The 122,641-nt window shown below is 45.1% G+C and overlaps 7 protein-coding genes across 15 annotated transcripts; 4 read left to right on the top strand and 3 right to left on the bottom strand.

Annotated features, from left to right (window-relative positions):
- Positions 1 to 13,526: 13,526 nt before the first annotated feature.
- On the top strand, positions 13,527 to 23,363 carry glra2 (glycine receptor, alpha 2). 3 transcript variants are annotated; one of them, XM_040201152.2, is made up of 9 exons: positions 13,527 to 14,002; positions 14,566 to 14,687; positions 16,626 to 16,693; positions 18,125 to 18,348; positions 19,465 to 19,547; positions 19,638 to 19,775; positions 19,879 to 20,093; positions 21,057 to 21,206; positions 21,758 to 23,363. In XM_040201152.2, the coding sequence occupies exons 1-9, from the start codon at positions 13,917 to 13,919 to the stop codon at positions 22,040 to 22,042; spliced, it is 1,371 nt and encodes a 456-aa protein (XP_040057086.1). In that variant the 5' UTR covers positions 13,527 to 13,916; the 3' UTR covers positions 22,043 to 23,363. The 3 variants fall into 3 exon arrangements, with proteins under 3 accessions (XP_040057086.1, XP_077946508.1, XP_040057085.1); XM_078090382.1 differs by lacking the exon at positions 16,626 to 16,693 and adding an exon at positions 16,535 to 16,562 and having other exon boundaries at positions 13,569 to 14,002; XM_040201151.2 differs by lacking the exon at positions 16,626 to 16,693 and adding an exon at positions 16,495 to 16,562 and having other exon boundaries at positions 13,604 to 14,002.
- Positions 23,364 to 25,173: 1,810 nt separating this feature from the next.
- On the bottom strand, positions 25,174 to 31,583 carry fancb (FA complementation group B). Its single transcript, XM_040201147.2, is given in 9 exon segments — positions 25,174 to 27,135; positions 27,564 to 27,804; positions 27,881 to 28,314; positions 28,785 to 28,966; positions 29,600 to 29,728; positions 30,057 to 30,146; positions 30,255 to 30,410; positions 30,505 to 31,436; positions 31,439 to 31,583. Coding segments are annotated over 9 exon segments (2,724 nt in total). The 3' UTR covers positions 25,174 to 26,720.
- Positions 31,584 to 31,727: 144 nt separating this feature from the next.
- Positions 31,728 to 44,772, top strand: mospd2 (motile sperm domain containing 2). 2 transcript variants are annotated; one of them, XM_040201148.2, is made up of 16 exons: positions 31,728 to 32,056; positions 32,151 to 32,208; positions 32,823 to 32,978; positions 33,907 to 33,993; positions 34,148 to 34,302; positions 35,483 to 35,543; positions 35,668 to 35,706; positions 35,789 to 35,913; positions 36,261 to 36,434; positions 40,090 to 40,205; positions 42,208 to 42,301; positions 42,632 to 42,728; positions 43,114 to 43,234; positions 43,325 to 43,427; positions 43,581 to 43,610; positions 44,237 to 44,772. In XM_040201148.2, exons 1-16 carry the CDS (start codon positions 32,024 to 32,026, stop codon positions 44,387 to 44,389), a joined length of 1,602 nt encoding a protein of 533 aa, XP_040057082.2. In that variant the 5' UTR covers positions 31,728 to 32,023; the 3' UTR covers positions 44,390 to 44,772. The 2 variants fall into 2 exon arrangements, with proteins under 2 accessions (XP_040057082.2, XP_040057083.2); XM_040201149.2 differs by lacking the exon at positions 43,581 to 43,610.
- A 1,901-nt stretch (positions 44,773 to 46,673) lies between these two features.
- Positions 46,674 to 49,933, bottom strand: LOC120833888 (ankyrin repeat and SOCS box protein 9). Of its 2 annotated transcripts, none has more exons than XM_040201494.2 (7): positions 49,588 to 49,933; positions 49,385 to 49,464; positions 49,097 to 49,204; positions 48,500 to 48,650; positions 48,117 to 48,251; positions 47,502 to 47,693; positions 46,674 to 47,422 (listed from the first exon to the last, which is right to left on the bottom strand). In XM_040201494.2, exons 1-7 carry the CDS (start codon positions 49,670 to 49,672, stop codon positions 47,400 to 47,402), a joined length of 774 nt encoding a protein of 257 aa, XP_040057428.2. In that variant the 5' UTR covers positions 49,673 to 49,933; the 3' UTR covers positions 46,674 to 47,399. The 2 variants fall into 2 exon arrangements, with proteins under 2 accessions (XP_040057428.2, XP_040057427.2); XM_040201493.2 differs by having other exon boundaries at positions 46,674 to 47,389.
- Positions 49,934 to 51,943: 2,010 nt separating this feature from the next.
- gpr143 (G protein-coupled receptor 143) lies at positions 51,944 to 58,012 on the top strand. The gene is made up of 9 exons (XM_040201492.2): positions 51,944 to 52,845; positions 53,883 to 53,992; positions 54,201 to 54,295; positions 54,583 to 54,675; positions 54,788 to 54,897; positions 54,987 to 55,095; positions 55,738 to 55,855; positions 55,947 to 56,199; positions 57,395 to 58,012. Exons 1-9 carry the CDS (start codon positions 52,590 to 52,592, stop codon positions 57,496 to 57,498), a joined length of 1,248 nt encoding a protein of 415 aa, XP_040057426.1. The 5' UTR covers positions 51,944 to 52,589; the 3' UTR covers positions 57,499 to 58,012.
- A 16-nt stretch (positions 58,013 to 58,028) lies between these two features.
- tbl1x (transducin beta like 1 X-linked) lies at positions 58,029 to 75,688 on the bottom strand. Of its 5 annotated transcripts, XM_078090377.1 has the most exons (16): positions 75,606 to 75,679; positions 74,967 to 75,039; positions 64,724 to 64,829; positions 64,175 to 64,320; positions 63,856 to 64,075; positions 63,134 to 63,266; positions 62,804 to 62,945; positions 62,638 to 62,701; positions 62,403 to 62,500; positions 62,101 to 62,161; positions 61,825 to 61,946; positions 61,643 to 61,717; positions 61,406 to 61,533; positions 60,318 to 60,483; positions 60,112 to 60,213; positions 58,029 to 59,962 (listed from the first exon to the last, which is right to left on the bottom strand). In XM_078090377.1, the coding sequence occupies exons 3-16, from the start codon at positions 64,779 to 64,781 to the stop codon at positions 59,936 to 59,938; spliced, it is 1,542 nt and encodes a 513-aa protein (XP_077946503.1). In that variant the 5' UTR covers positions 64,782 to 64,829; positions 74,967 to 75,039; positions 75,606 to 75,679; the 3' UTR covers positions 58,029 to 59,935. The 5 variants fall into 5 exon arrangements, with proteins under 5 accessions (XP_077946503.1, XP_077946504.1, XP_077946502.1 ...); XM_078090378.1 differs by lacking the exon at positions 74,967 to 75,039 and having other exon boundaries at positions 75,606 to 75,688; XM_078090376.1 differs by lacking the exon at positions 75,606 to 75,679 and having other exon boundaries at positions 74,967 to 75,554.
- Positions 75,689 to 85,052: 9,364 nt separating this feature from the next.
- On the top strand, positions 85,053 to 120,010 carry anos1 (anosmin 1). The gene is given in 17 exon segments (XM_040201770.2): positions 85,053 to 85,084; positions 85,086 to 85,130; positions 85,132 to 85,228; positions 85,231 to 85,440; positions 90,724 to 90,771; positions 103,286 to 103,348; positions 103,650 to 103,872; positions 107,311 to 107,495; positions 107,871 to 108,000; positions 110,153 to 110,358; positions 111,813 to 111,957; positions 112,559 to 112,705; positions 115,192 to 115,280; positions 116,371 to 116,542; positions 116,793 to 117,013; positions 117,643 to 117,784; positions 118,775 to 120,010. Coding segments are annotated over 17 exon segments (2,214 nt in total). The 3' UTR covers positions 118,834 to 120,010.
- Positions 120,011 to 122,641: the final 2,631 nt, after the last annotated feature.

Raw genomic sequence — 122,641 nt, 5'->3', positions numbered from 1 at the left:
TATATATATATATATATATGAGAGAGAGAGAGGTGTGATAAAAAGTTAGATGCCCACATGGTAACTGTTCTGAACTGACCTATTATGAGTGAAACAAAAAGAAAACCCAAGTAATCTGATTTTCAAATGCCCTACATGCATATACATTAATGTGGGTGAATGAGATTGATTTTTTTATGAGATTTTTGATTTTTAAGATATTTATCATCTCTGACACGGAGTGGGATGAATTGCAGTCTCATTTCACAAAGAGGAGGAAAACATTGCAAGTCTCCATCAATCCAGTGCGATAGTATCCGGTATCCTAGGAGTCCTGAGCACCCCCAATCCAATTCCATCTTTTCACTGGTGGCCAAGTGGCAACTCTCAAAGGGTTGTTTCATGGCCAAACAGGGCATCTGCCCAACCTGGCGTACACAAAAGCCCCCTAAAGGCAAATATTTAACTGGTCAACTTCAACATTACAAAGACAATATCACTATTTTATCGTCTAACACTGTTTTTTTTCCGTTTTTGTTTGCATTCAATAGTTTGGGTTTGTAATTAAAGCACAAGCACTGTTTGTTTTTTAATCGTAAATCTGCTTGCGCAAATGTCCCAAAAAACTGATTTTCAGTCCCCACACTCTCCAAACATATTTCACCTCAAACAAAGTCACCATGACAACCTGGCCTAAGAGGTCTTGGTCATTTGTATTAAATACATTTTAATTTCTATTTTTTTGTAGCTAGTCTCTCCACATGCTGTATGTCTGTGTGCATAAGCTGCATGGCAGCGTGACAGAATGGACGACCTGCATGGGAACATTCCAGCTCGGCAGCTGGCAGACAGCCGGCATGCAACTGTTATTCGGTTGGACCGGGGGAAAACAAAAAGCATCAGGCGAAGCCTTTTCATCTGACGTTACACAGTATGCATATGGTCATGTGACTTATGGGCAATATGCTCTGCACATGACACTGTAATTCAGTGGGCGGTGCTATAAACTGCAGAAAACCTTCAACGTTGCTCAGGATGTTGGTTATTTTTGTTAATTGAGATGCAGACTTGAATAATAAGAGTGTAAATACAACAATGTCGGTGTAGCTATAGCTATAGTTTTTGTGTTTCTCATAATTAAAACTACATGCCTTTAGTAATTACTTTCAGAACCAATCAGCTATCGGCAATGAATAAGCCTGTGGAAGCAAGGAGCTACATTTGTGGGTTCCGATATAGCCGGTGGATACCTCTCCGATTAATAATCTATACGGAAACACTTGAAATCAAGTGTGATATTAATGCATAATTAATAAGTAAAACAAAAACACTGCAAATGTCCATCTTGCAAAGTAGATCCAGGACAGACTTTTGACAAAAGCTGTTTGGGGCGGTCAGCACAAGGGTTTATTGAGTGTTTGATTGACACCTGCATGTCAAGCATATCTTAAAGCTATTTAGTCTTCTCTAATTCATGTTATGTTTCCAAATTACGATAAAGCAATTGAGTGCAACAGAGGCAGAAGTGAGCTTATCCAGCTGCTTCTAATTGCAAATAAAGAAAAGCTGCTGACGTTCTGCACCCAGACTCCTCCATGGTCACAAACCAGTGAGAAAATGTTTGACACGGTGAATGGGCTCAAAATGAGAGTCGCTGAGGGAGACGTTGGTGTCAGACAGAATGTCAGATCACTTGGTTGGACAGTTCTGGCTTGCAAAGTGCTTATAATTCCACATTGCATCACATGCATAACAAAAAATGTGCTCATACCTGTGCTGAGAGCGCACAAAAGAGTTTCAAAATAATACAAAGCATCACATGATATCTTTTCTCCGGGAGATATGCAGAATATGTGTTGAAGATAATTCACTTGATTACTTCAGTTGTTCTAGATAACCTTCTTGGGTAAACAGATGTTACAACATGTGTCAGAAAACACTCAGTTTGGTGAAAAGCCTCAAACTTCTTCCCGGTCCAACGTTTTGTGGTTCAATCTGTGTTTTGCTGTTTTACTATAACGTCCCTTATTGTTGGTAGTATTCAATAAGTTTTACTTATTGTGCCTTCATTCTTTGTCTCAGAGATAGTAGTCGTTTTGTTCATTTATTGATGAAGCCTGGCTGTGACTGATCAATATATTCTCTGTGAAACAGTCAATTCAGTGTCATGTTGTCTGGTGAAAAAGATCTCCCACATCGCTGACTTTGATGTTTGAAGACTGTTCGACGAAATTCACTCAAACTCACCAAACCTTCTCAAAATGCACGTTGTTCATTTGAACACAAGCACAACTCAACAGAAAATGAGTGCGAGTGTATATAACCACAGCACGTTTCCCTTTGAACCTCTGAATACAACCTCTGCTTTGGACTTTGTCCTTGTGGTGAGGTGAACCACAAAAGTGTGGTTGAGTGTGGACAACGTTCCATTGGAAATATATTCTTTATCCACAAAAGGCAATCGAAAGAGTTCAATAATGTCGACTTCCCTGTAAAACTCTGCAAACAAATGCCCCTTCAGGACAAAGTATTCTTAAATGTTTTATCCAATGTTAATCTCCAGCCTGACAGTTGATCTCTGAGTATGTCAACTTTTATTGGCTCTTTACGTCTGTGATTAAGTGTGCTCTCGATCGAGTTTGACTAAATAAATGTCGTGTCTTGGAAGGCTTTTCAAGGCCTGTTGGTCTCTGCGGGAGGTTCTGCAAACACGACGCATCACCGGCCCCTTGGAGTTAAAACAGACAGCGGTGAAGTGGTGGTGACTCACTCCAGCAGGTCACGGGGAGCGATGAACAACTTTGCAGCACTGAGGTCATATAATTCATCACCCCCGAGGCCCCGGGGCCACAAAGCAGCTCCATGCACAGGAAGTTACATACAGACCAGTTAGCTCCTCAAGCTCATGTGCAAGAAAAGAGTTTGTGAAGTCGTGAGTAGTCAGAAGTTTGAAGACGCACTCAACTGTGGTAATGGAAAAACAACCGGGGCAACTCTACCTCGACTAAAGACTAACAAATTGTAGCACTTAAATTGTACTTGTAACGTCACTCATCTATAGCAAATTGTAAATTGGCTTATTTGAGGAAATTGCACTTTCTTGTTCTCCTGAGTTTGTACCCTATGGTTGAATGCACTTATTGTACGTCGCTTTGGATAAAAGCGTCCGCTAAATGACATGTAATGTAATGTAATGTAATGTAACTATGCACACCCGTGTGACTCTGCCTCAAGGCAATTGGGACAGATTCTCAGCTCAGGTTCTCTCCGGCACACAGGACACATCCTGACAATTCCATCGGTTGTGTGTTGAATGTTCAGCTGGGAAACAGTCCTGTAAAACAAGTGAAAAAAGAAATATGAACACCAGATCCGAGTTAACATTCACTGCATACGTTCTCAATCAAATGTTCTGTTAGATTGAAATAGCTTCCTTTAATCGATTTGCACTGTTTATGTGGACTTGGCTTCAATTAATGACACCAAGATCATTTAACAGTGTATTTGCATTTGTCTCCAAATGCTTTTGAATGCTCCTGTTTTGATTAAGTCCTTATTTTGGTTTATGTGCCTATTATTATTTATTTATGTTTCTTACTTTTCTGTATTCATGTCTGACTGCTGCAACAGTGGAATTACCCTGCTGGATTATCTTGAAAAATATTCTTCCGCCATCATTCCCATCGTTTTTTGTGTAGCAGCAGTGGCCACGAAAAGGAAAATCATGAGCCAGTTTTTTCTAGCAGATCAAAGTAGTGTTTTAGTCAATTCAATTCAATTCATTTTATTTTGTACAGCCCAAAATCACACATTTTGCCTCTGAGGGCTTTATAGTCTGTACACATGCGACATCGTCTGTCCCGAGAACCCTCCCTCACATCGGCACAGGAAAAAATGAAAAACTCCTCCATGTGGAAAAAAGGGAATAAAGCTCAGGGAGAACGTCAGAAGAGGGATCCCTCTCCCGTGATGGACAGACTACAATGGATGTCATGATCCATTGTCCATGTCATTCAAATTTAAATCAATGTCCTCATTTACTATCACAACAAATTTGGTATGTGAAGACATTTCAATTTTAAAATGTTCACTTTACTGTACGGGTAGTGTAGCTTTAACACTTTGCTGCCATCCGGTGGAATATTGTATGGGGGCCTCAAGGTGCACAGTACATACAGTATTTTTAACCCTTTTTCCACATTATATATTTGGAATTTTTTGATGATATTTTTTTACCTAACATTTAGATTTGTTTTTTTTCCAAAATCTTTTTTGACCTAATATATTTCAGGTTTTTTCCATGACACCTTTTGACTTAATATTTTAAGGCTTTTTTACCATCACGTAATTTTACTTGACATATATTGACTTTAAAAAAACAAACATTTTTTAACCTAATATTTTCTGTTTTACTTCATATTTGTTACTTTTTTTCCATGACGTATTTTGACTTAACATATTTAGACTTTTAGCTTCAACATCAGTTCTTTGCTGCCATCCAGTGGATTTTTGTAAGGTGACCTCGAGGTGCACAGTGCAAATCAATAATCAAAACTGTTTTCTTAATTGTTCAGATGCACTTCGGCTTGTTGTTTTCTTTATAACAGACGTTTGATAAAATAAACTTTAAATGTATTCATCTAACTATCCTGATTTGACTATTTGGAGTGCTTTCTTTGAGCATTTTTGCTTCCTTAGTTGAAGTTTGCAGCATTTAACATGATACCCCTGAAGAAGAGGCATCACAAACTGATGATCATTTAAGATGTGGTGCTTTTCTGTGCTTTTGTAACAAAGAATGTGCCTTTTCTTTCTAGCATGGCATCCCAATAATGACTTTTTGGGGGGACTAATTATTCTTTCCTAAAATCTATCTATCGATCTCAATGCGCAGTGTTGGTTTTGTGTTGGCATATTGAGGCGACCGTGTCATTTGGATAGTGTTGTGACATTTGTTATCACTCATTAAAACAAAACTCATAACTCTATTTTTTCCTCCCCCTTAAAATGCAGCACCAGTGGAAAGAAGGAAACAAGACCCGTGGAATGTAATGCACGCTAACGTTTATTTTGGACAGAAATCAGCCCAATGTTCAGCCCGTTCATCCATCAGTGGGCCGTCGTAAACGCCTGCATGTACCAGAAGTCCGTTTGTCAGCAGATTAGGTATTTCAATCAACAAATGCAATTAATGTGATCACAAGTGTTGAAAGTCACTTCAGCCCAAAAGGACTTACGCTATGTTCCTTTAAAGATTAAGAAATGATTGACCTGATTTTACCTGGGGGAAATTATCACCTCATTGGTTGACAGGCAAATTATGCTATTTGAATGGTATCACCTCCGAGCAGCTGCTCTCCTATTGACTCTTTTCAGTGTGGAATTAAAGAATGTAGTTTTGTGTGTGCATGTGTGTGGGCACTTTTTGAACATTTAAGAAAAATGTGTGATGTAAATCCAATGCGCGAGGAACTTCTCTCTTCTCTTTCTTCTTTTGTTTTGTTCTGTCTGTCTTTGCCCAATGTAAAAGCATCTTTGGGTATTTAGAAAAGCGCTATTTAAAATGAATGTATTATTATTATTACAAGGCGTAAATTATTGGATTGCAAAAAGGTGGCTAGTTTTTAACAATCGTATTGACATTTTCTCTGATATTTACCTCATTTTGTCAACAATTTTATAAAAAGCTTTTGGAGACAAGGGATGTACAGAAGTGCAATTTACATAATGAGCAACAGCAGAGATTTACAACACATTCAGTGCATACGACTAAAATGGTTAAAATAATGAACGTATTAAGCAGAACAATTTAAAACTACTAATCGTAAGTGGTAATAGTATCAGTAACAATAATATGTGACACTAATTCTCTGCAACGGCGTTTGTGATTTGAGTCCCACGTTAATGCACCGTGAGCACATTGTTTCAGGCGATTACTAATTTGTCAAATGGATTTGATTTACACGTCCTCCCTGGTGCTGTCAAGGCTCTTGGTCTTTGCTTGGAAGGAGCAATTGAGTTGCATGGCAGCGTTTATGGGTCAGTGTGACAGACAAACCGATTGCATTAGACAAAAAATCACCGGATATGTTTTTGCCAGGCATCTCTTACGTGCTGTCTGTGTTGTCTCCGTTGCGCTGCTGTATCACGGTAAACTAGGACTTTAAATTGTGGTCATAATGGTAGAAGTCCATCGCTGACCTGGTAATAGTATTCATTCATTCTCATTTACAAGTACCTGCCTGTGGCTCACAGAGGCTTGTGAACGCTATGCTAGTATTGTCTGACGCATTGGATTATTTTGACCTAAATTTCGATCATTTAGGATTGGCAATATCAAAAGGAGCAATGCATCTATTTTGCTTCTCATGCTCCGCCCGTGTCTTTTGCAGCGTACAATGGCTTTATAGGTATTAAATATAGGTTCATTTTCTACCCATAGCGCCCACTGTGCAAAGAAAGAAGAACTCGACGGGGCTCTCATCACTGACACAGGCTATTTAGTGCTATTATTATTAGTTTTATTAGAACAAGACACACTGGCAGCGGGGAACAGGTTCATCACTGAGTCTCATTCACATTGATCCACACAGTTCAGCGACAGAATGAGACATTTGAACATGTGTTTCATCGATCACATCATCACCTGTGCAGTGATTTCACTACATTAGCATTGGGCAGCTAAGGATCGTTGGCGTGGTGTTCCAGCGGTGCATACGATCCACCAATCAGCATCCAGGTTCATGAAGCTGCAAACGTTGAGAGAGATTTTAGGAAAAACACTGTTTTTTAGGTCAGCGTTCTGAAACCTTCCGCGCAGCCCGTTGACGACCACGAAAGCCGCAGAGGGGAGATGAACTGCTTTCATGACATCACCGGTTGCACTGTGATCAAGTTCTTTGTGTCCTCCCAAACAGCTGAGTCTCATACAGGCCGTAGCCCTGGAAGACATGTGACACCGTGTCAATAGGCTCTTGGTCCAAACCGCTCTCATAAAACATAACAGATCTCCAGAAAATAATTGGGATACTTGGTATGATAATTTTGTGTTGAATATGTTTATAATAAAAAAGCCAGAAACTATAATCATGCGATATTGCTTGCAGGTGGATTAATCTGCACAGCAAACGTCCAAGTGAAATTACAAAAGGCAAACACATTTTGGATGTGCCTGCTAGAACCAAATAGAATAATATCTTCAAACAATGTTAGCGACATAAATGTTAGAAACGTATTTCAATTGCTTGTTTAAAGTTGTGACTGCTTAGATAATGTGTCCTTTCCATTTTTCTTGTCACTCCGGAGACCATCGACTGATCCTAAATCAAACCGTGCCTGATTGTTTCTTTCCAGCTTTATGAGAGCATCTGCACCAGATCAATACATCCATTTGTACGGTAAAATCTAATTGGAAATTGTTGCCCATTTGTGGCTGCACAGACACACAAGCAGATCCGCTGGCTGGCTGGTTGCAGAGCCAGAGTGTGCTTATGGCCAAACCAGATAAGAGTAATTTGTTATCTGCCTCATGATGAGAAATCAAACAGATTCCTCTGCTTATGTGGAATATATTGGCCGTATTTAATTGTGTTCACCAGCTGAAACCCTCTCAGCTTTTGAGGTTTCATTCGTCATCAGAGAAATACAGCTGCTCCAATCCGCTTATCAATGTGTGTCTTGGTGATGTTTCCATGGAAACTGTGTTTACTGCCACACAGTGTTCTAAAAATGGTTCCAAAGTGATAACGGTGCCAGACTAGTGGAAGCAGTGCAAAGATGTGACAGACATTGACAATGATTGGCATTGTAATAAGTGAAATTGGAATTTATTTCAGCCATTGCACATGTTTTTTATACAGTTCAGTTCAATGTTAAACAAATTTAAAAAATATTATGTTTCGAGGGAAATGCTGAATTTAAAATATCTTTATTTTCCCCATATTTTCTCTGTATGTGTCTTTTTCTCCCTACCAACCGCTCTTCATAGGTCTTACTGGCTGAATATGTTGAATTGATGAAAGAATTGAAATTGACCTTGTGGCAGTCTGTTCTCTGTGGGAAGTCTAAATGGTATTATAATTATAGAATTGAATAGGTTAATTAATGTAATTATTTTTCTTCTAATAGTATTGCTTTTGGTGGCATAGTAACCAAACCTGAAAACCTAAAGATGTCCTTTACTGCCATAAGAAAATACTTCTTTGAGTCTGATTCTTTGTCTGTTTCTACTGCTGCAACAGCTCGCTCCTGCTTTCATCCTCCTGAATATTCTCCATCAACGCTTTCACTTGAAAGTGAAGGACATCATTGACAATTTGAAGTAAATTTTCATTTTTCAAAGAATCCACACATTGTATCTAATTCTAAATACTTAAGTATATCTTCAAAGTATTTATTTTTATTCTGTGAATGCTGTAAAATGTATTTTGAAGAAGGCAATCAGCTGTTTTAAATACGGGAGACAGTTCCCATGGCAATTAGCTATTGCAATTAGTTGCCGTGGCAATTGGCCATTCAATTATTTGCTATGGAAATTAGCCAAGAGGCAAACACCTTTGCATTCATCAAGTCGATAGTAGGATTGTTTCATCACTGGAGAAAAGTTGGGTATTAGTAAAGTTATGATATCCTGTTTAATCCTTTCAATGTGAATAATGGAATGAAAAAACATTATTATGTAACTGAAATTAAAATCTCATTCTGTTGATCGGAATATCTGCTTTCTTTTGCATGATTATTGATGATTATATTTGTTTGTGAAGCTGCAGTGGCAAACAATGTTATATGCAAAGTTACGGTACACGTTAGTTGAGTAAAAGCAGAGAATGAGCCCCGCTCTGTGTTTATTGTAATCCGGCCTCCTTCCTGTCAATGCAGACGGGCCGGCCGAAAAATCAATCTCATTGCATGTTGGCACATGCGAGCATGCTTCACTGGCCAAATACTGTATATTGCTCTCGTGGGGGTGTAACAAGTGATAACCCTGTCCCAACCAGCTGCGTCCTTGTGGAAGACTAGCGCCCATTTCCCGGTTTCCCACCAGGTAAACACGGAGAGCGAACCTTGGTAAGGCTGTTAGCACCATTAGCTGATGCATCCCAATGTTGAGAGCCATGTGAAAGAAATGAATTAAGGAAAAGGCTGCCATATTTGCCATGGTGGTCTCCACTAACCAACCAGAACCAAACAGTATCCCCAAATTACGAGTGCATCAAAATGTCTCGAGATTTCGAGTGTTAGTGGTCAAACGCTGCCCCTCACTTTTTCAGAGCATGTGGCTAGGTTTTTATATTTTGAGATATCAAAACAAAACTAGTCAGATTCTTAATTCTTAATGAAATACATACAATACAAACATATAATATCTATAATATCACAATATAGTTGTGATACAGCTGCGAATGTGTTAAATCTTCTGACACTTTATAGCCAAACAAACATGATGAGTAGGAAAAGATGTGTGTAGCTTCAGCTATGTGACAAGTGTCCATTGAGGAAGACATTGATGCTTGATAATAGAAAACAGTGTTTCTTTAGGCTTCCGGCGTTCCGTTGCCTCTTCATTTCCCGAGAAAGTGGCTGACGAGTACAAATACATTGCTTTACATCCAAGTAGTATTTACACTTAAACGCGTCATTGGGACAAAAAACAGTATAGTACGGTTTGCTGCTCGCCGCTATAGAGCTGGATTCATTTTGAGTGTGACAATGTGTCAACTTTAATGTGTTCTTCCATCTGACAGGCTGCATGCTAATCACATTTATGAAGCCATGTTTTTGCCAGCATGTCATGTATTGTGCTGAGCCTTTAACGTACAGATGCACGCACCCCCCTACATGACAACAGTTATAACACCCCATGTTTCTTTCTGACAGACGTGGTGAGATGTTGTGACTGAACACATGTGACAGAATTCCCGGCCAGCCACTGTTTCACATTTGTCACATTTTTGTGGAATACCAACAAACATTGATATTCACAGCCTAATCTCCAAAACCTGTTCGTAAAAATGTATACGAAAATCTTGAAGATACAAATTTGTAGTGATACATACTAAATAAATACGGACTGGCAACTGATGACGTCACCCTATTCAAAGTGAATGGGGAGCTGCACCCCGTAAACACACTTTGTGAAGTCTAACGATGTAGAATAAACGTGTTATGATTGCATTTTTAACGAGAAATCAATGTTAAATTGTAAGAATGCAATACTAACCCTAACCCCCTCAAAAACATCCAACATGGCGGAGAGACGTTCACTCAAGGGGCGTGGTTAACCACCGCCAGTTCGTATGTATTGTTACGAATTTCTATGTCAAATATTTCGTATACATTTTTACGAACAGGTTTTGGAGATCATGTTCGATATTCAACATGACTCTCTAACAGATTACTTCCCCCATAAATGTCTGAAAGAGCCGCTGGTCTCTCTCCCCCTAAAGTATAATTGCTCCCACAACATACATCTAAGCACACAGAAAACTAGAAAGAAATCATAAAGCAGCTTCACTCTGACAGCTGCAAAGCTCCAGCGGAAACAGTTTGGAGCAAAAACTCTCAGCGAGACGAGCCTGCAAGCTGGAAATAGATAAATTGCGAGCCAGTGTCAACATGGAGCAGGCATTGGCCAGGGGAGCGTATTTGTATGTGCGCTCTGTGGTTAAGGTTCGGGTGACTGCACAGGAACTGGAACCCACAAGAGACGCCCCTGACATGCAGATCTCAGTGAAGACATGACGGATTCGCCGTCGCTTGAATAACAACTGCTCATCAAAAGCGAACGTGGTCTTAAGCATTCCATAGGACGTCTGCATGCTGTGGAAAAGCAAAGGCGGCATTTTATTCAGCTGTTTATATGTGCAGAGACGAGCGCGTGCGGGGGTCTAGACTGGGGATCAGCGGCTTTTCAGTGCTCACTGATGGAGAAAGGCTCCGCGGCTGACAGGTTGCTCCCGACGACCAACGGAAGCTGTGATTGACAGACGAGTCTTAGTGAGGACCAGAGCCGCTCTCTTGGCCCCTGAAGGGATGGCATGAACTCAGGGGCAGCATCCCTGTGGGGCACTATAAGGATGCCCCCCCGCCCCCCCTCAGTGATTCACTCTGAAAAAGAGTATTTTAAACATTCCTCCATGTGCCTGTGGTGCTGCCAAGATTTGTGTGTAATCTAAACACGTTCAGCGTTCGCTTGTGTGACTCAAAATAGCTTCATTTTTCTATGACAGAGATTACGTGTATTGGGTTTTGTGGCACTGGAGACATCTCAAATCCTTCCCGTCTTTAAAGAATCCTGTCGTTAAAGCCTTCCGGCATGTTGCATCGTCTGTTCAAAATAGCTCCCACCACCAGGTTGCTTTTCTGTATCTCTGTAGGCCTGGGATCAGCTTCGCGAGTTGAGTTATAGAGCGAAAAAGTCATTACGTGGGATGAAGATACAAGGGATCGATGGAGCAATTGATACTGTGCAGCTCTCAATCGTTTACAGTACGGTGCACATGAGCATCGGGGTGTTAAAGCCTGTGTTTTTTTTGTTTTCAGGTGAGCTCTCCACAAGTCGTCAGTTATAGAGGGGGATCAATGGCATCAACACACCCAGACAACATGGAGCGCCCAGTTGGTAACGCTTCAAACTTATACCGTAACATTAGGCACATAAATAAAGATGGAAAAATGTCAGTCGTGTTAACAATATTGTAGCGTTTTTTTAAATGATCATTTTAGGTTGTAATAATATAACATTTTAGGCTGCAAATCCTTTTCGACAACACAATAAACCAGGTGATGCAAAACCCTTAACTCCCTGCAGAATAACGAGCGGCAGCAACCAATCTCTGGCGGGTGTGTGGGCAGCTTCAAGACACTGTCTTGAGCCAGTAGTTTTAATGGCTGTGAGGAAACTGCTGGATAAATGAGACGGACAGATAGTGTCGTCTAAAGAATTGTTCTGCTTTATTCTCTCCTTGCACATACACACCCAGCAAGGCACACTACATCTCCCTTGTCCCCGCGATGACACGTAGATTTGACTTGTTCTCCTCTAATTATGTGACCCACCTGGTCCCAAAGCCTTTCCTTGTGGAAGCTAATGGCCAACTGAAGCTCTAGTTGCTTGTCATTACCCTGACAAGCCAACTGTAGCTGTCTCATAGATGGGAAATAAATGACAAGTACAACAAGAGACTGTTGGCCCTCAACTATAGTCGGATCTGTCCTCATTAAAGGGACTTTGTGGAATATCACATTTTGTAGATGTTATTTTGGCCTCAGATCAGGCACAATGGCATTGGAATCATTCACATAATGATGATGCTGGTCATCATGATACTCGCTGTTTGTTTCGTTTGTCGTTAAAAACAAAATATGTACACAAGCAGTACATGTGCCTCTAGGTGAATAATTCATAAAAAGGCATTCAGTATTTATGGAGTCAAACACGCTGCTGCAAAAGACTTCCAATGACACACTCATGTTAAATCCCCAGACCAAAGGAAGCCACACATTCCCGACCATGAGATACAACATGACACTTTTAATTTAGACTTCAGCATTAAAAGAGAAGGAGGACAAGATCGGCGTTTCACATAAAAGCACAATGCCAGAACTTTGGGGCGTGTGATGTGATGTCGTTGCCTTGATGTAAATAAAATACCTTTTTTTTCACTAAGCTGTTTGTTCCACAGGGTGTTAATGCGGAATGAGTCACTCGTGCCTGAGGTCCAAGACGCCTAAAATCCCACTCACATTCCCACACTACCAGGTTTCCCATGCAACCTCATACCTAAAGTTAACATGCCCGTAGGATAATGACATCTGCGTGGTGGCCTACTAAACCGTGGTTCCTCCACCCTTGGGCTTCAGCCAACCCGTAGTACGTCTCTGCCTGTTTTTCTGTCAGTCAGCCCTCTTCTGTCTTGCTCTGGGAAGCCAACCTTTCAGAATTTCCAATGATGCCTCAGAAATCTGTTTCCAGGGCAACCAGGGTACCAAATACTCTCCCAGCGGCTTTTCGCCTGTGCGTCGTTTGTTTACACTTTTCATATCTGTGTGAAGATGTAGTCTGCTCTAAACAGAAACGGATTGGAGCGAAAAAAAAGACACATGAGTCAAAATGTTGCCACCGAGAATGTCAGAGTAACCCAATACACATTATTATGAATATCTTTTTTCTGATTGGCATCCCTGATTTATTCTACGTGTTACAAGTGTAGGTTTGTAGTCGCTTTTTTGTGTGTAAAGATTTAGATTAGACTTCCCACGAAATAATCCATGTAATTGCGTGTGCTTAATTACACCACTGGGAAAGAGTCGATCCGTGATGCGCAGCTGCGCGCTCTGCCCTGAAATCCGGAGCACATAAAACCGACACCTTTCGTTATGTAACAGACACATAAGACAACCTTTGCATGCGTTTCTGATTATTACCTTCTTTATATATTGGACTCATTGAAAACCAACTCACGTCCACCACTTTTAAGCCTTGCGCTTGCGCGTAATGGAGCCGAGAGGTGTCCATGTGGTGAAATGAGAAAAGGCGGTCCCCTCCCATTCCTCAACAGAGGACGGCGCTCCACCTGCGAAAAGATGTCACTTCATAAGTAACAACCCGGGCCAGCGGGGCTTTCTTCTCGGCAGCGGCTCTTAGATTCGGACCGACGCAAAAGGCGGTTCCGGGCGATGCGTTTTTGGAGTTTCACCCTCTCGGCGTCCGACGACCGGACTGATGTCCACTGCGCTTCCAGAAATCTGTTTTGGGGAGTCAGAGTTTCGTGAAACTAAACTATGAATTGTGGCTGCGTTGAGGAATGTCTCCTTTATTCTTCTTCGACACAAGAACCCCTAAACGCCAACGACTTGTTCAGGAAGAAAGCGGCACCCCTATTTGGATTATGTGTTTGACCAACGTAAACATATGGAAGAAATAAAAAAGTGAGCACATGGGAAACCCACCAGGAATGAATCGGTCCTTTATTAAGGTTTTGGCAGCTTTATTTACGTATTTCATGGAGACAAACCACTTCAGGTAATTAATTGACCAAATGTTTATTACTTTATGGATTGAATTATTTTTCCCTTTCTTAAGTTTGGATAATGAGATGATTCGGTCTAATTAAATAGAAAACAATAAAACGCACAGTGACATCTGTCTGCACAGAATAAGTTTCTTTGCATTTTCAATTGTTTGAATTTCTTATGGGTGCTATTTGGTTCTAATGCATACGTAAAATGTGTAATATGATCAAGTGTTTTTTTTTGGTACATTAGTACATTAACTTCGTTTATATATTAATGAATGCATTGTAGTATTACTTGTTCTCCATGGAGTCAAATACATTCACATAAAATGACAGAACGCTGTGGCATCTGTGCATAATCTTGATCTGTGCAAAAATCTCTTTCTTGTAAAAAAAGAAAATGCCCAAATTTGAAAATGTCAAAATCACAGAAGATTTGTCTGATATGTGTGTTCTCTTAAACGCATTTTCTAGTTTCCCTGTGCTTGCCCATCACTCCCCGGCAGCTGTGAGGCGACAGATAAGGTTTAACTCCTGGTTCTCTCTGTGTGTGGTTACGTGTGTGTTCCAGAGTTGTGGATGCCAAGGAGCACGGTTCCAGACCATCCTCCAACATGTCTCCATCCGACTTTTTAGACTCACTGATGGGTCGCACGTCTGGGTATGATGCACGAATAAGACCGAATTTTAAAGGTTGGTATATCAATGTCTTAAAAATGTCTCAAAACCACAGAAACACAGAATGTTCAATGGATATTGAGTATTTATGCATGCAGAGTCCACGTCCCACTAAGCACAACAGACTTTGACGTCTGGAGATCCATTGACAGTTTTCTGATGCTTACTCCGCCGCCGGTCCTCTGATAAGTTTGATCAATAGCTTCATTTGACAGTAACATTGTTTTCTTGGCATAAAGTAAAGCATCAACTTTATTGCAACACCACACATTTGTTTGTGTTTGATAAAATCACGTCGGAGAGAATCTCCAATAAGTCATAATTTACAAACCAAAAAAGGACTTGAAAGGAAAAAGATCACAGTCACAGTCGCAGGCGGGGAGGCCACCACGACAGGCCGAGCGGTGATTGATGCCCCCGCGGCGAGGCTGCAGGCTACCGACTTGCTCTGTTGTTGATGCCACGAGGCTGCGGACAGACGCAGCATCTGTCACTGGAACGGAGCTGAGTGAGGAGAGAGGGGTCGGCCCGCTGGGGCTCGGGCCCCATCCTGGCTGGGTCAGTCGGACTGGGATTTGTTGGTCGGGGAGTTGATTGCAGCAGCCAAGGCGGCGAATAGCACGGGGTTGGATGAGCGGGATTCAGAAAACACATGGCCCAGATATTTCCTCTCCGTCTGGGGAGGAAAAAAGGAAGATGTGGACAAGATTGCTGAAATGGACATGAGATGGGAGGAGGACAGCCTGTTTAACACCGGCTGGCATTTTCCGGGGAGGGATGAAGTGAAAGCAACTATTTCCAGCTAATGAGGGAGGATGAAAACATGTGGACTAAAAGGCATTGAGGCTGATTTGAATGTTTATTTTTGTATTCTCTCTGTGTTATAAAATGGATCATTTCATTGCTGAAATACAAAAGCTATAGCCTAAACCAACAGCAATATAAACAGATGATTTCGGGTGCAAACCTGCCAGTCATACATTGAAGAGAGTGTTGAACTGTATTTCTGAAGGCTGACCTAGATATCCTCGCTGACTTTGTTGTGAGGAGGTACTGCTCTATTTTTCTGCTATTGTTGTTAAATGTAGCTACCTGACGACGAACTCAGGCAAATATTAATACCAAGTCCTGTGCAATATTGATGAAGACAGCACAGGGGAAGGAGACTATGAAGGGTTTATAACTCCACTTAGATGGGGGAAAGAGATTTACTTTAATCCCGCCAAGCCTTGCAAAGAGATGTCCGTTTAGACGCCACAAGAAGGACTCTACTAATTACAAAAAAAATGTACTGCTCTGATTTGATATTACAAATAAGGGATTACTGTGAGTAAATTGATGGATAACCTCTATATTACTGTCTTTATTCATTGATTAATTATGAAACATGTAGTACATTTAGAAATATTTATGTTTTTGTTTATATACATCATTGAAGATTAGAAGAATATTTGGAATTTGAAAGCAGCAAATAGGTGCAGGTTAGTTACTTGTTCAAGTGTGTTGACTGAATAATCATGACAATTGCAACATATTGACACAGTCTGAATCCATTGCTAATTATTATATTTAGTTTGATACAGCTGCACGGCAATAACATTGTGTGGTACAACACAAGTGCAGTCTGTCACTATTCACACCTGGAAATCCGACGGGGAAAAAGCGAAACGATGATTGTGGGTAATGCGTGTTGACACAAACAGTGAAACAGCAGCTTGTGAACCAGAAGTCCCCAAATTGATGTTCCAAACAGACTGTAGTTGTCCTTGATGATGTGGTTAAAGGCTTTTTCCTTTCATGTCACTGTCATTCCGTTTCACAGGTCCCCCCATAAATGTTACATGCAATATTTTCATCAACAGTTTCGGCTCTGTCGCAGAAACAACTATGGTGAGTTCCTCTGGCACTTTGGCTGATTTCTGCACAATGTGTTGTCTATCCCTCACCCTGCAGGTCCACCAGTTAATGTTACCTGCAACATATTTATCAACAGCTTTGGTTCTATAGCAGAAACTACAATGGTGAGTTGAGCATCATGCACGTGTTCTAAAGTCCTGACCAGAAAGACTTAATCATCTGGTTACTTTGGCAAATCTACCTTGTTTAAAACCTTTATCAGTGCTGTGCCAAAAAACGGGATTTTTGCTATTAGAAATAGTCCATTGGCCGTTCCATTGGGGAACAAAGACATTATTGATGTGAAATATGTTCTCTGGCTGTCCAGGGAAGTATTGGTTTCCCCTCCCATGATGCCCCTTATACAGTACATGTGTTATTATGTGTTCAATAAATAATACAATAAATCCCAACCACCTAAAGTGCTGCCAATAATGGTGGGTGGTGGTGCTCAGGCTTCCAAACGAGCTCATCTACTCTCTGTGATGTGTGAAAGCATCCAGCTGCTTAGGGGTGAAAATATAAAGAGCTGCGAGGCCGCATCAAAACTCATCCCGATCAAAGGATTCATAATGAGTGATAATAACTACTTAGAACGTGAATGAAGGATGTTAATTTGCGTAGGAGCTGAAGCTCATAAGATTGCTGGGGAATTACACAGCTTTAGACATGCAAACAAATATTTGGAGTCGCCAATATTCTGATGAAATGTCAGTCACCATGAGGGCGCCCATCATCGTGACATATCAATTACTCTGAGCAAGTGAGCTTTGTAACTGATACTAACTGCACTGTTGGCAGTTTTTGCCACTTAGGTAATGGCTCCCACATAAATATTGTTAGTAAAAATTGTTATTAAATGGTCCTTTTGGAACTTTCATTAATAGGTAGTTAGGCAAACCATGACATTTACAATGAAAGACAGTTTTGCTGGATGATGTTGATCTTTTATTTCTTCTGTTTCATTATCTATCATGTGTTATTAGATATTTTGTATCATCAAAACCGTTAAAATTTGGGGAATGTGACAATGTAAATGAAGAATTAAGTATTTGCAGCTAAATGTTGAAGTTGACTACAGTGGAGACTTTGAAAGCCTGCCCCTTATAGCCTAGAACTGCTTTATACACTTTTGCAAAAAGAACCTATTAAAATTATATTATATATATATATATATATATTACATTTTTAATATTAGCCCATATTTTCATCTATAAATAAAAGCTATCAAACAAAGCCGTGGAGAAAGTTATGTAGGAATATGAATTATTCTTCAATGAAAGTATTCAAGTGAAGTACAAGTCCCACAGATAACCACTGTACTTGAGAGTAAATGCACTTATCATGTAACAGTTTTACATTTAGTATAGATGCTTATTATCGTTATCGTTACATCTATGATATTTTGCATATATTAGAATAGTCATATTGCACTGTTTCTGCTTTTGTCATCAGAAGACGGATATATGATATTTAAAGCTGATACCGATGGCTGCTTCCTCATAGCCCCAATCACTGGATTACAAAATATGCAAAGCTGCTTGTCATCTCTGCAGGATTACAGAGTGAATATCTTCCTGCGGCAGAAGTGGAATGACCCTCGGCTGGCGTATAGTAAATACCCAGATTCCTCCCTGGACCTGGACCCGTCCATGTTGGACTCCATATGGAAGCCCGACCTCTTCTTTGCCAACGAGAAAGGGGCCAACTTCCACGACGTAACCACGGACAACAAGCTGCTGCGGATCTTCAAGGATGGGACGGTCCTCTACAGTATCAGGTGAGGTGTTAAATGTGTTGTTACGAACGACAGCAAAATAAGGACTTAAGGACGCAGCTTTACGCTAAAGCTGAACTACATGTATGTGATCAATAGAGAATGAATCTGCATATTTTTCATAATCAGATAATTGGTTGAGAAACAACGAAAGAAAAAAAGAAAGCAAAACTAAAACAGTACAAATTCAAATCTGAATATTTTCCGTTTTTTCTTCTTAATCATGGACTGACATAATCACATATTTTACAAAAAATCAAAGTGGGCTTTAGGAATTTTTCCCTCTTGGTGGTATAAGGATCAAGGGATTATTTGAGAAAATAATCAACAGATTAGTTCATAATGAAAATAATTGCCAGATAAGAACGCTAGCTTAACCCATTTGGGATTGTAGGTCTGTAGCTGAGGTTAGAATCTGCTGTGAGAGAATAAAAGATACAGAATGCACAGAACCAAAAGCTCTGATGCACAGCTCACCCACATGCTCACTCAGTACGTCCCTCGTATGTAAAATACATTTTTTATGAAACAATTCTGATTGCAATAGGGCAAATCAATCTCAGGGAAATAGCTGAGAATCCAAAGCAAATATAAAAATGGTAATCCTTCTTTATGTCAGGCTCTCGGCAACAAGGATTTTTGTCCCAAATTTAAAAACACTTCCTGAAGGCAGGAATGGATGTCATGTTAAAGGCCCATCGACCCAAACATGAGCAAAACTCAGTACAAGATAAGAAGACGTGTTTTTATTTCATTCAAATACAAGTTCAATGCCATCCAGCGGTCTACACTTTCTGGAGTAACGCAATCAGATACATTTTTTGGTCCATTTAGAGGCTCAGGTGTGGAGACGCAGTGGGTCAACGGGAGGGATGGAAGGCGGTTAGCCACCCTCTCAGAGTGAGCAGACTGTGAACCACGATGCATCACAGAGACAATAAGTTGCAGTAATGAAAGTGTGATAGGAACCCGCTGAAGGGAATCCGACGTGATGAAAGAGGCTCACAACTACGCAAATGTTCTTTCAATTCATGTTCCAGCAGTTCGAAATTTAAAAACCAAATGTGTTCATTGGTGTGTTCTGTGCGTCTTGTTGTGGGACTTTGTCTCCCATCATAGGTTGACTCTCATCTTGTCTTGCCCGATGGATCTGAAGAACTTCCCCATGGATGTCCAAACTTGTACCATGCAACTGGAAAGTTGTAAGCATTTCCTTTGCCTCACTTTTGTCCCCTGCGCTTTCTACACACGCATATTCGGATATTCATTCACCTATTCCTTTGCGTCGCCAGTCGGCTACACCATGAACGACTTGATCTTTGAGTGGCTGGAGAACGGCGCGGTGCAGGTGTCAGAGGGGCTCACGCTGCCTCAATTCATTATGAGGGAAGAGAAGGAGCTGGGATACTGCACCAAACACTACAACACTGGTCAGCGCGCGCACAAACACAAGCACAAACACGTGCCTTGCCTGCATTTCACACCGCGAACATTTATCTGGGCCGGGAAAGCTCAAACGATTTTGTCTTTCAGGTAAATTCACCTGCATAGAAGTCAAATTCCATCTGGAGAGACAGATGGGGTACTACCTTATCCAGATGTACATCCCCTCCCTCCTCATTGTCATCCTCTCGTGGGTGTCTTTTTGGATCAATATGGACGCTGCTCCAGCCAGAGTGGCGCTGGGCATCACCACTGTGCTGACCATGACCACGCAGAGCTCCGGCTCCAGAGCTTCTCTTCCAAAGGTGAGCCTCACTCGGTTGTCTCATGGAACGTGCGTTTTGGATTTTGCAGGTCTAGAAACGATTGTGTTGAAATACAGTCTCTAGGTCTCAATCATGCAAAATCACAATACAACCTCTTTTTTAAGAATATATTAAGAAACATTTTATTTCAGGGATGATTGGACCATAAGTATGCGGCTTTTGTGACCTGGTTTGTGCAATCTGCCACAACGTTTTAGTCGAGGCTGTGAAGATGTTGCCACCTGAAGAGTCTGTACATTGCCGACAGCACTTATAGTCTGTGGGAGTAACTTGCCATCCACATTTTGTAAAGGGAACTACAGGCAAAGAGAGATGGATCTTGATGATCAATCACTCTCCACACAGCCGTCTGCACTTCAGCACCAAAGGCCTCGGCCACGTCAGAGATTCTCACATAAAAGGCACCCGTAGCTGATAAATATTTAAACAGAAGCCTGAGAGAACTCAGATTCAAGAAAACAATGTCTTAATGTGCCTTAACCGCTATCAAAAATCCGAGTTGTTTTCTCCATATGCTAATCCGCTGTCATGGTTTTAGGTGGTGCCATTGCTGAGCAGTAAAGAATGTCAGCTTCATCCTCCATTTCTCAAAAGAAACATATCAAAAATAGTGCCAGTGTTACAAATTAACAATAATAATAATACGTTTTCTTTCTATTGGTAATGAAGGAATTATTTATTTCCTGCTGTTCAAGACCTTGCAATCATTGACTGGCAGCTCTGATTCACTTGTTAGCAAACAATAATTACAGACATTTACAAATACTGCTTAGCTTACATAATGAGCAAGATAAATGGATAATTAATAGCCTGCAAAACTGGCTTGACCTTACAAATCCACCAATATTTCAAGTCAAAGCATGAATTCACACTATATTTGAACTGTTGGCTTATGCGGTCACCTTGGAGGATCTAACAAAGGAAATCTGTTTTCTCTTCCAGGTCTCTTATGTGAAAGCCATTGATATCTGGATGGCTGTGTGTCTGCTCTTTGTATTTGCTGCATTGCTAGAATACGCTGGGGTTAATTTTGTCTCCAGGCAACAGAAAGAGTTCCTTCGCCTGAGGCGAAGACAAAGGAGGAATCAAGGGGTAGGCTTTCAAAGTCACTATGTGTTTGGTGTTTGGTTTACAAACTTGTTTTCACATTAAGTATCTGTAGCATCAGTTGGCTGCACAGACTGGGACTTTGTACAGGAAATCATTGTAGCCACAAGATGTCATGATGACTTTGGTCAGCGTCCGTCTCGACAGGTCGGACTTCAAATCTTTTACTTTCGCCTTGAAATATTTCCACATCTGTGTACCAATATGATCAAAATTTGGCACTCCGAACCTGACTCCGAAATGATTTATCGGAATAATTTGGCGATGCCTTATCCGCCACAAGGTTGACCTTTGTCCTTTTCTTTACATCTTCTTTACATCTGCTAACAGCAGTGCTTTGGCTAACGTTAGCCTTCCAGAGCAGACTATTGGTGGCAATGGATAGTTAAATTCACTATGCCGCCATTCTTAGTTATTGGGTTATTTATTTAGGTGTTATTTTGGGATCAGTGTTAAGGTTCACATTGATAAGCGCAGTACTGAGCCAGTCTTTTAAAACACTCTGTTTATTCTGTCCTCAAATGCATGTTTTTCAGGACGATGGAATCCGCGATGGCCGCTTTAATTTCGCTGGCTACAACGTGAGTAAATGTCTGCCAACGAAGGACGGCTCAGCTGTTAAAAACGCTGCTCCTCCCGCGAACCCTCAACCGTCGGCCCCCAAGGACATCGACACCATACGGAAGAAGTTTGTGGACAGAGCTAAGAGGATAGACACCATCTCCAGGGCTGCCTTTCCTTTGGCTTTCCTCATCTTCAATGTCTTCTATTGGGTCACCTACAAAATCATCAGGCATGAGGACATCCACATTAAGACTTAACTTTTGACAGACAACATGTGTTTCTCTGTTTGAGGAATGCTTGGAGGGCATCTGGGCATTGAGAGGAGCCCTGGTGGGGTTCTTTCAGGGATAATGTGTAATGTTCATGCATCTTAAGGCTCATGTTTGGATGTTGTGAACAGCTCTTGATTTTGGTTGTTTTTGTTGAACCGCCTCATAGCATTTCCTGAAGAATCCTGGGCAACGGTTTACACGCTCGACAGGATGGACCAATTTTTTCCTGAATCGATTTTGCCAAGGCGTCGTTGCTAAGGAACAAAGAAACATTCCATGGGTTTGTAACTGTAAGGTAGCATAATTAGACACTCAAACACTTTTTGTGTTTGTAGAAAAAGGGTATTTCTTAAGGATGTTTAGGACTCTTTTGTATGGTATTGTTGTCATGGCACTTTTTCTCTGTTTATACTAAAGAAAGCAGCGTAACGTGCAGGCAGGAAGCACGCCCAGACACATCGGTCAGACACTCGGCGGCACATATTTTCAGGCATGAGCATGAACAAAGCATATGAAAATCTAAAACCGGGAATTGGATACTGAATTTTGATCAAATACCTGAGGCCTTAGACATCAAAGATTTGGAGAGATGAAGTGCTGTGCTTCTCTATTTTTTTTTTCCAAGCATCTCCGCTCATCCAGCGGTCTATCAGAGCCGGATGCAGCGTTTGATCTTTTCTAACTGGGGCCAGACATCCACTCGTAGTTTGGTGTATTATAAATCATATTTTCGGACAAGGAATGACACTTAAATTCAATGTAAGTTTATTGCAGTGTTGAAAAAGTCACAATGTTCCTTTTCCATTCAAAAGTCATTTATACAAATGTATATTTCACACGCTGGGTTCAGAAACGCGTAAGTGTACAGGTGAGCCTACAAACTGTGAACACGCACTGCATTACTCAACCACGTCATCTGTTCATATGCACATGAATTCATTTATACTCCAGGTAAATACTCCAGGTATCGTTTTAGAGTTTGAACCTATGTTTCCGTAGAATTAGTGTGATTAAATATATATTGTAATGGAGGAAAGGTTATGTTAACTTAAGAAAAAAAAAAAAACGCTTTCTCTAGACTTCGTCACGCACTGCTCTGGCCTCCTCTCACTTGGCGTGTTTGTAGCAGGAGGACGAAACGTGTTGGTGGATGGATTAAACAGCGAGGGACAGAACTGCATCACATTCATGGTATCAATGCACTCCTGATATACTGTGGTGAAGAACTCCTTTCTTGAATGCTATTCCTGAAAAAAAAGCTTATTTACTGGTCCGTACGTCAATAAAATTGACTGCACCAAATTTACTTTATTTCCACTTCCCGTCATGTATACGGTTGTATTCTTTGTTTTCCGTTGTCATTAATTTATTGAGGCAATTACACTGTGAATAATTTCATCACATGTGAGAAACGAATGGATGTCAGCCTGACAAGAAGAAAACTACTGACCAAATAAGGTAAAACAAACACAGAAATGTGCATGAGGATCAGATATTAAAAAACTGACAGTCTCTTCCCCGAGCCCATAAGTCAGGGTGAGGACACGCGCACGGTAGTTCCACAGGCTTAAATATCAGTTTAATGCAGGACCTTCATAGACAAGAAGGGACAATTGACATTTACAATATAGAGGCTACAGTACTTGAGCTCAGACAGAAGCAATGAATAAGCCAAATATATCGTTCTTAAAGAGACAAGAGTGGCCGCACCACCTCTCCATGTCCTGTGATTACATTATCGGAATAATAATGCCAGTCATTTTCATACTATGGGTTTTGCCAGGATCTATCAATCCTATTAATATTAAAGAATAACATTTCTTTGAAATGTTCCATGAATCATCAAACTACTATTTTAATGCACAACACACAAGGATTATGAACTAATCAATAATACCAATCCCAGCGTAGAAATACCAGACACAGACTTACATCTCTGCCAATAGTTATTGCAGTTTGAATATGCAGGGATGCAAAAGCACTCGTGCAATCAAGTTCAGTAGAACGGCTTATGAAAGGAAAATAATTTGCAGCTTATGATTGTGTTTAAGAAGAAAAACAACTTTCCATCATTCATTAAGGTTTAGGGAGACTGCTGTGTGAGGTCGGGCAGAGGAAAGAAATGAGCGTTGCCATAGCAACAGCACAGCAATTGAGAAGGCCAGTGTGAGAGAAAAGCTGTAAATGAATGGGGTTGAAAACACTGGAGCAGGATTTTGCCAAAAGGTGTCCCACAGTAAATCAAACATTTCTACCATTTCAAAGTAATAAAACCAGCAGCAAATCTGTGGTTTTAGTCAGAGGGTTGTGCTTCTTGGAAGACCTTCAACAGGCCCGGAGGGAAAGCCCGATTGTTGTACAAAAACTGTTCCATGTGGCACTTCAGCAACAGAAATATTGTTAGTTTGGTGTAAAATCATCTGCAGATTAATCTCTCCTCCTCTGCTTAAAGTAGCCTGGTCGTGAATTACAGTGACCCTTGTGTCTTTAAAATCAAGCAAGGACAAAAAAAAACTATTTCTGTGTGACTAGACAATCTCCATGACAACTGGAAAACTATATTTAAAGGAAAGCCATGAAGGAGTTTCTTGGAAGCAAGAAACTGGTACATGTTTCTGTAATTTAATGTGAATTTGACACGACATTTACTACCTAATTAAGAAGCCAGGATTAATTATAATTGTTCATTTGGAAACTTCTGTAGAATCTTGCTTACAAAAGGGTGTTTTGATTAAATGTGAGTTACAATTCAAAGGGGACATCTCAAGGAACACTTTGCACTTTGAATAATATATTTGGTGAAATGTCCTAATAAGTGAGCTTCTTAGTTAAAGCATTAAAACGAAAAGGTTGTTCTGCTCTTTAACCCCCGGTGCGGACATGCTGAGCTGCATGCACACAGAAGAATGTACCCCCGGTGCTGCAGATAGAACCAAAGGCTTCCCACTTTGTCTGGAGGACGGACCTCGATCAATCAGTGGACTCCAGACCAGCGGCGCCCATCACACCAACGTGGCTCAACACGTCGTTGAAGGCGTAATCTGCCAACCGCCTGTCACTTTCAAACATACTAACGCGTTTAGTCACGTTAGATAAAAAAAATACATTTAGATTGATATAGTTCCAATGCTGTTAAATGTTTATTTATATCAGTCATATTACAGACACTTGTACAAGGTGGCACATGAAATGTTAAAACCCAAACTCTTAAATTATGAATATATGGCCAGAAAATACTTTTTCACTTACAACCATTTAACTATAAAATAGTTTCTATATATGTAAATCATATTCGTTTAATGTCAATTTTGAAGCTCAAATATGTGAGAAGCTTCAGAATCAGTTCTGACGGATGCCTACAGTGACTGACTTCCACACACATCGGAAGACGCAGGACTGCATCAAATGTCAATTTGTCTGCATCAATAAGCCAGACGGGAGGTAGATTTTGTTTTCTCCGTGTCTGGGATGTTTCACATCAGCAACATTATCCATCTACCACGTTTTCATTTCCTATTAAAGTGAAGGGTCTACAGTGGAGAGTGGAAACCCTGCAGCTCTCTTCCACCACTCAGAGTTAATAGAAGTTAACAGACAGTAATGGGACTACAAAACATACATTGGACTAGATCGCCGTCAGGGTTTTAAGGGCAAACCAGTATAATAATATTTTCTTTTTCACATGTGATCCATTTCTGGCTCTTTAGCGTTTTTCACTGTACAGAATTGTCAAACCGGCCTCTGCGTTACAACTCACAGGGGTGTTCGTCTCGCCATTAGGAGAGGCGTCGTGTGTGTGGACCTGCTATCTGTACGCGAGGGATGAATACTCGCCGAACTTGAATACAACAGTAAAACCCGGCTGAGCCGAAAGCTGAGGGCTCCTTTGCTTCCATTCGCAAGAGAGACAAAACCATTTTTGTCCGCTTTCATTAACCCCCTGTAGCAGTTACCACCATAGAGCACCACGCAGGGCTCACTCCCTCCGAAGGGCTCGTTCACTTCTGGGGCGGTGAGGCCTGTGGAAGCTTTTACTTGCGTTGAAGCGGACTTATAAGAGGTGTGAAAGAGGAGAAGTTTCTCTCCTGAGACAGAGTCCTAAGTACTACACGGATAGAGGAGCTAGCACATCCTTGTTCCTCGGCCCCTTCGGGGGGTGGAGAAAGAAAAAACAACCTCCAGCCACACAGCAAAGCTGCATGCAGCCGGAGAAGTTGGGGTCCTTTTAAGTAGGATTTCATGTTTATTTGGACAAACTGCATTTTACAGCACAGACGGCCTGTGCAGAGCCATGAGAAACAGATACGGGGACTTGACTCATGAGGGGAAGGTATTCTGCCTGTAAAAGCTTGCAGGCAATTACCGTCACTGAGCAGATTTACAGCCCCGGTGCTCAACAATCGCCCGTTGCCTGCGTTCAGCAGGCGTTTCTCTTGCAGCGACAGACATTGAAGAGCGTTGTTGAACCCGCAGGGTCTTAAGGGACACAAACAGAAAAATATCACGTATCAGTACGTGGCTGGAGGTGGTGCAGGATAAACGGTGGAGGCTTTAACACAGCAGGAGACACTAGACATAAACAGCCCAAGAGACAGCTGTAAGCCAGCAAAGGGGGGGGGGCTGGCAGCCCCCAGTCCAGGTAACATGACTAACCCATTAGTCATTACACAAAGTTGTTGGTGTTTAAGAGAGCGGCCAAATCCGTGTCCAGTTGGACTTTGGACATTCTTCGGGTGAGCTCACGATACCTCCCCACATCCACCAGGGGGCTCAACCTCGTCTTACTCCTCTCCACGTCCCCCTGAAAAGCCTCCCTACGCCTCTGGAGCTCCTCCACGGAACCTGGCTGAGGGGTCTCCCCGTGTCCAAGACTCTTTTTCTCCTCCTCCTTCTCTTCTTCCTCCTCTTCACAAAGTAGCAACGAAACGCCGTCTCTGAGGGACACCAACTCTTTCTCCAGAGCCAAAGACAATATTTGAGCTGCACCCTGTCCTCTTGTACCTTTGACAGACTGGATGGAGCAGCAGGCAGGGAGGTGGGCCAACAGAGAGTCCAGCAACTGGAGCGCCTGCAGCTGGCTGCCAAGGAACAACAAAGCCACAATCTGCAGGTTATTATGACTAAATGGAAACAGGAGTTTTGAAGATTTAGGTATTTATGATAATTTGTTAGCTACTTTATACCACCTGCCCTGTCAGAGTTTCAATTTGTTTAATTCGTAGAGCCCAAAATCATAAATTAGCCTGAGGGTTTTAGAATAAGCACACGTGCGTCTTCCTCTTTCCCAAAAGATTCACATCGGCACAAAAAACAAAACTAAAAACATGCATTTGCTAATTTGGACGTTTTGCTTAATGCGAATAGTAACTTTGTGAACGGAAATAGTTTATAAATACATTGTTTCACTTTATGAACTGATGATGAGATCGTGGCCAAAATGCCATTCCATCCAAGCCACCATCAACAGTCTGCTTAATATCGCCATCTCAAAACTGAAATGATTTACCTGGAGTGGACAGACAGTTCCCCCTGGAAAGGGCTCATCTGATGCCAGTGAAGCAGCATGAGAGCAGATGGTCCTGAAGAATTCAACAGTAGATACTGAGGACTCACTTCTATCCTCCTACAACCTGCTATTTTTTGAATCCAGCCATCTATATCGTCTAAACTGTGATTGGGGGAGTGTATGCGGAAGACCCGCTGATCCAGCAGTGCCATCAGGCTCAGAAAGTCCTCTTCTGCGTCATCTGGGCACAAAAAGAAGACAACAATAACATATGTGTCAAAAAGGACAGCACGAGTTGCAGGCATTTGTGACTTTACCTGTTTGGAGTTCGGGTTTTATCAAGAGCCGCGTTTGGAAATTATGGTTGATGTCTAGAGCAACATCTCCGCAATGCACAACAACCGGTGTTGGGTTGCTCACAACGGCAAAGGCGTCTCGTCCCTGGACGTAATGGAGCATGACACGGCACTTTGCACAGCCAGAGTTCAACAGAGGTGTCAGCCTGGTCACAGCAGTCACAGCCAGTCTGCATGCGTTGAGCTCATCGGCTCTCCCGGCAAGGTGCTGCTTGCTTCTTTTGGCTGCAGGCTCTAAGAATGTGTAGGCAGTGGAGGAGGAGGAGGGGGAGGAGGAGCTAGACGAAGAGCAGGGCGCAGGGAGACAGAACACTTGGCTCTGGGCCTTGATGACTGCAGGTGTTGAGCCCTGACCCGTCTCCGTCAGGATGGATAAGCTCACACTGGCCACTGGTCTGAGAAAGCAATAACACATCACCAACCATCAGATATCACATGGACAGTGGGTAATCGCACTGAAAATAAGATATACACACACCCCCTCCATGAATGTGTGTACTCGGCTGGACAAGAGCGCCCTTCAAAACAGCAATAAGTGGGATCTTGAGCGAGTCAGAAGAAGAAGATCCCCAAAAGAAAGAACAACCGACAGGAAGAGGTTGGTGGAGAAATCTACAGTTTCTTGATCCTAAACACTCGTTGCCATGGTGAACGTCTAGCCAGGTCGGGGGCAATCAGCGAGTCGAAAAAGAAAAATCATTAGTCCGCTAGAAGTAATTGTTTACACAGATTACGAGACGGACATTGATGGGAATCATTAATCGAAACTTTAAGGTCTGTGAAGACAAGTAAGAATTGTACTTCCCAGATGTGATGAACACAAGAAAACGACGCCGTAATGTCAAATCAAAAGAATCATCTTTACGTGGAGCTGTCGGTAGATAGTATCACTCCCACAACCAGTCGCTCCTCGGCGACGCGATGCCACAGCTTGTCAACTTGAGGTTTTGAAGACACGGCTGGCATGTCTGGCATCTTTTCATCCTTTGACTCATCATCATCATCATCATCCTCTTCCTCTTCCTCCCACAGAGCAATGAGGCCTTCCTGGACAGACAGAGCAGAGACTGTAATCATCGACAACATGAGTGTGACAGCAACGGTGGTTTGAGTCAAACAACTCATTTTTTTTCAGATACACATGCACCGGATATTTAAAATACTATTTAGGGGAGGAAAAAGCTGATATTCTGTCAAAACAGTTTGATCATTCCGATTAAAAAGAAGCTTTTATAAAAGCTTTTGTCCGGGGTCACGGACACCATTTGTTGGGGGTATTTGTTGCATCAGCAAGGAAGTGACAGCAATCGCAAACAAAACAAACAACAAAAGTATTGAAAAGCATAATAATGTAGAAGTAGAGGACAAGAAAACAGCAGCTTTTGTTTTGACTGTCTGAGATTCCTTTGGCAAGATGAGGAACCTCGACTGCATCGGGCGACCTGCAAGATGCCATTTAAAATATGACAACTTCTCTTTTTGAACTATATCTTGCCGACATTCCAGAATAACGTAAATGCTTTGGAAAAAAAGCAAATATCAGAATGATGTCGACACATTAAGATTGAGAGAGTTGCTGGTCTGATTCCCATTACCTCTAGTTCATTGACCGAGCTTAATACTTGATACATAACGGGCGTGGGGTTGTCAGAGTGGAGTCCCTTCGTACGTGTACTGTACCTGCTCATGCCGGGTGAGAGGAGTCTTTTCTTCTGAGACGGCGTCGGTGAGGGCTCGGATCGACTGCTGCAGAACTCTGTCCTTCACTCTCATCTCTGCCCGGAGCTCCTGGAGCACGGTCAATCCACTCTAAATGACATCGGATTTGATTGAGAGTTAATAGATAAGACGCACAATGGGTGCCTGAGTCGTAGGGGGGGAAAGGTCTCTTTCAAAATGTCTCATATGAATTACAATCCATTATGCAGCACAACGGTTTGATACGTATCAAATTGGATCATTATCAAAATTTCAGTATATAAATATCACTGTGTATGTAGAACTACATGTCAAATAGACAAATCAATGTTATGCATACATGCAAAACCTCAATCAAAATTTTATTTCTTGGTGGCGTTAACGGAGTTATTGTGACTTGTGCTGCCACTCCAGCAGTGGCTTATAAATGTAGGCTCGCCTGCAGTCTGGACTCCAAAGCTCGGAGGGTGAGGAGATCGTTCTCTGGCGGAGGAGGTGGTGTCCTTGGCGCCCCGCTGTCCTGCCCACGCTGAAATGAGCATTGTCAATGAATCACAATGACCAGCGTCTGATGTTCAATCTGTCAGCGGACACGGCTCAGACGCCCTGCACACGAGGAGTGAGCGCGTTGGCTTACAGAATATGAAATGCCACAGAGGTCGGTGAGGAGAAACCTTCTCATGGGTTGTTCCGTCACGCCACCATCCTCGAAAACCAACAGCATTTGGTCTGTTCCACATCCCAGGAAGTCCTCCACATGGACAGAGGTGACACCTGACCAGCGGGAGGCTATCTGGGGAGAGGGTTCAACATGGTAGGTTTGTTACCAACACATAACTAAAACGTAGGTATTAAAAAAAACACTAAATTTAAACCTTACGGTTTACCTGAAATGTGTCCTTCCACAGGGCACACACGTGCCCCTGGTGAAAAGACACCACGAACAGGCAGCCATGTCTTCCTGCGTTGACCAACTGAATGAGTTCAGGCCGGTCGAAAGGAAGCTGACACGCTTCTTTCACGGCGCCGTTCTCAAAAGAAACCAGTTGCCGATTGGAAGTCGCCGCGACCACGGCGGATTTCAGCACGCCGTCAACTTTGTCCGCGGACAGCGCGAGGACGCACCGCGTGATGCCCACGTATTGGTGCGGCATTATCACACTGCCGTCGAACACCTGTGCGCTTTCAACAAAACACCCGGCGGCACGAGCGCCACCGGGGCACCGGCCCGGATGGGCCGGAAGTCCGAGAACGAACACCTGGTCCTCGTGGAGCGGGAGTTCTCCAATAACACAGTGGGACAACTCAAGGGGCGTCCGCCTGACCTCTGCGGTCCGCGGAGAGGCGTGGAAGACGCCACCGGCGTGACTCCACGCCACGGTGGGGCCTCGCAGGATGGACACGTTCTCCCGCATTTCATAAGGCAGTTTAAACTGCACGCAGGTCTCCAGGCGGCCGGAGCCGCTCAGCGCGAGCAGACTGTAGTGGAAGCTCGCGCCGCTCGCGCTCTTGCGCGTCACCAGAACGCACGGCGCGCGCACTCTCGTCGCAACGTTCGCGGCGCACTCGCACGCCACAATGTCGACGCGCGCCGACCGCTTCCCGGCGGCGACGACGGCCGCCCCGTCGTCCGCCTTCACGAACGCGTTGGCTTCGCGCGCGAACGAAAGGCTGCGGAATATTAACTCACTTCTCTCGCTGTCCCTCGTGGCCGAGGCTCGTTTGCAGTCAAATGAGATTATCTTTCCCCGCGCGGAAAGTCGATGGGGATTTCGAGAGCAATCTTCCGAGAGCGATCTCTCCATTATGCTCCGAGGAGGCTCCGGGCGACTGCCGGGTTCGATCCCTCCTCATTGGCAGCGTAATTTAGCGTGATTGCCAAGTAGGGAGCTGTCACTTTGTTGACGAGAGTCTCGCCAACGAGTAACATTTGTATACTGTCTCGTGAGAGAGAGGAGAAACGCATCCGTATTCAACGTATTTCTCCGCGAGCTGTTACACACTCGTAGCGTCGCGCCAAGCAATGTTGAACGCTTCCTTGAAGGCCCGGTGCATTGTGGGTAAGACACCGGTAAACGGCAGTGAGCGAACGACATCAAACTAAAGTGTTTACCTCGCTTGTCATTCTCAAACGAGTCACTCGTGATTGGGCAAACATGTCTCCCGTAGCGTTGAATAAAGCCCAAAGCTCACTCTCTTCAAACTGTAGCTACAGTCGATGAATCAAACTAACCGCGTGGAGGGGGCGTGGCCACGCACCGAGCCAAAATGGCGACGAAGAGACGCCAGTGACACACTCATTCACATCACTCAGTCCACCGTTAGCCGAGGAGCGCTAGCTAAGCTAAGCTAGCTCAACGGGGAACTAGCACAGAGGGACACGGGAAACCTGATGATAAGTTGAAGATGGCCGAACTTGAGCAGCACGAAGGAGCGCAGGTATCGACGGGTACCGTTATTAATTAGTCATCTGTTAAAGCCGCAGACGCGTCTATAACCTTAAACTTTAATGAACTCACTCTTGTGTTGGCAGGATCTCGAGAAGAAAATTGAGGAGACGAGACTGAGATTCAACAATGAGTTCCTCCAAGGTAAATACAGACATTGTGAAGAAGATGGCGTTAACTTTCACTTTGACCAATACTTGCTTTTTAAATGTTACGGTCAGCTTCGTGCTCTTTTAAATGTCGTATTGCTTAACTCGCCACAAGTTAGCTGAACTCCTAATGTGTTAATAACGTCATGACCTAAGCTACATGCCCAGAGCCGATAAGCTGCAGCAGATAACCTTAACTATCTTAGCTAACATTAGCTCAGTGTTGCCACATGTAACGTTAGTTAACAGGTTGGACCCCACACGGCTCCAACATGGTGCTCTCACACTATAACGTCACCCTGTCTAAACAAACATTAAACAAACATTGTAGCACTTAAATTGCAGTTATAATGGCTCTTTATCTATAGCAAATTGTACATCGGTTTATTTGATGAAATGGCACTTTCTTGTTCTTCTGGGTTTGTATCCTTGTGGTTTAATGCACTTATTGTGAGTCGCTTTGGATAAAAGCGTTCTCCTGTTCTCCTGGTGAACTTTAACCTCGTTTGCAGCACAACGGGGTCACTGGAGATTGAAAGTGAAACCTTGTACTTGACCTCTTTGTATTCGGAGTGTCGGATGTGATTGAGCCTTTTGTTGTGTTTACAGATTCAACAGACAAATATGACTCCCAAGATGTGGAAAGGCTTCAAAAAGATGACTCTCTGGTTGAGGGCTACCTGCAGTGGAGACTTTACGTAGTTGATGATGCCTTAAAAATGATCGATGAAAGTCTTCAGTGGAGAAAGGAATACGGTGTGAATGGTAAGAGACACAAGAGAAACACAATTTGATACGCTCACTTCATTTATTCATAAAACGCTTAGTTTCTTATCTTTAATTTGAACTATTTACGTTATTTACATTTTTTAACTATTACATAAATCCTGATTAATCCAACCAGTTCTTTTGATAGCTGTTTTTTTTAAATGTATTTTTTTATATCGGTTGCTTAAGGCACGGCGGTCAGTACCTAAATGTATTGCATGTCAAAATCCAAGCCTGTCAAAAGGTAGAACTGTTGACATTTCCACATTTGGACTGTTTACAAGCTTGTGACGCACATCGGTGGTCGTGCGTTTGCTGCGCTGTGATGAATCCAGACACGGGGTCATTGTGTGTTTTAAACACCCGCGTCGCCGTGCCCAAGCTTCCCCTGCGAACAATCCCCCTCATTCTGCTTTCTGAAGCATTTATAAGAGTGTTTGTTTGTTTGTCTTTAATCCAGTAAATTCAATTCGTCGGCCAGTTGTAGTTTTGTAAATTTGATTTGTTCAAGTCATTACTGTGCAGGGGCATCAGGGGCAGAATTAACAGGGCCAAGTGTTGTTACTTTGTCTATCAAGGTGCTGAGGACGACTGTGTCACAGTATTTCTGTCAACTCCACCAGTGTCAGATAATGGAAAGGCTGGGATCCATAACATTAAAACTATTTGTTGTCATTTATGTGCTGGTCAAATAAGCCTTTTACTAGATATTTCCTGGATTTTATGAAAAATATAAAAACATTCCTGGGAAACGTATACTTTGGGGGTTTTTTTCTCTCAAGGAGTAGTTGAATAGTATTCAAATAGTCTGTAAAACCTTACAAACTACCATAGCTCATTGCATAAAATGCCCTCCTCTCTATAGCTCATATTGTACAGTACCTTTATAAACCGAGTGCAATTTGTGTCTGCCTGTGTCTTTCAGATATCACTGAGAGCACCATTCCAAAATGGATGTTTGAAATTGGTGCCGTCTACCTCCACGGCTACGACAAAGAGGGCAACAAGCTCTGTATGTTCATGTTTTATCACACACAGTAGACCGTGATGCTGTATTTAGATATCTGTTCCATCTCAAAGCGTGTTCCCAGCAAAGAATCTTTTAGACAAATTCAAAACTACTAAAAGCCTAATTAATGCTTTTAATACTTTTTTTTTTTTTTTAGTCTGGTTCAAGGTAAAGCTGCACGTTAAGGATGCAAAAACGATCATGGACAAGAAGAAGTACGTCGCCTTCTGGCTGGAGCGGTATGCAAAGAAAGAACCGGGGATGCCACTCACTGTTGTGTTCGACATGGCCGAGTCCGGCCTCGGTAACATTGTAAGTCCAAGTACATGTTTTTTCTTTTCTTTCTTTTTTTAAAGTCCGTAACTTTCAATTTGTCATGCTCCCCTATTTTTAATTATTGTTCTTAACATCCCGGCCTCCAATACAAAACCTATATTGCATCTTCATTCCCTCTTTATTAGATAAGCTTTACATTTGTTAGAAAATGTTTATTTCCTTTTGTTACTGTCATTGAAATGCACTTGAGCGGCCTTAATTGTTCCTGCTGCTTGAGCTGTGGACTTGCAGGGACTGACGCTCTTTGATGGTTTTGCACATCTGAGATTAAAGCAAACTTTAAATCCCATTGGTCAATTTTGAGTGTGCCGTCTAATCCGTGGACTCACGGTGTCGCAGGGACAGGAGCTCTCTGTCAGAAAGAGACGCGTCCTCCCAGAGAAATGTCTCAATTAAGTACAAATAAACGTGCACCAGCACGGCGGAAATGATGAATGGCCATCCAACCCAAATATGAAATGAGTAGATTAGAAGAACTGTTTGGAAAGCAAACTAGCATCCACGGCAGGAGCAAGCGTAGCCGGTATGATCTCATTACGCCTTGGGGGAGAGTCTCCCGCATAGCAATGAGGCTTCCAGCCAATTATTGGGTTCAGCCAGGCCGTCGAGGCCCAATCTATTGACATATCTGCTGTTCTGCTGATGATTAACGTAAAATAGGAAGCGAGACATTAATCATATTCACCGTTTACGGTGAGGCAAGTGGCTTTGCGTGCTTTTAGTTGAGCTTTCTAATGAGCATTTGTTAGCAATGATTGGATGCACCGTCTGAGTGTGGAGAGGGTTATTGGTTTGGATCAGACGCCTGTTGTTTTTTAAATGGAAGAATTCATTTTAAGCGTAAGCCGTTCCATGTAAAGTCTTTCTTTTTGCTTGATTTTTAGGGAGTATTTAACAGCAAGTACCATACTTAGCTATATTGCAAATGGTTCATGACCTGAATGTATGTGGCATTGTTCAGAAACTCCAGGTTTCTCAGACAGTATTTGGGGGAAGCTGAGTGGGTCATAAGAGCAGTTTGCAATTTTCAGTTAAGTGGATCACCACAAATCTATAGCGCTTAAGAACAAATAAACATCAAACTCTTTTAAAAACATTGTCATTTTATATTTGATGTTGTTATGCTTAAACCCAGATTTTCCATTTTGTGTTTCAGGACATGGAGTTTGTGAAGTACATCATCAATTGTTTCAAAGTCTATTATCCAAAGTTTTTATGTAGGTAACAAAAGTTGTTCTAAAAGCACAACACATGTATTTCAATATTCATTTTATTTGTCCATTAAAGTCAAACCTTAAAGCATCATTCTGATGGGAAAGCTTTGAATTTTTTTCGTTTCAGCCAAAATGATCATCGTGGATATGCCTTGGATCATGAATGGTGAGAATGAGCCTGTCCATCACATTTGCTGTTAATAATACTCATCGGATCAGAAATGTTAAGCTCAATGTTTCTGTCTCAGCCGCATGGAAGATCGTGAAGTCGTGGTTGGGTCCCGAGGCCATCAGCAAGCTCAAGTTCGCCTCCAGATCTGAGATCCAAGGATTCATTGGCCTGGAGTACCTACCAGCGCACATGGGTGGAACGGTGTGTATTATGCCGCTTTTTGAATGAATGTTCATCAGTCACAAAAGAGGCGGTCCTTACTACAATGGTGATTCACAAATTATTCAATCAAATCAAAGGTATTCAGAATTTTTGTAAGTAGATTTCTTGAGTGGTTTTGTAGTGTACATTTTAGTGTGTGCTTGTAGATCTCCGCACTAGAACTGTTCAACAGAAGTCCTCCTGCTTATAAGCCATATTTTATTTCCATTCATGTGGAAGTCACGGTCCTGTCAGAACGAAATTGCGTATTTCAACCTAAACTCGACAATGGACACTTTTTAAAACCCCCCGCGTGTAATCGTATAATTCAACTGGCTGCGTTCCAGGACCCTTTCAAGTACAGCTACCCACCTCTTCCCGACGACGACTTCCAAACGCCCACCTGTGAAAATGGACCAATTGCCGACGAGGACGAGGCGGAGAGCAAAGAGGGTGAAATTGACAGCAAAGATGCCCTTGAGTCCAGCTTCAGCTCTGAGATTGCGGTTAAGCCCAAAAAGGTACATTTTCTATCCAGTAAAATGTGTGAAGACGAATGTCAAAGTGTTTTAAAAAAAAAAAAATCCCTGTCACCCTCGTACACGGTGTTCATTTTGCTGAAATGTGAGGCAGGACTGCTGCACGTGTTGCGTAAGTCTCCCTTACCAGGACACGCTTTGATCTCCCTGTTTATCAAAATGTTGGTGGGTCAGCAGTAAAATTGGTAAGCGAGTGTGATGAGATCCGGCTGATGCCGAAACTAGTTAATGGGGGTTTGATTGAGCCTCCGTTAATTAAGACTGGGGCATTTCAGGCCGCGGTGCTCTTTATAGATGCAACGTTAGTTAATATATATTCCCGATGGCCGGGGCGTCACTCACTCTATGAATTGAGCCGGAGATTACAGGATGTAATCAGGCCGCGCCGAGTAGACTGTGGATTAAGTGGCGAGTAATGTCCCCGATTCGAAAGACCTCGAGCTCTCGCTCGTTGTCCCTGTGAAGGTGACTCTTAGTATCTCCGGCTCCAATTAAATGTGGCCAACAGAGCCCAAGTGTCTCCTCTCATCCTCTCCTACGCTCAAGTTGTCACGTCAGCTACTTGTGGCTGTGTAGCTTTTTTATTTCTTTACTTTCTGGGGCGGAAACCGCTGGCAAGCCGCCGGAGAGCGCTTCATCCACGCCGATGTCACCGACGCCTCTTCTGAAAAAGTTGAGAGATTTTGACTTTAAAAAAAGAAAATGTCTGGAGCGCTGTGTGAAGGAGAAGCTGGGTGCGGCGCTTTTATTTTCTTTCTCACCGAGAACAATCGGAGGGAAAAGACGCTTTGTAGAAACTCCGCCTAAGCTCTTTGCCGCTGCAGCCGGCTTCTTCTCCCAGCTCGGTGCGGCACGTTCACCGAGGTGTCCCACGGGCTTCGTCTTGAATATCAGTGCAACTCCCGTCAAGCTCCCAAACTTCACACACGTTCCAGACTGCAGTGTGACCCACATATTTCACCCGACAATCGATCCCCTGCGCAATCACTTATTTAGCTCATGTTGTGCTCGGCATCAATGAAGGCCTGTTGGAGGAAGGGCTGCAATCAGGGTTGCATATATTGTTGTTTAGTGTTGCAGCTGTTATTTACAGATAGTGTGCGGTGTTGCTGCTCAGAGTGGGATGATTTGGAGTCAGCCTACAGTTCATCTAGGACATGACTGCTGAAATTGATTGGGGGGGGGGGGCTGTAGCCTGCTGATCTGCCAATAGGACACAAAGTGCATTTGTTGGAGAGGTGCTGCGTAACTACAGCTACTCCCATGAGTCGCCCTGAGCCCCGACAAACAGTGCTGCCATTGTTGGTCAACACCACATTGGTCATGCTCAGCCGGTTTTAGATTCACACAAAGGAGATATGCAAATCAGCCGCTTGTTGGCCTCAAAATGAACCCCCGGGCACGCGTTCAAAGTTGATGAATGCTTGTGAAATACGCAGAATCACCTCGCGCTCTGCCGTGTTGTCGGCCTCAGTTTTATATGGAGCTGTATTATGAAATTCACTTTTCACGAGTGCTGTAACTAAACCGTAGTGTCAGGACATTTAATTGCAATTAATCGAGGTCCTGTTGGAGAATTTCGTCATGCAAAGCTGCAGAACATCACAATGTCACATTTGCGCTGTGATATAATTTAATTAATTGAATAATCTTGTTATAGTGATAGACATATAATAGTTGTCCATTGTTGGTTACCCTTCTGTCAGCAGACATCCCTTCTCCGGCTGTTTGTCTCTCTCGTTTGCTCCCCTGTGTGGAAATATCGCACCGGGGTCGAGGGCGTCGCTTATCGAAATGCACGTCATTGATTGGCCGATCAGCCTCACCTGATGTGATTTGCAAGGCGTATAATTGGTCGACGTGTTTCCCGACCCACCGAACCTGCACCGGTTTAAATAGACGCGCTCCCTGGAGACGTAGTAATTCTCTGGGAGTGATTCCCCTGCATCCCAACCCGAGTCCCCCCGGCCTCCAGGCAGCGCTGTGCTGATACCTGGGCGGCTTCAGGAAGCTAATTGCCTTTCTCTCTGTTTTCAAACAAGGGCTGGAGGTGGTAAGGCAGTGTAGGAACACACCCACACGAGAAGATTTCCACCGGCTGGAAAGGCAGGTGTGCTCACGTGACTGAATTATTGTGAGCGCACGTCCTGCACAGTCGACTGACGTCATCTCAACCCTGCACATGTGCACTACCCCCCCCACCCTTTAACCTGTCCTGGACCTCACATTTCAATTTTGCGCCCCCTAAATAGTGTTGCACTGTTGAAAACCCCCAACATTTCTGACTTTGTTATGAAGGATTGTAGGCTAAGTGCAACGTAGCCTACCTTTTGCACTACTGTACGGAAACACTCCAAGCAATTTCTGTCAAACTCCATGAGAACGATCCGCATTAAATGTGAGCTCGTCTGTATTCTTTTAAAGTCCAATTTTAAAAACTACTCATTGTGAGTGTAGACCAAGTTATTAACACTCTGCTTTAAATCTTCAACCAAGTTTTGCCTTTGAGGCATTGTTTTGAACAAGAGGTTTGTGTGCCTTGAGAGCTGATATCGTCTTTGTCTCATGAGTGCTTATCATGTAGGTGATTATTTTGATCTGTACTGTATAATCAAATGACACTCATTTCATTACCATTTCAGTATAGAAAATGTATAATCCTCAGTGATTTATTTGTGTCTTTGAGTCACATATTTTACACTTTGTATAGAAATTATGACTTTCTCAAATCAGTCAATTCATTTGTACGTGATTTTCTTTTCTCAAAATAACTCCATTCATTCTGTTGTTTGTTAATCAATAATGGAAATATGTTTCCATGAGCCTCCACTAATACAATCAAAGCTATGCAAAAACACTGCTATTTTATTAATAATTAAAAACTGCGTGACACTGCCTATTTCAATGATGCTGTTTTTACTAATTAAGAACTTTGTTTTTTTTTCTACTGCCATTATAATCTAATTGTGATAAACTTGCTCTTTTAAAATGAAGAATAAATGGAGACATTTCATCAGCAGCTGGTTATCTCTCGATGTCTTCATTGTGGCAGTTGCATGACAGTCGGCCTTTAAACTAAGACGACATGTTGTGCATGTTTGCATCACATGTACAGTCCGCTCACCTTTGGGGGCCCCCCCCTCGCACAATGCACTCATCTTGTGCCAGCAACACCGAAAGCAACCATTTCTCCAACTTGATTTAGTCTCAGTGCAAACATGCCACAGTTTCTGTCCCGTCATCTGTTTTGTGATCTTGTGATCCGTTGATGGACGATTTGCATCAAAGTGGACGGAGGATTTGCTGAAGTGAAAGTATCCCGTGTCTCAGGGATACGATGACACTTGGTCTCAGTCAGCTTCTTCTTTTTTTGGTCACGGTTATTTGTTAGTGAGGCGAAAGGGGAACAGGGCTGCGGAGTCATCATGAGGTTTTCTCAGTCAAACAACATGTATTTTGGCAACGTGACACTTGAGAAGAACCACTTATTAATCATTACACACGACCCTTGAGCACTTCATTGACTGATAGCCTTCTCAGAAAGCAGGGCAAGGGCCAAGCATTTTGTTTTCCCGAAACGATAACACTCCTGTGCTCTGTTCTCCCTTTTTAATGATGTGCCGTGTTGTCGTTTCAGGTGAATTTCTTGGAAGACAGCCTGAGGTGCGAGGACAACGATAAGGGAGAGAGTTCCAGGACCAAAGGGGCCAGGAAGCCACTCACCACCTTCAAAGGCCCCCTGCTCGACGTCAGGTGGGCTTCCCGCCGCTCGTCCTTATTCAGCACTTCCCTTCTGAGTGTGACGGGCGACCTCTGGTCACCACGTGGCAGTCGTTCAGGGGAGCAATACGTTGTCTCCGCCCTTGAGTTGACAAGCTCTCAAAAACTACATTCAACGCAATCAACGGTTCCTGATCAGCTGATCTATTACAACAGTGGTTTAGCTTTTTGTAACCGTGCCCACATTTGAACGTGTGAGTGACCCATATTACGCAAGAAGTGTCATTTCTATTGCTTCACACAAATTGGCAACAAACTCCTCTTTTGTGTTGTGGCTTGAAAGCGTGGAGTCGTTATTGATGTGTTTTTGTACTTCTCTCATAGCCCGATTGATCGGGTCACATGTGGGCCGGAATTCAGATAGTCGGAAAGACGGCGGCCGATAATCCATTAACCTTTTGAGGGAGAGGAGCATTTGTCGCCTCTTAACGCCTCGTATGTGTATTTTAGTTGAGCTGTCGTTGGATTACAAAGTGGGTGTCGACTTCCAGAGCGTTCGTCGCGAAGCAGTAAAATGAAATGAGCCAATGCGACGACGTAGTCGAGGTACTCGGCGCTGCACTCGCCCACCGTGTGATATTACTCCCCGTTTTCATGAATAAGTTCCGTCGAGTTCTGGTTTTACAGTAATGGCTTTGATGTGAGATTTGTGACGGCTCTGGGCTGTGAATTATAGTGATAAGTAGATTTAAATGCAATCATGTTTCTGAGTTGTGTTTGCCTTAATTCGAGGCTGAGGGGGGAAAGTTAACGTCAGACTTTCTGGCTGTTTTACTGGGGAGAAGAACCCAGGGAAACATTGCAAAGGGGAAATAAACCTTTTTGTTCAGTTTAAGTTGACGAAACGTGGCCCGAGCTGCATCAATGAGGAGCTTTTCACACACTGGGCAGATAATCCATTTGGTAATTTCTTCTTGGCAAAGTTAAAGACCCTGATGCAAAAAAAAAGTGTTCACTGAGGTTGGCAAATGTAATACTATTTATAGACCGGCTTAGAGAAGCAAGTTTGCCAACATTTTTCTTTGCGATGATCCAGATGAACAACATCTTTCCATACAGTTGTTTTTGTTTTAACAAGGGCTCAGCCTACCAGCAGCTGTCAATCAAACACCAACAGGGACACGCCCCTCTAGTCACAGAGAAGCGATTCCTGATATTTTCCCAAAGTCCTCTGGGTTTTTTTTTGTTTTGTTTTTAACCTAGTAACTTTTTTATTTTCTAAAAGATGTCATTCTAGTTGTACTTTGAACCTTCCTCACGTATTTCTGGTGAGGGTGGGTGGCTTCTGTCCATCCCTCCTTTGCAGTTCTCCCTAAGCTTTCTCCTCCCCGTCGGAGGGCTTTATTTTCATTTTTTGGGGAAATGTTCCCTGTGGCGATGTGAGGGTTTCAGCACAGAGGATTCTGCATGTGTACAGATTTTAACGCCCTCTGAGACAAACTTTTGATTTTGGGCCATAGAAAATCCCCGAAAGTGAATAACTTAGTGCTTGTTAGAGGCCCCATATGTGGCTTTTCAACTGAAAGTCTTATAATCAGCAAGCCGGAGCGCTTAGAGAGAGGTTTCCAGAATCTTACCACAGCGTGATCTCTGCTGAAGGCAATTAACCGGGCCGACGGGTTCATCGTCGCCTCCTATGACTCGTATCAGTTGGAATGTGATTCATACTCGTGGAAAACAAAAACGTCTCACCCGAAATGATACTATTATCATTAAACTCAGGGAATGCCTTTGTGGTTCAACCTTGGAAGGTGTTTTTAACACATTTCTTTACAAAACCTTGCCGCCAGGTACAGGAATTGTAGCAGGCCAATCTGTATTAATAAAATACCCCAGAAAAACATCAAGCAAGCAGTCTGTGAAGTAAATGAAAACGACTCCATGCATCTAGTTATTGAATCTGCACTGAATTTCTCCAACAGACACGATTCTCCTTCTTCACCCGTAATGTTTGTTTTTTTGATCCCCCCTGCAGCCCCGCAGAGGAGCTCTGCTTTGGTTCTGCAGAGACGGAGAAGAAATGCCTCATTATCCTGGGCAATGTTACCAAAAATCAGCTGGCCTTCAAGGTGAGTGAGTGATGACGTGAGTTGACTAAACGGATTTTACACTTCTACATGGATTATATTTGATAAACAGAAACTACATTTATATAATTGATCATCAGTTGAATGCAATCGTGAAGCAAAATTTCAATTTCTGTTTTCTGGTGTCATAAATGTGAAGATTTGATCTTTTTTTCCCTTTTTGATATTTGATATTACAATTCAAATTTCTGTCAGAAAGATGTTGAGTTTAGGTGTGATAAATTAAGCATGCGATTTTCCTCCATAACAACATTTTAATGCAACGATAAGAATGAATGTCATTCATTTAAGTTGCCGCTGGCGTCTCCACAGGTACGAACCACGGCCCCCGAGAAGTACCGAGTGAAGCCCAGCAACAGCTGCTGTGACCCCGGCGCCTCGGTGGAGATAGTGGTGTCCTTACACGGAGGTACGGCACTTTAGCTCTGCACTCACAGCGTACTGTTGAACCGCCAGAATAATCAAACGCTCCGGCCCTCTTTACCTTCCTAAAGTGCTGGCAGCCACTTTTCTGTGCCTGACGTACATATTTCATGAGCGATAAGAGAATTGTCTCCCCGAAAGCAAATCCTCGGACAACTCTCGGCGCTGTGCGGGTTGAACCGCCTTTTTAAGCCCCGACATGTCAGCTGTATGTTGAGACCTGCTGCAAGTAACAGAGTCAATGTCTTTGTACACTAATGCTGTGCTGGTTTCTTTTTCACTCAATGCTGTCATGTACATTTTTAAAAAATGTAGCTAAATATGTGCAACTGTTGCTTTCACAGTTACTGAAAACAAATGTTTCTCCGCAGGTTCTCAGGCCTCCCCACAGGACCGGTTTTTGGTCATGGCGGCCGAGATGGACAACGCTGGATCACAAGATCTCACACAGTTCTGGAAAGAAGTCCCAAAAGCCAAGGTCATGGAGCACAGGTAGGAGCCCCTTTCGTAGCCATGTCCAGTGAATCTGCTGACCGAGGACCGCTCGGCCGCATATCTCATTGGCTTGTGACTTTCCCACAGATTGCGCTGTCAGGTTCTGGAAGGCGCTAAACAAGCAGCGAGCGCTCTCGCAGACGGCCCCGTGGAGAAAGGGGCCGCCGATCAGCAGGAATTTAGCAGCGCGGTGAGTTTCAATACATGTCAATACAGTCTGTACGCCACAACCGCTATTACATCTCTCAAGAGGTCCAGAGATCTCATGTTGAAACCATAAAGATGTAATTAATGTTTATTCTTTTCTTTTGTATTTCATAATCCAAAAACCTTTGACACGCAGGTACTGAATGATAACTTATACTTCACATCAGTAAGTACAACGTGGGTTTGTTAGTTTGTCTGTCCAGTAGCTGCTTGGTTTACATTCTTCAAGGCAAAGTTAAATAGATAAATAATGCAAACCTGCTGCAGAGCCGGAACGTTTTAACGTTTTAATGCTCTCAGTGAGAGAATGCGGGTGCTTTCAGAGGTGTAACAGAGAAGCAGTTAGCATAGCTTTGCATAGAGACTGGAGATAAGGGGGGAAACGGTAAGCCTGGCTCTGTCGCTTTTTAAATCCACTCCTCCTTCTGCCAATTAACACTGTATCTATGTTTCATCCGTGCACGAAAATAATTCTAAATGTATATTTCAGAGGTGGTGGTAGGTGTGTTTAGTAGAAAGCCATGCTAGTTGCCCCCCCCCCCCCCCCCCCCTCCCAGTCCTCAGACTAAGCAAACTGCCTTTCTGCTCGAGCTCCAAACGTATCACACAGACACGAGAAGGAATCAACCTTCTCATCCAACGCGGAGCGAAATGGATTACTCGTATTTCACTCTGTTTCTCTCATTCATTGTACCTCCACAGCGTGATTTGTTTCTGCCACTTCCATTACACGGCTGTAGAATTGATAAACCAGGTCAGTGAACCAGTCTTTTTTTTTTTTTTCTCCACCAGCTCATGCGCCTGATGACCTGCAGCGCACGGACGGAGCAGAAGCTGAACGCGTGTCTGTGGGTGCAGAAGGTTCTCATTGGGCTGGTGCTGCTCCTCGTGGTGCTCAACCTGCTGTGTCTCCACCTGCTGATGGCTCCCCAGCGGCCGTCCTGACCCGCCACAGCTGCCTCCGTCTGTACCACAGACACACACACACACACGCACACACAGGTTTCGGCTGGGTCACCGCTGACTCCCTGGGGGACGCTCCCCTCCCCCCACGGGCTGTTGTCATGGAGGGGAGGAGGGACGTGTGAGTTGTTGTGAAGTCACTGTAGGAGGAGATTGTACTCGTCTCTTTTCAGGCACTCGAGGGTTTAGTGCAAAGGAGACCCTTTCAACAATGTGACATGAAATTATTGATGAGAAATGAATGTGTATTTATTGCAAAAGACACAATATCTAGGTATAAATTAGTTATTTTTTTGATCATAATGTACATTTTTTTATATTATGTAAATCTCCAGAATATAAAATAAACTCTTTTTGTCAACTTATCTTTTACTGAACCTGTTTTTCTCTTCCTGTGATCAGCTCATAGCCTCTAAAAACAACATCTACACGCCGGCCTTCGTCCTGTGTAGATGTTTCGGTCACTCATTAGTCTTGTTCTGCAGTCTTCACAGCCTCTGATAAACCCTCATTAGCACAGAGGTGTCTTAATTGAAAACACGGCCGCGTACGACCTTCGCGAAACCTCTCCACGCTCCGACCGAGGAGCCACTTGAGATCTGTCTTCCGGCATCTCCTCTATTTGTTTTAATTACTCTGACACAGGCAAACTAAAAATACCAAAGCAATTACTGTGCGAGTACGAGGACGTGGCCCAACCCACTTGTAGCTTAGTGGGAAGCGCCGGTATCTGTAACAAGATCCCGCTCTGAGCGATCGGGACGCCCGCCGCCGCACCGGGGATGATCACAATTGGGTTATTAGATGTGTGCGCACTGGGGTTGTCTGGCATCAACGTTTGCAGCGTGTTCGCAGTGTGTGGTGACCGCTCGCATGCGAGGGATGATTAGGGAGACTCACAAAATAAGGAGGGGGGGTGAACAACCAATCCGCCGTTGATTATAAACACTGGGCTGTTATGGAGCCTCACCATGTTTATTCCCTGGAGAATAAAGCTATTTCGTTCTGGGGTTGTTGTTTTTTTTAGTGGTTAGTGGTGGTCCGTTGGAGCGATCGGTTTAAAGAGTGCCGGATGTTCAAACTTGTATCTTGCGTTTTCACTTACACTCTCGACTAAGAAATGTATTTATTTGCGCTATTTGGGTACACAAACCAAAAAAAGGTACCGTGGGGTTAATGGCTCGTCCGCCTCCGGAGAGCTAAAGTAAAAGCTTTGGCATCGCACACAGGTGGGCCGATTCTAAGTGCACCTGAGTACCTGACTGAACCCAGGAAGTCCATCAAATGCAAAGCGCACTGAGCCCAACAAAACCGCACTGTGGGCGATGCCGCAGTGACTCAAGTGGGAAACGATTCGAGCGCTTGTGTGACACTGATTACCAGACTGCATCGTCCCACCTGATTGCCCCCCCCACCCCCCCTCAGTAATTACTTCCAGTGGATACTGTACGCCTTTCCCAGCGGCTTCACAAGTCAGAAGCTCCTCCGCGGTATCGATTCAACATTAAACGCCAGCTCAATCGAAACCCAGTTGGGTGTGCGCCTGGCCTCCGGGCAGTCATGCGGTGTTTGGAGGGAGACTGGGGGGTTGGGGGAGGAAGAGGGGGGATAATTAAGTTCAAGTGGCAAATTGGGACATGAGGTCTTGATGGAAAGTCAATGAGCGCTGCATTAAACAAGGAGGGTGTAGCTGCAGCGGTTGTCGCCATGGAGAGGATGTTGGTGTTCCCAGGGAGCTCGCGCTGCCCCCCTTCTTCATCATCTTCGTTAATGAACCATTCGAATCGATGTTTGTGCTCACACACTGGCGGCACACATCACTCCGCTCACGTAATTGTGCGGTATCTCATAAAAAGGGTATGGCCCGTAATTCAATAGGAGCGTGCCTGATTGGACCGAAGTATTCTTGATCTTCACTGTTCTCTACTCGCCACCCCACCCCCACCCATACTGAGGCTGGTTCCTGCTCGGTCAGCCCCACTGATCTGCTGGATTCACAGACAAACACACAGGTCAGAGGTCACACAGCCCTTGAAGAGTTTTTTGGGGATCGCCAACGATGCTCTGCTGACAGTATTCATGCTGCCTGTTGTAGACTAAACTATTGTAAGATGTGCAGGTGGATCTACTTTGCACTTCATGTTCCTGCTGCAGGCAGTGGATGAACAAATTAAGATTATGAAGTCAGCCTATATACAGTATCTAGATGTGGGCAAGGGAAAAGAAGTAGTGACCTAAATACACACCACACACACACACACCAGACTGTAAGTACAACTAGATAATACGAATTTAATATAATTTTACTGATGCTTCCTTTCTTGATTTACAATTTAAAAGCAACACATTTTGAACTCAAAGAGAACCGATTTAAAATGAAAGGAAAAATGTGAGGAAAGGACAGAAAACCGGCTCCGTTGCATGATCTCTACTCAGCTTTCATGTGTTAAAGTCACTATCCGTTCTCTTTGCAGCCATCCAGCTCTATTTAACAGATAAAATCATGATACTTATCTTTACTTTAAATCTTTTCATTATTTAGGTGTGATAATTCCAGTAGAATTATATATTATTTCATAGTAATCAAATGTCTCCATTGATGTATGCATCTCTAACAACATTTTCAGACGATAAAAACGGTCTCCGTCTTCCACGTAAAAGTGCCGGTTGATCCGAGGAATCAGTTTGTTGGTTTGGAAATGTGAAACAGAGCAGGAGGTGGATTACAAACTACGAGCCACGATGTCTCCTCCCTGCAAACTAATGCAAGTGCACCCCCTGCTGACCCAGACGTTACAGCTCACAATGTGACCGTGACATCCGGAGTTACTCAGTGCGCTGGTTCCCCCGCCGGGTCGGATTGGTAGAGAAGATACTGCTTCACTTCTGTAGGAAGGGGAAGGTCTTGAATCCCTCCCAGTCTCTGCTTGCCCACAGTTCTCCTGATGTGCAGCCGACACAGCTGCATCAGAGGAGACGCTCCTGGGCGGGATTATGGATTCGGATTATTAGATGCTGTAAAAAAATATATAAATACATTTTTAAAAACCTCAAAGGCCCCAGTGAGGCTACTTGGTGGGTTTGGATTGAATACCTCCCGCTTGTCTCAGCAGCCTCTGTGCCCGGCTGTTGGGGGGTGCGAGGTCCGCCGGCTGTTTGCCCTCCGAGTTCCTGAGGCCGCGGTCGGCCCCGTGGTCGAGCAGGACCGACACCAGCTCGGGGTTGGACAGGCCGGCGGCGATGTGCAGCGGCGAGTCCCCGGACACGGCGCCGTTCACGCTGGCCCCTGAGGGAGGGCGGAGACAAGTGGCGCGTGATGTCATCATATTACATCACAGCAAGGGGGGAGGAAGTGTGACGGAGCACCGTTCATCAACATCAAAGATTCAGAGACCTTTCCTACTTGCACTTAATTAACGCTCTGCTTATGAGTATTCAAATCAATATACTTAAATAGATTTCCCAATATCAGGTTTTATTAAGTGATAAGCCCTACCTTTGCCAAAAAAGCTGTGAGGAACGACTCACAATGGAGAAATAACACAATAAGCATAGAAGACCAAATAAGTAAATATATCATGTTTTATATGTTATGCGGACTGTGCATGAAGAAATATCCATTTTGTCTGTTTGCCAAAAAGCCAAATGCTTCTCCAACGTAAAGGACTTCATCGGAGAGGTACAGAGTTCCACATCAAGGCCTTCTTACCGAGTTGAAGCAGTTTCCTCACAGCACTCAGATGCTCGTTGGAGCAGGCAACGCTGAGGGGGGAGCCGCATTGGGCGATGTGCTGATCTACGTCCGCGCCGTGCTCGACCAGAGGCTGGATGCACTCCGGGTGACCTACACGCAGTCATCATAGGGACTGGTGATGTACTTCAAAGGATCAGCACTCAAACCTGCCGGCGCTTCCCAACCAAGAGTATGCAATCTTTTCACTTTGCAGCTCCGAACTGCAAAGACTGTTTTCACACCGTATACATTCCTGAGACCGTTTCTGCTGTTTTGCCGCTGCGTGCATTTGGTGGTGACTGACAGAGCTGGTTCAGCAAAGATTAGCCGTGTATTTCCTCACGAATGTGACCTCTAACCTTTGGCTGCAGCCCTGTGGATTGGAGAGCTGGTTGGTGTGCTCCCCAGAGGAGTTGCCCCGTGATGAAGGAGCAGCGACGCGCAGGTCACATGACCACGGGCACAAGCCTCCGACAGGGGGGTTTGTCCATCAACTGTTGAACCGTTGACCTGCCGTGGGTAAGTGTTACTTTTGAGACATTTCACCACAAATTCCCCACAGAAAAGATTAAAGGAGCAAGGAGAAGTCCTGAAATGTTATACATCTTTAATATAGCAAAGGGATTATGATTATGCTACTCGTGGTGGATCAAACGTCTACTGTGGGGGGGTTTCACCGTCAGACTTTGTATCTCTAGATGTGTGTCTTTATGTGTTATTGTGCGTGCTCTGTGCTCGTGGCTGCATGCTCTTTCGGTCGGTGTTGGGTTAATCTCTTACTGACATGCACCCAAACAGGTTAAACCCAGCAATAATTTATAGGATTTTCTCTCAATAACCCTTGAGCAGGACTTTCAAAGGAAGACGCAAAACACATTGTCTTCATTTGGGATGGTCTTGAGATAGTTACGTCTACATTGGCACAAAACACAGCCATGCAGAGATGCCTTACTGACATTTGCTGCATTTTCCATCAGCAGCGTGGCGCAGGCCACGTGGCCCTGTAAACATGCTCCGTGGAGGGGGGACACCTGGTCCAGGGTGTTCAGATTAACACACGTACCCTGGGAACAACACACACACACATGCACTTGAAGCTTCACAGCAAAATGTCTTAAGACGTCATGTAGTGAATGTGATCATTACGATGATTTTCAAGTAGAGAAACGTTTTCTAATTGTATGAATTGCTGGTTTGAATAATTTGTGCAGAATAACGTAACCAGCAAAGGCTCATTAAACTACCTGAGCAATGAGTCTCTGCAGAGTGAGGACTCGTCCGTTAAAGGCAGCTTCGTGGATTGGGGACCAGTCTGATTCAAGATCTAAGTTTAGACGCCACATAAAAATACATAAAAATACATAAAAATGCAATAAAAGTGCAATAAAATGACGTGGTGAAACGTTGTGTTCAAAGCCGTAAATGCACTCCAGCTGTAGCTACTCACCGCTCATCAAAGGGTTTGAGAAAAAAACTGCAGCTCCACTTTGACAAGTTGTGTCTCGTGGAGCGTCTTTCTGTCCGTCCGACATACTTCACTGTGCCACCCGAAAGCTGAGCCACGGTCGGATGCTTTTGCCTCGTGGGTTGTTGCGTCACACGGTGAACTGTGTTCCGCCACCCGAAGTCAAGAGACATCTGAGAGACATTTTGTCCTCATCTGTTTTCCAGTGTTTTTTTTTTGTTTTGTTTTTTGTGGCTAGCCTTGGTGCTGTGATGTCATTTCCTCTTTGAAAAAGTATTTGCCTGCAGGAAATGTGCTGGTTGCACGAAGCGGTTTGGCTTCCACCAATGGAGGTGCAGAGGCAGTGGGGGCCCGTTGAGCAGGTCTTTTAATTTAAGGGTAATTTGACACTGCACAGTCCCACCCACCCTCTCAGCAGGAGACGGGCGGTGTACAGTTGGTTGAGGATGAATACAAGAGAAATGAACCCATCTGCGTGTGTAGAGTTCGGCTCCACAGTAAAAGTATTTATAAAGAATGTAATGAGTTGTGTTATCATATCCGCTTATATATTTCTTTGCATTGTGTTTGATAAGTATTTTTTTATAGGTGATTCCTCAATTTTATGCCCATGGCTAGATTTTCATAAACAAATTATTTTCTTTTTTCAAGTAGCCTTACATTAGTTTTCTATTTTAACACGCATGTGTTAACCAGGCAAAATGTGTTTTACTTGTTACTCGTCCACTTAGATGTTTGATCCTCACCGTGCACAATGTCTCTGCAGAGCTTGACACATTTCTACATCCATCTGCTGAAGGGAGGAGGTTTCACACTTCAAAATCAGACTTTAATTTGGATGATTTCATCACTAATTGTGTCAAATTGTTCAAACATTCTAAACACAAAATATTTATTACCATCAAATTGTTGTTTAAAGCTAAACTTCATCTGTCTTAAAACATATTGGAGTGGATATTTAAATCCTCTTTGATATCGTTCTCATTTTATGGTGGTCATGTAGTTGTGCTTAAATAACAGTGAAATGAGAACAACAAATATCCCAAAAAGTTCTTTTTTCTTCCATGTGGTTGAAAGTGAACTAATTGAAGAGAATTTCATGGCTTACCTTTTAAAACACAGGAAATCCACTTATTTTTCCAACTTGTTGTTGATGGGGGGGGGCGATAATCAGACAAAAGATCCGTCACAGTCAAGACGAAGGGCTCAGCACCCACATCAACAGGACCGGCTCTGCTTCAGTGTCCTTGAGTACGACACAGGATCCCTGCAGCTCTGGTGATAAACTAATCTGACCTCCAACTTCCCTGACAGACTTCAATTAAGTTCCCACGCAACTTCTGAAAATAAAATAAATCCAATTGCAACAGCTGTGTTATGAGTATGTGCTCTGCACCCCATGGGGTAATTGAGTCAGGCTGGAGGCAGCGCTCCATCTCCTATAAATACAGAGCAGCCCTGTGTGTTTGGTTGTAGTTAAATCTTTCCATATACACCAATTCCCAAACGTGCAGCCCAGGACACATCTGACGAGCTTCGGGAGCTCACGTTGCGTGCGGCCCAGCAGAGGGCGGCAACAGCGTGCAGACGTCGGTGGATGCTGACCGAGGTTCCGCTGGCGGTTGATGATCCCCGGCAGCAGGCTGCACGCCGGCCGTACGATTGACTTTGTGCCTTTTGCAGAGAAGGTGCGTATAGATCAGCATGCCATTGTGTGAACTCTATGTATGCGCTCTCTGCGGAACCGAATAATCAAAAGCTGGAGATGCTTTGTTTCCCAAATAAATCTGCCCAGATGCCCTTCTGTTCTGTCAGATCTCCGTCCGAGCAAGCAGCTCCAGCAGCTGCTGTGACCTCTGCCCGGGCGTGCTGGATGTCCACTGCATGGGAACTTACATTAAGTAAAGTTTCTCTATGCTGGTGCAAGTCTCAGATAACCTGAGCAAGAAAAGCACCAAATGGAATCCTTTTTTATCATGAATCTGAGGATGGGACTCATTTCTGCTTTGTCTTTGTTGTTCAGATCGATTATTTTGTGATGCCCAGTGAGAGGAAACAGGACATTATTTATGCTTTCATCATCAAATTTTTTTTTTTTTTTATACATTTGCAAATCAGTTTACTTTGTGCTCTCTTTGGTCTGACTATAATTTGAAGTGATTTTCACATCTGCTCGTGCACATTTGTTAATGCATAACACTATATATTTTGTGCTAACTATACGGAAGTCTGTGTCTCATCACACAAACATAACACACTAGAGAAAGAAGGCTTATGTTCCTTCAGATTACAACCACGTGATGCTAACAGGATGGATGGGTGGCCTTAGCCTTATATAGGCTACTCATGCAGAATCTGAAAGAGAAAACATTCTATGATTTGTTTTGATAAATGGATTTATTCTTTAAGTGTTTAACACGTTGTATCTGCATTTTGTATTTGTGGTGTTTCTATTCAGGGGCTTCCTGTTTCTAACTGATGATTCTGTTTGCAGCAGAATTATCATATACCCTTTTGCAACAAATGAAGTGGGCGGTTTATAGTTTAATGGAGTGTTATAACAAAAAATAGTATCCAGTCTTCATTTAATGAATGTCATGACTAAATATCCACGTTTTTCTTTTGATCCCCGGTGTTCAGCAGCACTTGGAGTAGAACAAAGTGTATCAAATAAGTGTATCAAATAATCTTCACCAGAGATGCAGAACAGGTCAAGTGCAGGAAAATAATTGAAATGGATCAACTACTAACAACTAGGACCTGAGACCCAAACCACACAACAGCCCGCCGTCGGGTGTCCCGCTTTGCGCGCACATTTACACTACAGCTGCGGGGATTAAATGGAACCACATGATGACTCCAACCCGTGATCTCCCAGCCGGGCTCGTGCACACACTCAACCATTTCCTCTCCCTTTCTTCCTTCCTTTCCTCCCGACAACCGTCCTCTCAGCCCACTTCCCTTCTCCCCCCCGGTGTCCCGGCATGGCGTCCCCCCGGCTGGAGACCTTCTGCTGCCCGAACAGAGACGCGGCCACCGAGTTCGTGGTCTCCTTCCAGCCGGTGCTGTTCGGGGCTTTGGGTTTGGGGAGCGCGAGTCTCAGCCTCGTCTTCGCCGTTTTACAAATTCTGCCCAAACGCAAAGGATACAGGAGACTGGGGCAGTACCCGCTGCCGAGGCCCGCGTCCTCCTCGCGGATATTGTTCATCATCAGCATGTGTGACATCCTGGGATGCGCAGGTAAAGAGAAACTGCTTCCTGGCCCGCTTTTCTTTGTCGCAGCTGAGAGAGACGGAAGTTTCGCAACGTGGAGAGGCTTTGCTGGCTGTAATTACGCACGAGAATGTGTTGTTTTTAACCCCTCTTGGTGCACTGCGCTCGCTATGCTGAAGGAAAAAAGCACGTTTTTTTAAAAGAAAGGTGATTTTGGTACATGTGTTTTTGCAACATGGTGCGGCAATTGTTCTTTAAAAACTGTAAAAAACGGTAAAATAGCAACAACAAAAAAATTAAAAAACGGACTTGAAACAAATCAGTGCAGAAACATAACTTTAATGTTTAGTTGTGAAGCTGCTTTTTTTCCCCAAAGAGAAAGAATGCATCATGAGTCTCTCATGTGAGTCATGGATGACTGCAAAGCCCCTTCCCCCCCGTTGATCTGAACGCACCATTGTTCTTAAAGCGAGCCTCGGTCACACATTCAAATCGAATGATTCGATGACACATGAAGGGCTGTAGATTATGTACACATAGCCGAAGCAACGTGACACTGGAGCGGCTCATTCATCCTCTGGCTCGGGTGCGAGGGTGCGAGGGGAGGCCGATGAGGTCATGCCTGTGTGTGCAGTCAGTGCCATGCACTGCAAACCAACAGCTGAAAGCACAGCGCTGACACAAATGTAAAAAAGCAAATACAAACACACAGCAGCGTGTTGGTCTGCATCGCATTAAGTTTCTGGGAGACCTCCCGTTTTTTTTCCCCACCCCACAGTGAAGAGTATCACGAAGGAAATGGAAACACCCTTATAAAACCCACCTGGAGGTAGTTCATATTTCCATGACATACATCTGCTATTAAAAGGTCTCCCATGACTGAACCTAATTAATGAACACACTTAATAATACGCGATGAAATGATTCTTAAATGTTAATGAAAACCAGACTGTATTTTCTTTGCCCTCTCTTGATATTTTTGTTCTCGTCCCGTGGTGAGGGAGGGTTCGTCGTATGTGTTGCAGTTAACGGTGACACACCGCGTGTCGGGTTTCCTCCTCCAGGTATCATCACCCGGTCCTCGGTCTGGTTGGGCCTCCCGAACTTTATCTCCGGCATCTCCGTGGCCAACGGGACGGACGCCTGGCCTGAGGTCTTCTGCGTTGGCAGTGCAGTAAGTAATGACGCTCTTTGACAAAGCTTCACAGTTCGGTTAAATGCAGTTAATAATAACCATGTATGATTAATACAGATAATCATACACGATCCTCAAGAGGCGTGGGCAGAGCCGACTGGCGTCTTTTCAAACTCAAAGCGCAGCAAGGCCTGCGTACTCATTCTTATTAGAACATGACCATTGTGTCTCTTTTGTCTGTTTACAGATGTGGATCCAGTTGTTTTTCAGTGCTTCTTTTTGGTGGACCTTTTGTTACGCTGTCGACGTCTTCCTGGTTGTGAAAACATCTGCAGGAATCAGGTGATCCGACACCTTCCACGTCCAATTCATTATCACCTCAACATCTCCTCCTATAGAGCAGAAGCTATAAGCCGATCTGTTTCAGAACGTGTAAAACATTTTCCTCTCACTTATCTATATCCAGCAATAGATGTAACGCTTCTTCCACATTTGAAAACTCCCTGAAACTGGTTTCTTTCGTGCCGTAGAGAAAGCATCTAGTGAAGTAGCACTAAGTGGTCCCAAGACATAAAGCTGCAGCATGTGTTGTGATCTCCGTCTCATGACCCGTGTCCTTTCCCCATCAGCACCATTATCCTCTACCACATGATCACATGGGGTCTGGCCGTGCTGCTGTGTGTGGAAGGAGTGGCCATGCTCTACTACCCGTCCATCTCCGAGTGAGACGCTTTTTGTTTGTCCATTTAAGTCGAGCACCTTTCTGCAGTCAAGACGACAGCGTCTCCGCGATGCTCGGTGCTAATTTCGTTATTTTGTTGTATTTTCGTGCAGCTGTGAGCAAGGTCTGCAGCACGCTATCCCGCACTACGTCACCACGTACGCGCCGATGCTGCTCGTCCTGGTGGCCAACCCGGTCTTCTTCAATCGGACCGTGTGTGCAGGTCAGCCCCTCGCCCTCGGCTCTGTCCGTCCGTGGCGGATGCTGTCTTACACCGGCTCACGTGTCCACCTCTCTCGTCCTCCAATCCAGTGACATCTTTGCTAAAAGGACGACAGGGAATCTACACGGAAAATGAGAGACGGCTGGCAAACGAGATAAAGATCCGCTTCTTTAAGATAATGCTGGTCTTCTGTATTTGGTATGTTACCGGGTTTTTTTTAAAGGGTTGAGCATAAAGGAAGGGTATATTTTGGGGGTTATTTGTCCGTGCTTGCTGAGGATTGGTGGTGTCAGTTAGCAGCAGTAGCAAGGTAGCAATGGTCAGCAAATAGACTGGAAACAGGGTGACGGCACACCTGGCTGTGTTCAAAAGGTATGAAATCTGTCACCAGCTACCTATCAAAGCGCAATAAACATGTCAGGTCTGGTTTTGAAAAACGTTAGAGTAAAAAATAAAAAAATGGAATTGCTGTTTTTTCACGGTGGTTCTGAGCCGGACTCGCTCCACTCACGATAAATTCCTTGAGTATTAGTTGGCTCGTTGCCTGGCAACCTCACAATGACAGAAAAAGTCCACAGGAAGTTACTGCGCCTCGCAAAAAATATTGTGCGATACAAAACTGCCTGCAAAACATGTTGCTCTTGTTAATAAGCAGAGTTCCCAAAACGTTGCACTATTGGAACGTTCTCAGTTGTATATTCTTGTAAATACAAATCACGTCTCTTTTTTGTGTTTGAAGTTAACATTCCTTAATAGATATTAATTTAAAATTGAGAATGTTATTATCTAAAAAAGTAGTATTCAGAGACTCAAAGCTAATGAGGCATGTGGATGTTTTAGCTGGGTTCCCAACATCATCAACGAGAGCCTCCTCTTCTACCTGGAGATGCAGACGGACATCGCTGCCAACGGTTTCAGGAATATCAGGAACGCAGCACTCATCACCTGGTTTATCATGGTGGGTAAAAAAAAAAAAAAAACATTTGCACAAAGCATGGAAACCACTAAGTCTGACACTTTAAATGATCCTTGCGTTTGGCCTCCTTCAGGGCATCCTGAACCCCATGCAGGCTTTCCTCAACACTTTGGCCTTTCACGGCTGGACGGGCTTGGACGTCGACTTCCGGCCGCGGCAGAGGAGGGAGCCGGCCTGGGACTCGGTTTCCACCTCGGCGCCTAACGCGGCGGGCAACAACCCCCTGGTGGGAACGACTCTGCTCTACCAGAGTCACGTCCAGGAGGCCAAGAAGAACGCGAGCAACGGACACCAGCACTCCGACGCCATCAGCGTCCTCTCAGAAGGTAATTGGGATTTCAGTGGCAGTAACAACTCGCCTGTTTATCAGGGATGGTGAAGCTGCGGTGCGTCACCTGACGTCTGGACCGCCTCCCCTTTAAATGTGCTGTAGTGCGTTTTTTCTTTCTTTTTTTTCTAGTGGAGGTGGTTTATTTTTCAACATGGTGGTTGAGAAAGTTAATCAGGGGCAAATCTGTGACGATTTTTTAAACTCGTACTGTAGCCGTTTTTGAAAAAGAAAAACGGCGTTGATACCAGGTCATATTTGATTGTTTATCCACAGAGGCAAGGCATGTTTTTTTTTTTTTTTACAGTGAAACTCCACAACGGTAGCAAATTCTGACATTCTGTTAAAGGTGCAGCAAGCGTGCAAAGTTATATGATAAGAATAACTTGCAGAGAGCAAGTGGCAAAGCAGTTGCACATTTAAATAGAGCAAATTAAATGCAAATGAGATGCTGGAGAGGCATTTAGCTAAAACGAATGCAGCCTCGTGAAGGTTGAACATTTTAGTCATTTTGGAAGCCGGAGGTAACAGCAGAACCCTTCGGGTAGCATTTATTGCAGGACCACATTGGGTTGAGCTGTGTATCTAATGAACTGGCAACGGAGTCAAGATGTTTGCCTTTCCTGGATAAAACGATCGATATTCACCAACGCATTCTAGTAACACTGAGTGATCATCGGCCACGTGGACGTGCCCCAGCAGGAGAAGCACAGGTGCAAATAGATCAACCGATGACGGCTGGGGTCCACAAAGCGGCTTTAAATCACCAGGCACCGCCCAGACATTGGTAACAAAATGAGTTAGACCTGCACTTTCCCTACTGGGACATGTCAATATGTCCGCTGTGATATTAAGATAATATTACATGTATTTTGGGATGATTTTGTAAACCATTTGATAAGATTGTTCTTTGTGCACGAAGGCTATTCAGTGTTTTGAGCAATAAAGTGGATTTTTTTTAAAGGATTTATTTGGTTTTCCATTTATTTGTATGACGTTCAAATTGTAATATACACTCTTAACAAAAGAAATTCAAAATTAAAGACCGTATTTGCAAATAATTCCCAAAATACATTTGTGAATACACATCTGCCGGGGGGGGGGGGGGGGGGGGGGTGTGTATAAATGAGAGATCAATATCTCGATAGGTTTACTCTGACACCCAGTAATCTACCCCTATTTTGTCTTGCTAGGTTCAGAGTCTAGTACAGTTGAAATCCACATTTCCAGCGATCTGCGAGACTATGAGGATGTAGACGCTGATGGAGAATCCATGGAGAACTCTGTGAGACACTAGCCTGGAGGAGGAGGGGTCGACCCGTCCCCCTCTGCTTTCCTCATCTACTTTTAGATGGTGTCCTCTTAGCCGCTAATATCGGAGTTTTTCCACCGGTCATGAGATTTCACTCGCTGGTACAAACAAGTGAAGTCGAATTCTTTATTCTAAGCCCTTTATTCCTTCCAGAACTTTGTTAATCTGTCTGCAGTAGTTTAGTGCAACATTGTGGACCCATTAACTGTACAACAAGTGAACAATCCCAAAACTACTTCACCGTTTCTTGGAGTCAACAGAAGAAACGTCACATTTCTGAATTATTAACCCGCCGGCTGGTTTTGTGATGCGCTTTAGTCGTGCAGCTATCATTGCACAACAGAATGTAATAAGCTAATTAGACTTGTTTTAAACGAAGTTGCTGTATTCCCAGTTGCACACCATGTATTTTTGTACACATCCATTTTATACTGTGTTTTGTTGGTGACTTTTTAAACTATTGAAAATAAATGAATGCAATGAACAACACAGAAGTCAAGACACCGGCTCCATGGTTTCTGATATCAAAATAGAGTGATTTATTTGAGACACTGAATGACTTCATCGCTTTGTCATGGAAACGGGCGACTGCCCCCTGGACCAGGTGCAAGAGAGATGGTAGCCGTCGCTTTGCTCATTCCATGCCGGGCTCCTCAGAATGCCAAGAATGGCCACCAACCCACAGCCCAATTCTCAGTCTGACACAGACAATAATGGCTCTCAGCAAACTAAAAAGTCAGAAAACAATCAACCACCCAACAACATCCAACTGTGACATAAAATGAAACATTGTCCCTTCAACTTTTAGCAAGATTTGAACATTTGCGGTTCCCCTCGTTATAAAAAAAATGCACTTTACATTGCTGTAGCAGACAGCGAATGAAAGGGAACCAGAAGAAAAAAGGCAAATCAAAGGGTGGCGATTTAGATAGTGAAAAGAAAGAATCTATGAGTTCCACCAAGCAGATTGAGGCACACTTAATGCACATCTATGACGCTCAACTCACCACCCATGCATTTTAAAAGCGCTTTAACAAGACCAAATCGGATATTGCTAGGATCCTATTTTCTTTTTTTGCTTGCCCTCCACCCGCCCGGAGCAGTAGATGGTTGTTGGGGGAGCGCCCTGCTATTTGATGCTGTGGTTTCCTGCTCGGTGCATTGATCCCGTGACGTCCTGTTCCACAGATAAGGCAGAAACCAAGCGGGAGACCGGGATGGACGTTATCTCCCATACTGTCCATCAGATAATTCAGCGAGCCACGCGTCAGGGACCAATAGTGGAAAGCAAAGCTGCTTAAGAAGAAGCAATCTGGGAGTTCAGTCTAAAAGGAAACGGCCCGATGCATCGGCTACGATCGGCCCGGTTGAAAAAGACTTAAAAGAAGCTGATGACGCATGCACTTAAAAAGAGGTCTTGCCAGGCAGTATCAGCCAAGATGTGACAGCTCTAGCCCATAATGAGCCCCTACAGGATGGCAATAAAGTGTACTGTATATAAACATATATACACAGTATATAAGTCTGTGTATTAATCTAATTTACATATCTTTACATTCTGAAATTTACATCCAAAAAAAAGGGAGAAAATTCTCTTTGTAAACCACGCTTTTCACATCTTGTCCACAAAATTACATTTTCTAATTGCGAGTGAATTGAGCAGGTCTTTTAAAAGCTTAGGACTGTTTCTTGGCAGGTTTTGTTCCGTTTTGTAGACCTGATGTTAGACGTGAGCTAAGAACTACCTTGTGGCGACACATTCGATTTGGATTTTCAAGAAGTCCATCTGTGGATTAAAAAAAAAAACAGAGCAAGAAGTACTCTAAACAATCCAGTCTCCACTGGGGAGAAGCTAAGCACCCTCTCACCGTACCATGCCAGGGCTTCAGTATTCATGCTACTTTCGCCACGTTAGTTCATTTGGACACGAGGTAAGATTTTTTTGCTCAGAGGAATCCTAAAACCGCAACCTTTTCTTTCATAATTTGTTCCCTCTTACAGCCGAACACGTGTCTCGTTAACACTTTTCTCTTTATATAAAACTCATCTTTGTGTTTCCACCCTTACAACCCGATAACAGCTGGACCAGTGGCCCGGAGGGGCTGCAGCACTTTCTCATTAGAAACCTGTAAAACGCGGCTGCACCCGGGGAGTTGGATTCAGTCCAGTCTTGGGGATCTCTTTACCGGCTTCCGTCACGTTTCCAACAGGCGTTTCCTAAAACACTCATCAACAAACTGTAAGGTGCGCGGACGGACGTCCTCGGAGGCTGCTGCACACATCTGGTTGTGCTCCTGTGTGGGGGGGGTTTCCGCTCCACCTTACGGCTCTTCTTGAGCAATCAGAGTGTGTTTTCTGATGTCAGAAAAAAAAAGGCAATTCGATGCACATTCCAGGACTCATCATCAAAGTCTCAAGTCGGCTATTTTCGGAGATCAAGAACACACACCTAAAAAAGGGAAAGAATGAAAGAAGCTTTACAAATACGCTGCAAACCGCCTCGCACACGATTTCCGTGAACCAAGTGGAATAGAAAAGACGGGAAAGGAGCGACAAACTGGGGTAAATAAATCAAGCGTCAAAATAGCCGTTGCTTACCGAGCCGTCTGACGCGCTGGCCCCAACTTTGTCCCCGGTGCTGTTCCAGCACACCTCGAAAATACCACCGGTGCCCCGGTAGCTGTGCACCAAGGCTCCAGTCTGACACGGGGGGGGGGGGGCAGAGGGACGAATGAATGAACAACTGACGGCAATCGCCACAAATCGCTCCCGCCGCGCGGAGCAGCGTGAATTGAGAGGCTTACCGTGGTGTTCCAAATGTGGACACACTTATCAAAGGAGCCACTGGCCAGGTGCTTGCCGTCGGGGCTGAAGGCCACGCTGTATACGGGTTCCTGGTGCTTGGTCAGCGTGTGGATGCAAATCCCTCGCTCGACGTCCCACAGTCGAACCGTCGAGTCGAAAGAGGCGCTGTGGGTGTGGAGGAGGCAGAATATGAGAGCAGCACCAATGACCCCTAAAAGTGATCCCTTCTGACAAACATGTGCTGGTCATAAAAAAGTCGATGCCTTTAAATGTTGTTCATTATCTGCAGATTTATTATGCAGTGAATGAAGACCAAACGCTCGTATATAGAAACAAATGGGGCCGGTAATACATCTTTAAAAGCTAGATTGTCATCCTTTGTTTCACAATACCAATTGCCCAACTTGGGAACACAGTCACTGCTCTTTTAGAGTGAAAAACTACACCAAAATGTCAACTGAAATGAGTGAAATGAAAAAAGTGACTAAGGATCTGTGAAATAAATACTGAGAAACTGATGAGGCTGTTTTCAATTAACACATCTTCACCGGGTATAAAAAGGCACAATTCATCTCCTGTGGGTGCCTATGGCAACAAACGAGAGTGAAATTGGAAAGGTATTATGAAGGCAGCTAAATTTAAATCAATTAAAAATGAATTGCATACCTACTGTTAAACGGTGGATTTTCTAAGACTATAAACATCTTTCCAAACAGCAGCACTTTCATTTGTAATTTGAATCACAGGCCGGTATACTGGATTGTCAGACAGAAGCGTGCATTCCCGTGCTATCTGATCTAGAACATTTCCACGTGCATGCACATCTGGGTCAGGGTGGAGGCCTTCGGGCCACTGGCAATAACTAGCACGAGGATTTCGCCTTTAACTCCATTTCCTTCTGAATGCCAGGCTATGACAAGAGTTCCCACAGATTTTAGAAATGTATACATTTATATTATACACACATATATATATATATATATATATATATAATGTATATGTATACATTTATATTATACACTTCCTTTGACTTTTCTTTGCTTTCAAACTGAACAACGTGGGTGGCTGCCCTGTACGGTTCTCCCACCTGGCGAGCATGATGTTGGAGTTGGGGTTGCTCGTGCCGGGGCCTGTGGGGCTCCACTTGATCGTGTAGATCTCTTTACTATGAGCCTGGAGGTCGTGGACACACGACTCCTGCTTCATACTCCAGATCTGCGTTCAAAGGGGGGGGAAGAGCAGCAGCAGAGTTTAACTGAATACAAATGAGTGCTTCGGCTTTGTTGTCTTTGAGCCGTACAGGCTGAGGAGGGGCTGCTCTCACCTTTAAGGTCATGTCATCCGAGCAGGAGGCAAGCAGCATACCTGATGGATCCCACTTAATGGCGTTAACTTCATTCTGCAAAACACAAAACTCGTTCAGCGGGAGCGCAGAGGGCGGGAGCGCGGTGTCAGGTCAGGAGAGCAACATGGAAAGAAAAAAGAAAAGAAAGGAAAGCTGCTCACCGTGTGGCCCTGGAAGGTCTTGAGGGGCCGGTCGCTGCCAAGGCGACAGACGTGGATGCACATGTCTGTGCTGCAGGAGGCAAAGGTGGTGTTGTTCTGCCAGTCGACATCCAGCGCTGGGGCTGTGGGGTATTTGAATGCACACGGCTGATCTCATTAGGGGTTTATGAGCCAATAAATTAGGAGCACAACTGAGGAGGAAACGTTTGACGTCCTTTTTATTAACAGCGATGATATGCTTTTATTGCAGTGGTGGAAATAGTGAGCCGGCTTTACCCGAGTGAAAGGGGAACTGCTGCTTGGCTTCTCCCGTGTGCGCGTCCCAAATGATTGTCGTCTAGAACGCAGAATGAAAAGACTATTTGAAGTTACGAATGCAACGTTTGTGAATGCATCATTATGAACAATAAAAGGTTTCTTTAAAAATGTACACTTAAGGAATACCAGGGCTTGTATCTACAGTTCATGTCAGTGTAGCACGGAAAAGTTCACATGCTCCAATGAGGCTTGAAATATGTATTATGGGTAGCATGTTTTTTTAAAAAAGAGACAAATGCTTAAGGGCAGTTATGAAATACCTTATCTACACCGGCACTGAGAATGGAGTTCCCCTTCTTGTTCCACTTGAGTGCAAATATGGGCCCTTTGTGCTGTCCCAAGGTGCTTGCCAGATTCCCTAATGGATTAGAGCCATATCCATTTCTTTTAGAAATGATCCTTCAAAAAATTGTCACAGAGGTTGCATTATTCACAATAACAATGTCATAAACCCAGTGGCCGAGGGAACGGCGCCGCGCTGCAACGACTACGTACCATCCTTTGTCCAGATCCTGGCGAACCCGTCGTACGAGCCCGTCGCCAGCAGAGTCCCGTCGCTCTGTCGGATAAAAAGATACCGCAAATTTAGCTACAGTGGCCCGTTTACAACCTGGTCAAAAGTGGAAGAGAGGGGGATGTGGACGGATGATCGGGGGCCTACATTCCAGTCTAGAGACGTGACGTCTTTGTTACTAGGGACGTCCTGGCCACCTTCTCGGATACAGTGGCGCAGCACCAGCTGGGTGGAGTTGGAGTTGTTATTCTCGTTGAGGTTCCATATCCTGGCGGTGGAGTCTCCCGAGCTGAAGAGAACACCAACGCAGCAGGTGGGCGGGAGTTAAAAGAATGTTGGAAGAGAAGCTGTCAGCAATGAATCCTGTGAGCCCATATTGTCTTACAGAAATAAAAAGGGGGCCAACACGTGCACACAATGTATGTATGACTCATCCGGCCTGCATTAAGATCCGTTTGTGCACAGACAGCCACTCACCCGGAGGCCAGCAGATCGCTGACGGGGTTCCAGGCGCAGATGAACACTTCGGACTCGTGGCCTCGGAGCACCGTGGCTTTACTGGCTGGTATCTCCACATCGACGTCCATCTCCATGGGCTCACTGTGGTTATCTGAGAAGAGAAGGCAGATGGTCAGATTAGCAAGCACACACACACACATTAGTGTATCCATCAACACATGGCTGCACACACTAGTGAGCGTGTCGCCAGTTCTACACATGATGATGCATGCATGCTGATGAATGTCCGTTTAAATAACATAGGGAATATATTAAAGAATACAATAACCTGTCTCTCTACCAGTGCAGGCGCGGTTTCATTATGCATCCCTCACCCACTTGGAGTGCACACCATTATTACGGTATAATGAGAACCAAGTCACAGCAGATGATCAGGCCTTAAGAATACGCTTTCAGACAGTTTCCCCCATTTGAAAGCCAGAAAGGCAGTGAGACACAACTGTGAACATAACTACATATCTAAATTAAAATTCATAGCCATGATTATTTGGGTAAAAAAAAAAAAAAAGTAAAAACTGAATTGTTGAGTAGTAAAAAGAAAGCTGATCAGAAAGATCAGACCTTTCATTTGAAAGTAGAAGGTTCATTCTACAAGAAGCTTTATTACAGTATTTTAGATCCATTAGAAATGACACTACATTCTTTGTGAGATCATTGGTCTACTAGAGGAGTCTTCATACTCATGCTGTGGGTGCCGTTCTCCTCCCCGTTGACCGGAGCTTCGCCGTTCTTCGATGCGCTCGGCTGGTTTCCGGAGGTAGAAGCTGCCGTGGCACAGGACGCTTGCTGCTGGGCTAACTTGTCGCGGAAGGCCTGCTGCCGCGTCTGCACCACATCTGGCATCACCGCGTCGATGAGCGACAGCGACTCAATCGGCCGCCCGTCGAATACCGTGCCGTCCTGTTGGGACGACAGCAGGAGACAAGGCGTCGTGAGGCGGCGTGTCGCCATAGAGACCGTTAATAGAAAACATCTGCGTGAAACGTTCCACGCGCTCACCTCATTGATGCTGATTTCTGCCTCAACGTACTGGAGCCCTTTCTGCAGGATGGAGATGAGGGCTGCAGGGGGCACTAGTGTTCCGTTTATGTTGGACTGGCTGATGTGGCTCTCAATGCCAAAGGTGAATGCTGAGTGGGAGAAACCTGAAAGAAAAAACACCATTTGCATTCGTGAACGGGAGAGAGAGCCAAGCACACAATGTTCAAACAAAAAACACAAATACCTGGTCTGGTTCGATACAAATAAAGTGAATGAATAGAAATAACGAATGACATAACGAGTATGAAATTTGAGAGTAGAATAAGGCCTTCCAATGGCTGACCTCTCCAGCCCCGCTTGCATTATGCCAGTAATAAAATACAGCAGCTAGGATTTCAATCATTTATCCAAAGTCTATGGAACTACTTTACTTCTATGGAGTGAAGCAATAATCTGTGCATGATGTACAGTTAACAAGACCCTGCAATACTGAAAAACACCACCAGAAATACAAGTATTAAGCGCAGTAAGTATTGTGTGTGTTCAGAAGAAATTACTGAGACAAACCTGATTCCTGGAGGTATCTGTAGACCAAGAAGTTCACTTCGTCACTGGTAATACTCATCTTAGCCCAATGAAAGGGAGGAGGGATGTCGCAAGTTTGGCCTCACTCCTGAAAAAATAATCACAAATTTGAGACTCGCACATTACATATTCTTAAGCAATTCTAAAGAAACATTAAAAAAATAAAGCAAGATATTACAGTCCAATAAAAATGGATAACAATTGTGCACATTGCACAGACGTGTCCTGTCAATTTAAACACAGGCAGATACACACAAGAAAGGCCTGGTGTCCAGTCTCAGTTGGTCTTGTCTATTGTACGATCCATCCTTTAGTCCCTTTAACTGTAAATCCATATCTGGTACTAAATACAACCTCTCTCCTCTGGCCTTCTGGCAGTGTGTATCCATTTGGCTTTCATTGAGAACTGACCCTACATACTATCTAGATAGAAAGTGTGCTGATAAAGAAGCAAAGATATTAATCAAGTGCCTGCCTACATTACAGAGGGCCAGGCACAATATATCCATGGAGGCCAGCATGAGTTATTTTCAACAAATAGCACAAATAGCACCTGTGTTAACACTTCAATAGAGTAAGTGTCAACACTGAAGGCAGCCGAAGGAAAGGCAATTACGTTTTAATTCCATCTGCTGGGGTTCCTCAGGCTAATGGCAAAAATACTGTAGTTATAATTTCCTAATGGCTGGAACATCATTGTTTAGCCAACACACACAAAAACACACTGCACAGTATTGAGGTTATGGTTGAAATGCAAAACCAAAGAAACCAACAGCAAGTTGGGAATGAGTCAGAACAAATGATATTATGATCCTGTGTAACTTGCTGCTTCCTGCTCGCCTAGTGGGAAGCTGCGGGACAGATATTTAGCAGAGAACACAAAGACAAATGAAGAGGCCAGGGCAACGGTGTCAGCTATGAAGACCGCGTGGCTGTCCGACCTCTACTCCGAACGCTGTCCCGGCCCACTCAGCTTCCACTTTGGTAGCATAGCAACGGTAGATGGAGCAAAATAGAGAGTGAATGGTGCTGTCCCAATTACCAGTGGGCACACAGCCAGAGGGCGCGAACATGTTACTCAACATGAATTATTCACTTTCACCGTGGTGTATTCTTTCAGAGGGAGCGTGCCGTTACTGCAGCACAGGAGACGTGCTTAGGACTGGAACAACATTTCAGTTTAGAACAAAAAGAAGTGCTTATTTAAAGTTTTAAAGTGTCCTGCAGGGTTTTCTTGTGAACAAACAAAAAACTCATTGTGCGTATTCATGAAATCCAGCTGAGGGTCATTTTCTTAAATATTTGTGTTTTAAGTCATTGAATTAGTGTTAAAACCTTGTTAGGGCTGTGAAGACCAACCAAATAGGCTCATAAACAAACCACTCCACAGCGCTACTAGAGGTCAACCACTCCACAGGCAACCTTTTTTAAATCCTGCAACAGTTATATCATTTTTTTTATTTATTTTTTTAAAGTAAAGACAAGCAGAACGTGCTCCTGCTTTCACCTCCACGGTTCGTTCTCAGGCTAACGAGGCAAAACAGCCAAACTCAGTCACCAGGCCCGGTTTGACTGCCGCCTCTGTGCTCCATCTCAGGACGAGGGCGAGCCACATCAAAGGCACCGAACAATTGGAAACGTAATCAACAGGCCGTCTGGAGGGGCTCAGGTCCCGTCGGTGCAGGGCGGCAGCAGTAATCCCCCTATCAGATGGGCCCACAATGCCGCCGTCCATTAAACAACTCCCCGGGCCGCCAGGCCTCCTTTCCCAAACAATGCGCCCTCTGGGAGAGCACACAGAATGCGAACTTCTGCAACAGCTCAGAGGGTTATAAACCAAATGAATAAGTAGAGCCAAAGCCTGAAGAAACGATGCCTCTTGGAAAAAATACAAGGACAGAAAAAAAAAAAAAAAACATACGCACGCAAGGCAGCAAAGATGCTCTTTACCGCGGCAGATACCCACCACATGGAAGAGCGCGATATACAAAGAAGACACAATATTGACACTCAAACCTCACATCCTCGATTATGGTTACAGTAAGAATGTGACATTGCATCTTGAAAAGAAAAAAAGAAATTTGGAATCCCGTTTCTCACAGGAGGTCCAGATGGCAGCGCAATGAGATGCAAATTAAATCTAGGAGACCCTGCAAAACCTGTAGGTAACCTCCAAGCGCCACACAACAGCCATTCCACTAAGCCATCGCTATAGCGACATGAACCATGCCTCACAGCGTGACGCTAACAGAGAAACAACAGTTAAAAGTGTCCGTGCTGAATGTTGAGGGGTTATCGACGGATAATCCCGACCGGATTGTGTGCAACATGCACCAAATCAATTCAATCGCTCTGCCACAACAACGCGCGGTTCTCGCTCACTATGTGCATCCGAGGCAATCTTTAATTCAAACCAGCAAATTCCAGCCGCCAATCCTTTTCTTTGCACAGCATCTTGTTTACCAGCACAGTTTGTTTTCTACAGGCTGAAATTGGCATTTCAACATCAATTTCATTCTTCGTTATTTCCCTTGTTCTCCTCTGAAGCTTCATGTTGATGCACAATATAAATTGCCGTCACCTCACCGAGTGGATTACAGCACTGCTTCACAAATGAGCATTTGTTCTTAAATGTCCTGTAGCTTTACATTAGAATATTACAGCACACCAGATGGACGTATGGATAATGAGAACCCTGTTGCTGTGGTCCTCTGGCTCATTAGCGTTAACTTTAGGATGTTTACCACAATTACTCCAACAATGTGGAGAACCTGTCTGTCCTTGGTCCTTAACAGCATTGTGTTGCTGCGGAATAAAAAAAGGCCTTCACACTTCTCGGCCTACACGGGGAAACACTTGGCCAACAGATTAAAAAACTCAAGTGTAACAATTTACACAAAAAAAAGAGAAGTGTATTTCTGGAATCAAATCCCATTTCCTACGAGCTCACTGGTGTGACTGCACGGATTACGTACTGGGCAGCGCAGCGTGTCTCTTGTGAGGGCTCAGCACGTACGTAGTAACAGAGCAGTAAGTGACAGGACCACAGACATGCCTTCACTACATGGCTGATGTTCCCATCCTGATGATGTGGAGCTTCATCAAAAAAAACATCCCGCTATCAAAGCGGGTTTCATCAATCTATGAAGCTGCAGATGTTTAAAAAAAAAAAAGAATGCAATGGAATGAATCCTGAACCGTCATCAGTGGTTCACCATCTGCAGGAGGAACGGTGTGTAAAAAAAGGTTTCAACGTTTTATGTTAACTTCTGAAAAGGTTGGTTTGACAGCAGTTGAACCACAGGAAGTGGTGTCTGGGCCATGGAAGCCAGACGTGTGAATGAAGAGGGGCAACGCTGAGGAGAACAGCGCTCACAGTGAACGAGGCTCGTTCATCAATAAAACAGGTTCGAACCCTGTCCCATGTCGTAGTGTCTCCGAGCAAGACACCAAACCTCTAACTGCTCCCCAGGCAAAATGTCAAACCATGGGTTAAAAATGCAATGGTAGTTGCCCTGAATAAAAGAGTCAGCTAAACGACATGTAATGTAAAAATAGACCTCAAAGACATCATACTGTTGATCGATCTGTAAAAAAAGCTGAAAATGTTTTGTTATATTCTGAAAGTTAACATGCCAAAGCGCGTACTTTCTTAACGATACAGAAAGGGATCATCGTATAAAATCATTCACCCACCGCCGAAACCAAATAAAAACGCAAATCGACATACAAACCTTTGAATGTGAAAATGATGCAATGAGAGCTACACAACCAGACACACACAACCCCCTACACAAGCAGGCTCTTTGAAAAGAATCACGTTGAGAAGCAGCATACCAGGGACCCCATTTTCTCCTGAACAGTCACCTCCTGACAGATGTGCAAACAAGACCTGGAACAGCAGCCATTTTCTCCTGAACTGCTCTGCTGAGTAAAACCCGCCTTTGAAGCTTCTGGTCGGGCTGCAGTCTTTGGAGGGGGGGGGAAGCATGGTGATAAATAAGGATCTCCACACAGGTAATCACAACAACCGATTGTGCGTTATCCTTCGCCTCCCTCATCTAGTCACTTAGCGACGGAGCGATGTAGGTCGGCGAGCGGCGGGGGATGGGCGCCTTCAGTTTCCAGGGGAAACACTTCTCCCAGACACCACAGTCTGCAGCAAAGGCTCCACCCACTGGGTAAAGTGAAGAAGTCATTGGTGATCAGTCGGAACGTGTGTGTGTGTGTGTGTGGTCACCCTTGGAACCAGGAGGCCTAATCTCCTGCTTCTTTCAGCGGTTCACAATGAGGGAGGTCATCAGGCTAACGCACTCGTCGGGGGTATTTAGTGCACCGCTACACAGCATTGATACTGTAAACACGCCACAATGCCGTAATCCTCACGGGAACCAAAGTCTTTTGATAGAAGACGACGCTCGGCTGTAAATCTATCAATAGAGAATTGCACATTCACAGACGCCACGATCAAGTGCATCGTGTCCCTGGGGGCCGGGTGGGGGATGGTGACAGACAGCGAGGATCAAAAGACAGAAACCATCACGATCTATTCGGCAGCGGCATGACCTGAGAAGCAACCTCATTCTGAGGCCATTAGCATTAAACGCAAATGACAACTACCACTGGACTTGTGGTGTCGCTTGGTATTCAGAAACAAAAAGGATGTCAGCTGTCAAACACTGTTCAGAGAAGAGACTGCGGATAACGCAGCGCGCACACACACAAACAAACAAAGACATTCCTTTTCTGATCTCCCATCAATATAATTGACTATTACAACCTGCAGCAACACGGAATGCCGTAAGCAAGTTTGCTTTCATTCATTGTAAATGTAATTTAACAGTAGGAGCTAAGGGATAACAAACAGTAGCAATTGCAATGTTTGTACCTTCAATAAAAGACACGCATTTTATATTGTGATATTTGCTGGAAATTGAGACATAAATGTAGCCAACAGCTAGAACGAGACTTTCAGCTCCGAGGGGCTCTTCCTCCAGGCGGCTGCCAGCGTAATGAGGTTGTTGTAGTGAAATGAGGCGCTACTGGACTCCTCATTCCAACTGCACCAATCAGACGTCTGTCTTCACGCAGTAGTAACAGGCATTCTGGCTAAAATTGGGTTCAACATTTTTAAGTGTGTTCTATTCATGTTTCTGAATCTGATTGGGAGACAAAGAAAAAGGACCATAATAACCAAAATGAAACCCAAGCCACAATCCCATGGATGATGTAATATAATATTTGTATAATGATATTTTGAGCCCTGTGCTGTCGTGTAACGTGCGTCACTTCAGGCAGTTTGAGTTCGCGGGATTGTGGGACACAGAAAGCTCCATATTGCAGTACCATTGTGGGTGCGCAGACACAGCACTTTCGTGTACCAGGACCAGAATTCAGTTTGGGGTTGTAAATAGATCGTTTGGCCCTAATTCAATGTCGTCCCCTTTGTAGTAATCCACAGGCAGAAGGGAAACGAAAGCCAGGAAACAGTGGATGACAGCCGCAAGCCGCAAACAGCTGTTTAGAGAAACGGTCACGAATTCAAACGGTCCCTAGCTCTGTGGTTGGACACTGCGAGCGCTACGATCAATACACGCTTCCTTTGATCCTGAAAAAGTAGCCTAATGTCGGTGCCACTTATCCTTTCCTTACCGCTAATGGCGAGATGCTGCTATGGCGGTTCCAAAAACAAGCAAGACGACATCCAGCGCCTGCGTACGGACTCTTTGTTTGGTGAGAACATCATTCAGCCACCGCGACAATTCAACTCCAAGGCCGGCAGTCGAGTCTGTGGAACGAGGCGCTTCAGTCGACTCCACCGGGTCCCACTTCCAATAATTTATATATACACACACACACACACACACAAGTGTGTGGAATGAGGCGGCTTCAAATTTATGCCGGTGCAGGCTTTTTATTTTGATGTTGCATGAACCACAAGTTCCTGTCTATCGCATTTTTTGGAAGGTTTCTTATGCCGTGAACCTTTGACAGTGTTCTAGCTCTGTCGACAAATCGCAGATGTGACCATCGTTTCCGCCACTGACAGGAAGCGAAACCATTACATCTTCAGGGGGGGGGCGTACGGTTTCTTCGCTTAAAGAAAAATACGCTTAGTTTGAATAATGTGAGCTTCATTCTACATCTGCATTGTGTTTGACAATAAGGAAGAAGTGCCCTTGAGATTGTAGCAGTGGACACGCAGGCCTCAGCCGGGCCATTTGGAGCTATAAACACAGAGACAGTGTGGGCAGTACAAGTGTTGCCATGGTGACCAGAATATCTTGCTTATCTAGCTGCTCATGCCACCCGAAATACATCCCCGCTCCACACACACACACACACACCATGAGCTTTCCCGCCATCTGACATCAGGATCAAACAAACACGGCAGACAACTGAATCCTGATCTCCAGCGAGCTTCTCCCTCCCTCCTCACCTGGCATTTACACTGCGACACAGCGCGGATTTCCCTTTATAGTGGCGTTTGTCTTCTACAGTGTCTATTCCGCTATCCTGAAATACCAACAGCAGGTTTTTGTTTTTTTGTTTGTTTTTTTAAATTGAAGTATATACGCCATGTTGCAATTATACTCTGTGTTGCTGCAAGGCAACGAAACCGTTAAGCTCCCGTATTAAAAACTATTTCACAAGGTTCTGGTAAAGGACGACTACCCACTGTTGTGTGTAGAAGCGGGATCTTAGGAAACCATTAGTGTAATTATGCAGAAGGTTGGTGGATAGTGATAACCCCGTCCTTGCACATGGGTCAATAGGAGGAAGACACTGCCTTTTTTTGTACACAATGTCGAGTTTCAACACGGTGCGGGAAACGAAAAACCCTGCAGGAGACGACATAAAGCTTTCACTGCCGTCCCACAGGCGGTCGTTTCGTTTCCGCCGCTCAAAACCGCAATTTTCTTTCTTTCCTGCAATTGCCCAAAACCATACACAGACAATGAAACTATGGGCGACGGGACGCACATTTTCACATGTTATCAGTTATTGGATCGTGACCAGGATATTCTCTCACACACACACACACACACACACACACACACACACACACACACACACACACACACACACACACACACACACACACACACACACACATTTACTGATCAACGCTGTTTCATCATGTCCTCGGACGGAAGCTCCTTGTTTCCTAGAGACCAACGACCAACGTATACGTACGTAACCGACCCATTCAGTCTTGTTTGGTCTTGTTTTTTTTGTTGTTGTTTTTTAAGTGGACCGGCGCTCATTTTACAGATTTCATGTAGGCGGATGGCTTTCGACTGACCGCAACACGAAGACAAAGGGCTGCAACCTGACAACGCTCTCAATAAGAAGCAGGTTCCACGGCCAGAAATCAAAGACGCACTCGTGTCAGAGGTGCAACGTGGGAAAGTCCCATTCACTTCCACCGTAGACAAAGACTTGTGTGGGCTGGAAATCCACTGATCTGCTCATCAGTTCAAAATGATGACAAATCCATACGAGAGTAATGCTGCAGTTACATTCACGCGTTCTTTCCGTGTATCTTCACTGCTACGCAATCAAACGCATCGGACAAGATAACGCGGATGAATGGGAAGAGGTTGAGAAAACAATAGCAAATGAAACCTGGCGTGCTATTGCTTGCATAACTTCCTTAACAGTCATCCAACAGCAGTAATGGTTCTTCAAACACACTCCCCCCTGAAAACCGTTTAGAAACAACTCAACCTACTTTAGAGGCAGTTTGATGGCCGCTAATCCTTTTCTACTGTACTTTAAATGCACGTTTGAGAGGCGCTGCAATGAATGAAATGCGAATTCGAATTGAGAACACATCGCCGCTTCGTGGGGTGGTGTGCACGCGCTCTACTGACAAAATGTCTTTAAAAAGAAGGAAAAGTGAGAAATAGTACGATTGTTTCAGAGAAAATTCGAACTGATTGGTTGCTCGACACGCACAGTTGAACGTGACACACCTATTAAAGCACGGCGCTCCCTCTCGTTTTAATTTGAAAACACACAGAGCTGCAGATAGAGCGGCCCTTATTCCAAAATAAACCCAATCCAACAGCGGTATTCTTGAACCAGCATGGCCGTTGTCTCAAACTGACCAGTGTGCCAGTTGGCTGCTGGTCCGCGCGCACTGTGTGACTCTTTTTGGAGGGAAAGAATGGCTCACCTCCCCCAATGGCCCATCATGAATAAATACTGCCACGGGAATATTTCGACAGCCCGACACAAGAGCTTTGCTGCACCAAAGGGCACACAAGGGCTTTCTCAGCGACGTGAGCGGGGGGATACATTTCTCTTGTGAACAGAGTCATGCGACTCTATAGTAACAAATCGCCTTTTAATAACGCGATAGAAGGAGCTGGAGGGGGACCGAACGCAAGCGGTCGGGTGATTGAGTTATGAGGCTTTGTACAAGGTGGGCACAAGTTTCATCACAGATCCCCCAACTGGACGACAAGAGGCAGGCAGGCAACAACCTGGAGGCCCGAAACATGATCTGTTTATGCCCTCTGAGGATTCGGAACAAAAAAGGTAACCGGATCGACTTCTGGAACAGAATTAGAAGACAATATAAACGTTCAGAATCTCACTCTATAGAAATAGAAACAAACATAGGCAACTCCAGGGACAGAACTAGTAAAGATAATGAACGAGCAGGGAAATATGGTTGAGATCAACATTGGGAAGTTGAAAATGACGGAAATAGACGCTAAAATATAGCATCACTACAGGCAGAACTCAGAAAGAGTGCATTAAAAAAAAGGGACCATTTTTGTAGATGATCCAAGACTATAAAAACTGGACCTAAATGATAGCATGGTCGCGCTTTAATGTTCAGTCGCTAATCAATCCGTTGACTGTAGCATAAGAGTTCACCTTATGCTAAGCTACTTGGACACGACAATCAGGCAGGGAAAAGAAACGTGCTGGGATCATTTGGGATAAACACGGGTGTCGAAAATATTAGGAGAAGCAGTGAGGCGACAGTCCTTTACAATAAACATGATCAAGACAACAACAAAAAAATAATAGTCTTGCATTTGGTCACAACGTCAACGATGGATCGAAACAACGTCAACCGGACAACTATAATGGGATGTGGTTAAGTGGGTCGAGTTCAAATTGCTGATTCAAAATGTGACATGCCTATTACAGAATAATATAATAACAAAGACAAAAGCTTGAAATATTTCCCAGCCCATAAACACTGCCACATTTCTTTTTTTCCACATTAAATCCAATCGTGGCAACAGTTGTGTGATCTCAGTGGTGATGACCGTTGGTTTACAGTATCACGTGTCATCAACCGCGTCCATTAGCTTACTATTAACAAGAACAAAACTAGATATATCAAAGAGGTTCTCGTCAGTGCAAGTTCTTTGTCAAAAGGCCTCCTCGTGGTTTCAGTGGCCTCACAACATTGACGTTTGTTGTGAACATACAACAGTCACTAGGTCAAGGAGAAAATGGGGGCACCACTTTGGCTTTCACTATTTGGGCCATTTAGGCAGATTCAGATTGAAGACTGCTGCATGTTTTCATCTGAACCCTTCTTCTCACGTGCTGTGTGTAAATGCTGCATCCCATTATTCAAAGTACCGACGACAGCCGTGGCAACTAACCGGAAAATAAGACTTTTGTAGGTCACTGGGGTGTTTTATTAAGGGTTCTGTGAACATGTGAAAGCAACGTGTCCTGGAGCTGCCCATTTAAAACGGGGTTCTTTTGATGAACTGGTGCCTCTGTGGTGCTTTAAAGCAGCTACAGCTGATATAGTTTAACACTAGTTGTACAGTAAGATGAGCCCCCCCCCCCCCCATGTCTGCAGGCATACATACAAGTTATATATTATTCATTGTTTAGCTTGGACAAAATGAGTCAAATTGCACTTGCACAACAAAAAAAGTGTGGCGAGTGTTTTCTATTGTGATAGATGTAGGACACAGCTGAGCCTTCACTGTTTATTGAGAGTGTGTGAGAGAAGACGAAGAAGAAGAGATAATCAACACAGTATCAGGAAAGTACGTCGCTTTGAAGATCCAAGAGTAAAAAAAATGAAAAAGACACAAGCCGGAATTTCAACGCACGTGTGTACGCGACGCACCGGCAGCCTCCTAATCTACGCCATTATCACCGAATCCCGAATGTCATCAACCCCGCACGCGGCGTGCGCCGCGGCCCGGATACCACGCCGCTTCCGCGGGCTTACCTGTTTCTCCTTTTGTGTTTATTGTGAGAGTGAACTCGTGGTGTCCGCCGCCAACCTCTTCCACACGGAGAGCCTCCCCAAGAAAAAAAAAAAAAAAAAAAAAACTTCAGCAAGACAGCGACGACTTTCCTCCCATTTCGCCTCTCGTCATATTTCAAGTTCCGACCGCCGCCGAGTGACTCACAGCCGACTCATGTGGGGTGTTGCTTAACAAAGCAAGTGGTCACTCGCACGCGCGCGCACGCACGCACCCACACGCACACGCCGAATGAGTTGGAATGAGCCCGTGTTGTGTGTGGCGGAGGCTGCGGGGGGAGAGTCGCTCGAAACAGGAAGAGGGAGAGAGAGAGCGCGCTAGACAGAGAGCAGAGAGAGAGAGAGACGGGTGGAGGCGACTGACCTTAAACCTGAGTATCGGAAACGCTGCTAAACCTGTAACTTAACGAATGTACCCACGCGTTATGTCGCGAGCCCCCCACTGCCCCGAAGTGACCACTTAACGTCAATTAGAAACGTCTTTCTTTAAGCCTCCACGCGCTAGTTGAGACGCGTCGTCACCGCGTGGCTACTGTACACGCGCTGTAGAATAAACGCGCACCACGTGCGTGTCTTTAGAAGAAAGGAAGACAAAATACACACTTGATTGTCCAGCGTGTACTTCGCTGCAGCACGCTATTCTCTCTCTCTCTTTCGCGTTGGGATTGTGTTGCTGTGTGTTGGTTTGAGTGTGTTGTTGCCACTGTGTTGCCTCTCTGGCCTCGGAGCCGCGCTTCCCCTCCCCCACACGCGCCACTATTTTCCGCCTGCCGGGTCGCACCGTGGTTGATTAATTCTCATTTCGCCCTGCTCGGTCATTCAGATTTGGAAAGTAAATAACAAGTTGACATCATTACGGCTCTACACTGGTGTGACACATTCCTTTGGTTACCGTACTCTTGGCAATATGTGCGCACCAACACAAAATCATAAAATAGAGGTAGAAAAACGATATTATAGATAAGGACGTATGTTTATTCGCTCTACTTTTTTCTGGCAATTGATATTTTTCAATAAAAAGTGTTGGCTAAATGTTATAAAGAAAGCACACTGGGTAAAGATTGGATTTCCGTATCCATATTTTTTTTCAGACCTTCAAACTGAGTATAAATTTGTTGAAGATTTTACAGATAACCAACTTAATAAAATATGATCCCTTTTATCTTTATCTTGTGCCACTGTCATGTAACTGGCTCTTATAATTATGCCTCCACTGGTCAGAGGTATATCAATGCACTACCCGTCTTTTGCTATGGGTTTGAGTTTATTGTTCCAGTTTTAACATACATTCTATTTTGTTATAAAGAAAGCCATGCTATTGGAGAAACTTATATATTGTAGTACAATATGGCAAAATACATGATTCTGACTTTGAAAAGGCCTCTCTATGGAGACAACATCACCTATTTTAGGGCAGCAAAGTGCCTATTTGTGATTGACTCAAATGAACTCCAGTGTCCATGATCGTCGTAATGAGGGAACATTTTATGCACCCTGTGGCTCACTGTATTTTATTAGTTTATAGATATCAATGCATGTGGCAAAAAGCCAGGCGTCAGGCTTTGGGTGTACAGGTATTCCTGTAGGGACAACATTACAAAACACAGACTGTCCTTTCTTGCATGTAATTAAAAAAAACGTAATTCAATTTCTGGCTTTTTCCGTTGCAGGGCATTGTTATCATTCCAGACCAGTCCAGACCATCGAGGGTTGGCAGTTGCATTCAGTAATGTGTAATTATTACACTCTGATAAGGCACCGTTCACAGACGACATGCAGGTGTGAGTGAGTCTCTGATGTGCAAATGATTTGTAGGACTGGAAGACAGAATACAATCAGAGGTGTTGTATAGAGCAACATATTTAATGAGAGTAGATAACTGGACATATGAGCACCTGCAGAACCTGCAGGCTGCCAAATGTAGGGCTGTTTCAGAGCCCTTTCTCCATATTTTCATATAGATTGCAGGGAAGAAGAGACGCATCTAATAGAAAAACCTTTCTACATCACACCCTTTATTCAAATATGACCATCTGCTATTTGCAACATGCAGAATGTAGCACACTTTAATGTTCTTCCTCTGAATTTCTGGGCTCAAGGATGATTTTCCTCTCCACCCAACACTCAGCCCGTCATTTAGTAATAATAATAATAAGCAATTGCTACCTTTTTATGAGACGCTGAATGTAAAACCCTTTTTAAGTGATGCCATTGCTTCTGCAAATCCCTCCAAAGTGTTTTTAAGACCGTATGATAATTGTACTGTGATGCAGTACAGTGTATGGGTTGAAATCTAACTGGTGGAACTGTAAGATACTGATATATTCAAGGCTTAAAAATGATTGGATGTTGAAGAGGTCAACAGGAAGAGTGATCTCCAAACAAGTGGTATTGAATATATATGAAATTAAATTAGGCTTACAATACAAATAGCAGCTTAGTTTTATAGAGAAACACAGCATTTTCAGTTTTTCTAAAGCAGGATTCACTTGAGGGCAATTTAATGTGATCGAATGGCATTTCTTGTCATTTGTTAATTATCTAAATGTGTGATTTGTTATTCTCTCTGTATAATGTTCTCAGTCTGTCATGGTTTCACTCTCTATTCAAAGTTCATAATAATATGGAGTTGGAGCTATGAAGATGTGAAAGCTATTTATCCATAGAAACACAGTCGGACAAACAGACAGTATTGTATTATGATGCTTGCTTATCGCACCACACAAATATAACGTTCATCGAAAATAAGATACCGGAATTCCTCACCGCTGCTCCCCCTCAGCCCCACGGAGCCCTCCGCTTTCTTCATAGCATGCTTCCATCCCGCGGGATTTCCACATTTCTACCCTGTCACACTGCTGCAAACTGCCTCAGGTTACAGTCTGAGAGAAGACATCATCTGCAAATAATAGAGTTTACCGAGCAGCTATGCAGCTAGTTTCCCCACAAGGAATATTGCCCCTTATATTTATTTTGATTTATTTAAATAACCAAATATATTTCTGCTTGTATTTTTCTGGCCCTCTCCAGCTGTATTCCCTTGAAATGTCACTACCTCTCCTCACACATACAGAAATAATATTGTGCTTATATCAACTGTACGCAGACATTTGAGACAGCCCCAATATAAACAGAGACCAGGCCTACAATTGGTTCACTTGTATTTCTTTCAGTTACATCAGCCTCAAATATAACACTGAGCCTCAGCAGAGAGCTATGTGACTCCTGCTCGCCTGGTCTTTATGGCATGGATGCTCCCTCGCTGTATTCCGCCCCTCCTGCACGTCTATTCCATGCTGTACGGTACGCACGCTTCCTGCCATGGAGCTGGGTCTGACCTCCTAACAAAGAACAGGTTCAATCTGCCTCCCCTCCCCCACCCCGGGAAGCTGATGAGGGTCACATGACCTTTCTAGACAGCACTGAGGAGCAATGGTAATACGTACGGGTGGGGGAAGGGCGATGCTCGTGACGTGACTCTCGTCGTGCCGTTATTAGGCCGGGGACGCGCTTCGCAAGGCGCAGTTTGTAGCGGGGGAATATCCAGTGTGGTATCTATTCCTCATTGTGCTCTGGTGTCCATTGACATATTGGATTTAGTTCCCTAAGTCCCGCTGCTTTATTTACACTGTGAACAGAATGGGCGCATTGGGGCCGGGCTGCCTGGAAGAAAAGGCTTCTCTATTTGTGTCTGAGTGTGTCGGTGCGCATATGAGCCATTAGAAAGGAAAAGGTGAGCCTTGTGTAGGCCCTCTCTCAATGCACGACACCAGACCTGCTGTCTCCCCCCCTCCCTCCGCAGCCATCCACCCCGGCTGGAGGAGGCTTTCCGTGGTACACTGTTATGTCACAGCCTGCAGACCTATTTTCCAGACAAAGCGCAAAGCAGATTGGAAGAAAAGGAGATCCCTATTTCCCTGTGGTAATGCGTTGGCTTTGCGCTAGCATTGAAAAGCAGTTGTACACTCAACCCGCGGAGCTCCAATGAGACTGTACAGAACCCAAGCTGGTAAAAAAAATGCTGTTTGCATATACTTTTAAGAGCTTGAGAACGTCACTTTATGAAGCCGCTTCTCCTCCACCATGAAATTCCTTGGACAGAAGAGGGGGATGGGGATGGAAGGCGGGAAAAGCAGACAGATGTCAGAGGTTCAGGGGTCGAGGACAAAGGTCGAGGGCTGGTGACCTGGGCATCCAACAGACTCGCCTTCCCTTTCCTCCCCCTCCGGCACAATGGAAGCCATTGACTTTTACAATGCTTTTTCCCTTCCTTTTACAGTGGCATTTACATCTTTGAGTGACAGTTTTCAAATTACCACTCAAGCTGTAAATCCAAAGCTACATTTTCTGCAGTTTATCAAAATTCTTTCGTCTTATATTTACAAAAAATTGGATTTGGGTTTTTCTGACTAATCTTCCTGGGAAACCAAGAGTTCTTTACATTTTGGGTAAAACGTTCTGCTGACAGATAAGAAAAAGAGTGATACCACCATTGTCAGATATACTGGTCTAAATCCTCTCATCTAACTCCCGGAAGTGAATAAGCATATTTTCTACAATGGAGCCCATATGTCGCAATTTTGATATCTTCGCATTATGGAAAATATTCCTGCGAGGAATGTACACAATGTATTCATTTGTTCATTTAGATGGCACACAGCTAAATATGACTTATACATTACTGAAGACCACTGTTATATATTTGACTGTATTTCAAATTTGTGATGTGTCACACCAATGTGTCCAGCTTTGTACGGTGCACGCTCAAAGGTTAACTCAAATACTTCCCTCCCTAAAACAAGTTCTTATCACATTACCTGTTTAACTGACACTTGGTCCTTTCCTTTGTTTTTCTAAGTTACTGGAACTTAGTGTTGCGCTACCTCGAAATATCTCTCTCGAAACCAGGCTAGTGAGCTTTGCCAAAAGTACAGGGCGGGGTTAACTTTGGGTTCACGACCCGAGGGCGTTATTAAACATTCCTGTCGTATGATTTCTGTGCCAGGAGAATCTCACAGGAGCCGCGATCTCCCCGTGACGCTGTATTTGTCAGCTCACAGGATGGGCCTGTCTGCTGTGAACTGGAATCACAGATTTCAGCCTCCTGCTTTGTCACCGCACCATAATGCCCCGTAATGGGCCTCCGCTCGGCGAGACGCCCCCCGCCACCACATCGTGACATGTCACTCTGCACAATCGCCCTCCTGACCTGCAGGTTCGGGGCCATTTGAACAAGGTTGCCACGGGTGCTCACTGTTCCCTCGCTGGATGTAGGTGACGACGACAACGAGAAGCACACACGGATTTACACGTGGCTGAGAGCGAGGGGGTTGTGTAACACGCAGGAAAGGAACAAACTGTGTTATCGCACATCAAGATAAAAGTCATTCATATGCAGATGTCAAGTTCCTCGTGATCTGTATGATTAAGTAATCATAAAATGAGCCTTATCATCTGTTAACGTTGCAAATTTGGTTATAAAACATGAAGAATTCCTGGTGTGCAAATTAGTCCATGTGAATCCTCTTGAATGTGTTATTCCGGCGACGCACGCGCGACAGACACAGAGAAAGAGGGATTACATCGCATCTCGAAATGTGTCCTATTTTCCTCCATCTCTGAAAAGTGTTTGCCTCAGACTAGAACAAAATCCCCCTGATAAATTTCCCATTGTGGGGTATTAATGCTGGATCATCTCCTGGAAAATACTGTGAGAAAGAGAGAGAGAGAGAAAGAGAGAGAAGAAGGGAGAGGGGGGAGAGAAGAGAGAGAGAGGTAGGGAGAGGTGACAGCGTGCTTGTCTCTACCTAAAACATGTCCGGGCACACATTGCCATCTAGTGGTTCAAAATGGTACAAAATAAGTATCGAGATCCCACTTTTGTCTTTATACTGTGAATAAACGAATTTAAAGCTGCGCTGTTCCACGACGGCCACCTCCTTGTCTCCTCTTCCTCCATCTATTAATTTCATCCAATCTGAAACCGACCAATCAGCGCACTGGGTAAAAACGTGCCTTTACGGTCAACTGGCCTGCTAACAACCCCCTGGGGATCCTCAGCTGTCATTCAGCTGAAACCCAAATGTGACCGAGGCTCTAAGTGGGTGGTTTATACGTGAGTAACAGCTTGCACTGGACCATCGCCCTGCAGCCTGGCACAAAGCGGCATTGTTGTTTTTTTTGTCGTGGTGAAACAAGGAAAGTGTTTCATGTAGGCGTCTATTTAGAAGTCCAAGTAGGTTTTTCCAACCTCATATGCAAAATAAATATTTTCACAGGAAATGTTAGAAAATCTTCTGAACGCACTAAATGGGAATACGCTTGAAAATGATAGATGGACAAAAAGTGACTGTGGGGAGATATTTTCCACCTTCTATATTTTATTAGTTTTAAAACATAGCCAACCCATTCACGGTTCACCTGAAAGGATGGCAGTGCACAGCATCTCAAGCATAAAGACATAACTTAAAATGCTAATCATCGGATTACACAAAGAACATCTCGATCCAAATGATGCGGCATACTGTAAATCCACGTTGGTGCCTGTGCTCTGCAAGAGATGCGCACAGCATTCCTCATAAAATGATTCCCCCTACGGCCTAATTATCAATTCTGAAATAAAATATTCTCCTGCTGGAATTTAATAATTAACACGCTTGCATTGCAAATGAACTTGCTCTAGGCTATTGCAAATAAACATGTCAGGAATATGACAGGCATTTGACTGATGCTGACTGAACGTTTCTGATATACTGCAGACATTTCAAACCACGACGTGGTCTTTGATCTGGTAAAAGGAACCGAGGAGGATCAATAGATGAAATGCATTTTTAAAATGGATTTTCTGTGTGTGTTTCTGTGCGTTTGCCACTTCAAGAAGAGCTATTTCTTAACTTGGCGTGTGATGAAGGTGTTTAGTCTACCGTCTCGTGAGAACGGACTTCACTGAGTTCAGTGTTTTCTGCATCTCTACCAGGTGGATGGTGCTGTCTGTTGCAATGATGTCATCGTCGTGGCTCGCTCCATAGCTTATGTATTTCATTTAGCATTGGCTGCTCAATTGCCTGAAGACATTTTCTTGGTATTATTATTACTCTGGAAAATTGGATAGGTGTTAAATCATATCGTTTGCAGATTAGGCAACGATAATGTTGGGTGTGGTGGATTTATTAACCCACGGGTTTGGCTGTCATCAAATGGGAGATCTTTGAACTGCCTGTCTCATCTATTAGCGGGTGTCAACCTGTTCTGCAGCAGGTGAATCCAAACTATCAAGCTAATACATGCACACGACTTTACTAACATCAACATGTACGGGTTTATTCTGGGAGCCCCTTCTTAGCATGCTGCTTTGTCTATAATTAAAACAGAGGATGATGTTTTTTCCAGATTAAAATGCATTTCGGAAATGCACAAAAGGATAATTAATTTAATCAATATCATTACTGCACCCCCAGTTCAAAATACTTCTGTGTTGAAATACTCGCTCCATCTGAGCTTTATTTCCTTCTCTTTTGTTTGCCAGTGGTCACAACAAAAGCTGCTCGTCTCCACTGATCCGGGTGGCCTCTCATCAAAGGTGCGGCCTGTGAGCCCACCTGCAACTTTAAGCATCAAAGATGCTCAAGTGTTTGATCACCATTCGCCATCTTCCTCGGCAGCATGCTGGCTGACTGAAAAGAGATACTGCTGTGTTCTCTTTTAAGATGCCCTTTGTGAGATCATGTGACAGAAACCCTCATTTTCACAGCTGAGGTCCTGCAGCCTGTCCATTGCCACACCAGCATATCAAGTCGCCCCTCAGAGAAGCCCACAGAACAGGTAGGGAGGAGGCCGCGGTGTAACAATGCGGGCTCTCCAAGACATTTGAGGAATAATATGTCAGTTTGTGGTTAGCAATGAACCTGGTGGCCGCATATTGTCTCTGTTAAACTGACGTTATTAATATTTTATGAAAATGGGCATATTGAGTCTGAATATTGGGTGGGTTAGGGTTACTCAAATTTTGAATTCTAAAATGCTGAATTGAGCAACTGGCCCGTGCTCGAATATGAATTTAACTGTCAGGCGAGACCCCCTCTAGTCAACTTTACGGTCTGAGTTCACAATCGGTGAAGGCTTTTGCCAGTCAAAGCATGGCGTCGGAGGGGTTCGTGTCCCACAGGCTGCAGGAGACATCAGGACCGCACACAGACAGTGTGTTTCCTTCACTGCGCACTATAAAACCCCTCACCACACATGGATGTAATAAGCCAACAAATTAAGCCATTACACTGTTTTTAAGGTACACAGACATCCGCGTTTAAATGTTTTAAGAGTGGCAAGGGATCCCTCACCCCGAGTAACACTGTGTGTCTGAGACCACCTGGGAAATGATCGCACATCCATCCCATCGTGAGAGGGCCGGGGGATGATTCGTATGATGAATAGCCGTCCCTTTGCAAAGCCATGACGGGCCGGCGCTCATTACAGCGGCCTGGTTACTCCCACCGAGCAGCGCGAGTGCTTCACGGACGACGTACAGGAATTTTGCGTCCGATGGGACTTTTCGAGTCCGCCGTCATGGAGACAGTTTCCGCGGTTCAGGACGCGCTAATGTGGGCATATCACAGCTCCAGCGCATGAGGCATGGGTCAAACCGTTTGGCACAACGTGCAATCGGCCCGCGGCAAGATGGCGACCGAAGCCAAACCTAATGATGGCGTGTAAGTGTGTGTTCACTCCCACTCTGCACCGGGTTTAAGAGCAACACCTATAAAACTTCATTATGCTGCTGCTGTAATGGGGTTCAGGGAAGTACTCCATGAGCTGACAAAAGCAGGAGTGTCTTGTAAACCCTCGAGGGGAACTTTCTAATTAAATACTCACTGTTTAACTGCAATAAATAGCGAGGATTTCAGGGTTTTCCTACATGTCATATTTTCTCCATACCACAGGGCAGAAGTTGGGAGTCCAGCTTGAGGAATGTAGTCATGATGGTTTTAATAGTTTTCCGAGTAGATTTGTTTTTCCAAGCTACTGTTAAACTAGGAGGTGAGAGCTAATGGGAGAGGGCTTCCCTGGGATGTTGGAAAGCTCCACCGAGGCCATATGCGAGGGTTTGATATGGAAAACCTGGCTTCTCCTCATTTGGGATGAGGTGTGTCGTCAGTAGTTGGTGGTGGGGCTAACCCTCCTGCCTGGAACGCAGGTGTTAACCTGCTTTCCGTGGTGCGTGACGTGTGCGTTTGGTTTGTCGGGGCATTTCTGTGACGTCGGGATTTGGTACACCGCCATGAAATGGATTCGTAAATGCAAAGGAAGGATGGACACAACCAAATAGGAGAAACTAGTTCATAAATATGCCGGGCACAATGCATTAACTCATGTGTTTTCCATGTTCCTTGGCTTGAACGTCAAATTCTAGAAATAAGTGATGTCCGTCATTTATTCTCAGCTAATATTTGTAAAGTCAAGGGGGGCACTCGAGGCAGCCCTCCAAAGTTTGAAAGAAAGAACAGCGATGATATCATCGGGGTTAGCTCAGATTGGATTTGAGACTTTAATGTCATGTCACAAAGTCGGTGTTGCCAACTGGACTTATGCAGTGGGCAATTAAGAGGCTCTATAAACAAATGAGTTATACTAGATGCATAATGGAAAAGAAATGACTAAACGTCAGGATGTCTGAGGCCTCTGCTGGTTTCTTATCGACCATTCTCCCTTTAATCTGTCCCCTGTGAACCCCCTAACTTTATGGATGCAACAGGACATTGCCGCAGGACATTGCTGCGGTACCTTTGCAATGTGTGATGAACCAGAATATCACAAGCGTATATGACCATCTCCCCAAAAAAGAAAACACTGTAGATCAGTCGTACGAATGGTGCATGGTTCTGGGCTGAGCTTTGGAAATAAAGAAACGAATCACCGCGTGGCTCCTTTCACCCCGAACTGTATTACACATCACTACTATAGATCACGATTCCCCTTACTCGCCTCCTCGCGGGCGCAGCTCGCCGAACAGCCCGCCCGCGGCGTGCCACAGCGTGCGCAGTTTGCGCAGGTTCCATGCGGCACTCTACCTGCTCCGACGCTCCCCGTGTCTGTCACTCACCGCGAGCTCCTCCAATCGCAGTGGCGCATGGGCCCCCGTGACTCCGCCCCGGCGCATAATTGAAGTTTCTTTAGTTTCTCCGGGCGCAGCCTGCGCGCAGTGTTGCACGATCCGTGGAGGGATTAAAAGCCACAACCGCTGGGGACCATGTTTTCCAGGAGCCTGACCGTGTGCGCGACCCTGTGTTTGTGGATTACAGCGTTGACGAGCGGCGCCGGGAGCGCGTCCGGGAGGAAGCAGGACGAGTCTTTCTTCACCAGCAGCGTTTACCGAGCGAGATGCGCTTCGAGGTGCCTCAGTCTGCACATCACTCGCATCTCCGCCTTTTTCAAGCACTCTCAGGTACGAAGCATGCGGGTCAGAGAGGAGCGAGCACTTGGTAGTCGTTGAATGCGAGGGTCGTTTTGGGATGAATGAGCCGTTTCTCTCGAGCCCATCGCGAGGAGACGCAGCAGGTCACTCACTCACTGCTGAAATGTACTTTCACGCACTTGTGTTTTCTGCCCCTGGTAAGTTATCTTAAAACCAGACACCTCTGAACTACACATGTCACCAAAATAAAATAAAGAAATAAAAGCACATGTTGCAGATTTTTTTTTTTAAAAGCGCATGGAGGTTTGAGTGTGTGCGCGTAAAGTTTCCGCGCCTTGGCCACATCCATCTAATGGACACATCGCAGTGTTGAGACTGAGGGATGATGATCGCTGGAGACAGTTTGCATCCATTGCTCGCCAATCATCACCGGGGGAATCGGACACCCGTCTCCGTCAGTGCGACAGCGATGGAGCGCAGCTGCCGTTATGCCTCCGTTTACTTTCTCTGTTTGCGTGAGATGGAACACTGCTCTGGTGTGTATGTGACACTCGTGTCCTGCACGCACGAGCCCGTTGTGATGCAGGAAACTCCCAGAAACGAGCCGTTTGGTGCATGGTGTCAGAAGTTGTTCTCCACCAGGACACCAGATAACAAAAAACAACCCCCCCCCAAAAAAGACTTGATCCTTCACAGCTCTTTTTCACCAGCTACCTTTTTATTCTCACCTCATTTGCTTTATAGGCTGGTCTTTCCCAGGGTGCTTTAATGAATGCTTAATCGTCACGGATCATTGTGGAGGTAGATTCGTCATAGTCTCTAATTAATCCACAGAGTGCATTGCTTGTTTCTTCGTCTCCAATTAACGTTACTTTGTAAGTGCTTATTGATCTGGTTTGGTGATTAATGCATGTCCGCGGGGCACAGAGGCCCACTGTGGTTAATTCTAGCAGTTTTATTAGGGGGAGGGATCCATCTGACTGCTTTTGCTCGGACAGAAAACAGCAGTGGCGTGCATCCACTGGACACAGATTGAAAGCAGTGTTTCCTAATTCACTACTTGGCAAGCAGCGTCGAGGACTTGTTTTGGGAAAGTCTGTTGATTCTCTGCTTTGCGGAGCTGGGTGATTCATTTAGTCACCGGATGACTGAGAAGTCAAATAACTGATGGAAGTCTCACCTCTAATCAACCACTAACAGTGTGTATAATTGACTGCAGGGCCTCCCTGTCTGAGGCAGCTTTTTCTGTTAGGCGAAAATGAGAGGCAGATATTTGTCTATCGAGAGAAACATATTTGTGGTCAGTGATAAGCTCCCTTGAGCAATGTTTGAAGGCCTACGAATGGAATGCAATTGTTGATGATCTGCGAGGACTGTCTCATGCGCGAGGTCCCCAACAGTCCTTTCATGTGAAAATGGGGGGTCTGGTCAGCTGCAACAACATACCCCCCCCACCTTCACCCACCCTGGCCCTGCCAATAAATGCCAGCGTCACACTTGTGGAGGATTCACAACCGAGCCCGCCGATGGCCGAGGTCACCTTTGGTGCTAAACGCTGGCGCCCAACTGCGCTCAATGTGGTCATCTCTCATCATCGCTAATGTAGTGTTGCCGTAACACTGCAGCACGCTCAGTCAGCACAACCTACAGGTGGATCTGCCCCCCCCACCCCCCCTCCACCCCCCCTCCGCCAGATCTCCTTACAGCAACGGGACGGCAGGCAGCACCTCGGAGCCCCACCGCGGTGATGGAGACGGCAGACCTCCTAATTCAACTCGGACATCCTTCAGGGGTCATTCGATATACTCGCAAACCAAGACACTCAACACTTTCCATTCCAGTGGAAATAAAATGCCTGGCTGCGTGTCAAAGCGGTGACTTTGGCATAATGTTTCATAACATTAATCTTACCAGTAATATGGACCACTACCTATTTTGGTCAGGGTACAGGAGCAACAATTGGTCTACTTAACACATTTAGCCGCTGGAATTCTGAACTCTTGTTTTTCATATCAGATTTTATGTGATCATTCTGTGAATACTGGAATGATACTCGGAGAATTTAGCACTTGCAGATGTGATGAACACCCACGTGTCTTCTTTTTTTCTTTTCTTTTCTTTGTGTGGCTGAATTGAGAGAACGAATCCGAGACTTTTAATTATGAACTAGTGTGAAATGGAAACAAGCGCGGTGTCGCAGAGTTGGGAAACAAACACCGGCTGTCCGTTGGTTGTCAGATTTATAGCAAGTGTGGATTTATTGCTCTAATACTGTTTCCAAATACAGATTTATTGACATTTTACTCCGTATTTGGGAAACCTGTCAACCTGGTACAATAGACAGAGGGGAACACCCAACCATAAATATGATCCTCGGACACTTTAAAATATTAAGAGCGCGCTGGGAGCCCTGTGCAATAATGTATTCTGAAAGCATCAGCCTCATGGTGGATTATTTATGTGGGGACCTTTTGTAGCCAAAAACAAGGTGTGTCCATGAAGTCTTGTTATTACACTCCAAGCAATAAAAACATTTTAAATTCAGCCATTCATTTCGAATGCGGCGCACCGTTAAGTCTAAGCATCTTGTTTGAGAGATTTGTGTCTTCGGCGAAGAAAAGAAAAAACATTGGAAAGCACTTTTTCCGTGTCCCCTCGCTTACGGCTCCGATATTAAATAACACGCGGTGGAATCAAACCTCCGCCAGTGCTTGTCTCATGTGTGGAGTTTTTCATTAGTGAAGACAGTGGATGAATAGAGGACTATGTAGCTTGGCGTCACCTCTCTGTAAACGCTTTTAAAGCATGACAGTCCTGTCTGTAAATCTCAGCCTGCAGTGCCGCTACACCCTGAGCTACCTCATTTGACAAATAGCCTTCATTCCTAGGTGGAGACAACTTTGCCCCAGTGTTGTTTGAGATCTCTGAAAGCCCCTTTCATGTTGACATTAGATGGGCGCTGGACACATTAGCTCACTTTCAGAGCTGTCAAATAATTCAGTTAAAGTGAATAATTGATGGACAGAGCGTCCGCGGCGCTCACACCCACTCAAGTCAAAGCCTAAATCTTCAGGCCCCTTTATTTTAGTGCTGCATATGTGCCCTTAAGGATCAGTTATTTTGGGGTTCGCCTCAGGCCGTCAAAGGACACGCAGAGACAGAGGCCGTCCTTTTGAAGTCCCCGTCTCCTGTTAACTTGACCGGAAAATGTACAAGTTCTCAGTAGTACTCAGTAGTAGCTTATTCATCATTGCTGGAAAAGGTACCGGCGTGATAGGATGGAACTGAAGCACAATCCTTAAGTGTAACCTGAGATCCGTCCCATTTAAATCCGAGGCTCACGGGAGACAAAAGACTTCCATGTTCAAAAGGTGTAACACTACCCTCAAAGATAAAAACGTTTTTTTGCTCCACGTTCGTCTAGACCATAGGACACGCCTCCCCCGCCCCCCCGGCCACCTGCTCGGCCTGACATGGGCCGCGATGCGTCTCTGTGTTTACACGACTCCGCTGGTGTCGCCGACAAAGCAGCGCGGCTCACCTTAGGCTCCGCGTTCTCCTCGACCCCCAACGCACGGGAGGATGTCTGGGAAGCATTCGTTCACTCGAGTCCTTGACAGTCCTCGGCACTGCATAATGTTCCGACTGCAGAGGAATGTCATGGTGAGTCAGAGGGATGAAGTCCTGACCTATAATTATTCCCCCGTTGGTCCCTGACACGGTGGGGTCAGGTCTGGACAGCTGGGGCAACATCCTGCTGAGCTTCTCTGGTGGAGGGATGCTGTCACGCAGCAAAATTAGCTCCTCCGTGGATCTGGCGGCGTCGCCGGTGATGTATGGGGTAAGGAAGGTGTCAAACAAACGGATTGATGATTTAGAACGCGGTCTGGAGTTGTGACAAACTATCTGAACTATCCAAATGCCAAGGTTTTATTTACGGGTTTTGGCAGGGTTTGTTTAATCTTCTTTTTTTTTTTACAAAGTTTGAATTGTGCGATGTAGCACAAAATGCTGAATTAGTGAGGAATAATTCCGATTTTAGTCAACATTCGGCCGGATTGAGCGAAGGTGCTCCACTACATAGAAAAGAACCTGCTGATGGACTCCTTTGCCAACTTACTGCTCATTTCCACTCCATTCGGTACAAAAATGAACCCGCTATTCCTGGTATCCTTGGTGCCCAGGCTCGTATTTCTCATCCTTATCAGCAGTTGTTCTTGCATAGATTCTCCTAAGACATTACTATACAATCACAGATTCCTTTGAAGCCATTTGACCATTACCCTTGACACTGAAAGAACAGCACTTACTGGTACTGGATGTCAAATTAAACCCTTTAATGATAAGTTCTCTCTCAAGGTCTCATGGGAAATTTCCTCTGGATTACATTGTGGGAAAAGGCTTTGAACTTGACATTGAACTGAAGCAGACTTTTGCACTCAGACCCCGAAAGTTTAGCCGTAACCTCCTGCTAGATCGCTCTTATAGCGGCAGGCAGCGCACATCCCAAACTGAAGCTCAAGCGTATGTCATTTACTAGAATTTATTTATTTTGTGAAACTCAACTCAGAGGCTCTGTTGAGAATTTTTTTAATCTGATTATTATAAATTGACTGGAAAACAGGTAACAGGTGGCAAAAGAAGAAAAAAAACGCTAATTTAAGCTAAACGTCAACCTTTCTGATGCACATCACATCCTTCCATTCTGTCTCTTTAATGTTGACCAACTGGTCATTTATTCCAAAGCACCAGCCTTGCACTTGCCATCCAAGCGCAATTATGTTTGCAGAGGATGACAGCATAATTCCTCGCCCTAATGGAATTCAGGAAATGACCACTTGAACAAGCCGCTCACCCCCACCGGTCCTTTGCTCGACAACTCCCCGCATTCACACATCGGGGATTTAAAAATACACAGCGCTATTAGCGCCAAATGTTTGCCTTGCTGACACGCAGAAGGTGGCACTTCCACGGCAATTAGAGGAAATTGGCAGTATCTGCAGTCTACACAAGAGTGCTGACATCACTTCTCGCCTCCGTGACCTCGGGGACGTCTGTTGAGAGATCAAACGGGCCCTCAGAGGGGCTGAGGTCACCGGGCTCTGCTGAAACTGACCAGAGGTTTGTCCCGCCCCCCGGCCCCCTTTCCTGCTTAGGTTACATGCCACTCAGCCTCAGACGCTTTGAAATGTCTCTGCTGTTTTTACCTTCTGGATACTCGACTGTTAATGTGATAGTAAAATGCCACACAGTCATCTCATGACTTGATAGTTGAGTGGATTGACTGATGATATTTTTCCTTCTCTTTCACAGAATAATGGATCCTTGGTTTGGTGCCAGAATCACAAGCAGTGCTCCAAGGTAGAACGGTTTTCCTTCTTTCACAAGCGAGACACATGCCACATACAGCGCATGCCCCATTATCACATGATAATACAACATAAAGTGTGCGCGAGTCCAGACATGACTGGTTTTGTCGTGCCAGCAGAATCACTTTGAGAGCGGTTGACAAAGACTGTCAGAATGTGAAAAACTCTTTTCTTTACAGCTAGATCTCACTTCTGCTTACATTGTGCTTCTACTCATTTCCCCTGGTAATGGATTTAAATAAAATAAAAATGCACGTTGAATTGCTTTGGCCAACTACGATTATGCTTTTATTTCTTCATATGTTTTTTATGATTATGTTTGTTAAGCCCCTCGCGTCGTTGGGATTTTCAGTCGGATTCATTACGCTGCACCTCCTGCAGGGCTTGTTTGTGTTTCGTGCCCTGTCCCAAGGAGGGTTGATACAAAGCTGGTGCTGACAGCTTCTCTGAAAAGATGGTGCTGAAATGTTCTATCAGAGGCCGCCGTGGCCCTGGGAGATGCGCTCTATGGAGCCGAGACAAGGAGGATGATATGCTAGCCGGGTAGAAATCGCAACAGTGCTCCCGGTAGCTGTCAGAGGTTCTCATCTTCTCACACACACACACACACACACACACACACACACACACACACACACACACACACACACACACACACACACACACACACACACACACACACACACACACACACACCAAAGAAACAAGGATTCCATGCTGTTGGCCCACGAGGACTCAAAGTAGGTCATAGTCAACATACATACATTGTCTAAATGAAAAACAAGTGGAGGGAGGTCATGACAAGTTAGATTTTATTCACAAAGTCCGCAGACCTTAGCTTACTTATAGAGGAATGCATGCTGGGAATTTGGGAAAATTACCTTATTCCTGTGATGGCGATTAATTGGATTTTCTTTTTTTCGGTCCGTGCTTACTTTACACGGCCTCCCATTTGGTGTAGATATTAATCACAATCAGTGTCTCATATCAACTGCCTTACAAAATGACCAATGGTGTTTGATTTCTAAATTCCTCGTTTCAATTTCAAATTGTTTCCTTGGCTATTTGCATCTTCCTGGGACACAGCAGAGCCATTGTTCTTTGTCCTTCCTTCTACATCTGCAAATGTATGGGCTTCTTCCTCAACTCAACAGCTGTTTACAACATTATCACGTCCCCGAATGAGTCCTAACGTGAGTAAATAGCTGTTGTTATATCCTGTTTCTTTTTTTATTATGAAGTTCTGTCATTGTACCCTTGTGTGGTAATTTAAGAATCTCGAGGCGTGAACTTAAGTTTGTCCCTGGAAAAACAAAATGTGTGATGAAGAATATATCCCTTTATATTACATCATAAAACCTTCTGTGACAAGTCGATGTAAAGGCGAGCCTCCATTGTGTTCGCCATGATGCGGTGAAACTTGTTCCTCTCCTTTCCACTGTGATGGCCAACATCGCCTCTTGGCACCATTCGTTCCCCAGTCGTTCGGCAGAGTTTTATGTTCGAAAAAGTCTTTTTTTTTTTTTCTGGCTGTGAGTCCGAGCACAGCATACTGTTTTCATAATCAACCAGCTGACACTGCAAACGTCCCAAAAAACTCTTTATAGACTTCTTGTTCTCCTTGCCTTTAACAAGCATGTCAGTTAGCACTTCTTCATCCCACCGGTAAATAAATGAGGCCCGGATTTGATGTAAGCTCTTAAAAAATAATGACATGCTTGTGTTACCGCTGCACCAATGTGGTGCTCGGCCGCACCGTCGTCGTCTTAAATGGTTTCAAGGGCTCTCTGAATTTAATCAGTTTAATTGTATCCTGGGTTTTAGGTTCAGCCGTTCAGGATGCAGGCCGGGGGCACGGTGGTGAAGCTTAATTTGTGGCCAAAAGTCAATATTTTGGTAGCAAACACAACCGCACTTTGCATCCACATCAATGGCTCGAGTGCACACCCGGGGGGCCCCGTGTCGAAAACACTGAGCCATTGTGGCCGCTCTTAACAATCGCTCCAAACGGGCGCAGCGCTGTACAGTGGTTCCCCCGTGAATAGCTCTGCAGCCGCTGATTAGCCTCTTCACTTCATGAACAGCTCACAGTCAAACAGAGAGACAAAGGCGGTGGCTCCCGGGGAGTGCGTTAGGGCAGGAGGGCCGTCCACCCGGAGCTCTGATAAAGGGCCTCACGGGGCTCCTCGCCTGTGAGGAAAATGTGCGGAAGGGCTGCCTAATATTTTTGACAAAGATGCGGTGACCCCCCCCCCCCCCCGCCCCCACTCCCCCCTCCTCTGTCTGTCTGCGTTTAAAGGGAAAAAAAAAAAAAGCCTCCCGCTTCCATTTGTGAAGACAAAGTCATCGCGGTCATCTCGTATGCGGCGTCCAGAGCCGCCGCCCCCCACCCCCCTGCTCTCAGAGTCCCCATTGTCATGGTGATTAACCTACTTGCCCCCTTCTCCACAGCGGAGCGAGGTGGCATTTGGAGAGCCAGGGAGTCATTATCATGCCACAGCGTTGGGCCAGCAGACAAACTCCATTCAGCGGGGCGACGCCAGGAGAATCTTCCACCAGCTATTGTAATCTGCCTCCCGACCGCTTTAGCAGTTTGGATGTGCTCCCTGAAAGTTTATCAAAACTCCGGGGTGAAAAGAGGATTTTGTGTGCGGAGAGTGTGCAGGGCCAGTCAAGAAGCTTTATTTTTTATTTTTTTCACATTCAGAACACGAGTGATATTATCTGGGTTTGCATTTGCCCCCGGGGCGATATCCATGCCCCGAATCAAATGCCAGGATCAACTTAAGGCAGCTAAATGCCGCTCCACTGCGAAGGGGAGCGCTTCATTACTCACTTCTTTCAGGGCAGGCTGAGAAGAAAGGACATGTGCATTATGCAGGGATAAGTTGGCCTGCGGTGAGTCACTGGATCGTGGCCCTCACAGATAATTCCCCAGGAAGAAAAGTGTGATATTTTTCTTTTCAAACACACTGAATATCCAGAAGGGGCGGCACGGTGGCGTGGTGGTTAGCACTGTTGCCTCACAGCAAGAAGGTCCTAGGTTCGATTCCGCCCAGTGGCCTTTCTGTGTGGAGTCTGCATGTTCTCCCCGTGTCTGCGTGGGTTCTCTCCGGGTTCTCCGGCTTCCTCCCACAGTCCAAAGACATGCTCTGGGGATCAGGTCAATTGGGGACTTTAAATTGCCCGTAGATGTGTGAATGTGAGTGTGAATGGTTGTGTGTCTCTGTGTCGCCCTGCGATTGGCTGGCGACCAATCCAGGGTGTACCCTGTCTATCGCCCGAAGTTGGCTGGGATGGACTCCAGCCCCCCCGCGACCCTGTGTGCAGGATAAGCGGTTTGACAATGGATGGATGGATGGATGAATATCCAGAACATAAAAAAAAAAAAATCAGTATACCCTTTTTTTCTCTGTAGAGGCTGATCTCTCAATAAATTAGATGAAGTGGGGAAAAAGGAGCTAAAAGGGAATTAAAACACCGGTCTGTAATAAAACATAATTTAGCAGCAGGGAGATTTTCACTCTTACATTTCTCTAAAGCTGCCAAACGTCTACCCTTTTTTAAATTTATCTAGACTTTCCAGAGGGAAAAGCTTTAGAAAGCGACATTGTCTGTTCGCCTTTTGACGGCACTGAGTCGCGCATGTCTTTCATAGATGTCTCACATATCCCAGGTGGCTCTTTTGAGCACTCCTTCCTTCCAAACACACTCTGAGCAGCGCATACCAGCGCATAAGAAGTGTTTACTCCTTTTGAATTGCATGCGCCTTCTTCCTCACATGTCGGAAGCTTTGGAGCTCTTTGCCTGAATAACAATCACTGGAATGCTACTATGTCTCACTCAAAAGTGTCTTTCTTGTCGCTGCCCGCCCCCTCCCTCTTCCCAAACACCACATTTTCTCACGCCAAACTAACATGGTCAAACTTCCCATCAGCTTCTCTTTTTTTCAGGCCTGTAAAATGAGCCCGTAAAACTCCACCGTTTCCTTCAGTTTGTCCGAATCTTTAAGAAAAAAAAACGAAAGACTATGAGCGCACTCTGATCGCTTTTACTTGAATCTCACAGGTCCTTTTTGTGTGGTCCTCTTTCCTTTATATGTAGCGTAGTTTTATAGAAAGAAAAGCTGTGATAAAGCGCTGCTGTTTGTTAGCTTTACAGCTGGCCAACGGCTTCAAAGCACCTTTTGGTCCCGCTGAGGCCAGACGTCGGTCTCACCTCCTCGTGTTAGCCACATTACCAGCGCCAACACCTCAGCAAGCTGCACCAGAAATCAATCTGTCAGGGGGGCAGTTTGTCGGGATGGTCAGTGGAGCTGCTTAGCAGACTCTATTTGAGAAGTACATTGTTTATTTTCTTCTTTCATATATATACGTACATATGATCTGCGGTGGCGGTGATCAAGAGCCATCTCTGTACTTTCTCGGGAGCCTTTCTTCTTTTATTCTGTCTAGTTTGAGGCGGTTACTGTGTGTGTGTGTGTGTGTGTGTGTGTGTGTGTGTGTGTGTGGGTGGCGGAGGAGGAGTGTGAAGCAGGGCTGGTCAGTCCCAGCAGGAAGGACCTGATCTGGACATGGTTGTTAAGTTTCATTGGCTGAAGGGGGGGTCGCTTGGTTGCCTGCTATCTGTGGAGCTCATTATTCACATGGTGGGTGGCAGAGGATGAAAAAAAAAAACCCCACAGCAGAAAACCAGAGACGCACACGGCCCCGTGAGACGAGGCGAAGAGGCGGTGGAGCCGCCGTTTGAGACGTCGCCGGCAGCGAGCGCTTGTGTCCAACGCCGCTGCCTGCAAAGAAACACGCACGCCGTCTCGTACCAACCTGTGTTTTTATTGATCCCACGGAGCACAGGCCTTTTTTTTAATAGCTGCCATCTATTTTCTCCGATAATAAACCTTTCACAGATTCCACACGCAGTCGCTGTCAGAAGGGATTTCATTCCGCTGAAGGATTAATGTAATCAAAGCTGCTGCTAAATCCTCTTTTAGCAATAATGACCAGTCACACTGAGACAATCTGCCGTCATCCAAGTGTTTATTTGCTTTCCGCAGATGGTTTGGATGAATATCATAGATTACAGCATTCCCTTCCTGTGGATGTTGCTGTCTTTTCACTTCCAAGATTACATTTTCAGAGGTACCAAAGCAGGAAATAATTTAACAGCTTTATTTATGGTCTTATGTTAAGATACCGTTACAGAATACTCGTGCCAGCGGTCACATTGAAGGAGAGACGATTAGAATTTAAGATTCTTAAAGCTGATGTACTTAGTAGATGTGGATTTATCAATTTATTCCAGTTCCACTCAAAGCTGCTGCATCCCGCAGATAAATCCCACAGATTGAGACAGTTTCGGGACGGTGAACTAGAACGTCCCAGTGATTGACAGTCTCTTAACCTTTTGCCCTGCACGTCGCCACTTCGGCACACTGTTTTATTTTAACTTTCCACACTGGACACGCACCAGTGAGCCAAAGCGTCGCCGCTCTCAGCTCGCCCAGGTTCGCCCTCTCTTTGTGCGGCCGTTGGACTTTTGAAATAAAAATAAACGAGAAGTCAATCATGGCATTGGGCAAGGCGAACACATTATATCACTATTGGACTGCACGTGGTTTCTCACTTTGCATGAGGTCCGCTGGCCTTCGTGGAGGCTGGAGAGGGCAAGTAGGATGTGCTTTGGAGACTCAAATAAACAAGTGGTGGTGATTGAACGTTGAACGTGACCGCAGCGCGGGATTAGAAGGGGCTTCAGTCCCCCTCAGCGGCGTGCCGTGTTTTACATGCTGTCGGCCTACATCGGGACACAGAATCTCGTTCTCGCTCTCGTTTCGTTTGAGATGAGGAGGGGATTGGTACAGATCGAGCGGTCGCCATGGCAGCGAGCCGGCAACGTCTGACATCCTTTTTTTTCAAAAACCTTGTTTACCATCATCTCCATCCGCAGCGACGTTATTGCGACGCAGGTTAGTTATTGTCGCTGTAGATTAACTGTATTAAACAAACGGCTTTGGAGGCGGTGAAGGGCTTTATGCGCTCCTACGCATCTGTCACCCGTTTATCGCCTTTGCCGCCTGACTCCATGTGATGGATACATCCTGTTGAGTCTCATTGTCATGCAATGTAAAGCGAGCCAGGTGGTAACTGGGGCTCTGGTTACAGCCACTGTGCGTTTGACTGGTGCCACCGCAGAACGTGACATCATGAGACGGCAGAGGACCTGCAAGAGAAGCATGCCAGACAGATGGGGCGGAGCATCAGTGTGTGCGGCGCACCGGGGGTGTCTGGGTGAAACTTCAAAGTCATTAAGTATTAAGTGAACTGCTATTGAGTTCCACAGCGGACAAAGCACAATTCCAGCTCCGCTGTGTGGGCTTTTTTTTGGGCTCATAAATAAGGCAGGCACCTCTGATTGTGGGCTAAATGTATAATTCATACACTGTCCCTCCTGCGCCTCCTCTTTTCTCTTCTCACTTTCTGCCAGGCGGTTCCTTTTCAGCTCTTTGTTGTCTGCGCCCCCCCCCCCCCCCCCCCCCAACCGCATTTAAATTAATAATTAAAGTAACGCTTTAAAGAACGCCTGACACTACCTGCTGGGTCGCTGGCCGTCTGTGAGCCGAGCTTGGAAAAACAAAACAGAAAGTCTTGAACCGTTCACATTTCAGTCCCCCCCCCCACCCCCGACCACACTAGAGCTGGAGTACTACTGGGTTTTAGTGGGGCATAAATATGACACTGGCAACGCTTGCAGCACGGACTGCAAAGGCGATATACGGGCATCCGCTGCACCTAATGCCAAGTTTCCATACGGTTTGGACACCTGCAGCTTGAGGAGACGGGACAGACACTAATTTGCCTTCGCACACGTATCCGGCAGCCCATGCAGGCGTCATGCACCTCCTCTACTCCAGCAGTGGGAGCAAACGAAGCTCCAACAACTCAAACACATGCAACATGCTGTCATTTTCTTCTTTTCTCGCTCCAAATGAAGCGCCGACACCATGGCCACGTGGGTTTCCTGTTTGCAGAGGGTTATGTAATTGCAGAATAGAAAACCTCACAGCAGCAGCCACTGCGGTGCAGTTCTATCAGTTCTCCCTGAAATACCAGAACAACGCTTTGTGTCACTGTAAGATGCAATTTTATTGACAAACGAGGCATTTTCTGTTTGTTAAAGTTGCAAATGAAACATCATCATTGCCTGAGGATCATTTCGGCGGCTCTAACGCAATTATTTTTATTTACTATTTACTAGCGTAGAGTTGCATACTTACATCTCTGTGATATCGGCGGTTAATCTCGTTGATCTACTTGATCCACTATCCGCTTAACACACACATTCCGATTTACAGCAGCGCAGAGATTAATCACGCGCCATCTCACGGACTTAGCAGACTATTAGGTCATGCAGGGTTGAGAGAACGGCATGTCTAGACGTTACAACGGCTCAGGTTCGGGATATCTTTTTCCTGATTTACTCGCCGTGTTTTCACAGGCCGATGGAACTTAATGAAACCTCTGCGATGTATCGGAAAGCCTCGCTATCGTATGATTTTACACCCTCTACCATCACAGCTCCAGCACCTGATGGAATAACTCAGTATAGTAATCCTGTGATTATAGTCTCAGTGGGCATCAGCAGCTACAAAGATTGTAGGCGGGCTGCTCTTTATTTGCCCACAAAAAAACACATACATTTTGGATGGAGATCAAGCTGACTTTAAATTCCTAAAGACGGCTTTGAATCTGGGCCTGGATGAGAAGTATGGAGAAAATAAGACAAATCAACAAGAGTAATGGTCCACATTGTGGCTTTCAACAGAGAACGGAGGGACAGTGCGTGAGAGTTGTGTGTCCATTATAATGTGGATGAATTTCTTCTTTCTTTCAAGTTTTTTTTATCCATCTTTCTTTTTTCAGTTTTTGTAAATATAAGTTGAAAAGCTCATTATTGTCTTTCATTGTGTACATATATACATACACATACATAACAGCCCAAAAAATGCTACAGAAACATGGCCGCGTTTGTGAACGACATATCACATTATAAATATGTTCTTTGTCTCTGCTGCAACGTGAGCCTGGTGGTTTCAAATATTTCTACTTCGGAGGGAGTTTTGGAAAACGAGCAATTTCCCGAGCACGTTCTCTCTGGCTCAGTCCAGCAAGGAGGGCCAAAGCGCAGCGGAGAGATGTGTTTTGAGATTTATCAGGGCACGGCAGACGCCGTCTGGGAGAATGAAAGGTAGATAACAACTGAGAAGAAAAGGGGGAAGACGAGGCGAGATGACAGCCGAATAAAAGTGAAATAGAGTGAGGAGTGAGTGCACGGGTGGAGTAAGTGCCTCTTTCAGTGGAGGGGAGAGCGAAGCTCGGCGACTCGCTGCTCGACGGGTCGATAGGAAATAAGCACAGGGCTGAGGCCCGCAGGAATAATTGAGTCCGGTCACAGGGAGTGTGAAAAAGTGCCGGAGCAGCAGAAAATCCAACCATAACTCAGGGAGATTGGAGAAGGTGAGATTTACTGTGTGTGTGTGTGAGTGTGTGTGTGATCAACAACCGAGATTCCTCCATATCGGAGTCTTCCAGAGAAGCAGACGGCTGCTGGAAAGTCCACATTTTTAGGTGCACATTCCCACATTTTGTGTCTGCTGAATTTAATTTACTCAATAAGAGAATCCGTCACGGACGTCTGATTGGTCTCCATACAGCCGTACAAATGTGTTCTGGCAAAATATGATCTGCATCAGCAGCAATTATTATCCATCTTTCCTTTTGTATGCCCTGTGTGATATTAAGCCCTGAGGGACATTCTCCACTGGTAGCAGTTCATGCTTCATTAACTAAAGCATAACAGTGGCGTGACATTTTATAAACGCGCTTTTTCATAGTTTTATGTTATTCCAGTTATTCACTCGGGGCAGTTAGCAGTTTTATGATGGGTGGAGATAACCATGCTGCAGCGACGGAGAAAGACCGTTCTGTGTGAACCAACCCCCCCCCCCCCCCCCCCCCCCACACTCCCCCATCTTGCCCCTTTTCACTCCCTGCGCCTTGTCGCTGCGATGACAAAGTGAAGATGGGGCTGTGGCATTGGCTGCCATTCAGCTTGACTCTCTCATCGGCCCCACAGAATGCCTTTCAGGGTCCCCCAGAGTAACAACTGCTGCGTTTTATTACAGCGTGAAATGGGGAGTGAAAGAGCGCTATGGATGTTCCTGCTTAACCATGCGGAATGTGTCACTGTTTGGAAGGAAGATAAGGGGACAAAGGGGAAATCAGCCGCTCAAACGCTTTTTGTTAAGACTAAGAGCTCAAGTACATAGAAACAACCCCCTTGCTCTTGTTTACATCTCAAAGCAGCACCAGTGGTGTCTTTTTAGTTGAAATTTGTTCAAAGATATGTTAACATATCATTGGATGATTACATGCATTCCTCACGCCATTCAAACAGATGGCAGCCGCGTTGCCAGCTGGAGAGATTTGCTCGTCGGAGACCCAGACATTGGCACCTAAACCAAGCAGATTCATTATGTCCAGCTCAATTATGGTCTCCGCTCCACTTTTCCAAGTCTTTTCCAAGAATAGATCTCAGAAATCACTAACACTAGCCAAGATGACCAGGGGTTTGAGGGCTCCAAGCCTCCGTGGGACCAACTAATATGAACTGTCATACCACAGATATCTCCTGCTGTGATCCCATTGATTGAATGCTTTTATGTGTTGTTCATACATACGGGAAGTTTTACTAATACATATTTTGGTTTGTTGTAATCGCCAATATTGTGGTGTGGCAACAAATCTGAAAAATGTCCTCAAATCAAAGCATAAGTGCATGTTGTGAGACGACGAGGGTGTGTATCTGGATGTGGTTGAGTGGAGTTTGGTACCCCCCCCTTTACCCCCGACCCCCCTGCCCTTAAAACATTGCACAAGAGCTTGGAGAATTTTTTCATGGCGCTATCCCAAGCATGCTTTTCGACGGCATTGATATTGTGGTTTTACATGGTGCACCGAACTCTTCAAAAGGGAATCGGGCAATTGATTGATGAGAGCACCTTTTGTAATTACATACAGCCGTCCCATTTGCTTTGGCAAGACATCTGTCGTCGGGGCTCCTCTTCCCTCCTTAAGTGTCGGGTTGTGGGTGTGGCCGGGGCGAAACGCTGACAGATTTGTCGGTTTTTCAGCACACCTGCAGGGAGCTCTCCTGGCTGCCCCAACGAACGCTCAATGCTTTTTAAGAGCGCCTGTTACGATGTAACCGCTCATCAACGAGGAACAGCAACAACTGTCCCAGAGAAAGACTCGATTTCAGCAGTGCTTTGGGAACCTTTGCCCTGAAAATGGAGAAAAAAGCGGCGAGTGTTAGGCTGAGACATTGCTAAACACACAGCCAGCATTCTGATCTGTGTTGCAATATCCTCGGTACGCAATGTGATGTGTTAATTCATGCTGCTTGGCATGCAAGCCCGAGCATCTCGGGCTAACGATGATTCTATTTTCACTTCCTCATGAAAAGCCCATGGAATGCATTCAGTCCGTGCACACAAGATCTTTCAAAGAGCAAGATGAGCTTGATCCCCGGGCTTACGTGTGTATGTTCAGTGATTTGTAGAAGGGATTTGGGAGCCTTAACATGTGCGTCTATTGGCTGAATGTCCTTTAGACACTGCTGCAGCACACAGCCATTGCCTCAACGCCTCATTGTTCCCGCGTGTGGGGCCGGGATGCCTTCGCTGCAGGCTCTGCTCTCAGAGGACGCAGTTGACAACAGAATTAATGATGCAAGGTCACAACGATATTAATAGCAGACGATGATAAGACAGAGTTTACACTCTGGGCGGTGAGGAATATAGCTTTGACAGCGCTATTGAGCTCATGTGTCATCTTAAATCTCTTGAGGTGTTGCAGTGGTTCCACCTGATCAGCTCTGTAGAAACCACATCACTGTCTTCTGTAGGTTCTCAGCTGTCATAACTACATACTCACCCTCCAAGGTGTTCAGTAATCCCTCCGGCAATTTCCATTTCATATTAGCCCCGGAGGGATGTCTGTATTGCTGAAATACCATCCGTCCCAGCCTCTTCCACCCTCCGGAGCCAGCTGCTCAACACTCGGCACATAGTCCACACAGGGGCTTCCCGAGACGAGGCTGGCCAAAGCCGAAAGCCGAAAGCTCTGTGAAATTGAGCGTTGGCAGACGTGCGCGTGCTCTTGATTGCAGCGTGGTCCTCCAGAAGCAAGGTTTATGTTTCATCGTGTGCCCGACCGGCGCACTCCATAAAAAGCAAATAAACTTTTCACTGGCGATGGCATAATAACGACTGAGTTGCACTAATGAGCGAATTAAAGAGTCATAAATACCACTGTGCCCCCTGACTGAGATGTGAAATTTCTTACATCATCTTAAAATACACTCGGTGGATGCCCTCATTTCGCCATCCTTCAGGAGGGTACCTGACATAACGCTACGCTAATCTGGTTACCTTCTTTGAGAGGAGATACACCTCACCCTCCCACCGACCAACATATTGGACCGTCCCGAGTGTTTAAAGCGTCTCTTCTCAGCGCTGCAACTGGTGCAGGACTCTAAACGAAATGGAGTCGAATGAGTGACTTTGGCAGGTCTCTGGTTGGTGTGGTTTGGGCTGCTCCCAGTGCAGCATAGCAGCCGCCTGGCAGTGGTTTGACTGTTTGACTCAGCCTGCTCTTCTCTTTCACACCAGCTCTTTGTGGCCAGCAGCACCGGGAGCAAATCAAACCCTCGCTTCTCCCAGTACCATCTCAACATATTTTCTTTCCTACGGCCGCATCTGCCTGATTCTATTGGACATGCATGGACTTTTGTGTTAAATTACATTGGCTTTTATTGAATTTGATCCATCCAGTGTGATTTATAGTATTTACAGTGAGAATAGTATGACTAGATTGGTAAAGTTTCATTTTACATTTTATCATCCCATTATGTTTGGCAAAATGACTTTGAGTTCCACTCGTGCTGATGCTTTTTTTTTTCTTCCTTTTATCCCGTGCCTATGCCAAACATTCAGTAGATTTGTTCCACGTGTCAAAGAAGGGAATCCCAAGAACATTATACCGACTATATCATTAACAAAGCGCTCTCTGTTGAAGAGAAGCGAGGCTGGTACCGGTGCCAGAGTGAATCAGCGGAGGGGATCACAATGAGGCGTAGACGGTATGCGCCAGGCTTGCACCCGTCAGGACGCCCCCCGAATCCGAGCATCAAGGGTGTGCCTGACTGCTAACAACGGACAAACCCCCTCGCCCCTATGTTTGCTTTAGCAAGAAGATTGTTGATGTGCTTTGAAGGTATGCCAGGTAACACAAAAAGAGGTGTGACTGGTTGTTTTGAAGGTGCAGGAGGAAGTGGCTGAGCGAGGTGCCCGTCAGTTCAGCCGGAGAGCCTCATCTCCGCGGCATTGATTGCTCCTTGATGTGGCTGTTCTCTTTGAAGAAGTGACACCCTTTCTCTCCTTTTCACAGTGTCTGGAGCCCTGCAAGGAAACCTGGGACCTGAAGGAAAACCAGTGCCAGGATTTATGCGAGGTATGCAACTGCCACAAACACGGGCTGCTCAGACCGAAGGGTTTTTCGGCTTGTACAAATTTAATGGGAAAATTCAATAAGAGGAAAGTCTGAGAGGAGTGTGAAGTAACTCTTTCTGCGCCGTAATGAGCCTCTCTGTTTTGAAATGCACCCACCGCTCCGGTGAGTCACGCGCTGAAATGTAAACAGGACGATCCCTGTTAGCTCACAGAGACGCCTGTTCGCAGGCAGGCGGGCAGGTCGGCCTGTAAATGTAATCCGTCACATATCCCCTCCCTCCTTCTCGTCCTCCCCCCGCTAGCCGCTCTTTCCCAAGAAGCACTACGAGTGTCTCACGAGCTGCGAGTTCCTGAAGTCGGTGGAGGGCGTGAAGCAAGGCGACTGCCCCGCCCCCGAGAAGGCCAGCGGCTTCGCCGCGGCCTGCGTGGAGAGCTGCGAGGAGGACGGAGAGTGTTCAGCTGTGAAAAAGTGCTGCTCCAACGGCTGTGGCCACACCTGCCAGGTGCCTAAGAACCTCTACAAAGGTAATAGCTCACGGGGGGGGTGGGTAAACCTGCACCACCTCGTAGTGCCACAACGTCATTTTGCCCCAACAAATTGTTCATTAAAGGTTCTAGTCCATATAGTCCCGGATTACGATCATCAGTTTAATGGTGTTTTTTATTGAGCCATCACAAAGCAGTTGTAGTAGTATAGCATGTGGTGTATACAATGCTATGCAATCAGGCAAGGCAGAAGCATCATGCTTACCGATGCCTTCCCTGCATTCTTTGTATTACTGCTCGGGAAAACACACACATTTTGTTATTAGGAGGCAACAAGTTTGTAATATTGGCATTAAAAGGTGATGGTATGTAAAGTTTGCATTCAACCTGCCTCTGCTTTCCCCAGAGGGGCCCAAAAAATGTTTAATAGCAAAACGCAGAAACACAAGCGTCATTTATTTATTGGAGGAAAAACGGAGGTTGACATCCAGGATGCACTCAGCCTTTAGACATTGGACTGTGAGCATTGATAAAGATGTTTAATTGGCCGTGAACTCAGCAACTCATCTCTTGTCATATGTGTCATAACTGGTAATGGTCCAATGCTGACGTCAGCTGTTTAATGTGATTAAATGTAGCAGTTTGCATAACTTTTATTCACAGTGTTGAACCAATTGATCCTTCGCTGTCAAGCATTATTTTCAAATCTCAATGACGTAAATTCCAGCTTATCTTGAAGAATTTTCGACAGCTTGCAGAGAGCCATAAATCTTTATGTCATCTCTTTGTATCGCTCCTCGCCCACACATGCTGTTCCTGTGTTAAATTGGAATATATCTTCAGCCTTGAATTTGTGGGATAAGCATAAGGCTTTCACAGACGTACCAAGGAATCTTTGCTCCAGTAAAACATTTTAATAGTGTTGCCCGAGGCGACCTGATGTTCTGAGGGTGCTGAGCTGTTATGTGAGAGAACCAATAGCCTCTGAACTTGGAGATGGGAGCTGGAACTCCATTACATACACTATCTGCGCACAATTGCTGGCAGCCTGAGGCCAAAACAAAGCTGAGGAGATGTTGAAGTGAGAGCGCTGGAAGATGAGTCTAAATCGAGCTTTGAACAGTGATCGGCTGTGCATGCTTTGAATCCCGCTGCACTTGGACTAAGCACGTTTCACTGTGTGTAGTTCAGAGACGAATGAGCGTGGGATTTTGAGCTTGTGCACACAGAAGAGCACGCTATTTTCTTATTATTTGGTTTGCAAATGGAAAGACGAACGGCACGTCGATAGGGGGAAATATGAAAGCAGGCGTAACCTTGAGAATCGACCCGGTCAATAAAAGCCTTTCAGCCCGCTGTGAGGCGTTCAAATCCAGCAGCCCACACGTCTCATCCTCAGTCCTCATTTACACTGAACCACTCTCAGCGTTTTGGTGAAAGTCCGGATGGACTTCCTGACCCGGTCCCCAGTGTTAAAGGTCTAATAAGTTGCTCATGGTTTGAAGAGCGTAATCGTTTCTATGTGTGCGTGTAGCGTTTGCCATGATGAGCCATGATGCTGGAAGCCATTAGCCAACGCAAGCGGGCAGAAATGGAGCGTTTCCCCCCCGTGAGATGACTCTCAGATGTGTGTGTGTGTGTGTGTTCAGGTTAGGGTTCCCAGCCCACGTGCATGTCATTGATGGAGGAAAACGTTGAGACACTGGACCCCCACTGGGCTTTTGATGAGCAACACAGCATCTTCTTTCTTTACATTAATGGAGCCCGATGCTGTTTCACGTGATGCCGTCCGGAGGATGTGTGTGCAGGCTTGTGCCTCTAAAACGGTGGTTCATAACGCACTTCCCTTCCCCTATATCTCCCTCTAGTTCTGTCATTTTCTGACCCAGCTTAAGTGTTAAGGTGCGTCTTTTCTGATTTAAGAGCAACGCTTACTTCAGCTCGATGCTGTTGGAGAAACTGTCAAAGGAGCTGGAGGGGGTTCGAATAAACGAATATGTAGAAAAAGTAGATGTCGGAGGGGAATTGATTTCAGCTCAAGGTATCCTCGCACTGTCACAACACGCCAGTTAATCAGTCCATCAGATTACGGTGTCTTCAAGCAGTGTTTGTAGTCCTTCCTCGACACTTATAATTAGAGCAGTCATTATGACAGTATGTGCGTGAGTATTGCGAATTATGCTCTTGGAGTGTAATTGTTTGCATGATTAAGACCTAAATGCACGCCGTGCATCTTGCTTCAGCAGCAGTTGCATGAATCACGGTTCGGAGGAAGCGCTCAGCCATTGAAAGAAATCGAACGCCGCATGATTCTTGGACCGATCTCGACCCAATAGTTATGTTTGGAAAGAGCAAGCTGGCGGGAAGGTGTTCGCTGTGTGCAGGAGTGCTCGGGTGACTTTGAGCTAAGACAGAGGGAGAGGTAGGAATGCTGTGGTTTCCCTTGGTGTTCAGCATTGCCCAAGAAATGTGACACATTTGATCGCAAGCAGACACACACACACACACACTCAACAAGCGACGGCGTGAAACCACAGGACGACGACCCCCAGCTGTTAGTGTGCAGATAGCTGTGCAGATCGACCGGACCAAACCAAAGTACTGTCTCAATGAGGACGGGGCTCAAGGACCCTCCTCAATCCCCCTGGATTTGGACTATACGCATCAATCACTTTCACATTGTGTGAAGACCGAATAGAGACGTAGGAACATCAAGTGCTCTGCATACAAAACGCGCTGCTGATTATGTTGTTTACCGACACGCCGCGTTAGCTTTGAGCGTCGTGTTAATGCTGTTTAGAAACGCTGATTTCCATACAGCTCTGTCTCTGTCGAGCGGCCCTCGACAGAGACAGGTTCCAGGTCCATCATAAAGGTTGGAAATTCTAGTTGATTTATTGAGAACGCTGGGACGTATACCGCCTTCTCCAGGACTTTTAAACTTGCTTTTCCAATCTCCATCTCATTATTGCTGTGCCCAACGCTCAATCAACAGCTCATTTCGTCTCCACTGCAATAAGTTTCCTCGAGAGGGTCAATCTGACTTGGCTGAGAGTTTGGTCCAGTCCTGCACTTAATAAACCTCTAATTTATTGCACATGGCCACATCCACTTCATTCCAAGAGCTGGATGTGGAGTGCAGGGATGCAAATGCTACTTTACATGCATGCGTGTTTGAGAGGGAGACGCATGCCCCAACGCAAACTGCTCGTGTCATTACTAAGAAGCCAAGCTACTAAAACACGTTACCCTGGCCAGGTATGATCCAAAACCCTTCACAGTAGAAAGATGATGCTGTTGACCCGCCGCGTGAATTAAATCTATTGCAGTGAGGTCATGTCTCATTTTCCTATCTGTTCGACTGTGACTCTAGAAAGGAAAACAACACATGTCACCTTGCAGTTCACCTGCAACGTTCCTCACAGCGGTTATATTAACTCCCATCACGCTGTCGCCTGTTTTTGCTTTTACTCTTAGGAGTCCCTCTGAAGCCCAGGAAAGAGCTGGGTTTTGTGGAGCAGCCGTCGGGCCAGCTGGAGATCCGTTGGTCCTCCAAGTTCAACATTTCCGTGGAGCCCGTCCTCTACGTGGTGCAGCGACGCTGGAATTATGGCATCCACCCCAGCGAGGACGATGCCACTGAGTGGCAGACCGTGGCACAGGTAGGACTCTACACACCATACGTGCACAACACTGCAGCATGTGAGCGGGAGCAATGTCTCTCTCCTTTTTTTTTTTTTTGCTTTGCAGATCCCATCAAATGAGTGATTCTTTTGATCAGACATTTGGGATTTGGATCACTAGGAAATGTCAGCTTCACATGTCCCGGCGTGCCACATGCCGCAGCTGTGAAAGTGCTAGAGTTTCACTGACGGGCTGCTGCACACGGTTTCACATTCCTCCCAGTCGCAGTGTCTTTGAAAAGTTTGGCAAAGAGAAACATGCGAATGACTGATGTGGCGGCAAACTCTGATGGGGCTGTGACCCTGCGTACACCCTGACCCCTGTGGTTTTCTCCTCCCCCATCTGTCCCTCAGACTGCAGAAGAGCGCGTCCAACTGGCCGACGTCAGAGCCAGCAGATGGTACCAGTTCAGAGTTGCTGCAGTCAATGTCCACGGGACCCGCGGATTCACTGCTCCCAGCAAACACTTCCGCTCCTCCAGAGGTCTGTGTGTTTGTGTGTATATACATATGCATGTGTGTGTGTGTGTGTGTGTGTGGCCTTAGGTTCCTGTTTGACACCCAGTGAGACCCGGGGGCCATTTGTTATGGGTTAGGACCTTGGAACAGGTGGAGCCTCTGGGAAAAGGTTTTTGATACTTGATTTGATGTGACCAGACAAATCCAAGTGTATGTGCTGGAGCTTTCTTCTCAATTCTGTTTTTCACCTGCTCTTTGCACCTCGTCTCTCTTTAGAGGGCGAAAAGACTCATTTAGTGAAGTGTTGTGCAGCAAAGACATTGGGACTAAAATATGATTGGTGAAGCTTAACATACCCGCATCACTTCTGACTGTTTTGTTTGATGTGTTTATTAAAAACTTCTTCTTTCGTTATCCGTGTTAACCTGGATTGTAAAAGCTTCCCCTCCTCAACCGCAACACGTTCACCCAGTTAGTTAAATGGTAATTCCCCGCGGTTGCCAAGTAGAAAGCGAGTAATGAGGAGCGACTGGGTGAGGAAAACGTACTTCTTTCTACGTTAAAACCAGATCTCTGTTTACGTCCTCAAAGGAGGGGTTTCCCCCTTCTTACAGTCATATAAAATGTAATATGTCGGAATTACTCTGGATATTGCAGGTTTCAAATGAATGCAAGTGCTGTCTTGAGTCCAGAGGGAGTGACGTAACCCGCGCGCGCCTCAGATCTCTGCCACAGATTAGGCAACGAGCTCTGATGGAGCTGCTCCGCTCCCGTACCTTGCGCTCTTAGCGGTGAATGACGCTAAATCCCGGCGTTGTGCTCCACATGGCATCTGTTAAAGCGATGGCCGATCGTTGAGTGGTTCCCGTGGAGCACGCAGTTGTGAATAAAATATGTTCAGATTGAATCTAATCCGGATCGGGGACACAGAGTGTTTGTTTGTGCCTCCAAGTTGAGCGCCTGTAAAGGTACACCGTGTAAAATAGTGTCTTCGTTGTATTTGGTCAACTACGTAATGCACCGTGCTCCTTAGCACACTTTACCAAACTTGTGTTATTCATTCATCCATATACGGAGTTTTCTTTTGAAGTAGAGCACCAGGCAAACATCCTAAGTACTACGCGGTTTCCGCCCAGTACCGAAAACCTGTGCCAAATACAGAAAGTACCGGTGGGTTTAGTGCGGTGCGTGTGCGCCCGTTGACCTGCCCTGTCAATCACCTCGTCGTGCATTTACTCCCCAGAGCGCTCTGGAAGGCGGTCAAACAGAGCCGTACACCAGGTGGGAAAAAGATTCTGCTGCAGGGATGAAAACCGACCTCCAATCAGGCCAATCAGTGCCAGAACGTTGATAGATTGATGGGAGCCGTCATGGATTTGATGAGCTCCTGGCCTCTCTGTCATGCCATTGTTAGTATGGCCATATCATCTGATTGCAATTTTGCACGACCATACTTTAACTAAGGGCAATTTGTAAGAACTGCTTATTTATCTTGCGCAGCCGACATCAGCTGGCGCGGAGAACCGATTTGTCCAATTTTGTTGTTTGACGGGATTAAATGCGTTTCAGGTGGGAGAGGGCACGAGGAGGGGACGGCCGGCCGGGCTGTGGCGTGAATCATTTTGTCATTACGGGGCCATTCCCATTCTGGCGTCTGGCACGGGGCCCTGCCTCTCCTCGTGCACCGGCAGGCTGACATCAGCTCGCTTACAGTGCATTCGGATGGTCCCCGAACTGTCTTTACGCTAGACTCACACACACACACACACACACACACACACACACACACAGTACGGGAATGCTGGAACCAAAGTGAGCTGCATGTGTTTGTTAACCCCTGACCTGCACTCTCGGTGCGGCCGAACACTGTCATTGACGCAACATGACACCTGTCATAACATCTCATGGCAGATTGTCAGTAGAGGACTAATTGCCTCACACGGTGTCATACTGGTGCCCCTCCCTGACTGCAAGGCTGACTCGCAAGTGGTGAAAGGTGTCTTGGCCCGCAATGCGTTCGACCTAAAATTATCCTCGTAAGAAAATCTGCCTCGACTCGAGATTTGTCACACGCGAGAACCAGACGCCCTCTTTGTTTTGCACTCTAAACGTTTACAGATGTGCTAAAATCCGTTGGCGCTGACCGTGTTGTTTCATGTCGGTTGCCGTGTCCTCAGATCCATCCGCCCCTCCCAGACCGGCGGGCTTGCGTGTCAGCAACGTGACGCTGGGCGACGAAGGCCTGGTGACAGCCCGTCTGAACTGGACCCTGCCAGAGGAGCCCGATATCCCCATTCATCACTACAAAGTGTTCTGGAGCTGGACGGTGCCCACCAAGAGCCTGGTGCCATCCAAGAAGAAAAGGAGAAAGACCACCAACGGGGTAATCTCCTCGCCCGGCTCTCAGTGATCTGTTCTTTCTCTTCCTTTTGCCTGCTCTCTCTCAAGACGTCTTTTTCTCAACACATCACTGTAAATATGATCAATGCAGTGGAAGAAAGGATAAACACGGAATAGGAAAATTGGGTTTATTTATATACTCACAAGCTATCCATCACACACAGAATGATACAATGTGTTATTGGTTGTTTTAAAAACTGATGAAAGAACCCCTCAACGCACTGTTACGCTTTGAATGAAAACAGATTAAGTATGATAAATAGCCGTATTCATGGTTGTTAATCACAATCTGTGGTTGTCAGATAGCTCATTTACTATTGTTCCTCTATCTTGCAGTTTGCGTTTTTGACAAAAACATAAATCTCAGTAGTCTCAAGGTCAAATATGCACGTATCTATACTTCATATGCTGCTATTGTCCTTTACTTTATTGCCTATAGAACATCTCAACTAAGGCGAGAATCAGTATTAGCAGAGTAAAATATACAACATCCAGGAAAAATTCTCTCTTTCTTAAAAACTAAAGTAAGATACACATGATTCTTATCGTTAACTCCTTGTGAAATTCTTTTCTTCATGGTCCTTTTGGAGGGATGTAAGACACACGGCCCCCGACTGGCAATCCCATAGAAAGGATGAATGCAATTTGGTTTTATAAGCTTAAACAAACAGGCGAGCTGAAGGGTCACAAAGTTAGACTTCCTAGTTCGAATAACTCAGAAAGCCATGGAATAATATTTGGATAGTATTTGTTGTCCAATGTATTTATTTTTAGAACACAACCCATGACTTTATGGATAAATCATTGCCTGCGGTCATAAATTAGACTCTTCTGCGCATAACTAAATAATCATTCGATCTAAGCGTCTTGTGAGCACATACCTGTGGTTTGGTATCGGTGACGAGCATTTCATCGCAGACTCGAGCAGAGAGACCGATTGTCTAGACACACCTCTATCGAGTCTTCTCCTGAATTAGTCTATGAAATGCGTACCAGATGTGGCACAGAGGAGATAAAGGTGGGAGACACCAGACACCCATTGACACATGTACTACTGGTTTCCACTTTGGCACCTCGGGGCTTTGAAAGCGGCCTGCTGGTGGAGGAATGTCAAAACACGCACAGTCAATAACAAGAATTCATCGAGCTCACGCTGACGGTGGAATGCTGCAAGTCAAACACAGGAGAGGAAGCCCTGGGAGGCTCTGATAACACGGCTCCCTCACAAGACCCCGAAGCCCATCTCCTCGCCGTGAGACCTTGCCCAGCTCCACATGTGCTCCCAATAAACACGGCTTCCCCACAGGGCCCCGGCTGGCCCAGCCCGAGCGGAGCTGGAGCTGTGACTGGGACAATGGTGGAGCTGAGAGAAGGAGCCCCGAGTGACAGTGTGGTAACATACCGGAGCCAACATGCAAGTGTTTTCCATTGTTGCAGGCTCAGAGCTGGGTGGAACTGGAGGGACTGCAACAAAACAGCAGTTACACCGTGGAGCTGCAGGCCGTCACATACTGGGGACAGGTGCGTCTGAAGAGCTCCAAGGCTTCCCTTCACTTCAGCACCTCCAAGAATAATGAATCAGGTAAACGTTGGTGCTGATTTTCTTTGCATAATTCAGCTGTCGGACTCTTGGTTGCGTGTTTTCAGGCGCTGGGGATGGCAATGCCAGTCGGGTCGCTCTGAAATCTGAAATGTGGGAGACATGTTTGGTCCCCTGAAGCTAAACCTTAACAACTCTGAAGAACTTTCTTCCCTAACGTCCCCATGTTGACCAGTGTGAAATGTCAACGATTTAGATCACGCACTACCTAAAATATTTGACTGGATAAATCTAGCAGAATCCTTTTTGTTCTTGTTGTCCAGGAAGTTTGAATTGTCAAACACATTACTGGGAGACAGCAATCATGAGAAAGGTGCGCTGACTGCGCATGTGCATTCAGCATTGCGTGTTAACTCAAATCACGCGTGGCTCCAGGAGGAAACGAACGTCTGACCTTGGCAGCGTTACGCAGTAGCGTGCAAACCCATCGGGGTCACGCAACGTTCACGCATCAAGAACATTTGTAACAGCTTTGCTATTACAAATAAATAACGTGTGTTTTAGTTGCCATGCTGGAGAGTTTGCCACAACAGAGTCGCTCTCTTAGCTACAGCACTCACTGTTTCTCTTTTTCTCTTTCCAGTAAAATCGGTGCTCAAGTCAAAGAAGGAGGAGATATCCCCTCTTGGTTCGACCTTGGCCAAGCGCCCCTCTGGCCCGCTCGAGGTAGGCACGCCCTTTTACCAGGATGGCCAGCTGCAAGTCCGTGTCTACTGGAAGAACCGGGGAGGTATGGACTCTACATTGATTTACAGCCATGTTACAATGTAATTAACACTCCATTATCCCCCATCCATCACTATGACTCATGCACGCCATAATTAAGTGTTATGCCCGATTTTCAGTTACTCAAACAATGAAAGGTTCAACCTTTTTTTTTTTATAAATGCGGTAGATAGCGTAAATGAAATAATAGAAACCGTGTGTCATTGTGAGGGCTAAGTAACGTGAGAGCCGGGCAAATCGGTGTGTAGACCTGCACACGGAGCCACCGTTTAGCAAGAGGAACAATAAACACACAAAGCCCGAGCTCCGCGATGGGATTTATTGACAGCTGTATCTAATAGATCCTCGGATTAGAGTTGAAGTGGTCCGTTTGGTTTTACAAGAACTGATGTCATCGGGAACACAAACGTTGGTGGGTTGCCTGCGCGGCGAGGGGGGTTGAAGCCGACAGGAATGCCTGTCCCCCGGGGGGGGGGTGGGACGTCCGTTCGCCAACCCTCACCAGAGTGGAGATATGGAAACCTTGAAAGCCGTGCTCCTTCAAGGGTAACCTGTCAAGTCCCATTCGCTGCTCTGCGTTACGCTCCTAATGCATGTCATCGCCTAAGCCAAACTCCACATCTCCGAGTCAAGAATGCAAACCCTGGCTGGAGGGGAGGCCTGGTGAGACACCAACTGCTGAATCAGGGCGCGCGAGAGACAGCGAAGGGGGAAGATGGAGTTGGCCCGCGGCGGTGAGGGGAGGTTGGCCCGGACACCGAGAGTTGAGTGATGATGACGGGCGGGGGGGATCAAGTGCGGCTCAGGGAATCACAGCGTCGCAGCGCCGAGTTAATCCCGTTCCAGCTTTTCCCTTTTTCTGCCTCTTGTTTGCCGCGCCGGTCTGCAGCGTGCGTGAGCCACCGCCGGTCATTAGCGTGAGGGATGACCCGGGCTTCCACTCTTGACAACCCGAGATCCACTACTGTAAACACACAGACGGCCCCCGAGGGCCGTGCTCCCGGGACGTCTGGACTGTGTGACGGAGAGAAGGGACAGGTTAACTGGGCCGCCATTAAACTCTCACCCGTGATGCACAGCAGCCCGTCCTCTGGTCTGTGTGTCCAGCACACAGAGAGAGAGAGAGAGAGAGAGAGACAGACCCCAGCGTACGGCAGCGCCGATAATATACCGCCGTCTGCCCGACAGCCGGACAAAAGGCAGCCGTCCGGGCAGCGGCGGCACTTGGTGGGCTCGCTTCCAGCCGTGATTTATCGAGCGCTGCTGAGGTTCTGTTTCCCCCCCCCCACCTGATTTCCGTGTCCCGCTCCTTGTTCTACATACCGTCCCCCGTCTCTGTCAGTCCGGCCTAAGCATGTCTTGTTTATTTTCTTTTTTTCTCCCCCGATTTCCCGGTTCCCTGTAATTCCTCTCTTCTGCTTCCAAGAGAGCTCAGGGGCTCCACGTTACCAGATCTGTTTCCAGGCCTTCAAAGGGTCCCTTTTATCTCCCCCCCGCCAAGGGGCGAACGCAGCACAACTCAATTATTAATCGGAGCGATATTTCACATATTCGAGCGACACAGTTAAATGAATAATAAATCTGCCAACATAAGAGGAGGGCGATGGGGCGATAAACAGTGTAGTCGTCGTACTTCCCGGTAAGGAAGCGAATGAGAGCTTTGGATCAGAATGACCGGGGCTGCAGAATGCGAATCCTTAGTTAGCCAAAGTTTGGGTCGGAAGACTTCAGCAAACAAGCAAGAAATCAGGCTGATAAACCGACGCAAGGGTAAAGAAGAAAGTTGTTTTTTCCTCTTCACAGACACACGTTATCGGGATCATCGGTGATGGAAATATGGATGTCAGATGGCAGATAGGGAGTGTTGTAAGATACTTATCAGTTAATCATTTCGGCTTGAGAAACTCTTGCAGTATCCAATGGATGTTCAGTGGGGGCCGCGGTGTTGTGTAACTATTTTAAAAGTTAGAAACGTACTGTACTACGGTACTAATTCATGAAATCAATGGCTACTTTCCGTTAAACACACAATATTTCAAAGTCGTTCCTCCTCCATGACTTCCTTTATTTTACCATTATATTCATTTGATGCAAATTAAACTTTTATGCTGACACATTCATTAACTTAAGAATTTGGTGTCTAGCTAAAGATTGTGATTATTGGATAGTTTATTATAGAACGTAGTGTAAAATGCCCCACTGGGGCCAACTGGTCACCAGTCAAAAGCACCATTTGTGGCAAAATAGAGCCAAATCATTATGTTTGTGGAGCTGTGACTGTTAAATATTTGCCATTCATGTTTGATAAAGACAGTAGATGTGTGCTAATGCACAATGACTTGAATGACTGAATGAATACGGAGACGTGATAATATAACACTGACAAAGCTCATGCTGCACCCTAATATGATGAATACCTCCATCCTCCTCTCACAGAGATCTGAGTTGTGACTTTTATTGTGACATGACATAGTTCCTCCTTGTTTCCAGACCCCACTGTGAGTCGCTACCACGTCCAGTGGATGCCGGAGTACTGCGGCCACAACGAGACCCGAGGACCGGAGAAATCCGTCACGCAGGTTGGTCTCCGGCCGGCCGCCTCGCACGCCTTCCGACTGCAGGTCGGAGGCCCGGAGGGCGCAGCTATGCAAAGCACGTGTCTTACCTTTGTGTCTGCCGCTCGGGAAGCACAGCGCCCGCTAAAGAAAACAACTCTGCCGAGTGAGGCCGTGTGTGGTTTGCACTGTGCAAATCACTGGCTGGTGTTTTTGGAAAATTACTAGTCAATCATGTGGTCAGACATTGGGGTGTGTTGGGCAATTAAATGCTTTTACTCAAACAATGTTACCCGGAGGGGGGGGAGCATTTGCATCCACAGTCCGGGTCCATGTGTTGTGACCAGGCTTGTTGCTCCTAGCGGGAAGTAGAGTCTGGGTCGGGGTTGGGAGAGTTTCGGGGTTGATACAGGATGGCAGAGGACTGGCAATCAACACATTCTTTGGGGACCCGTCCTCTGGTTGCTAGGAAATATACATCAATTTTCTGTAGATCACTGGGAAGGACTCCAGGCTTGTGCTTTTATGTGAGCACAGCGCCTCGTTCGCTTCTAATCAAAGCTGTTTCGTATCAGAGAGAATACACACACACACACACACACGCACACACTTTCAAGAGACTGCCTATTAATGTAGAAGCTACGTTTTTGCAAATACAAGATCTAAATCTAAATCCTGACTAGACAGTCAGCAGGATTTTGTTTTTGTCTCCTTGAATGAGATGAGAAAGGCGTTTTCTTCCGTTGTGATCAGTAGATGATTGAAGTTTAAATTGAGTGTAAAACTGCAACACAGCATTCATTAACAGGATTTTGGAGGCCACTCTGTTTAAAGAACTCCCTTTGGTTACTGCCTCTTAATTAAGTTGTGTTCATGCCACATGTGGAAGCTATAAAAAATCATTTACATTGTAAGCCGAATAGGAGGATAGCGGTGTAACCCCGACCATGTGAGCGTTCAAAGTGGTCCTGTAATGTGGGACATGTTCCTGAGGCCTGAGCGGGAATCTGATCTGCTCGCCGCTGTGTATTTAATTATCTCTGAAGCTCCATGGGAGCTGACCTGGGTGACATGTCAAAGTCATCAAGGCTGAATAATGTGTTTCTTGGCTCAGGAGAACTACATCAACCTCCCGGGCCTGCTGTTCTCCTGCAAGTACAAAGTCACCGTTCACATGCTCAAGTCCAAAAGACGCTCCAAGGACGAAAGCACCACCTTCCTCACGCCGTCCTGTGCCACCATCCGCAGCAAGGCTCAGAAACACGTCCCCTGCCCAGGGGAGGGAGGTGAGTGCCTGGCTGCCTGCACACTATTGATGTGTATTAGTGCCGACGTAGTAATCAGACGCCGCGGCATATATTATCATCGCCGTGATGGACAATGAAAAACCTGCATACGAGCCGCTTAGTTGCTGCAGTCACGAGCGGCATCAACCTTCTCAAGTCCAGCTGTTGGCGAGAAAAGCGCATTTCCCCAAAATGTCAAACTACTTGTTAAATATCAAGACCGTGACCGAGGCCACGTTTCTCCTCACAGCCCCGGGCGCTCCGAAGGTTCTGGCTAAGCCGGAGAACCTGACGGCCTCTTTCTCCATCGTTGAGGGGAACATCACCGGCAGCTTCCTGTGGCGCGTGTCTAAGCTGGCCCCCCATCAGCGAATCACAGGCTTCCAGGTCACCTGGGCCGAGATCACCACTGAAAGCCGGCAAAACAGCTTGCCCAACAGCATCATCTCCCAGTCCCAGATCCTTCCTCCGGTGAGTCTGTCTTCATTCAAGCGGGATTGATCTTTTTTTTGTTTTTCCATCCCATAAAAGCCATAGGAGTAGGGACCACGCTGTCATATGTAGTCTATAAATCGTCCCTAAACTGTGTTCTACTTCCAGAGTTTCATTTCTGTCAGAGCTGAGGGCGATTTGAGGATAAAAATGTTTTGGCCACCTTGCACGGCTCTCCGGATAAGCAGCGGCGCGTAGACAGGTTGAGGGAGAGATCTGAGCAAGTGTTGTGTCCTGCCGGACAGTTCTCCTCCCTGCACGTCTTCCTCTCTTTCATCGTCCGTGGGAGCCCCCGAAAAAAAAAAAGCGTCTCTTTGACATAATCTGCTCCATCAACAACACGTTCCGCCTATCTGCACCTCCCGGCCTCTGGAGCTCGTCTATAAATACCCACACCCACCGCACGCTTTATCAAGCTGGCAGCGAAAAAAAGGGAGAAACGGCGAGCCTTATGAAAACAAAGTCTTTGTTTTTGTCTGTGGCTTTTGCAAAGACGGCACGCCCCCCCCCCCCCCCCAGTTTTACGGGCCGCTGTAATTGGACAAGCGCGTCCTGTTGAATTTCAACTGATTGCATGTCTTCTGCTGTTCTCCCTCTCACTTTGGCAGGATCATAACTCGCTCGTTGTATCCAACCTGCGGCAATCCACCTACTACAGGCTGGAGGTGCAGGTCATAACAACCGGAGGGGAAGGTCCTGCCACCGTCAAGACCTTTCAGACCCCCAACATATTACCAGTCATTCAACACCGTAAGTGACTCCATCGTGTCCACTAATAGGATTTTTGGGGGGGTTTTGGTTCCATCCAGTGGATTTTACTGCTCAGCGCTAACATCATACTGTAGATCTATTCATCCTTTTTAAAAGACAAAAAAAGTCATTTTAGAAAAAAAGACAGGTTTAATTTGAATATCTGCCTTTGCAGAGTTTGATTAGAAGATTGATGCCAACAACCGTTTTGTTTTGCTCAATTACAAAGAACAATTGGAAGAAACAAGTAGCCTATCATTGCCCTACATTAACAAAATCCACCTGCACACAGTTCTATAGCTCACTCATTAAACTGCGACCTAGAAACTGCTCGGAGCCTGGAAACAGTCCCGCGCAAAATAATAGTTTACCTGAAAGCGACTAAGCAGAGCTCCCAAAATGTCAATCTATTAATACCGGCGATGGCTCATGTCACATGCCGTTTCTGTGTGAAATAGGTCGTTTGAAGCGATGAACACACAGAGAATAACAGCAGCTCCTCTCCGCGCCAGTGTTTTGGTTCCTTTTTGTTTTTTCAGGCACAACGAGCTGCCGTTTAAATATTTCGAAAATGCTGTTCTGTTAGGCTACCTGCCCAGCACCAAATGCCTACCAATGGAGCATATCGGAGCATTTAGCTGCCGTGCTAGTTGGGGTTTGATGTTTTAAGCTCAAAGAATTTTTGAATCTTACATCCAGAGTTCCAGAAAAACAACTCTTGAGTAAATGCCAACAAGCTTGTTTGTGCAGCCTCCAAAAATCAGTAATTTAAAGATGAGTTGAGCTGAGTTGCACCTCGTTGCTTTGTGTTACGCAACATCGTTTTCTACCAGAACGCAGACTTTTAGCGCTGGATGTTTAGCTCAACAAAAGGAGAGGGGGCGTAAAAAAGTATTCATGACACAGATAGCGCAGCGAGCAGCCAAACAAGCACACTTCTACCGCGCGGTACAAAGGTCTGAATCTGAAGAAAAATCTTCCTTTTTCTAGGACCCAGACTGCGGCAGCATCACTCCCACCACCAGAAGCCATCAGTAGAGAGGCACTGAGCTGCGACTCGAGGCGAACCCAATAGGGAGAAGCATTAGTGTCTCTCTGCTCCCGTCTGTCCGGGAAGGAACGTGTGGAACCAAACAGAAACACAGCGCACCGGACCACAAACTGACCCCCGCCCCCCACCACCCACCCCCATCCCTCCCTCCGCTTGTGAAATATGGGTCCATCGTCTCCCGGCTCCGCAACACATCAGCTATTCCCTCGTAACCCCTCTCCCTTGACTGCTACGTGTCAGTGGACGGGTTGCTCTGTACAGTGAAATTTAACCTGCAAGGTCTCATATTCTGCGTCTGTTTAGTATACAGCTTCCCGAACACATCTCTGACTCATCAAGTTAGTGAGTTCTGGGAAGCCTTTAAATAGTTGTGATCCAGCTGTCCTCATACGCAGCCGTAAGATATTAAGTGAATTTTCAATTTGTCGATGTTCAGCCAGTTGATCAGCAGCGAGGAATTAGGTCATGGTCTCCAGAGAAAAGCAGTCAGTGATGACCGAAGATGGATGGTAGGAAATGCCAGAACGTAAAGGTTTTTTCATTCACCGAGAAAGAACAGTAGAAATTCCTCTATTTATTTGTGTTACCCGTTAAAGAGGCGCTTAGGCATACAGTCAGTACTGATGGATAATGTAACTAAAGTCATCGTTGTCTAACCCAGAATATTTCACATAGTATGTTGCATGTGGTACATTTGATTTTCTTGAACTGTAAATGAATTACTCGCTTCAAATTGAAGGCTTGTAATGGTTTTGCATGACAACCGTTAGCATCTGTTGGCATGAAATAATGTCTGTGTTACCTCTTTTCAGTATGTTAGCAATATTTCATTAAAAGATTAACAAAGAATTATAATGGGAGTAATACATGTTTATTAATGAAATTATAACTTGTGTGGAAATGATGAATTGTACATGTTCTTGGCTGTAGAAATATTTGTCGTGGAACAGTCAGTGAATGTCTATATTTATTTATGTGTGTATTACAAAGTTTGGTTTGGATGTGTGTGAATGTGTATGTTCCGTGTGTTCTAGTCGCAAGTTTTTGAACCGGCAAAAAAATCTTGTAAAGACATTTTGTAAAAATGGAATTGTAAATACAGTCTAATGTTACATGTTATTTTTCCATGGTAGACACTGTAAAAATGCTAAGTAATAAAATAATCCTTAACCAGTTACCTCTTCTGTTTGTTTAATTGAAGGTGCTGAGAGCAGTGAATACACACGCTGCCTCCGAGCACTCAACTATTTGGCAGATAGTGTTGCTTATTTTGGCCGTGAAAAGCCATCATGGCTGAAGCAGAGTACAACATGTTCACTGATCGGGCCGGGAGCCTGATAAATTCACTCTGCAAGTCCAAATAAACAGGTCATCTAGCTCAACCGCCAGAGTGGATTTACCATAGCTGAGGTCGGTCACCCTTCAACAGGAAACTCTGCTTCTCAGAGCACTTTTGTATTAGAAAAGCATTAAATCCCTCCTCTGCTGAGCAGCCTGTCAGCCTCATGAAATGAAAAGTAAAAATGTATAGAAGCAAAAAGAACATTTTGAGCCTTGGTCCCATGAATGCAGGGTGTAGTATTTTTGTTTTTAAAGTTACGTCCATTGGATGAAATAGTTAAACATGAATTTTAAGCAATCAAGACAGTCGTTTTGAAAGGACATGTAGAGTATTTTCAAATGGTATTCAAAAGGGTATTTGTAGTTTCTGCACAGTATCTGTCAAACCTGGCATTTTGGAATTAAAAAGTACATTTCTGCAAGAAAGTGTTTGTAATTCATCTCTATTCTCTCATAGATTGAATAGAAGAAACCCGATTAAAATTAATTGTGTATTGAGATCAATTTTATATTTTATTTTTTCCAGCCTTAAACTGAAGCATTTTCCTGAGTTCCATTAGCCACTTCAATTTGCCTGCGAGATACCGAAAGAGACCAGTGTCCCAAAATACACCATTATTATACCAGTGTGCAGCATGCCGAGGCACAGTTTCCTTTTCTGCCCCTGGTTAATAAGTGTCCATTAAATTACACTGGGAAATATGTCAGTTTTAAACAAAATGCACTATATACAGTATTATGTCTGTGCGGTTGCACATGTTTGCTTGTGCTGCCTTTCATACGTGTGTGTTTGTGAAGAGATTTCTCTGTCCAGATGTTTAGATTTCACGTCAGTTCACGTCACCGTTTTCAACAAGCGAGCGACAAATCCTAGTCCTGTTTTTTTCACACACTCAACCTCTTCAGTCAGTCAAAGCTTGGCCGCTCACTTCTCAGGGATGTTGTTTATGTACAGTTCTATTATGTCACAGGAGATTAGTTCCTCTTGGTCTGTGCACGCTAATCCCCCTCTCTTTTTCTAGGAGCCCGGCCAGTGTTTAGCCAAGGCTCCTTTCTGTGTGAGCCAGCCCAGCCCCTCTCTCCCTTTCAGGCTGTCACAGCCCCTTTCCCTGCAAACACCCAATACCGTGGACCTCGAGTGTGAAAACCTCACAACAAAAGGTCCTCCAGCCTCTTTTCAGGCATGTTGCAAGACGTCCAAGTCTCCAGGGACTTGGAAGAAAGAGAAAAAAAATGCAACAACTAAATAATGGGGCCAGTGGTCGGAACAAAAAGCTTTGTCTCTCATGGTACGAGGCCAGTGAGGGTTTATTCACTTTGCATGACATTACATCCCCGTTGTGGAAGTCAGACAGAGGGATATCGTTTTTAAATTTGGACACACGTTTCTGAAAACAATATTATTCATTTGCTCTTTGCATGATCCCGGCCAATCAAATATTTAGCTCCAGGTTGACGTTAGTGCTCATTCTATCAGAATTGAGAATAAAACAGTGAGCCTATTCAGCGGAGCACAACAAAGATAGTCTGTTTCTCCCACACATTTCCTCTGACCCCTTTGCACCCGTTCTGCAGATTAACATTGCAACAAACCATGAATTACTACTTATTAAATCTACGCCACTTTTATGGATCTTCTTAGAATATTAGAAAGAGTAATTGTAAGTTTTTGATGATAGGTTCATCCGAGCATGACTTCCAAGCACCAGGCAAAAAACAAAGTGGACGGAGTTTACTTTCCCTTTTCGAATGACACCCACGGTAACCTGAAAGATTAAAAAGGAAACGTTAGTCTCATGTGAGTTTCGGGTCAGTGAGATCATCGAGCATTTGTTCCAGATTACTGCCACATGGACTACATCCATTTGCACTGGTCCTCCTTCAGTAGGATGAGATGGAATACATTGTCTGTGAGATTGATGAAAAAATAACCACAGTGCCCCCTCCTTCCCCCCCCATTAGGAAAGGCAATGTTGCTTTAATACTGCGGCATGGTGAGAAATCTGACCTTGCCCCGGGCAGTGGCATGTTTCTGGTTAGGCTCTGCTGAGCCGACCAGGCAGGGGACACATGAAAGGATCTCCTTGTCAGGCCGCAAAAGATGTTCAGTCTAAGTCTAATGAAGACCAGAACTCGTGGACAGACACGTTGCACGAGCACTACGACTACGACTCCGTCGATAAGCTTAGCGTGCGTCTCCTGTTCCTTTCAAAGGTTGACAAAGCGGGAAGCAAGAACAAGCGCGTGGACTGAAAGGCGGCGCTTCCAGGACACGGAGGTGAACGCGTCGAGCCGTCCAACGACGGACCGATAACGTGTTTGTTTTTCGTCGCCCTTTCATTTTAGCAACAATGTGCTTCGCTTTTGTGTCTCCACAGGGAACGTTATGTCCTAGTCTCTGTGTCGGCAAAAAGCTTTCCTGGCTCGCGCAAGTCAGCTGCTGAGCCGCTATAATACAAACCTAA

Source organism: Gasterosteus aculeatus, chromosome 16 (genome assembly GCF_964276395.1).
Source record: "Gasterosteus aculeatus chromosome 16, fGasAcu3.hap1.1, whole genome shotgun sequence".
Lineage (NCBI taxonomy): Eukaryota > Metazoa > Chordata > Actinopteri > Perciformes > Gasterosteidae > Gasterosteus > Gasterosteus aculeatus.
The sequence above is the reverse complement of the archived record's forward strand: the minus strand, read 5'-3'. Positions and strand labels throughout refer to the sequence as shown.

What these genes read in the sequence shown, in the direction of transcription:
- LOC120833888 (XM_040201493.2), bottom strand. Translation starts at nt 49,672, where the DNA reads ATGTCGGACGGACAGAAAGACGCTCCACGAGACACAACTTGTCAAAGT. An exon ending in CCACAGGGCTGCAGCCAAAG is followed by an intron (nt 48,252 to 48,499) that starts GTTAGAGGTCAC and finishes GACTGCGTGTAG; the next exon opens with GTCACCCGGAGTGCATCCAG. An exon ending in GAGGAAACTGCTTCAACTCG is followed by an intron (nt 47,694 to 48,116) that starts GTAAGAAGGCCT and finishes GCCCTCCCTCAG; the next exon opens with GGGCCAGCGTGAACGGCGCC.
- tbl1x (XM_078090378.1), bottom strand. Translation starts at nt 64,781, where the DNA reads ATGAGTATTACCAGTGACGAAGTGAACTTCTTGGTCTACAGATACCTC. An exon ending in CAGGATCTGGACAAAGGATG is followed by an intron (nt 62,501 to 62,637) that starts GTACGTAGTCGT and finishes CTAATCCATTAG; the next exon opens with GGAATCTGGCAAGCACCTTG. An exon ending in GCAGTTCCCCTTTCACTCGG is followed by an intron (nt 61,947 to 62,100) that starts GTAAAGCCGGCT and finishes AATACCCCACAG; the next exon opens with CCCCAGCGCTGGATGTCGAC.
- mospd2 (XM_040201148.2), top strand. Translation starts at nt 32,024, where the DNA reads ATGGCCGAACTTGAGCAGCACGAAGGAGCGCAG. An exon ending in GGCCCCCTGCTCGACGTCAG is followed by an intron (nt 40,206 to 42,207) that starts GTGGGCTTCCCG and finishes TCCCCCCTGCAG; the next exon opens with CCCCGCAGAGGAGCTCTGCT. An exon ending in AGCAGGAATTTAGCAGCGCG is followed by an intron (nt 43,428 to 43,580) that starts GTGAGTTTCAAT and finishes TTTGACACGCAG; the next exon opens with GTACTGAATGATAACTTATA.
- gpr143 (XM_040201492.2), top strand. Translation starts at nt 52,590, where the DNA reads ATGGCGTCCCCCCGGCTGGAGACCTTCTGCTGCCCGAACAGAGACGCG. An exon ending in TCTTCTGCGTTGGCAGTGCA is followed by an intron (nt 53,993 to 54,200) that starts GTAAGTAATGAC and finishes GTCTGTTTACAG; the next exon opens with ATGTGGATCCAGTTGTTTTT. An exon ending in CATCAGCGTCCTCTCAGAAG is followed by an intron (nt 56,200 to 57,394) that starts GTAATTGGGATT and finishes TTGTCTTGCTAG; the next exon opens with GTTCAGAGTCTAGTACAGTT.
- glra2 (XM_040201152.2), top strand. Translation starts at nt 13,917, where the DNA reads ATGGGAAACCCACCAGGAATGAATCGGTCCTTTATTAAGGTTTTGGCA. An exon ending in ATGGAGACAAACCACTTCAG is followed by an intron (nt 14,003 to 14,565) that starts GTAATTAATTGA and finishes TGTGTGTTCCAG; the next exon opens with AGTTGTGGATGCCAAGGAGC. An exon ending in CCAGAGCTTCTCTTCCAAAG is followed by an intron (nt 20,094 to 21,056) that starts GTGAGCCTCACT and finishes TTTCTCTTCCAG; the next exon opens with GTCTCTTATGTGAAAGCCAT.